Here is a 106725-nt window from a genome sequence, read left to right on the forward strand (position 1 = left end):
CAGCCGTGCAGCCCGGGCGCGGGCCTGGTGCCAGAGGATTCCAGCGTGCATTAGGGCGGCTGCCGGCTCCACGGAGGCCCCAGCCAGCTCGCAGAGCGCTGGAGGCCCAGAGGCACTGATCGGGCCGTCCCGCGGAGTTAGAAGCCTCACGACAAGCGGAGGAGTTGAGCCCTCTGGGACTCCCGTCAGGTCTGTCAGGGCCAAGGCTGGCTGCCAGGCTTTGTTCTCTGGACGGCTGGTGCCAGGCGTGGGCCCCACCCTCAGGAGCCAACCTGCAGGGTGGCTGCCCACGAGTAGATGGCCTCCAAGCACAGGTCCACACTGGCAGGGTGTAGGGAAAGCTACTTCGGAGCCCTCCCAGAACTCTTGTTCACCTCTTCCTGTCTGGTTTCGGATCAGACCTCTGAATACTCAACAGAGATCTCTAACCGGCCTGACTTCCTTTGAAGCCCTGCCTCAGGGCCTTTGCACAGCAGCTCCCTGGGCCAGGTTGACTGAAACCCCGGCTGACTCCCTCTCTCAAATCTTTCCTCAGGACCTTGATACCAGCATTCAGGCACACGGTGTCCCCTGGCCTCTGAGACAGGCAGAACCCCCACTGCAGAGATCCAGCCTCAGGGAGAGAGTGAGCCGCAGACAGGAGGAGGCCGCTCTCAGGGAAGCCTGTGTGTTGAAGGACATCCAGTGCAAGTCTTCGGTAACTGCTGGAAGTGGCCAGCAAGCCAGGTCAGGAGAGTGGAGGCTGGGCTGGCCCCAAGAAGGAGGCCTGCACAGCAGAGAGGAACAGAGCCACAGCTCAGCAAGACCCTTACCAAACTAGGAACAGAGTGAGGAACGCTGCCAGGCAGTGGAGGCGCACGCCTGTAATCCCAGCACTCGGGAGGCAGAGGCAGGCGGATCTCTGTGAGTGCGAGGCCAGCCTGGGCTACAGAGCTAGTCCAGGACAGCCAGGGCTGCACAGAGACACTGCTAGTTCAAGACCCGTCTGTAGTACAGAGTGGTTTTTTGGTTTTGTGTTTTCCAAGACAGGGTTTCACTGTGCAGCCCTGCCTGTCCTGGATCTCACTCTGTAGACCAGGCTGGCCTCAAAATCACAGAGATCCCCATGCTTTTGCCTCCCCATGCTTTTGCCTCCCGAGTGCTCTCAGGCTGCCCTCGAGCCTGCAGTGACCCTCTTGTTTCAGGTTCCTGAGTGACAGGTCTAGGCCAGTACACCCAGCCAGAGCGAGTTCGAGACCAGGTCTGGCAACTTAGTGAAGAGGGCAGGAGGGAAGGCCCTGGGTTTCATTCCCGTTGCTGTCAAAGCTTTTTTATTTTTATTTTCTGGAGCTGAGGACCGAACCTAGGGCCTTGTGCTTGCTAAGCAAGCGTTCTACCACTGAGCTCAATCCCCATGTCAAAGCATTTTTAAGAACTGATGGTTTTGTGTTGCTGTTGTAGTGCAGTCCCCACACAGGCCCGCATCTGATGTCACAGATGTGAGCCCTGCATCTGGAGCCCAGAAGTATGAGATCCGGCTCTGCAGGAAATGTCTTTCCTGCCTCTACTGGACTCTGTGTGTCTGTGTTCACACTGCATCCTCCTAAGTCTGTTCCTTACTAAGTCCCACCTGGATAATTTCAGACTGTCTCAGGACCCTGAATTGTATGAACACCCCCACCCAACCAGACCAGTGTTTACTGCTGATTCATCTCCTCAGCCCCAGGCCACACTCAATGGCTCCGGGGATCAAGACGTGGATATATTTCTGCGGAGGTCACCTCTGGTCGCGATAAGCCATCTTAAGCTGCTAAAGGTTGTGAATGGCCTTTCATCCTTGCAAAAGAACCTGTCTTGGGGAACCTCCACCCCAGGTCACCAGAGCCTTAGATGTCCTCCTCAGGTGGGGCTGGCTTAGTGACTGGCCATTTTACAGTTTCTCTGTCCTTGTGCAGAACATCTGTTAGGGAAGATGCCCCAGGCTTCTGAATTATGTATTTATCCTGACTTGGTGCCTTGCCTGCCCAGCGCCCACCCCAGCCTTGCCAGCTGCTGTCTTCATGAATGATTGAGGTGAGGAGAGACAGCTCACCTGGCCTTTGTCTGAGAGGCACACTAGCCTGCTTGTTACCCGGGAAAGTGATACTCCCCTGCAGGAGGAGATGGAGGCCAGGGTGAGGGGCCCTCAAGAGCCAGTGCCAAGTGAAACTCTCAGAACAAGGAGGACAGGGATGAGCCTCAGTTTATTCCTCTGTTCTAAAGAAAGCAAGGCCAGTGTCTCCACCAGAGGAATTTTTTTGTTTTTGTTTTTTTGTTTTGATTTTTTGAGACAGGGTTTCTCTGTGTAGTTTTGCGCCTTTCCTGGAACTCTGTAGCCCAGGCTGGCCTCGAACTCACAGAGATCCGCCTGGCTCTGCCTCCCGAGTGCTGGGATTAAAGGTATGTGCCACCACTGCCCGGCCAGATGAAGTTTTTATGCTTGTTATTTTTTGTTTCCTGTTTGTTTGCCTTGCTGGGGATGCAGCCTAGGGCTTCAAACCTGCTAGCCAGGAGCGCCACCCCTGAGCCCCGTCCCTGAGGGTTTCTGGTGAGAGCCTTGAAGACTGAGACCCTCCTGTCTCAGCCTCTCAGAAACCTGATGTGACTAGCCTGGACCACCATACCCAGCCACTGGTGTGTGAATTATAAGTATTTCTTTTCTTTTTAAACACAATTTGTTTAGCTGGGCATGGTGGCACAGATCTCTGTGACTTCTAGCCTAGCCTGGTCTGCATGCGGAGCTCCAGGGCAGCCAGGGCTACTCAGAGAGACTCAAAAATTTTTTTTAATTATATGTACATGGGTGTTTCACCCACATAGATGTCTCTGTGACGTGTTTGTGTGCTGCCAGAGGCAGCCAGAAGAGGACGCTGGATCCCTGGACGCAGTTCCAGATGGTTTGAGTCACCATGTGAGACCTCTGCAAGAGCGGCCAGTGCTCTAACCACCGGGCCATCCCTCCAGCCCTTGTACAAAGTTTTTAAATCTATTACCTCAATAAAAATTAATAAAGCAGGAGCTCATGCCCCATTTCCCAGATTTCTTTCCCCCCTACCCCAAGACAGGGTCTCTCTGTGCATCCCTGGCTGTCCTGTCCTGGTTCTCTCTCTGTAGCCCAGGCTGGCCTCGAACTCAGAGATCTGCCTGCCTCTGCCTCCCGAGCGCTGGGATTAAAGGCGTGCGACACCACTGCCATCGCCACAGGCTATTTCCCAGATTTCTACTGAACAGTTTAGTACAGGGTCAGGGAGTCTGGGTCTCGGGAGAGCCACTGAAGGGGAGCGGTAAGCAGGGCCCCAGGAAAGGGTGGTGGTGAGCAAGCCAAGTCTGAGTTCAGTCCCTGGGTCCACAGGGTGGAAGGAGGACCCTATTCCCACAGGTGGACTCTGCCCACCACTGGCCCAAGAGAAACACAAAATAAATGGATGCTTGTAAAAAAATACTTTTTTTCTTTTTTTTTAAGAAAAGATTCAGGAAGCAGTAAGGGGGCTTCTCAGAACTTCCAGGCCTCCTCTGCACCACTGCCAACCCCTACTGTCCACCAGTGACAGCAGAGTCCTTTCCTAACTGTCCGTGACCTAAAGGAAGCTCCATGTTTAGAATTCTCCACCCTTGTGTCACCCACGCAGCCCACCCCCCCCCCCAGGCCAGCAGGAAAGGCCACCCTGCCCCTGCCTCTCCCGGTAAGATTCAAGATTGTATCTCCCAGACTGCAGAACTACAGCCAACCATCGAAGCAGGAGAAGCTGGTCCGCTTCACCAGGGATATCCAGAAACTGCAGCCAATCCTCAGGCACCTTGGCCATCCCTGGCAGCTGTGGTGGTTACCTTTGGGGAGACAAGCAGGCTTGTCTGTGGTCCCCAGGAAACGGGGCATGTGTGTCCAGGCATCAGCAGAACCACGAAGGTGGACGGTGGACACACAGTTCAGCCACCCCTCCCTCCCCAGGAGTGCACACAGTCACGAGCTGGGGCAAGGCTCTTACACCACAGCATCGAAGGACCTTGAGGACAGTGAGCTGAGTGAGAGACCCAGACACAAAAGAGCACGCAGTGTGGGGCTCCATGACCGGAAATGTCCAGACAGGGATCCAGAGAAGGAAGTGGATTCTCGGACGCTAGTGCTGGGGGGCGGGGGGGGGCAACAGTTCTGTGGGGGGGGGAGGCTGTCCCACACTGGTCTCTCTCCGTCTGATGCACCTCCGTTCTCAAGAAGAGAATATCTTACAGTTCTAACAGGTGACTGGTAGAGTAGTTGAGTTCTATTTGGTAAAGCTTTTCTTTTTTCTTTTAATATTTACAACTACCTAGATGGCTGAACAGGCAAAGTTGCTTGCCACACAAGCCTGATGACCTGAGTCTGGTCCTGGAATCCCCAGGAGGAGAGAACTCACTCCTGCACTTACCCCTGACCACCATGGGAGCACCATGGCATGTCACCTGTACTTACACATCACACATACACATCAATAAAATCTTTCCAGCCCCACTGGGGAAAAAATACTTTTGGGGTTTTGTATGGGTTTTGTTTTTGTTTTTTGAGATGGGGTTTCTCTGTGTAGCTTTGCACCTATCCTGGATCTCGCTCTGTAGCCCAGGCTGGCCTCGAACTCACAGAGACCCACCTGCCTCTGCCTCCCAAGTGCTGGGCTTAAAGGCATGCACCACCACTGTCAGGCTGTTTGTTTTTTGAGACAGTATTATCTCTACCTAGCCCTAGCTATGCTAGAGCGCACTCTGTAGACCAGGCCAGCCTTGAACTTACAAGAATCCTCCTGCCTCTGCCTCTGAGTGCTGGGCTTAAAGGCGTGCTTGCGGCCTCTGCTGCCGACACCTCTGCCTCTGCCACTCATCCCGGGTTGTCTTTTTAAAATTACATTTACTTATTCTGGGTTAAGGACACATGTGCCACGATGTACATGTGGAGGTCACAGGACAGCTTACAGAGTCATTTCTCTGCTTCCACCATATGCATCACAGGAATCAAACTCGGGACATCAGGCTTCACGGCAAGTGCCTTTACTCACTGAGGTACCTCGATTTGCCTGGGCGAGTTTAGTTTTGTCTGTCCACATCCCTGACAACCAGAGCCCTGGGAATGGGTCATTCTGTGGGAAACGGGGTCTCAGCAGATGTAGCTGGAGGCCATGAATGTAGGGAGCAGAGCAGCAGCAGGGTTCATAGAAGAGGGTCAGTTAGGGCTGGGCTCAGGGTGCAGAGTGCTCACTGGCATGCTAGGAGCCCTGGGTTCTCTCCACCGGTGAACCCAGCTGGGTGGTACAACCTGTCACTCTAAAACTGGGGAGAGCCGGGCGGCGGTGGCACACGCCTGTAATCCCAGCACTCGGGAGGCAGAGGCAGGCGGATCTCTGTGAGTTCGAGGCTAGCCTGGGCTACAGAGCGAGATCCAGGATAGGCACAAAGCTACACAGAGAAACCCTGTCTTGAAAAACCAAAAACTGGGGAGATGGAGGCAGGAGGATGAGGAGTTCAAAAGTCATCCTTGGCTATATTTACGGCCAGCCTGGGCGACACACAAGACTCTGACCCCAGAGAGACAGAAAACATTCTGGCACATAGGCACACTGCCTGAACTGACTGCCATAGAAGCCAGGTTGGTAAGGAAGGCCCTTGGAGGGCCCCTCTGGAGGTCCCGGAGTGGGAATGGACAGAAAGGACTCTTCCAGGGCAGGATGCAGCCCTGCACTTGTCCAGCGGCTTCCATCCTTGTCACCTCCACTATTGAGCCACAGTGTGTTTTTCTGAGCGGCCCAGGCTGTTCAGTGCAGGCTGTTGGGCATCCAGGACGGTGGGTGGAGCGGGGCCAAGCTTTCCTCGGCCTCCATGCAGCCATGGAGACGGGGATAGCAACGGCCCCGTCCGCAGGCTTGCCTCTGAGGCCTTGCAGAATTGATTAAAAGGGAGATGTCTAGATAAGACAGTAAACCTGAGCCAGGCTGGAAATGATCCAGCCTGCCATTCCCTGCCTCCTGGTTGTAGGATCATGGGTAGGGAGCATCAGGCGACCTGGAGAGCTGATAGTTCCAGGGTGAATTTTTGGGGACTATCCCTCTGTGGGCCTCTGTGGCTGCTAGACCTTCGTTTTTATAATTAGCAAGTGTAAAGGATGTGCTTTGTTTGTTTGTTTGGTTGGTTTTGGTTTTTCGAGACAGGGTTTCTCTGTGTAGCTTTGTGCCTTTCCTGGAACTTGCTTTGGAGACCAGGCTGGCCTCAAACTCACAGAGATCCGCCTGGCTCTGCTTCCTGAGTGCTGGGATTAAAGGCGTGCGCCACCACCACCCGGCTTGTTTTGGTTTTGAGATAGGGTCCCCAACAGTCCAGGCTGGCCTCAAGTTCACGATATAGTCCAGGATGAGCTTAAACTCCTGATGCCCCTGTCTCCACATCCCAGGTACCAGAGTGACAGACAGGTGTACACCACAGTGCAGGTTTATATGGTGCTGGGGATGGACCTTGGGGCTTCCTGAATGCTAGTGAGCTCTCAACCCATTGAGCCCATCCCCGGTCCTAGCCTAAGACATCTTTTTTGTTTTTGTATCTCCTCTGCCGGCATCTGCCCGCGGCGCCCACCCCTGCGGCTCCGCCCCTCCAGCTGGACTCTGTGGCCTCGGTCCCCCAACTCCGGGCGGAGCCGGCTACACTGCGGCCCGTTCTATCAGTTTCCCCATTTCTGCACTAGAGGTGGCGCTCGGCTGCGTGGAGGCGGACAAAAGACGGGAAGGAAGGGCGCACAACCAGGCCGGGGCTGCGCCCGCGAAGCACGTGGCCCCCGCCTCCCTGCTCGGCGGGCTAGGAGAACCTCGGCTCGAAGGCCAAGTTTTGGTCACGTGACCACAAGCGCGTCGGGGCGGTAAAGCGGTGACTGCCCGGTTTCAAGATGGCGACGCCCCTCGCTTCGCCCTCACGTTGAAGGCCAACGGCTTCCATTGCCCGCTTGCAACATGGCGGCAGCCTCCCGCTAGCACGCTTCTCTGCATCCGACTCGCCACGTACCCACTCTCAAGATGGCTTCCCACCAGGCCGGCCGCAGGCTCCCTCATTGGCTCAGACGCTCTCACGTTCTCCTGCTCATTCACGCCCTCCCCCTCCCCCACAGGTAGCTTCCGTCTTCCGCCTTGACTGACGGAAGTTTCGGCCAACAGCCGTCTGCTGTCTGTCTGGGTTTCGCCCTCGAGGTAGATCCCTGGCCAATGGGAGGCGTTGGCGGGGGCAGGAAGGGCTCGCCACGCCCACAGGCCGCGGCGGGAGCCAATGAGCAGCGCGCGCGGGGGACGTGTGCGGGCGTCTCCGCCATCTTGTGAGTCTATAACTCGGAGCCGTTGGGTCGGTTCCTGCTATTCCTGCGCCTCCGCTCCGTCCCCCGCGGGTCTGCTCTGTGTGCCATGGACGGGTGAGTCGTGCCGCGCCCCCCGCCCGCCCCTCTCAGCTCCGCACCCCAGGCTTCGCTGCCGCTCCCGGGGTCGGCTCGGCCCCCGCCGGCCCCGCCAGCCGCTGCGGCGCGCGTGCGCGGCCTCCGTCCGCATGGCGCGCTCGGAACCCCCGGCGTCTGAGGCCGGCGAGGAACCCGGCCGGCTTGGGGCGGCCGCACCCGTGCCCCGTGTCCCCTCAGCCCTCCCGCTCGGCGCACTTCCGGCGCCCGCGCGCTCCCCCGGAGCAGCCCGGCGCCCCCTCCCCGCCCTCGGCGTGCGCGCGCGCGCTCCCCCCCGGCGAAGGGGGCCGGCGCGGCGGCCCTTCCCGCTCCCCGTCCTCCAGCGGGGGCCGGCGCCCCGCGGGCCCGGGGAGTGTGCCTTCGCGCTCCCCGTGCGGCGCCGCGCGCGCGTGCGTGCGTGGTGAGGGCGCGCGCCCCGGGGCGCGTGCGCGCGCGCGCGCGTGGGCCTCCACCGAGGGCGCGCGCCCGGCCCGCCGGTGGGGAGGGGAGGTGCCGGGCGGCGGGGTGGGGTGGGTGGGGGACGCCGGCGGAGAGCCCCGGCCGAGGGGCGATGGGCTCGGGGCGGGCGCCGGCCTGGCATCCGGCCTCCCGCTCGCTTCCGGGAGGTGCCGCTCCGCTCGGCAACTTTTTGTTTGTAGTTTGGCGTTTGTTTTGGAGACAGGGTCTCCCCGTAGCCCGGGCTGGCTCAAACTCGGAGATCCGCCCGCCTCTGCCTCCCCCCGAGAGCCGGGATTAAAGGCGTGCGCCGGTAATCGCCGACGTTTTTCGTGAAACTCGTCTGGGTTTTTGGAGACAGGCTGACCTCCTCCTTATCCTGGTGCTCCCCCCTGGGCCTTCCCAGTGCTGTGACCCACGACCCTCCTTTAAGGATGGGTCCTATAAAGTACGCAGGCCGGGCCTCGGTCCTTGAACGTGAACCCGTTGCAGGCCCCCTGCTCCAGCCTACTAAGAATCTTTGAGCCGGGCGTGGTGGTGTGCACCTTTAATCCTGGCCGACACAGGCAGGTCGCAGTGAGTTCCAGGTCAGCCAGGGCTTTGTAGAGAGACTGTCCCGGGATTTTGGAAGACATGAGATAAAGCAGAGAGGTGCCCACCAAGGGTCAGTGTCGCACACTACCCAGCCACCACTTCCCTAGGCAGGACTCCTGGGAGTCCCTTGGGAACCCGGCCAGCCATGGCGGGCTTGCTGCTGCCTGCTAAGCAGGCTAGGTGCAGCAGGTGAGGCGCAGAGTGCAGTCACGAGGGGCTGGGGTTGATCAGTAACCTAGGGTGTATCCAGGCAGCTCTGTTGGTTTGTAAATGGTAACAGGGCCACTTTGCCACCAGCAGCCTGGCCCTGGGCTCCCTGCCCCCACTCAGGAAGCACTGTCCTTGGCTACTGCCTTTACCTGCTTTTCCCGGGAGTCGAGTCGTGGACCCAGATCACTATAGACTTTGTAGAAAGTGGACCTCTAGATCTAGTGTTGAAAGACGGAACCAGGGTCCTGCGTGGAAGGAGGGAGGGCTCTGGGGACAGTGGTGGCCACCTTTCAAGTTGAGATTCGATGGGTGGTTCACTTCCCTGCCCTTCCTTCGAGCCGCTGCCGGCCGGCCCCAGTGCTGACATCTCCCTTTCTCTCCACAGCATCGTCCCAGACATAGCAGTCGGTACAAAGGTAGGTGTCTCTTGCTTGGCACTGCAACCCAGCCCTGCTGTAGTCAAAGCTAGATGGCCTGCTGCAGGGTGGTAGACGCTGGTCCAGTCTGCAAAGACCAGTGATGGGGGCCTAGGACCCTTTTCTGTGACTGGTGGCTCTTCTGCCTTCATCTAAGAAGTGTTCCGGGCATTTGGGCACTGAGTTGACATTGCCCGCGTGGGTTCGGTTTGGAAGTCTGTGGCATGTTCTGGGGTGAAGATTGGCAGTCTTGTCTGCTGAGTCTGCTGGCCAGGCAGGTCTCAACCCTTGGCTCAGATGACCCCCACCTCAGTTTCCCAAGTAGCTGGGGAGACAACAGCATAATCTAGCTGCCTCCACTGGCCCTCTTGGAGGGTGGGGCCTGCCCCTTGACACCACAGCTCTGTGCGTCGGGACTGGTCTTGCTGTGTTGGCTCTCGAGACTTGCCTGTTAAACTGCAGTAGGTGGCAGTCGTTTCCTCCCTCAAAAGGGCCTGCAGGAGAGTCCCTGAGGGCCGCCTCGGCCACTGCCACCTGATTTGCTACCAGGCTGCTGTCTGGACTAGTTTCATTCTTTACTGAGTGGACGCCGTCTCCACCTGCCCGCTGATCTTCCTTCAGATAAACCTGTGTGTGTTCAGAGGCGGGGGAGGGAGGAGGCCCTCTTAAAGTACAGGCCTGCAGGTGGCAGGCTATGTCTGGGTGAGGGTGCTGTTAACCTGGACTGCCTCGTGGCTACTTGTCTGCACAATACTTAATTCCAGCTAGCCACAGAGGGCATACTGGACAAGTCAGGAGCAGGGAGCTCTGGGTGGAGAAAGACCAGGCCTGCCTTGCTTTGGACTGACTGGATTGGACCGTCACCATGGCAAGCATTCGGGAAGGCTAGGCTGACCAGTGGCTTCCCTGAGCTGTGTTCTCACGTGCCTTTGTCTGCCTAGCAGCTTGGGGCTATTGGTCCAGGTGGCTGGAGTTTCCTCCGACAGTCATGGGCTCCTGAGCCTCTGTGGGGAGACTTACGGCTCGGCAGGCTGCCAGGAACAGAGCTGCAGGAAGTACTGCTCCTCCCGCCCAGTCCAGACGGAAGCCACCCTCCCACTAGGGTCAGCCTGAGGGACCTCATGGGCCACTGGCTGCCAACAGGAAGTGACTTCCTGCAGCTCAGACGTGGATATGAATGAGCTTCTGGGCTTTGCATGTCAGGGTCTTGCCTCCCAGGCTGGGCAGGTCCAAGTCCCTCTGCAGCCCTTGCTCCTAAGACATTAGTGTGGCCACATTTCTGATGCAAGTGGGTGCAGGTCATGAGGGCCTTGGTTCCCCTTTCTCCCAAGAGAGAAGGGTGAGCTTGGCGGGTGCTGGCTTCTGGTCTCTAAACCTGTTTGCTCACAGTGCCCTGGGTCTTCACTCTCAGGGTCAGTCTAAGTGTGTTGGAAGATGAAGGCCAGTGCCCTTGATAATGCTAGACTGGCCGGTGGGGAGGTTTCCCGAGGAGATAGGCTGCTCCTTGTTGAGTGGGGATGAAACAAGACATGGACAAGGTGGTGGTCCAGAGTCCCTGGGTGTTCAGCTAAGAATAGATAGCCAGGGAGCTCCACCCTAGGGAGGGTGCTCTGGTCTGAGGCTCAGCTCACTCTGGATGGCAGGCGGGTTCTTGTTGTCCTGAGTCTAGGCCTCCTATGGTTCTCGGGATGGTTCAGCCAAACTAATCAGCAAACAAATTGCTTCTTTCTTGCTTCTGGTAAGAAGGGGTCCCCCACTGAGGGGTCAGCTTGGGGGTTCCCTAGTGAGTGGCTTCCATCACTGGATGGTCCTTACCAGGTACAGCCACAGTCCCTTGTCCTGGAGTGTGGCCAGGGCAGCAGGGCTGGGCTTTGTGTCTCCGGAAGCTGCCAGCAGCTCTGCCAGGAGGGTACCGCGAGGCTGGCAGCTGTGCACTCTGGGCAGACGACCCGCCAGGCGGGGCCCTCCCACATGGCTGCTGGCACAGGGCCCCAGTGACCAGTGAAGGCCGCTGCTAGTAGTGAGCCCAGAAGCATAGGCAGGCATGGGGCAGTGTGAAGTCCTGGGGGCTGCTTGAAATGAAATGGAAAGGTAGGAAAGGGATAGATCAGATGGAGCTGAGGGTCCATCTGTCTCTTCTCAGCGGGGATCCGACGAGCTCTTCTCCACGTGTGTCAGCAACGGCCCCTTCATCATGAGCAGCTCGGCCTCAGCAGGTGAGATGCCCAGGTGGTACTTTTCTCTATCAAGGAGTGCTTGTGCCCTAGGGAAGCCTGGCTTGGCTTGAGGGGGTAGGAGAGGTCTTGCCGTCTCCCAGATGTGCCCTGTCCCTTTTCCAGCTAATGGAAATGACAGCAAGAAGTTCAAAGGGGACAACAGGAGCGCAGGGGTCCCTTCCAGAGTCATCCACGTGCGCAAGCTGCCCAGTGACGTCACTGAGGGCGAGGTCATCTCTCTGGGGCTGCCCTTTGGGAAGGTCACCAACCTCCTTATGCTGAAGGGGAAGAACCAGGCCTTCATTGAAATGAACACAGAGGAGGCCGCCAACACCATGGTCAACTACTACACATCAGTGGCACCTGTGCTGCGTGGACAGCCCATCTACATCCAGTTCTCCAACCACAAGGAGCTCAAAACTGACAGCTCACCCAACCAGGCAGTGCGTCTGCAGGGCGGGCTGGGGGGCGGGCGGGCGGCCTGGCTCTCCTTGCCTCAGCCCTGGGTCATAGCTCATGATGGTTCCTCCACAGCGTGCCCAGGCAGCCCTGCAGGCCGTAAACTCTGTGCAGTCCGGAAACCTGGCCTTGGCAGCCTCTGCTGCTGCTGTGGATGCGGGAATGGCAATGGCGGGCCAGAGCCCAGTGCTCAGGATCATTGTGGAGAACCTCTTCTACCCAGTGACCCTGGACGTACTGCACCAGGTGGGTGGGTGCATGCCCTGCCCCGGCTGGGTGGGTCCCCATCTACCCACACACAGCTGCAGCTCATGCACACATTCCTGTTGTAGATCTTCTCTAAGTTTGGCACAGTCCTGAAGATCATCACATTCACCAAGAATAACCAGTTCCAGGCGCTGCTGCAATATGCTGACCCTGTGAGCGCCCAGCATGCCAAGCTGGTGAGTAGGACTTCTGGGGTGGGCAACCCTGTGCCTGGCCCGCGCTCACCTCTGTCTCCCCATAGTCGCTGGATGGCCAGAACATCTACAACGCCTGCTGCACACTGCGCATCGACTTCTCCAAGCTCACCAGCCTCAACGTGAAATACAACAACGACAAGAGCAGAGACTACACTCGGCCCGACCTGCCCTCTGGGGACAGCCAGCCTTCGCTGGACCAGACCATGGCCGCAGCCTTTGGTAAGATGCTGTGCCGAGATGTACCAAGTCAGCAGGGTGGGACAGGCCACCTAGTTCTGTCAGGCTCCCCGGCATCCTGGCCGTGTCCGGCCCAGCCGTGAGGTGAGGTGCAGTGATTAGTGTCTGTTTGTTTCTAGGTGCGCCCGGCATAATGTCAGCCTCTCCGTATGCAGGAGCCGGGTTCCCTCCCACCTTTGCCATCCCTCAGGCCGCAGGTATTCACGCTCATCCTGACCCCGGCGCCTGCATGCCCACACAGCCCCATAGCTGCCCATAGACCGGGAGGCCTCTGGCCCCAAGTGTCAGGTCTGGGCCCCCTTCCGGGGAGAGGGGAAGGGGCCTCTGGCAGCATCCACAGGCAGCTAGGGCAGGGTAGTTTCAGGCAAGGCTGGGCCAGGTGCCCTGTGATGGCGTTAGCAGCAAGCCACTAATCACTCAGTCTTTGGTCTGGTTCCCTTCAAGCACCTTGGGCGAGGACGAGGACGCAGTGTCCCTAGTAGATTGAATTTAATGGCCTGGTAAGCAAGTGGCCTCCAGGGCTGAGGAGCATGGGCCTCAGCCTCCGCGTGCCGCCCGAGCCTGCATGGAGGAATGGGCGCCGCATGCGTGCACAGCGGGCGTGTCTGGCAGGCCCTGCTTGCAGAGGGCCCATGTCGATCAGAGCTTTTGTGCTGTCGGGCGCATGCAGTCTGAACACACCCAGACTGGCCATGGTGTCAGGCGGTGTGTGTGGCCTCTTGTGCAGGCCATAGCCAGGCGACACCTTGTGGCTGTGTGCAAGAAGAGGCTGTGTGCCTGCTCCCTCTTGGCACAGCCGTCCAGGCTCACATCCACACTACCTTCTTTCCCTGCAGGCCTCTCTGTTCCTAACGTCCATGGAGCGCTGGCCCCCCTGGCCATACCTTCTGCTGCTGCGGCTGCTGCAGCTGGCCGTATTGCTATCCCAGGCCTGGCAGGTGCCGGGAATTCCGTCCTGCTGGTCAGCAACCTGAACCCTGAGGTATGTGGGTGTTGCTCTGCTTGCTCTGCCTGTCCCTAGAATAGTGGTGGGGTGCTGACTGACCACAGACAGGTCCTGGTGGGCACATTGGATGGCAGGCAGGGGCTCTGGGTGTCCCAGGCGCCATGGGCACAGGCGTGCTGCCCCTCTGTCTGCTGCTGTTGGCCTCTGCTCCTTCCCAGCCACTCTGAGGTTTTCTGTTTTCCTCTCAGCTCCGTTCACACCCCGGCCCTCAGGCCCTCAGTGCTCAGCCGGGGTGTTTTCCTTGCTGCACAAGACAGTCTGAGTTAATTTGGGGCACAGCAAGGAGGCCTGGGAGTGCCTGCTAGAAGCGGGAGGTGGCTCAGGCCAGTGCCAGCCAGCTTGTCTCTGACTGGAGCTCAGTAGATAGAGCCCAGGTGGCCCTTGAGGCTCAGGATTGCTTTTCCAGGACTGGGGCTGTGCATGGCCGAGCCGCCTTGGGCTGCTCTCTACGGCTCCTGTGGCTCTCCAGGCCGGCCCGTTCCAGCCAGTCCACTGCAGCACTGTTCTGAGCTCCACGTCCGCCCCCTGGGAGCTAACAGGCTCCGCTCCTTGCCTTAGTCTCGGCCACAGTGCTGGCCCTCGTCCTTGAGCCTGCCTGCAGTGCCTCTCCTCACGTGCGTGAGCGTGTGCAAGCGAGTGTGCGCGCGCGCGAGAGTGTGTGTGGAAGGAACACTGCCTCATTTTCCTACGTATTTACTGACCTGTGTTTTGCTACTTTTTTCTTTCCTCCCCTCCCCTCCCAATTTTTTTTCTTGCCTGATCCGGAATTTCTTTGCCAACTGACTGCACGGTTCTTCTGCTTCCTGTTGTTGCTTGAAACAAACAAAACATAAATCAATAAAAACAAACTCCCCTCTCAAACCCGCTCTCCGGAAACCAACCTGCCCTTGAATATTAACATCCTGACAACTTCATCATCATGAACCTGCTCGCCTGCGGGGACTGTCTTCCTCGTGGACGATTGGCACTCGCCCCTTTGACCTCTCCCTCTCCCTGTCCCCTGCTGCCTTCCTCTGCTGTCTCTAAAGAGAGTCACACCCCAAAGCCTCTTTATTCTCTTCGGTATGTTATTCTCACTTTTATTACCTTGGTTTCGTTTATTTGGTTATTTTACACCCTGCGATGTACTATTGAGTTTGTGTTTGGCCTTCTGCCTCGGTCCGTGGTTTGTTTCCGGTTTGCGGATTGTACTGAGTAGACACGCATGGTTACCACCCTGCATGCTTCCAGAGCTAAGCGTGTCAGTAGCATGTGTACGTGGCTGTTCTGACAGCTGTCTGGAGTCCCGAGACTGCCAAGCGCAGTAACCGTTAGCAGGCCTTGGGGCTGTGAGACACGGGCTCCCCCGCCCACTAAACAAACCTGGCCTGCCGGGAGCTTAGGGTCCGAGGGGTGGGCAGTGGGTGGTGGGAGAGGTGAGGAGGCCAGGCATCTCAGACTCTGCCCTGGGTTTCAAAGGCGTCTATGGTGATGTGCAGCGAGTGAAGATTCTCTTCAACAAGAAGGAAAATGCGCTTGTACAGATGGCGGATGGCAGCCAGGCCCAGCTGGGTGAGAGCCACTGAGGGCAGGGGTGTGCACTGGCTTTGACTACCTGGGAAGGGAGGCAAGGGGGCACGGGGCCCTGCGGCTCATGTGGGGTTTTTTTTTTTTTTTTCCACGCCCTTTGCCCAGCCATGAGCCACCTGAATGGGCACAAGCTGCATGGGAAGTCAGTGCGCATCACACTGTCCAAGCACCAGAGTGTGCAGCTGCCTCGTGAGGGACAGGAGGACCAGGGCTTGACCAAGGACTACGGGAGCTCACCGCTGCATCGCTTCAAGAAGCCAGGCTCCAAGAACTTCCAAAACATCTTCCCGCCCTCAGCCACTCTCCACCTTTCTAATATCCCGTGAGTTCATCAGATGTTTGTGAGCCCTCAAGGGCTCCCAGTCCCTGTGCCTGCTGTGTGTCCCCCTCTCCCGGGCCCCGGGGTGTGGGGGCCCCAGCCAGATGCCTCCCGTCTCTCCGTAGGCCCTCCGTGTCGGAGGACGACCTCAAGAGCCTCTTCTCCAGCAACGGTGGTGTGGTCAAGGGCTTCAAGTTCTTCCAGTGAGTATAGTCCTGCCCTCTGCCCTCTGCCCTCCGCCCTTGCCCTGCCCTGCCCCAGCTCCTCTGACCACCCCGCACCCCACCCCTGCAGGAAGGACCGCAAGATGGCACTGATCCAGATGGGCTCCGTGGAGGAGGCGGTGCAGGCGCTGATTGAGCTGCACAACCATGACCTGGGCGAGAACCACCACCTGCGTGTGTCCTTCTCAAAGTCCACCATCTAGACGCCCGAGGGCCTGCGACAGCTTCCGCCATTCCAGAAAGCCACTTTAAGAAGCAGCTGATGAAGTGACCTTCCAGACCAGAGATTTTATTTTTTTAAAGAGAGATCAGTTTACCTGTTTTTAAAAAAATTAAATCTAGTCCACCTTGTTGTGGCAGGAAATGGCTTGGGCCACAGGCTCAGTCAGGCCCAGCACCATGCCTTGAGGGGCCCAGGCGTGAGGCCACAGCTGTGCCCCGAACACAGCCGCTTTCTCGTGCCTTACAAAACCAGCCCGCCTTGTGGCCGCACACCCATCCTCTCAGGCCACCAGTCTGTCTCTAGAGCTGCAGGTGAGCCAGGCGGCCTGCACCACAGACGCCCTATACCGTGCAGGAGCTGGGGCCACCGCCCCCACCCTTATAATCAAGTGACATGATTCTCCCATGTCCCTGGCCAGCCCAGGGGGCCCAGGCCATCCTTAGCTGCCGAGCCTCATGTGACCTTTGTACTCTATTCTGTGTGGTCACAGACACCTGTGCCTAGCAATATTTCCACTTGACCAAATACCCGAATCTTTTTCCATTTATATGCAAGAGATATAGTTTTACGTAACTTTTATAGCAATGATACGATGGTATGTGTGTACTCTAAGCTTCCATGTCCCTGCGCTCGTCCCCTCCTTCTCGGTGACCAACTTGCAGGTGGGGCCCAGGCCAGTGCTGCCTCTGCCTGGGGTGAACAGCTCAGACCAGTGGGCTCCTGCCTTCAAATTTTGGACCAAAGTTTTCTTTTCTGCCCGCCTCTGACTAGGCTTGGGTGAGGGGCTGACCTCTAGGCCTTAACGCCCCTCCCAGATGCCCCCATTGTGCCTAGCCTGTCTCTATGGGAGGGGTTCCCTGGACCTTGGTTCTGTGAAGGAGCGTCAAGAGTGTAAATATTTATGATTTTTATACCTGTGGGGCTGAGGCGGCGCAGCAGTTTTTTTTATGGTGACAGATGTATATTTTGGTAACAACTACAGGCTCAGTATTGTCCCGGGGCCAACCCTGGCTACATTGCACCCCGCCCAAGATGGTGTGTTGGGGGAGTTTTCCATTAAAGCAATTTTCTAACCTGTGCCTTCCCTGAGCCCTTCATTCTGAGCTGTAGAGGTACGGCCGGGCTGGGCCTGGACTCAATAAATGCCTGTGTCTTGCGCCTCTGCCTGTCATTGGGCATTGGGGGCTGGAGGGCTTGGCATGGGATCTGGGTGTGGTTGGTTCACTGAGAGCAGAAAGGACCATTCAGAGCACAGGGTATTGTCATAGTCAACCTTTTATTGGCGCTGCAGATGCTCCCAGCCCTCCACCCCATTGGCCTGCCAGCCTTAGTCCTGGCACCTGCGGACCTGCATCCTCCTGTAGTAAATTTCTGCCTCGGCCTCCACGTCCCGTTCCCCCAGCCCACCCATCTGGCGCCTTAGGGTGGATTCACGGCTGCCTGCGCCCAGGGCCCCGTCACTTGCACCTGGTGGGGGCAGACCCTCCCCAGTGGCCAGGTTGACGGTCGCCACAGCTCCAAACCGGGGTTCCTCCTGGTCCACATCACTGACTGGAGACCCCGGGCCCATGCCCGGCTGTTGGCAGCCGCTCCGGAAGCCTCGCGCCAGGTCCCCCAGCTCGTAGGAGCCATCACCCTCCACCACTTTGGCTTTCCACTCCCAGGGTGTGCTGCCAGCAGACAGGTGCACGACAGGGTGGTGGGGTGCGTGAGCGTCGATTGTGACGATGCTGGCCGAGTCCCGGTCTGACGGGGAACGGTACTGTGAAGAGTCTGAGCTGGCACTGGATGATGAGGCTGTCTCAGCCTTGGGGCCCCCTGCCGCCTTGGACATGGCGATGACCTGCAGTAGCCTAGGTGGGTTGGCCACCCGAGGCTGTGAGGGAGCCGCAGCCCCTGGGGCCCCGCCCTTCTCAGCCATTGACAGCCACTTAGCCCGCACTGACGAGCTGCTGCTCTTGGGCGACAGCCCAGCTCCAGCCTGCATGCCTTCCTCTGGGATGTGCACAAGCGGTTGGGGCCCTGGCCTTGGAGGCAGGATGACGCGGGGCCCCAGCCCTGGCCGAGCCTGGACAGTGGGGTAGAGTGAAGGTGGTACGGGTCCTTCCTCCTCCTCCTCTTCCTCCTCCTCCTCTTCCTCCTCCTCTTCCTCCTCCTCCTCCTCCTCTGCCATGGGCTCTGCCGGGGCCCGCAGGTGCACAGGGCTGCCCTCATCGGGCAGTCCTAAGCCGCGACCCTCCAGTGATTTCTGCTTCCACTCACTGATGAGCTGCTTGGAACGGGAGGCATCGAGGGGCACGTGGATGGTCATGTGACGCCGCGCGGGGTCATCCAGCGAGGGCGTGTTGACACGGGGCAGTGTGTTGCTGAAGGTGACCATACCCTCCTTGCCCATGGGGCTGCGTGGGGCCAGCAGGTCCACATCCACACTGGCTCGCTTCAGGCTGCCAAGAGATGTCTTCTCCCGAGCCACAGGCCGCGGCACACCCTCTAGCCTCCCTGGAGGGCCCAGCTCATCTGTGCTCACAGCCTTGTTCTGCTGATACATGGACTCGTGGCCCCGCTGCGTCAGTGCTCGCAGGGCGTCCTTGGCAGGAGCTGGCATAGGCACCTTCTCTGCCGTTGGTGCCTGGAAGTTGCCCACCGCATGGCAGGCCTAGGGATGGTAAGGACTCCCGTGAGGCCTGCTATCCAACAGGGGCAGTGCCTGCAGGCCACAGGGAGGCACCAGCATTCTATGGCTGATGGGAGCGTGCAGAACCAGTGGGAGAAGGCTTCTTCCCTCAGACCCCAGGCCACTACTGGAAACCCTTGCCATGCAGCCTCCTCCTCCCCCAGACCTCCTCCTTGTCAGCCCCCACCCTCACCAGGTAGGCAGCGATCCCAGCACCAATAAGAAAGCCAGCATAGACATCCACGGGATGGCTTCGGTACTGGGTGATCTGTGTGAGGCCACAGACACCAGCAGCAATGGCGAAAGCGAACACAAGGATGGGCTTCAGCAGCTTTGTGGTGTCCGAGATGACTGAGTTGAAGTACATCTGAGCCAACAGGGAGGCAGGGTCAAGTTGTAGCTACTGCCCACAGATGGCACAGGGTACAGCATTAGGCCGTCACTCACCGAGACGTAGACAGCGGCGAAGGCAGACAGAGTGGCGTGCTGAGACGGGAAGGTCTTCCTGCAAGAGGCACGGTGTCAGCCCTGCCGGCCGGCCGGCGCAGCAGCCTGCTTCCCCAAGGTCACTAGAGTAGGGACAGTGACAGGCCCCCTGCCCAGCTCACCGTGCCGACAGGATGGCATGAGTGTCATGGCCAGAACAGATGTCCTGCGTGATGTAAGGGTTTGCCTCACAGGAAGTGCCCAGCAGAGTGTAATTGGGTTTGCAGACGGTTAGGAAGAAAGGCGTGTGGTAGCCGGTGGCCAGCTGGATGACGTCCGTCACCAGAGCCGTGGCACACAGGCCAAACACGTGCACACCTGAGGGCGAGAGGGCCAGGCCAGGGGAAGGGAGCAGGGGGGGAGGGGTGTTCCCCCAAAAGCCTGTCCACTCCATAAACCACCCCCCAATGAATGGACATTAAGTCAGGATCAGGGAGCCCCACAGACACTCACCTACAAAGCGCACTGTGCGCCTGAGGAAGGAATTGAAGTTGCAGCCGCCCGCATTGATGCTGCCCTCTGTGCCCCCTGGGCTGCGGCCCCACAGCCGGGACTGCAGGCAGTAGACCATGCCTTCGCCGACCATGATCTGTGCCCCCCCAGGAACAGGCAGGTCAGGCGGGGTCACAGTGAGGGACTCAAGCACCTGGGGCCCTGGCACAGGCTACTCACGGAGGCCGCAGGAGCCGCGAAGGCCAGACTCAGCAGCATGAGCAGTGGGATCAGCTCCTCGTTTGTCTCCACGTAGGGCATGGACAGCGAGCGGTCATAGCACTGGAAGCCCACCTTGGCCGGCTTGAACAGGTCGGTCAGCTCCAGGAAGTATAGGGACACAATGGAGGACGCCACAATAGGCAGCTTTGGGGAGGGAGGCAGATGGTGGTCTGGGTCACTGACCAACCTACCATAGCCATAGCATGGCACACAGATTCACACACCCATTTCTTCTCTCTCTCTCTCTCTCTCTCTCTCTCTCTCTCTCTCTCTCTCTCTCTCCTTTTTGGTCTTTTTGAGACAGGGTTTCTTTGTGTAGTTTTGGTTCCTGTCCTAGATCATGCTCTGTAGCCCAGGCTGGCCTCGAACTCACAGAGATCCGCCTGCCCAGCCTTAATCAGTCCTTGCTAGCCTTCCCCAGAGCTGCTTCCCTAGTTCCTGTCCGTTCCCCACCACCCATTCACTATGCAGACTCCAATGGTGCCCAGTGTGTGGCTGGTGCTGAGGCCCCTTCTTCACGCCTGGGTCTCTGTACTAACCAGGCAGATGTCCTCACCACCTGGAGTATGATACCAGTGTCATACTCCCTTCCAAAGAACAGGGAGCCCTTGGGGCTCAGGCAGGGGGATAACTGTCATTGAAGGTACCTCGGAGAGTGGGCTGAGGGGGCGGGACTAACAAAAGGAACATCCAATTTATTTATTCACTTAAGTAGCATCTCATGTCCCAGGCTGACCTCAAACTCACCATGTAGCTGGGGATATCCCTGAACTCCTGATCCCTGCCTTCACCTCCAGAGTGCTGGGTGACAGGTGTGGGCAGATGCTCTCAAGCTAAGGACATTTATTGATCTACTGTACAAGAGGTCTGAGGCAGATGAATGAAATGAGTGACGTCTGCCTGGGGGCAGCTGTGTACCTCAGTTTCCCCAGCTGTAAAAAAGGAAGGAATAGGGCTGGGCAGTGGTGGCGCACACCTTTAATCCCAGCCCTCGGGAGGCAAAGGCAGGCAGATCTCTGTGAGTTCGAGGCCAGCCTGGTCTACAGAGCGAGTTTCAGGACAGCCAGGGCTGCACAGAGAAACCCTTTCAAAAGAAAGAAAGAAACAACAACAAATATGTGTGTGTGAAAGCCAAGGGCTGGAGAGATGGGGCAATGGTTAAGAGGGCTGCCTCCTTTTCCAGAGGATCAGGGTTCAATTCCCAGCACCCACAGGACAGCTCACAACATTCTGTAACTCTAGTTCCAGGAGGGGCTTCTGTGTCCTCTTCCGGCCTCCACAGGCTTCTGCATGCACGTAGTGCTCACAGCAAACAGCCATAAACATAAATAAAAATTACATCGGCAGGACAGGGCGGTGGAGGTGCACAGAGGTGCTTCAGTCAGGGCTACATACTGAAACCCTGCTTCAGCAAATCCATAAATATTGGCCTTGGGTCTTGGTGGTAAAGTGCTGGGTAGGAAGTCTCAGCACTGAGGAGTGGGAAGCAGAAGGACCAGGAATTCAAGGCCAGCTTCAGCTGCATAGAGAAGCCAGGGCCAGCCTGGGCTACCTGAGACCATGATATCTCAGTGTAAAGATGTATTTGTTGATGCTGCATTTCTTTAACTAGGTAAAGCTGTGTTGCTGTTTCACAGCCTTGCCTGCCTAAGACACCTGACTGGGCTAAGACAAAGCTGAACGGCCAAGAGCTGGGCAGTGGAGGCACAGGCAGGGCTGGCCGGCATCGAGAATAAACAGGAGGAGAGAATGAGGAAGGAGGAGAGGGACACACCCCGGGCCAGCCAGCCAGGCAGCCACCAGACAGACAGACACACACACACGAAGCAGGAAAAGTAGAACATACAGAAGGAAAGAAAGGCAAAAAGCCAGAGGCACAACACGATGAAGAGGAACAGGTTAAATTAAGTTATAAGAGCTGGTGGGACAAGCCTAAACCTAGGCCGAGCTTTCCCGACTAATATTAAGTCTCCATGCCATCATTTGGGAGCTGGCTGGTGGCCAAGAGAGCCTGCCACATCTCGGTGTATAATGGTGCTGGCCACACACAGGTCCGTTCAGGACTGTGCTGCCTTTCAGTGTTCAGCGGGTTACACGAGGAGTGTGCCCCATCATTTTAAAGCAACTCGTACAGGTGATACCCCAACTAGGCGGGCGTCGGTCTGTGGCCAGCCTGTGTCAGGTGAGGGAATAAATCCCCTCTCCCCTCCTCCCTCCCTTCCTCTCTTTCTGAGACCCAGGACTCCCTCTGTAGACCAGGCTGGTCTCGAACTCACAGAGACCCGCCTGCCTCGGCCTCCCGAGTGCTGGGATTACAGGCGTGCAGCCGCTCTCTTTCTTCTACTCGTCTTTTTTTTTTTTTTTTCCGGAGCTGAGGCTCGAACCCAGGGCCTTGCGCTTGCTAGGCAAATGCTCTACCACTGAGCTAAGTCCCCACCCCCTTTTACTCATCTTTATTTGTGGGTGAGGAAATACAGTCCTGGCTCTGCACTGTGCGGGTCCCGGGACAGGAGTCAGGTTGTAGCCTCACCACAGCTGCCCTGTCAGCCCATCAATGCCCTTCTCCACATGCGATTTTCCATTTATAGGGTTTGTTGGCGCCATGGCCAACAGAAGGCGACAAGCCTCTGCATTGAAAATGAAGCGACAGCCGAGTGAAGACAGCCTGGGGCCCACGCTTTGGCGGAGATCTGCTGCTCACACGGGGTGCTGGTGCCAGTGTGGGCAAACAGCAAGGCGTGTGAAATGCTGCACTCCCCTCTGCCTGCAATGGTGGCGCACACCTGCCGCCCGGGCACTTGGCAGGCTGCGGCAGGAGAATGGCTCTGAGTCTGAATCAACCTGGGCTATTTAAAGAAAAACAGTCCCAAAAGAAACAAAACGAAACTACCCCTTTCCCAACGTCTATTCTCCTAGGGCTCCTCAACCTGTCCCCGCCACCGGACTGAGCAATGCAGCTCTGTGTGAAAATAAAGGGTCAGGAATAAGTTAGAGTCCCGGTGTGCGCGCGGTGGAGTACTACACTGTATGGAGAAGGGCCAGGGCACCTTGTGGGCGTTGCTCAGCCCAGTCCTCCCTGGATAAAGAAGGACTTGTATAGGCCCTCAAGATGGCTGAGCATGAAATGGTGCTAAGTATAAGCACTTGAGTGTGATCGAAATCCCTGGACCCACATGGTGGAAGTGAGTAACTGAATGCTGTCCTCCGACCTCCACACTCTAGCCACAGCACACACGCACACACTAAATAAATATTTTAAAACCTTAAAAAAAAAAAAAAAAAAGACCTTGTGTTGAAAAGGAAAACCTTAAAATAATAAATTAAGAGGAAATCTGAGCCAGGCGGTGATGGCGCGCACCTTTAATCCCAGCACTCGGGAGGCAGAGGCAGGCGGATCTCTGTGAGTTCGAGGCCAGCCTGGTCTACAGAGTGAGATCCAGGACAGCCAGGGTTGCACAGTGAGACCCTGTCTCGAAAACCCCCCCCACAAAAATAAAAGAGGATATCCGAGTTCAAGTTCCCAGCACCACATAGCAAGGTGGGCACAGTTGGGGGTGCCTGTAGCTTGGGTATGGCGGGGTGAAGACACGGTAACCCAGCAAGCTTCCAGCCCAGTGAGGGGCCCTGTCAAAGTAAAGAAGGAAGACTCATGCCGTCCGTCCTCCTGCTGCCGGGGTGAGTGCTGCTCTGTGCCTGTCATCCCAGCATCGGGAGGCAGCGACAGAAGACAGAAGCTTGACCCTGGAATACAAGTCCCAATCCAGCCTGGGCTACACCGGGAAAGTCTGAACTGGGGCTGAGGCCCAGTGATGGAGCCCCGCCCAGAATCCCCAGTGAGGGCTGGGGGCGTGGCCAGGGGCGGAGCCCCGCCTAGAATCCCCAGCGAGGGCTGGGGGCGTGGTCAGGGTGGAGCCCCGCCTAGAATCCCCCAGTGAGGGGCTGGGGGCGTGGTCAGGGGCGGAGCCCAGGTCTGATAAGGTCCAGGCCCTGGATTCTACTGCTAACATTAAAGGCATTCATGAAAATAATTTTAAATGAGACAAACATGGCTGTAAGCAATTTCTGGAAGGATTTCAAGGATTCTGGTGAGACAGCTGCAGGGCCGGGCAGAGCCTTGGGCCGGGCTAATCTATCGGCACATTTCAATGCCATCTTGGACTTAAGATTCCCCCAATTGCTCTGCGGCCCACACCACACTGGGTCACCTGCTGGGGAGGGACCCGCTCTGGGGGCGAGGGTGGGCTCCAGTCTGGCCTGGGCTTGTGGGACTCTGCCTGGCTGGTCGCTCCTGTACCCCACCACAATCCGTCATTCAGAGGAGAACGCCGTCCTCCACACTTAGTATGCACCAAGGGAATGCATTTATTGTCTTCTATTTTTAGACCCCCTCAGTTCTCCACCACAGCTGGCTAGCCTTGGGTAGCTGCGGCCTGGGGGTGGGGGTGGGGGAACACAGCCATGCCATTAGCAAAAGAGGGCTCAGATGCGCCCAAGGTGCTGTAGGGCCAAGCGCCCAGCACCCACCCTCACTAGCTGGGCCTTGTTCACCACCAATGCCCCAATTTCCAGCCCCGACGATCCAGCCTCTCACGCACGTGCTTAAAAGAAAACCCACCATCCTAGCATTGCCCTGGTCTGTTTCCACAGTCCAAAGAACCCTTCTGAGCCTCTGGAACTCCTACTCGATCTGCAGAGCCCTGGTCCTTGGACCCAGCCCTATCCCCATCCCAGCTCCAGGTGCCCTGGTTCCGCGGTGCAGGCTCCTGTCCCCGCAGCGTGGAGGGGATTGTCTCGGCAGCTCCACGCCACGAAGCCCTATCTTCCTGGCCCCCCACTCACCTCCACGAAATAAAAGCAAGGCAAGAGCGTCATGCTGTCCTTCGGCGTTTTATTCTTCTCCTTCATAGCAATCATGATGACGCGGGCGCTGTAGGCCGAGGCTGCAGGGGGACAAAGGCGCGCTGGAGACCAGGAGGTGCGCAGAGAGAGTCCGCAAGTGGGACACAAGGGCTGGGCAAGGTGGTTCTGGAAACTGAGGCTGGAGCGGAGAAGGGGTGCTTGGGGAAGGGGGTTGCCGGAGCCCCCGCGCGCGCACGCGGCTCGCTCACCTGGCGACTGCAGGGAGGGCGGAGTCCGCTGCAGAGCGCGGACACAAAGCCAGGGCCCCCGCGTGGGAGGGACGCGAGGCCCGGGCGCGGGGCGCGGGGCGCGGGCTCTTTGTCTGCTCGCCGGGCGCACCGCTCGGGCCCCGCCCCGGCCCCGCCCCCGGCTCGGGCGCCTCCGCCTCCGGTTCTGCGGGTCCCAGGGTCTCCGGCCCCGCCGGGGATGGCGATCCGGGTCCCTACCTTGCCCCTTGCGCGCGCCCTCTGTGCGCCTTGAGCGCGCACGATCAGTCTGGGGGACTCAGGGATGTGCGGGGAGTGTGGGGAGGGCGAGGTCCCGCGGCCCCCAGTCGTCTCCCCGCTTCTCACGGTCGCCGAGTCCTTGGCCCCCACGTCTTCCGTGCCCGCGGCTCGCTGGAGTCGGTTTCCATGGTGAGGTCCCTGGGCGCCTGAGCGAGAAGAGACAAAGACACTGGGATGGAGGGGTTGCCCTCCCCTCCTCCTCTCGCCCTCGTCCCCGCCCCCCTCTCCTCTGTCCAACCTGCAGGTCCGCCTCACCCTCCAGACCCCTCACAGCTAGTGCCTTGAGGATAAATGGTTATAATGTGCACTTACGCAGCGCTTGCTGTTTGCAAACGTTTCCCGCTCTGCCGAGACAGCCCTGTAAGGTAGCCACTGGTTGACCCCACCCCATCCCAGATGGGCAAACTGAGGCCCAGAGAAGCTAGGAAATCATTCTATTGGTATAGTGAGTAAGCTATCTGCTGAGTGCTTACTGTATACCAGGCCTTTCACAGACACTTGTGACCCCCGGATACACAGTAAGACCTTGTCTGAAAAGAAGGGGGTCGGGGAGGCGGCTGGGGAGTCTCAGTCTGTAAAGTGGTTGTGTTACAAGCATGAGGACATTTGAATCCCCAGCGCCCACATAAAAAAACAGCCGTAGTGTCATATCTAACCCCAGCACAGCGTGGATGATCCCCGATTCTCACCTCATCAGCAAGCCCAAGAGACTGTCTCCAAACACAAGGTAAAACTGGGGGTGGCTCTGTACATCTGTAATCTCAGCCACTTGTGGGACAGAGGCAGAGGGATTCCATGAGTTCCGGGCCAGCCAGCGCTACATCTTAAGACTCTGTTTCAAAAAACAAAATTAGGCCGGGCGGTGGTGGCGCACGTCTGTAATCCCAGCACTGGGAAGCAGAGGCAGGTGGATCTCTGTGAGTTCGAGGCCAGCCTGGGCTACAGAGTGAGATCCAAGTCAGCCAGGGCTGCACAGAAAAACCCTGTCTCAAAACCAAAAACCAAAAAACAAAAACAAACAAAACAAAAAACAAAATCCAAAACAAGCAAAAAAACCAAACCAAAAAAAAAAAAAAACAAAAACCAAAACCAAACTAAAGTGGACAGCTCAAAGGGCACCTGAATTACAGGCATCCCACCATCCCACAGGCAAAACATAAGAAAAGGAAAATAAGTCCGAGGCTCATTGAATGGGGTGGGGCATGGAGGGCTGCACCCATGGAGCACCTACTGTATGCACCCTGCTCTGCTCCCACACAGCCCTCCCCACTCCCTGCTCCTGCACCCCCCTGCCAAACGGACTCCTGTTTTCTCAGACTCAACCTCAACCCACACTTTCAGAGTTTCCTTGTGGAAACAGCAAGCTCTCCAGGCCTGGTGGCCACACACAGCAAATGCTCCCGCCCCTCAGGGATGCCCTGTACTAAGCCCGTCATGCCAGCATGGTGGTGTGCCACTCTTGGGCAGATGAGGCAGGAGAATTGCTTCGAGCTTCAGTATATCCTGGGCTGCAGAGATAGACCCTATCTCAAAAAAAAAAATTTTTTTTTTGGTGTGGTGTGGTGGTCCAAGCCTGTCATTCCCACACTCAGGAAGAAGAAGCAGGATTGTTGTGAGTTCCAGGCTAGCCTGGGCTATATAGTCTTAGGTCAGCCTGGACTTCGAGTCAGACTTTGTCTCAAAAACAAACAAATGAAGTAACACACACTTTTAATGCCGGCACTCCGGAGGCAGAGGCAGGCAGCTCTCTGAGTTCAAGGCCAGCCTGGGCTACAGAGTGAGTTCCAGGTCAGTTCTTGTTTCAGAAAAGGCAAACAATGATATAAAAGATAGAGAAGATGGTAAAGGAGGTCCACGCAGGGTCAAGGGCATCACAATCCACCACTGTCCAGGGAACGGGATGGATGAATGCCCTGGGGGCAGCCCTTGGCCACAGTTCCTGGGTCACAGGGCACAGGTAAGTCTCATTCAGTTGTGGCGCTGTCCCAGCTTCAGGGGCCGAGGGGGGAGAAGCTCAAAGAGGGGGCAGAAACCTAGACAAGCCCTGGGCCTCAGTTTCCCTGGCAGTAGGGGAGGAGCTGGGGTGACCTTTGCGGAATTCTAGTGTTGAAAGCAGACCTCCAACTGACGGCTGGGGAGAAGGAGGAAGCTGTGGCCTGCAGGGCAGGAGTCGGGGAGGGGTATGTTGGGTCTTCCAGAGTGGGATCTCCACGTGGAGATGGGGAAGGCGGCCCCTGGTGGACCTATGGCCTAGCTGAGGAGTCGGTCATAATGTCAGTCAGGGACTGGGGAGCCATGGGTGGCTTAAGAGCAGGGGCAGGTGGCTGGGTGTAACACCTTAAACCTCTGCTGTAATTCCTACACCCTGGAGGCTGAAACAGGAGGACCCGAGCCCATAAGCCCTAACCCCAGCACTCAGGAGGCAGAGGCAAGCATCTCTCTGTGAGTTCGGGGCCAGCCTGGTCTACATGAGTGAGACCCTGTCTCAAAATGGTCAGAGAATAGAATAGACAGATCTCAGAGGTCCACTCAGCCCTCACCAGGACATGTGTGGCTCCTGAGCCTGGCATGAGACAGAACCAGCTGGAGGGTCACCCAGCCTTCTCCCTGAAGAGCAGAAGGTGGCGGCTCCAGGTCCTGAGCCCAAGCGGGTAGAGACCCCGGAGGAGCTGCAGAGGGTGCCATTGCTCTGAAGCAACGCTTGGCGCGGGGTCATTCCAGCCTCTGTGTTGTGTAAGAGGTCTGGGAACAGAGAGGCAAGTCCCAGAAGCCCTCGACCTCTGCCAGCCAGGCTGCGTTTCAAAATAAAACCACACAACCCTTCCTTTTTTTCTCCCCAGTCTGCCAGATCTGTGGTTTCTTCCTCTCCGTGTGGTTTATTCTTTTAACTTAATTTAATTAATTCACTTCTTTATTTATGGGCCACTGAGATGGCTCAGTGGGAAAGGCGCTTGCCGCCAAACCCTATGACCTCAGTTCACTACACATGCTAGGCAAACACACCATTAGCTGCATCCAGCGTTCTATGGGTTTAGACTATCTTATAATAAATTTGGCCTGCGATCCCAGCACGTGGGAAGTGGAGGCAGGAGGATTGCCATGAGTTCTGGGTTAGCCTGGGATTTAATAAAGGGGAGTGGATGGGAAGAGGGCTAGGAGATGGTTCAGGGGGTGAAGTGCTTGTGGCCGGGGCTGGAGTTCTGGTCCCCAGAACCTGCACCATGGCACCCCCTCCCCACGCACACACCAGATGAAAAGCCCTACAGTGAGGCAGCCTGCTCATATTTCCAAGTGTGTGTGTGGGAGGAGGACCAGGCGAAGACAGGGACCCCCTACCCCCACAACCAGCAAGCTAGTCTGACTGAAACCATAGGGAGAGCCCCTGCCTCGGTACATAAGGTGAGGAAAATATCTTGTGTCGATCAGGCCTCTATACATATGCCTGTGCAAAAAAAGAAAAATAAATTTATATATATAGAGAGAAACAAACAGAAAACAGTTAAACTTACTTAAAGAAAGAAAGAAAAAGAGAGAGAGAAGAATAGGAAATTATCCCAGTATGAAAGTACACACCTGTCATCCCGGCACACAGGAGGCTGAGACAGGAGGATCAGGAGTTCAAGGTCATCCTTGGCTACATGGTGAGTTCAAGGCCAACCTGGGATGCGTGAGAGACTGCTTCAAATGAACACACACACACACACACACACACACACACACACACACTACCACATTAAGGAGAAATAATGAACTCCCAAGATAAAGCCCAGACAGGAAATAATGGATCGGGTCACAGCCTGGTGGATGTCACTCACGGCCTCTTCCAGGACCCTCAGCATGCAATGGGTGGCAGCTGGTCTCCTATTCCTCCAGAGAGACCCCTGCATCCTGCCTCACTGCAAACTCTCCTGGGCCCCCAAACTGGAAGAAGGAAGTGGGGCACCCAGCCTGGCCTCAGCCACCATTCAATGGCTCCTCACAGAGCTGGGCTATAAAAGGGACCCAGCAAGCAGGGGGCCAGGAGCCTGGCCATGGCCGGAAGGCATGGATCCCCCAGCCGGGTCCGTCCCTTCCTCCTGCTCGCCCTGGTCTTTGGTGGTGAGTGGGGCCCTGTTCCTCAACCAGCATCCTCCTGACAGAGCTGGGAAGACCAAGGCACCCCCTGGGTAAATGCTTGGGAGGGGAAAGATGAAGAAGGAGAGCCCTAGGCATTTCGACTCAGTTTCCCTTCCATTCTATGGTTGTTTTTCAGACAGGGTCTCATGCAGCCAGACTGGCCTTAAACTCACTTTATAGCCTATCGATGATGACTTTGAAATCCCCATTCTTGTCTCACCTTCCCAGGACTAGGGAGGCAAGCTTCTGCCACTGGGCTGGGTTTCTGTGGTGCTGGAGATGGATCCCACAGCTTTGTGCACACTGAGAGAGCGCTCTGCCCACTGAGTGCAGCCCAGCTTTCAGCTCCTTGACCGGTTTTTCTTAGGTCCTCACTGTAGGGGAGGGATTTCTAGGAATCCAGAGTTACAGAAGCTGGGCGGTGGTGGCACATGCCTGTAATCCCAGCACTGGGGAGGCAGAGGCAGGCGGATCTCTGTGAGTTCGAGGCCAGCCTGGGCTGCAGAGTGAGACACTGTCTCAATACAAAATAATAACCATAGATTCAAGCCAGGCCCCCCAACTCCTCCCCAGGCACGGATCTCCCTGAGGCCATAGAACAGACTGTGGCTCTCAGGAACCTTCAGGAAACCTGACACTTTCCTCTCCCAGGCCCAGTCCAGGCCTCCAAGATTGTGGGTGGGTGCAAGGCTCAGTCCCATTCTCGGCCTTATGTGGCATCCCTGCAGCTGAGCAGGTACCCTGGGAGGCATTTTCTGTGGCGGCACGTTGATGGTGCTGACGGCTGCCCACTGCCTGCAAGACATGTGAGTACAGCAGCCAGTGGACCAGGTGGAGCCCCGCCCAGAATCCCCAGTGAGGGCTGGGGGCGTGGTCAGGGTGGAGCCCCGCCTAGAATCCCCAGTGAGGGTTGGGGGCGTGGTCAGGGCGGAGCCCCGCCCAGAACCCCAGTGAGGGCTGGGGGCGTGGTCAGGGTGGAGCCCCGCCCAGAATCCTCAGTGAGGGCTGGGGGCGTGGTCAGGGCGCAGCACTGGGTAGCCTGTAAGAGGGCCTGGGTCCCTGCGACAAGCATAATTCCACGGCCCCGGCCCGCAGCCCCTGGCAGCTGGTGACGGTGGTGCTGGGTGCCCACAACCTGCAAAGCCAGGAGCCTAAGCAGCAGAAATTCACCATCAGTCAGATCTTCCAGAACAACCACAACCCTGAGGAGAGTCTCAATGACGCGCTGCTCGTTCAGGTAGGCCTGGGGATTCGTTCCTGCAGAAGACACATAAGGTGCACCTCCTGTGTGCCACGCTGGGACCCTGGAGCTGTCTGTCATAGTGTGGGGCTGGGGTCTGTCTCAGCTTCCGCCCAAGCTGTGTTTCCGGCCTCCTGCACTGGGGGCGGGGGTTAGGGTTAGGGCCGAGGCTAGGATTACAGTTGAGGCTAAGTTTTGGTTACTTAAAGGGGTCAGGATATAACGCAGGCTGTACCTCACCGCCTGACACCTTCACTCTCCCCCTGCTGTACAAATCAGCGGCTCTCTCCGTTCACCAAGGGAGCTCTGAAGTTCTGCAGAGTGCCCTGTCAGTCTGTTGCTCCCCGTGCTCGGCCGGAAGTGGTTGCTCTCCCAGTGCCCGAAGGAGATGTTAGGCTCCCGGGGCGGCGGGTGGGTCCGAGGCCGGCCTCACCTCCTCTTTTCTGCAGCCGAACCGGCCAGCCTCCCTGGGCGAGAAGGTGGCGGTGGCCTCTCTGCCCCAGCAGGACAGCCGCTGTCCCGGGGCGCCCAGTGCCTGGCCCTCGGCTGGGGCCGCCTGGGCACCCGTGCGCCCACGCCACGCGTGCTGCAGGAGCTGAACGTCACGGTGGTCACCTTCCTGTGCCGGGAACTCAACGTGTGCACGCTGGTGCCACGGCGGGCGCGGGCGGCATTTGCTTCGCGAGTGCACCGCTAGCTCGTGGGGGCGGGGCCTGGGCGGGGCGGGGCCTGGGCGGGGGAACCTGGTGGAGCCTATAGTGGGCGGGGCCTGGGGCGGGGCGGACCTTTGGTGGAATCTATGGTGGGCGTGGCCGGGGCGGGGAGCCTTGGTGGAATCTATGGTGGGGCGTGGCCTGGGCGGGGCGGAGCCTTGGTGGAATCTATGGTGGGCGTGGCCTGGGGCGGGGCGGAGGGGCCTGTGATGGGGCGTGGCCTGGGGCGTGGCGGAGCCTTGGTGGAACCTATGGTGGGCGTGGCCTGGGCGGGGGTGGGGCGGAGCCTTGGTGGAATCTATGGTGGGCGGGGCCTGGGGCGGGGCGGAGCCTTGGTGGAATCTATGGTGGGCGGGGCCTGGGGCGGGGCGGAGCCTTGGTGGAACCTATGGTGGGCGTGGCCTGGGGCGGGGCGGAGCCTTGGTGGAATCTATGGTGGGCGTGGCCTGGGCGGGGCGGGCGGAGTCTCTGATGGAGCTCGCGGTTCGGTATCGGGATGCAGCACCTCTGGCGCGGGGACGGGGCTCGGGAAGGAAGTGGATGTCCCGGAGATGGGGATGCCTGGGCTATGGGAAGGCCTTGTTCCCAGGCGGGTGAGCTGGAGGGCGGCGCCGGGGTATGAGGGAGAAAGTCGGGGGTGTGAATGTGGCCCCACTGCCTGCCTGTTCCATTCTGACGCTTGGTCTCTACCCCTGGCAAGCACGGTTGTGGGAAGCGACAGGACAGACGCTCTTTTGTACTCGGCACCTGTGTGTGTCGCCTCTCTTTTGGACCCACGAAGACTGAATCCAACCGGAAGCCACTAAACGCCTGCTGGTCACCCCCTGGGACTCTGACAGCATGGGGTTGACCCGCTTTCTACCGCGGGGAGACTCGGGCGGCCCTGATCTGCGATGGCGTTCTTCATGGAGTAGACGCCTTCGCGATCAGGGAATGCGCCTCCCTCCAGTTTCCGACTTCCTCTCCCGGGTGTCCGTGTATGTGGATTCACACGGTGCCGCGGGGCGCAGAGCCCTGAGCTGCCTTCTGCGCCCCAGAAGTCTAGCCTGGGGCGACTGCAAGCTCTATCAGGAAAATCTGGAGTGGGGTGGCCCTTTCCAGGTTTTTCCTCCAGCTAGACCACCCACGCACCCGCTGGAGTGGCGACAGCTCCGCCCCCTACTCCACGTGACCTTAATAAATCTGGGAAGTCTTTAAAAGCTGTCTCCTGTCTGTCTGCTGCCCCGTGTGGACCTGGGATGTGCTCAGAGCCTCCGTGTCGGAGGTGGGGGGATCCACTATGCAGGAAAGAAAGGGGTGGAGGGCCAGGCTCACTCCCGAACCACAGGGGCTGGATTCAGCACCCCCTTTTGCTTCTCACCTCTTTGCCTCAGTTTCCCCAACTGGAACTGGGATGAGGAGGCGTGGCTTGTGGGGTTAGGTGAGGCGTCCCCAGCTCTAGGTTTCTTGCAGCCGTGGGCGCGCACTGGGCTTCTCTGGGCCTGACGGTTGTGGTCCAGTCAAAGCAGACAGGAGGACTTCCTGGTGGAGGAGGCAGGGTGGACAGCGTTGGGAAATCCAATGCGAGGAGGAGGAGGGACCCAGGGGGCAGGGCACAGCGAGGCCAGAAGCCAGCCCTGGAGGCCCGGGAGGGGGCGTGTCCCCACGGGGCCCTCAGGAGTGGGAGGGGCTGCTCTTTGACTTATTTTGGTGTCCTTTCCACAGGCACCAGAGTCCACAGGATTATTTCTTCTCTAATGTTGCTTTAGTTTTGGGAGACAGTCTCACGTAGCCCAGGCTAGCCTCTAATTCCCTATGTAGCTGAAGATGACCTCTCCAGCTCTTGATCCTTCTGCCTCCCCCTCCAGAGTGCTGGGCTGACAGGTATGCACTCCAGGAGAGCATGCTGCCCACTGAACCCCAGACTCAGCCTCTCTTCTTTTTCTTTTTTGGGTTTTTCGAGGCAGGGTTTCTCCGTGTAGTTTTGGAGCCTGTCCTGGATCTCACTCTGTAGCCCAGGCTGGCCTCGAACTCACAGAGATCTGCCTGGCTCTGCCTCCCGAGTGCTGAGTGCCATCACCGCCTGGCCAGCCTCTCTCTCTTTTTTTTTTTTTTTTTAAGATTTTAAGATACAGCATGTATGACTGCAGGCCAGAAGAGGGCACCAGATCTCATTACAGATGGTTGTGAGCCACCATGTGGGTGCTGGGAATTGAACTCAGAACCTCTGGAAGAACAGCCAGTGCTCTAACCTCTGAGCCATCTCTCCAGCCCCAGCCTCTTTTCAATACTCCCTCAACACCTGCAGCATGGTCCCCAGTGTCTCAGCACTGTATAGGGACTGTTTCTTGTGGAGATGCTGCTGGGAATCTGGGGACCTGAGGACACTGAATGGAGGTCAAGGAAGAACCTGAGCTGCAGAAGGTCAGGGCTTGAAGTTCCACAGCAGGGGACTGGGACTATGAACTGGAAGGCACACTTAACCCGCACAGTGTGGGTGAGCGTGGTATACAGGTGGTGCTCAGTAAGTGTAGCCGTGGTGAAGTCTGGTCTCCTAATCCGAGATTGTTTGCCTGCGCTGCACCGCTGCCATGTGACAAGGGATGATGTATCCAGTAGGTACTCACTGTGGGAAGGAAGGGAGTTCAGTTAGTGTGTGTCTGAGTGAGTCAGGGAGTGCCCAGCTTGTGTGGGGGAGAGAAGGCAGCTGTCCTCACTGGAGTTCCGGGAACAGAGGTCTCCATCCCTGGCACCCTGGCCACCTGCCCATGTCCGTTGGGTCTCACCCCTTATGCCCTGTCCTGGAGTTGAGACGTTGGTTTTGCAACAAACAGCCTTGGCTGTGGCTTCTGAAAGAGATGGGAAAGGAGCTAGCCACAGATTGGGAGGCGGGAGTGGGGTGGGGCGGGGGCAGGGGGTGGGGTGGGAGTGGGGTGGGGTGAGGGGTGGGGGATGGGGGGGCGGGGAGGCAGGGGGGGGGGGGGTGCTGGGCCCTGAGCCTGTCTTCACTGTGGGAGAAGAGCATCGCTCCCCATGTGTGGTTCCAGATGGGACCTCAACTCTGGCCACTGTGGAGGATAGCAGTCCCTTCTCATGGGTACCCAGGCATTGATGGGGTCAGGGACCAACTGTGAGGAGCAACCAACCAACTGAGCTGCTGCAGTGTGAACCTCAGGTTAAAATGACCTGTTGTAGGCCTGGTGGCTGTGGCGCACGCCTTTGAATCCCAGCACTCGGGAGGCAGAGGCAGGCGGGTCTCTGTGAGTTCGAGGCCAGCCTGGTCTACAGAGTGAGTTTCAGGTCAGGCACCAAAACTACACAGAGAAACCCTGTCTCAAACCTCCCCCCACCCCACCCCCCAAAAAATGACCTGTTGTGCTGGGCATGGTGGCACACACCTTTAGTCCCAGAGCTGAGGAGGCAGAGGCAGGTGGAACTCTGTGAGTTCCAGCCAGCCTGAGCTACATAGTGAGGCCCTGTCTCAAACACACATATGCTCACCTGTCACTGGGTGGGCAGAGCATCCACGTGCCTCAATTTTTCTGACTTAAGTAAGGCTGTCACCCCAGGAAAAAGTCAGGCTGGTACCAGACCCTTTGACAACTCAATACACTTTATGTGTTGTTGTTATTACTATGCCTGAGGTAAACTGAGGCAGACGGATTGGCCCTCAGATATAAATGGCTGGGTACAGGGCACCAAGCTGGGCCTGGCTGTGCATACCTGTCCTCCGAGTGCTCGGGAGGTACAGGCAGAGGAATTAAGAGTTTGAGCCCAGCCTGGGCTACCTGAGATTCTATTTTACTTTATTTTTTGGCTTTTTAGAGACAGGGTTTCTCTGTGTAGCCCTGCTCTTTAGACAAGGTTGACCTCGAATTCACAGAGATCTGCCTGGCTCTGCGTCCCAAGTGCTGGGATCAAAGGTGTGCACCACCACCACTCAGCCCTGAGATTCTATTTTTTATGTATTTGTATTTGTATTTATTTATTTTGGTTTTTCGAGACAGGGTTTCTCTCTGTATCTTTGCGCCTTTCCTGAAACTCACTCTGTAGACCAGGCTGGCCTCGAACTCACAGAGATCCGCCTGCCTCTGCCTCCAGAGTGCTGGGATTAAAGGCGTGTGCCACCGCCACCGCCACCGCCACCGACGCCGTGGCCGCCACCGACGCCGTGGCCGCCACCACCACCACCCGGCTGAGATTCTATTGTTTAAAAAAGAAAAGAAAAAAAGGATGGCTTGCTGAGTTTTCATTGATATTGAGCAGCATGGATGAAGTTGAAGTGGGGGCCTTGGGGGGCACACACCTCTCCATGCCACCCCCATCGTCCCGTTCCCAGGGAGGAAGTGGGGCTGTGGCTGGCATGGGGCAATACAACGGCCTCGGCCTGCAGCTATAAGTATGGCTGTTGGGTAGGGGCGTGGGAAGCCACCAGAGCACAGCCCACCATGACCCTCTGCCGATCATCCAGCTGGACTCTGGCTCCCGTACTGCTGGCCATGCTCCTGGGTGGTAAGTGCGATGGACACACGTCCACCCCACGTCCACTCCACTTGTCCATCTCCATTGTCTTCCCGGCTTCTGCACCTTAGGAAAAGACACAGAGGTTTCTAGCGGCAAGGAAACAGGGATTCCAAGCCCGGAGGAGGTGCTTGGGTCTCTCAAGTCCAGGAGCACCCTGGGCAGGCCCCTCATCCTCTCTGCCTCAGTTTCCCTCACTAGCCTTGTGAGTTCTCATTGATTGGAACAGCTTGGTGGCTGGGGCTCACTCTGCCCCCTGTGTGTCCCTAGGCCCAGTGCTGGCCTCAGAGATTGTGGGTGGCCGGCCAGCCCAGGCCCATGCTTGGCCCTTCATGGTGTCCCTGCAGCGGCGTGGAGGTCACTTCTGTGGTGCCACACTCATCGCCAGGAACTTCGTCATGTCCGCAGCCCACTGCGTGAATGGCCTGTGAGTCCTCTCTCTCTATCCTTCCCTCCCAGTCCTCACGTCCACGAGTGCCGGAGTGGGCGGCCAGGTGGGGACTCCCACCCAGGACCCTTTCCTCTCCGCTGTCCACAGAAACTTCCAGTCCGTGCAGGTCGTGCTGGGGGCCCACAACCTGCGGCGGCGGGAACCCACTAGACAGACCTTCTCTGTGCAGCAGATCTTCGAGAATGGCTTCGACCCCACGCGTCTGGTGAACGACATCGTGATCCTCCAGGTGGGCTTGGGAGCCCGGGAGTCTGAGCCTCAGGCGCAAAGGCCGTGGGGTTCAGGCTTGAGGAAGATGCGGTGCAGAAGGGTCTGGGGGTGGGGGAGACAGGGACACCCTGGGGCAGCCGCAGTTATCACCGGAGCCTGTTTCCAGCTCAGCACAGTGGAGCACAGCCGTCCTGCGGCCAGATGGCGAAGGCTCTTAGGAGCTGATGTAGGGAATGCTCCGGGCAGTATTCAATCAACAAACTCTTCTTGTCTGACCCTGCCGCTCTGCGGAACCCGGGGAAATACTCAGTTCCTGAGCTTTCCCACCACTTGGTGGCAGGGGATTCAGGGACGCGGTTCCTGTGGAACGCGCCCTGTGACTCCTTCGTGTTCTAAGTCTCCTTCACCCGCCGTCCCTCACCGCAGCTCAATGGCTCAGCCACCATTAACGCCAACGTGCAGGTGGCCCAGCTGCCTGCCCAGGGCCGTGGTGTGGGTAACGGAACCGCATGCCTGGCCATGGGTTGGGGCAGGCTGGGCACGAACCAACGGGCACCGAATGTGCTCCAAGAGCTCAACGTGACAGTGGTGACAAACTTCTGCCGCCGCGGCCTCAATGTGTGCACACTGGTGCCCAGGCGGAGAGCAGGCATCTGCTTCGTAAGTACCCGTTTGCAGCAGAGGGGATGGTGGTCAGACCCGAGGGAGGACTTCCCAGGGCTGGAACACGGGTAAGGGGGAGCCTAGAGGTCCCATCTCTGACCTTGACACCTTCACAGGGGGACTCTGGAGGACCCTTGGTCTGTAACGGGCTTGTCCAAGGCATCGACTCCTTCATCCGCGGAGGCTGCGGGTCTGGATTGTACCCAGATGCCTTCGCGCCTGTGGCTGAGTTCGCAGACTGGATCAATTCCATTATCCGCAGGCATGACAATCGCCCCCATACCCACCCCAGAGACCCTGAGAGCAGGGCTGTCTAGGACCTGCCTGCCCCCCTGCTGCCGTCAACCTAAGCTGCTTGTGGCAGCCCTCAATAAAAGCAACATTTCCTTTGTACACTGGGTCTGGTGTTTGTTGACTGTGCCACAGAATGTAGTATACTACCACTGCCTTGTGTGAAGGGCACCTGTGGACTTGGCCACCGAGTCGGGGGCAAAGTCACAGCAGGAGGCATGCTCCCCACTTTGTACAAAAGGATGTCAGTGAGGTGGCCCTTTTTGGTTTCTGTTCCCCAAAACCCATGTTCAGCTAGGTCTCAGCACTCAGGAGACTGAGGCAGCCGGTTGCCATGAGTTTGAGGACAGCCTGGCCTAAGAGTGAGCGTCTGCTGCTCCTGTAGGAGACCTGAGTTCCCACATGGTGGCTCACAACTTCCTACAGCTCCCATTCCAGGGGACTCGATGCCCTCCTCTGGACTCTGTGGGCACCAGGCCACCATGCACGTGAACCCCACCACCACCCGCGCACATAATTAAGAATACTTCGCAGAAGTCCTTCCCATGCTCTGAATCTTACAATCTGTCTGATTTTAAGATTGAGTACTCTGCTGGGTGGTGGTGGCGCACACTTTTAATCCCAGCACTCTGCAGGCAGAGGCAGGCGGATCTCTGTGAGTCCGAGGCCAGCCTGGTCTACAGAGTGAGTTCCAGGGCAGGCTCCAAAACTACACAGAGAAACCCTGTCTTGAAAAACAAAACAAAACAACAACAAAAGAAAAAAAAAAGAAAAAAGAATAATAAAAGTAAATCTAATAAACTGACAACTCAGGGCTGGTGAGGTGCCATAGTGGGGGAAGGTGCTTGCTCTGAAGCCTGAGGAGTAGAGTCCAATCCCTGGAACTGCACAGTGGAAGGAAAAGAGGAAACGTTCCCCAGCGAGCCACCACACAGTACATAGACAAGATGAAATAAATCAAGCATGCAGATAAATAATAAAAACAAGAAATGATCCGCTTTCCCATTGGACTGGAGCAGTAGATGCCATAGCTCTGCCCCAGGAGGCCCCCAAATGGCCTTCTCTATCTCAGCCACTCCACCCTCTCCCTGTCCACCCTCCTCCAGCCGTATCCCGCCCCCGCCGGGACAGGGTTCCAAGTCTGTGGTAGTTCAAAGTTGTTTGCTGAAGTGTCCTGACCCTGGATGGTCACCAAATTTCTATTTTTATTTTATTTTATTTTTTACAAGTTCTTGGGTTCCTCTTTGTACAATCTGGATTCTGTCCTAAAAGGCTTCTGATTTTGTTTTGTTTTGTTTTTGAGATGGGGGCCTCACTCTGTAGCCCAGGCTGGCCTTGAACTCACAGAGATTCTTCTGCCTCTGCCTCTGCCTCCTGAGTGCTGGGGTTGAAAGCCTTGTCCCAGTCCCTCCCCTCCAGAACCCACCCTATGGATTAGCTTGGGGAGCCTGTGACCTGGGCTCAGTCAGCCAAGGCATTGATTAACAGGAGGGTCAGATTTTACTGTGAGAGTCCCTGAGCCACAATAGGGAACAGCCTAGTGAAGACAAGGCTGGGCCTGGATCAAGCCATACCTGAAGGCAACGTTCAGAGACTTTCCATTTCAGCTCCTCATGGCCACACTCTGCTGAGGTGTCAGACCCCACGGCCACAGGAGTGAGGACAGAGGATTCTCTCCTCCTAGCAAAGGACCTTTGCTCCAAATGGGAGGAGGAAGTGTGAGGAGTGGAGTTATCTCTCCCCAATGGCAAGCAACCTCAGCAAGTTGGAGGAGGAAGTATGGGAGGGGAGATGTTTGTCCATTGGCCTCCTGCTGAAGTGATTGCGACAGACACTGTGTTGGGAGGACATTTACTGGGTCAGGGTGCTGGGCGGTCCAGCCTCTCACCCAGGCCACGTGCTTGTGACCTTCAGGGTGGGCACTGGCCAGGGTCCCTGGCAGGAGGGAGAGGAAGAATCCCTGTGGACCCGGCAGGTTTACGCAATCCTTCCCAGAAGTGCCAGGACACACTCAAATCTGAAGCGCAGATCCCCAGGTCCCTACTTGGGTCTCTGCCCACGAGAAAGGGTGGGGGTGGGAGGCCCCTGCCCCATAAAAATAGCTCCCGAGGACTCGCCTGGGTCAGTTCTGGACTCCTCGGCGTCAAAATGCACAGCTGTGTGTGCCTGGTGGCTCTGGTGGCCCTGGGGGCGGCTGGATGTGGTGAGTGGTCAGGGAGGGACAGCTGGATACCGCAGCCGGCACCAGGGGTCTCCTGCAGTCACACACCTCCAAACTCTGAAGCTGCCACCCGAGCCTCCTGGACTCAGCTTTTCCCAACAGCAAGAATCTGGATTTGAAGCCTGTAGACTATAGAATTCACACCGGGCCAGCAAGAAGGGTGAACCAGTAAAGGGGCTTGTGGTCAAGACTGAAGACCCGAGTTTGACTCCCTGGACCCATGCGGAGAAGTTATTTGCTGCAACGTGTCTTCCGACTGCGGCAGGTTCACTGTGGTCTTGAGGGGCGTGCACCACCCACCAGGCTTCTGAATTTGCACCCCTCAGAATTGTGCTCTACAGTGAAGGGGTTCTGGATCTCGAGCAAACGGCGCGGGGGTGGTGGTGGTGGTGGGGTGGTGGTGGTGAGGGGGACAGGGTGGCATCTGGGGTCTCTCCGGGCCCAGCCCACCCTGATCCTTACAGCGCACCCACCCTCCTCAGCTGCGCAGCCCCGAGGCCGGATCCTGGGTGGCCAGGAGGCCAACGCTCATTCTTATCCCTACATGGCTTCGGTGCAAGTGAATGGCACACACGTGTGCGGTGGCACCCTGGTGGACGAGCGGTGGGTGCTGAGCGCCGCGCACTGCATGGACGGAGTGTGAGTATCGGTGGGGTGGGGGAGCGGAGGGAGCGGGGCCTCGGGCGGGGGGCTGGGACGTGGATCTGAGGTGGGCCCTCGTCCTGTCCCCAGGACCTCGGACGACATCCTGCAAGTGCTCCTGGGTGCCCACTCCCTGTCCAAGCCTGAACCCTCCAAGCAGCTGCACGACGTGCAGAGTGTTGTGCGTCACCCGGGCAGTGGGCCCGACCGCATCGAGGACGACATTGCCCTCTTGAAAGTAAGGAGGCTGGGTCCTTCCTACCCACTGGTTTCCACTCAGGGCCTAGCCTCGACACTCCCTTCTGCACCGCCACCCCAGTCCGTTTCCCATCCCGCCCCCTACCATGACATTACCCTCTCCTCGCTGTTAGCTGACCCAGAATGTCTCGCTGGGCCCCTACGTGAGCCCCCTGCCCTTGCAAGACGAAGTCCGAGACCTGGCCCCCGGAACGCTCTGCGACGTGGCGGGTTGGGGTGTGGTCAGCCACGCGGGGCGCAGGCCCGACGTCTTGCAGAAGCTGACGGTGCCAATCATGGACCGGAACACCTGCAATCTGCGCGTGCATCACGACGGGGCGGTCACCCAGAACATGATATGTACAGAGAGCCACCGCAGGGACAGCTGCAGGGTGAGTGGCGTGGGTGGGTGGGGGCCGGGTGGCCCCGAGGGTCTGCAGAGGCCAGCGAGGGGCGTGGCTGGCAGGCAGAGTGGCGCGCGAGGAGTCCCCGGATCTGGGGGAGTCAGAGCGGCTTGGCTACTGGGTGGGCACGTCACTCGCGGCCCCGCCCCACAGGGCGACTCCGGAGGTCCTCTGGTGTGCGGGGACGTGGTCGAGGGTATCGTCGCGTGGGGCTCGCGAGTCTGCGGAAACCGCAGGAGGCCGGGCGTCTATACCAGCGTGTCGACCTACAAAGACTGGATCAAAAACGCCATGAACGATGACTTGACGGGCTGAGGGGAACCCGGGGGACACGTGTCTCATAATAAATGCACACGTCTGAGCCCTGTGCGTCTTTATTGAGCGCCTGCTGCACACACCCAGCGAGGCTGAAGGCAGGTAGTTCCGCGCTCGGCCACACGGAGGCGCGCGTGCTCTTTCGGGGAACCGTGCGGCGGGGCCCACTCCTACCCTACAGAGGTCCTGCTGCACCCAGCACCATCGTCTGGGCTCAGACAGCATTGCCAAGACGCTCTGAAGTTGACAATAAATACTAAAAGGGGAAACTGAGGCACAGAGAGGCCACAGACAAAGGCTGGATTCCAACCCAGAGCCCATACTGGTTCACTGAGGAGGGAGTTGGTGATGTCTCCGGTGCCACACGTGTTGGAGAGCTACAGAGTGAACACCCCAGGTGTCCTGGTGACAGTGGGCAGAACCTAGACCCTGTGCCCTTCTACCCAGAGGGCAGGGACACCGAGGGTCTGAGAAAGGAAGCCCCAGCTGTTCCCTCAGGGCGCTCCTATTTCTCTGCCGCTTGTCCCAGTCCCAGGGTGCGTCACACGTAAACATCTGAACAAACGACCTGGAGACATCATTCGTCTGCTCCCAGAGTTCTCCCCAGATGGCTTGGCATCTTCACTAACACGCACGGTTAGCACTCTGCAGAGCCAGGGAATGCAGGGGGTGGCCCTGTCACCCCAGTGGCCATGCTCCTGGCCACAGGAAGTCAAGGATGGCTTGAGCAAGGCCAGGACGCCCCCACCGCACTGCTGGCTTCTGTTGGCAGAGGCAGCAGCCTAGGGCCAGCAGCGGGCATCACAGTGAAGTCACTAAACCGTGAAAGGGAGATATCAGTCTCCCAGGCTCCTCTGGATGTACAGAATGTTCCAGAAGGGAACTGGGAACAGGCACACATGCCTGCTATCCCAGCACTCAGGAACAGGTACAGGAGAATCAGAGTTCAAAGTCATCCCCAGCTACGTATCAAAATGTGGGGAGAAAAGGGGGTTCCCAGCTGGGGAACCCCACCTGGCCCTGTTACCTTCCCTGTCTATGGCTCCCCTAATAGGCTGCGTCAGAGCACGGTCTGTCCTCTGGAGTGAGCCCTCCCCAGGCTGGGTCATGTGTGGCCGCTGCCCTGTACTCTGCTCCACAGGGTTCCAGGGAAAAAATAACAAAACCAATTACCACGAACTGCCCGGCCTGGGCCTGGCTGCCTGACCGCAGGGGGCAGATGAGGAAGCTTGAAGGTCCCCTGGGGACCAACAGCAAAGGCTGCTAGGAACCAGGGTGTGGGAGGCAGGGGGAGGGCGAGGCCGCTGTGCCACACATGGGCACACCTCAGCACAGAGCCTGACCTGGTGGCAGAAGTGGCGGGAGCCACGGGGAGGGGATAGCATAAGCCTGGAGGCAGTGCAAGGAAACTTTATTGGGCCCACCCTCCAGGCCCACAGTCCCCAAAGGTAAACTGAGGGAGACAACCCCAACAGGGGCTTATGGACTGTGGACCTTTTGAAGGGTGGACACACAGCCCAGCTCCTTCAAGATGGCCTGGGTGTGAGCATGGGGCTTTAGGCCCTGAAGGTGGCACATGCCTTGTGTCCCCAGAGGGGCAGATCCAAGGCAGCTGGCTGAGGACACAATGTTCCATCACAAAAGGCCCCTGTGTCTGCTCAGAGAATGGCGCAGTCTCAGGGACGGCCGAGGGGCGCAGTCTCAGGGATGGCCGAGGGCGCAGTCTCAGGGACGGCCGAGGGCGCAGTCTCAGGGATGGCTGAGGGGCGCAGTCTCAGGGACGGCCGAGGGGCACTCTCCGCCACAGCCCTCCACACAGGCAGTTCTTGATCCACCGCTGCTCCCACTGCTTCACAGCTGTAGTCTTGTTGGGTGACCTCAGCATGGTGACACAGCCACACCTGGGGGCCAGGGACTGTTGACACTCACCTGACCCTCCCACTGACTCCACTTGCCTCTCTCCGCCCTGCACACACTGTGGTGCCAGCGGCACAACGGTACACCCCAAACCCTGGGCACCCCCAGACCGCACCCAGGGCCTCCTGAAGCTGCCTGGCTCGTCCGTGGCCAAGAGGGAAGCAGAGGGACCCGGGCTTGCTGGCAGCCCTCACCTGGTGCAGGCTTTGCACTCCTCCGTCGGGTAAGCACCCAGATGCAACCTCCGCAGGTGGTCGATCTTGGGCTGGCCAGGGGCCCTGGGGAGGAGAGGGGAGTAAGGGGGTGTGGGGGGCTGTGTCCACAGCACCATGTTAGCCGGACAGCAAAGCGTGGTGTGTGACCCCAGGGCTCAACCATACAAAACAACAGCTGACGGGACCAGAGTTTCTAGAACCTTCCAAACATGGCTGAATATGGGTCAATGGGACATCGTACACACAGGAGGGGGCAGAGGCCTCACTGTGAGACCAGGGCACTGCTCACTGCGGGGGCGAGAGCTGGCTGGCCTGGGCGAGGCCGCAATGCAGCCTCCACAAACCCTACACCCAAAGCTGTGCACTCAGAGCTGGCAGGAGGGTCAGAGTTCAAGGCCACCCTCCTCCCACACAGGGAGTCGGGGGCAAGCCTGGGCTACATGAGACAAAACCCAAACACCTCTATGCACACAGCAGAGGCTGGAATGCCACCAAGTTCTCTCTCACGGCAGAGACCTGATGAAACGGAACTTGGTCCTTAGATACTCCAGGCTCTAGAAGATGCTGGAGCCCCCCTCTGAAAGAACCTGTGTGTGGAGACCTTCAGGGCTGCAGGGCTGATCAAAGGTGGGCGGGGCTTGAGGGGAAGGAGGGAAGGGCGGAAGGGCACACCTGGCGAGGCCGTCCAGCTGCAGGGTGGAGGTGCTGCTTGGCAGGGTGGGTGCTCTGCCGAAGCGCAGGCGCAGGGGCTGTTTGGGCTGCAGGCGGCTGACCAGGCCGTCGCTGGCAGGAAGCCAGTCCAGGTTGGGGACCAGCAGCTGGCTGGGAAGCAGACAACACTCATCCACCAAGCCCTCGTCAGGTTCGCTGGCTGGGCCCTCGTCACGGCCTGTGGAGGGGGGTGTCACTGCACTCAACAGCTTCCCAGAGAGCCACCTCCTCACCCCCACAGCACCCACGGCAGTCTTCTGTGCCCTCTGACATCTCAGCTGTGAATTAGGGACCTGGACCCTGATGAGTGAGGGCCACGCCAATGCTGGGGAAACGGTGAGAAGCCTCAACCCTGGTGATGTGCTGGGCCTACAACTGTATTTTGCTGGGGAGGTGTAAGCGGAGGGCAGTGTCTCACAGCAGATCCACAGCTTGGTGAGCAGCCGGAAGAGAAGGGACATGCTGTCCTGGGTGTCCGAGGTGGCTGTGTAGACGGGCAGGCAGCTGGGCTTCAGCAGGCCCCAGATGCGGATGACAACCATCAGCTCTCGTAGCATGCCCAGAGAGGTACCATCCCGTAGGAAGCTGTGCCCCGGCCTCAGCGGGGAGCCCTGTGGTGGGGACACTGGAGTGAGCGCCCCAGAGCTGCCGTGGGTGGGTATGTGCCAGGCACCAGCTTGGACCCTGGGTGAGGTCTGGGGACAGTGTAGCCTTCCCCACAGGGGGTACAGTTGGTGCAGAGTTGGGGGAGGCCAGAACTGTGTGTGCTCAGTGCCCTACAGACCAAGAGTGGTCAGAAATGACCAGTCCAGTGTCTGCGGTGCTGGCAGGGACCTGGTGGACACCAACCCAGACAAGCGTGGCTGTCTTAACCTCCCACAGAACCCAGGAAGCCAGGGGCTTGACCTGTGACCCTGTAGCCTGGAGGCTCGAAGCCTCAGATGACCTGGGATAGACAGGGAGTCACCCCCTTCAGGGCCAGGAGAACGCCCTAGGCAGACAGGAGCCAAGGAGTGCGTCTCGGCAGAAGGCAACGCCGCAGCAGCGCAGCAGCGCCCACCATAACAGAGGCCAGAGCTGGAGGACACTTGGGAAAGTGAAGGGGCGGGGCTGACGCGGGGGTGTGGCCGACGGGGGTGGGGAGCGGGAGGACACGACTCACCTGGTTGGGCAGGCTTTGGGGGCGTGGCCAACACGCTGTGTGTGTGTGTGTGTGTGTGTGTGTGTGTGTGTGTGTGTGTGTGTGTGCGCGCGCGCGGTTGGGCAGGCTGGGGGCGTGGCCGGCGCGGGGCGGGGCTCACCTGGTTGGGCAGGCTCACCAGGAGGTAGAGCACGAAGTCCCCCACCCACTGCAGCAGCTGTTGCAGCGCCTGCAGAGTGTTCATGTCCAGGACAAACTCCTCTGTCTTCAGGTTGATCATGACCTTGTCAATGTCTGTGGGGACAGTGAAGGGGTCAGGGAACATGGGGGACCTGGCTCTGAAACCCCACAGGTCCCGGGAGTAGGGCAGCTCAAAGTGGTAGACCAGGCTGGCCATCAACGTGCAATGCAGCCACGGATGACGCTGCCCCTCGTGCTTAGGCAGCAGCACATCTGGTTTACGCTGGAGAGGTGATCTGCCACCTGGCCACACCTCACACCCACCGCACATTCAGGTTATGAAGGCTGCACAGTGCTTGGGCTCAGGTGCAGGCTGGGCGCCTTTCCAGCACCCGCCTCAGGGGCTGGTCACCGTGAGCCTCACCCTTTTCAGGTGGGGAAGGACCCCAACCCACCAACGTCAGTGATCTTGGCGCAGATCTCGGCCAGGCGGTCCCCAGGGCTCTTGTCGGGGGTGTTGAGAAAGTGTGGGCGCAGCAGGGACTTGAGAGTGGATGTGATGGCCATGAGGAACAGCTTGGTGTGGTAGTCGCATACGCGGGTCACTGTGCAGGGCGACAGCTTACACAGCGAGGCCTTCATGGCCAGGATCCGGGTGGACAGGACCTGGGGGCCACAGATGTGAGCCGAAGGCCTGTCAGGTTTGGGGTCACACCCAGGACCAGGTACCTCCCCCGCCCCGATTCTTGCAGGCTAGTCAGGATCAAGGTGAACAGCAGCCCCTCCTCCCCTCTGCCCTGGTGGCCGGTGGCCAAGGCCTCTGGCAGCCCATGTGGTTGGTCCACATGACGCACACCTTGGACCAGTTCTATTCTAGAAGAGTCTGGAAAGACCCCTGGGCTTGGGGGCAGAGGTGAGGATTAGAAGTATGGATCCCAGCTACCCACCGGGTCACGCAGGGCGCTCTGGCACGCCCGGCCCTGGGCTCCACCCACAACAGAGGAGAGGGGCGGTAGGAGGGAGGGCTGCACTTGCTGGGAGCCCGCCCACCTGCTGCAGGGCGGGCTTCTGCCTCGTGTACTCCTCATGTAGCCTCTCCACCAGGCTCTGCACCATGCCGGGCTGCACGTGCAGCAGGATGTCCCACCAGTCGTAGCCGGTCACCATGCAGTACTCCAGCAGAAACAGCAGGTGCTGCAGGGCCAGCTTGGGCTCCAGCGGGTGGCCCAGGGATGGAGAGATGCGCAGCATGCTGAGCTGGGGGGAGGCTGGGTGAGCGAGCTGATTGGGCGCCGCCAACCCAAACCTCCCTCCGCTCCCCTGCACCCCTCCTCTGCGCCCCTCCCCATCCCGGTCTGAGCACTCACCTTCCCGTGGTTGTCGATGCCCACCAGGGCCAGTGACGTCCAGGACAGCTGCATGGCTTTGAAGTGCACGGCTGGGCCCGTGGTGCGAGGGCGCTTCAGGGCCGGCTCATCCAGCGAGCGCGGGGCTGAGCTGTAGAGCACCGCCATGGTCTGCAGCGAGAGCCGATGCACCATGTGCACGCTGCCGTCCTGGAAGGCCAGCGCCAGGCCTGGGGGTAGCGCAGTGTGGTCAGGGCAGGGTGGGCAGCGCCTGCCTTCCCTGGCTCCTCCCACCGTGACCTGGGGAACGAGAGCCCAAGCCCCGTCCCAGAGCCCTCCTCCGGCTTGGCTACCCCACCCTGAATGCATTCTCCCCATCATAAGGAGGGCCAGGAAAATAAGGACCTAGAAACAGGCAAGGCCACCTCACTGCTGAGCAGCTGGGAAGGCACCTGACTGACGTAGAGGCAGAGACCTGAGGGATCGAACCCTGGGCCATACATATACTTTGGTGATTACGTGTCTCTCTTGGCAACAGGATTTCACCCCACATTCCCAACTCACTGTCTCTTAGCCCACAGCTCCTCACATAGTAAGGAACACAGCTTTCTACTGATGGGCTAGCGGTGTGCACATCTTAAAAACCGTAACTTTCTGTTAATCAGCTACAATTCTTTACTTATTAAGGGATGCAGCTTTGTGTTAACTAGCCGCAGCCCGTTATATATTAAGGAGCACAGCTCCTCGGCAGCTTTCAGGACCCTTGGTTCTGGGGGTCGGTCCACACTCATCACATGAGATTGGGAACCCCAGCTCTCAGAACCCTCTTCCCGCCCCACAGGAGCGGGCGCTGTGCTGGCTGGCCGCTCCTGGGTTGAACGTACCGAGGCCGGGGTAGAACTGGGTGTCACTGGCCACCTTGAGGTCAGTGTTGGTGAGCGAGATGGGCAGTTTAGGCAGTGCCACCGCCGAGACACGGTCCAGGTCGTTGGTGGCTGACAGGATCCGCCACTTGAGAATCATGGGCTGTTTGTCCCCAACTGGAGAGGTGGGGACGGGAAAAGGAAGGGTGTGGGAGGGTACAGAACGGGAGCTCCACCTCAGGGCAGCAGGCCACAACTGTCCCAACTCAGGGAGAGGACCCTGCATGGCCAATCAGAGCACTTCTCCTCCAGCCTGCTGGCCTGAGGCTCACATGACCTGAGGACCAGCAGGATCCAGTCCAAGGATTTTTCTCTTCTCTTTTTTGAAAGAGGGTTTCATGGACCCTACCCTGGCCTTGAACTCTTACCCTCCTCCTCCACTGGTGTTGGGATGACAGGCATTCTCCACTAGGCCCAGTTCATTCTCTGCAGGGAGGGAGCCCAGACCCTCTGAGCTCTCTGGTCCCCATCTTTGAAACCAGTCCTGACCCCAGAGAGAGCAAGTCTCCCTCCCAAGGGGAAACCGAGGCCAGAGTGGCTATAACCATCTGTTTGGAGCAGCCAGGGCTCTCACAGAGGACGCAGAAAGCAGAGGTGGGGGTGGGCAAGCGGTGCAGGCCCGTCATCCCAGCTCCAGAGGCAGGAGGATCATCAAGAGTCTGACGCCTGAGGAAGCTAGAGTCCAAGACTTTTCTCAAAACTCCAACAAACAAAACCCAGAAGTCAGTGGCCGATGGCAGCCAGCCGCTGGTTGGCCACATCCCTGCCTTGACCACAGCCAGCTTCTGTCACCATGGTCACCGCGCCTCAGCCTCATCGCCAGGCACCACCCACTGGGCAGGAGAGCTAGGCCCTGGCCGGCCCAACTGCCCTGGGCCAGGCGGGGGTGCGCACAGTGGGCATGTGTGGCAGGCGCAGGTCTGGTGCGGTAGGGCCCTGCCCGCCAGCCAGCCCCACTGCCTGGTGACTCAGAGCCATCCACCTGCAGGAAGCACAGCGGGACACTATTCACATTTAATTACTCGCTGTGACTGCAGTGAGAAGCCTCTTGACACATTTCATTATGCCGCCAATTAGGTCCTCCAGCCACCTCCAAAGCCGCCACCAAAGCTGCCACCGGGTCCACTAGTGCGCCGCCTCCGCCTCTCCCCTTTCTGTGTTGGGGAAGGTCCCGCCAGGGCTGAGCCAGGCTGCGGGGACAGCCTTAGGGAAGCAACAGTGGTGGGGGTCTGGGAGACCCAGGAGGGTTCCAGGAGACGCTCTGGAGGTGAGCTGCTCAGGCCAGTGCTCTGCATGCAATCCCAGCCTCCTCTCTGAACTGGGGTTTCTAGAGGCTCCAGGGCTTTTCAAGTAAAACGCCTCCCTCCCGTGCCTGTTCACGCCTTGACAGCTCGGCCCTGTTCCCTGGCCCCTGCCCCAGGGCCTTTGCATAGGCCACTTCTTCAATCCTGGGGGTTTCCAGGTGGTCCTGCCTAGGGAGCCTTAGCATCCCACTCTAGCCAGGAAAACAACAGCCTCCTAGGACTGTGGAAGAAGTTAATCTAAAATTAACAGGCCACACCTTTAAACTCAGGGTTCAGGAGGCAGAGAGAGCAGAGTTCTGTGCATTCAAGGCCAGCCAGGGACACACCGTGACCCTGTCTCAAAACAAACCCCCAAATCCCACAAGCTAATGGACCCCTGGCGGCTCCCGAACCCTGGCTGACTCACCCACAGGCGAGATCTGCTGGAAGATGTTGTTCACAGGCAGACCTTCCTTCCGCAGGGACCAACACTCCACCAGGCTGCTGGTCTGGCTGGAAGCACACAGGAGCACCTGGGGGCGGGGCTCGGTGAGGACAGGGTGGAAGGGCTGGCCCCCGGGCACCTGCCTCACAGGCCTCATGTGCATCCTCCAGTCATGGGCCACACAGAACTACAGCACAGTCTGCCAGGGCCTTCACGAAGTGCGGGGCCTTGTGAATTCACGAGAGCAGTAGGAACCCAGGCGAGCCCTAACAAGGGGGACGCGAGTCCCACAGACAGGTCAGGATGTATCCCCAGACAGGCAGAAGGGACTTAGGAGAGGGACTCAAGCTGAGGACTCTGAGCTGGGGACTTGCCTGGTTTCACCGTGGAATTGTGAGGTAGGAAGGTGAGACACAGAAAGAATAGGAGACACGGTGCCACCTCTCAAGGCAGGGAAGAGGCCACGAGCCAGAGATGCCGGGCCTCTGGATGCGGGCATGGGTGGCCACCAGGAGGGACCTTCCCTGCCCCACCGGGCCTTGTCAGACTCTGCCTCCAGGACAAGCCATGGCTGGCTGAGCTAGGGATGCAGCCTCACTTACCTGCTCAGACATGTCTCGGGCCAGGAACTTGAGGTGTGTGATGGCGGGAAACCTGTCCTTGCGGTTGGGGTCGGTGGTGCAGCGCATGAACAAAGAGGGCAGGATCTCGGTGTCTATACGGCACTTCTCGCTCACCACGCTCACGCACACCTTGTAGAACTTTACGGGTGACGCGCTGCTACCGTCTGCAGCAGCGACCACGATGTTCCCGCCGCCCGTGAAGGCGATGTCGGCCAGCGCCACTCGGCCACGCAGCCGACACAGGCTCTCAGTGGATGTCAGCACCTGCCCGCTCGGCTTCAGCAGGGACACAGTCACCAGGCCACTGACTGTCACCGCGATCCAACCCTCCATGGGCTTGCCACCAAACAGCGTGAGCGAAGGGGAGAATTTCACTCGCGAGAACTTCTCCCCGAAGCTGGAGGCACCGGACTGCAGGAAGGGGAAGTGGGAGGAAGGGCGTGCTCAGCTCCTGGGCTCCACCTTCTATGCCCCCCACAAGCACGAGCAACAGTGTGGCAGAGCTGCAGACGGCCCCTGATGCTCAGTCTCCTCTTCGGTGACACGCAAGCAGTGACATTTTTCTCAGGGGACCAAACTTGGTCCTTCACTTTCTCTGGTGACCTCACGGTCTCCGCCTTTGCAGCAGAGGCAGCAAGACGGCAGACAGAGCTGGGCTGTGGTGCCACCGAAACCTCACTCAGGAGCTGGTGGGGCGGCATGCATCTCCTGTGGAGTGCCCTCAGCACCAGCTCCTCTTCTCCTTCTAGTCTGCGTCCCCAACTGGTGTAATTACATACAAAACACACCTTGTCCGAGACAGGGTATGTAGCCCAGGCTGGACTCAAAGTTATGATCCTCCTGCGTCAGCCTTCCAAGTGCCGAGATGACAAACATGCACTACCATGACTACCTCAATAAAACTTTGTTTTGTTTTGTTCTGGTTTTCGAGACAGGGTTTCCCTGTGTAGCTTTACACCTGCCCTGGAACTCGCTCTGTAGCCCAGGCTGGCCTCGAACTCACAGAGATCGCCTGCCTCTGCCTCACAAGTACTGGGATTAAAGGCGTGCACCATCGCCGCCGCTGGCAGCTCTATTTTTTTACATTAACGTTTTAAGACTTATAGCTGAACGCACTATTTATAAAGTGGCACACACCTTTAATCCCAGCACTTAGAAGGCAGAGCCAGGTGGATCTCTGTGAGTTCAAGGCCAGCCTGGTGTACAGAGTGAGTTCTAGGACAGACAGGGCTACACTTGAAAAAAAAAAAAAAAGAAAGAAAGAAAGAAAGAAAAAAAAAACTGGAAAAAGGTTTTTTTCTCTTATGTGTTTGAGTGTTTTCGCTGGATACACCACATAGGTGAGGTATCCATGGAGGTCAGAAGACGGTGTTGGATCCCTTGGAGCTGGAGTTACACATGGCTGTGAGCCACCATATGGGTGCTGGGAATGTAACCCAGGCCCTCTGCAGGGGCAGCCAATGCTCTAACCACTCAGCAACCTCTCCAGTCCCTATATTAAATTTGGGAGACAGAGTGTCACCGTTAGCCCTGGTTAGCCTGGGACTGGATATGCAGACCAGGCTGGCCTCAAGTTCGGAGAGAGCTATCTGCTTCCTGAGGCTGGGATTGGTGTGTGTCACCAGGCCCAGCCTTTGTTTGTTGGTTTGAGACAGGGTCGCTCTGTAGCTCTGGCTGGCCTCGAACTCACAGAGATCTGCCCGCCTCTGCCTCCCGAGTGCTGGGATTACAGGCGTGCGCCACCACCGCCCGCATCTGCAGTGGGTGGGTGTTGTGGAATAACACCTTAACCATGTAAAGATGTGTTACTGTGTCACCTTGCCGGCCTAAGGCTCCTGACTGGTCTAGTACAAGCTGAATGAATGGCCAACAGCTAGGCAGAGGAGGGACAGGTGGGGCTGGTGGGCAGAGAGTGAGGAGGAGGAGGGGGGATCTAGGCAAGAAGACTGAGAGAGAACAAGGGAGATAGGGAGGTGACACCGGGGCCAGGCAGCCGCGCAGAGTGTGACACACAGAATGCAAGACAGGTAAAAGGGCGCAGGCAAAGCGTAGATGAAGAGAAACAGGTTAAACTAAGTCATAAGAGCGAGCGGGTCCAGCTGAAGCTAAGGCCGAGCACTAGTAACTAATAATGAGTCCCGGTGTCATGATTTGGGGGCTGGCTGGTGGCCCAGGGAAGCCTGCTCCAGGTGGGAGTGGCCTCAGCAGGCAAGTGGAAGCTGCTGGGTGGGCCCCAAGGACCTGTACAGTCACGGACTCGAGGCCTGGCCATGTCCCCCTCACAGGCTGCCAGCTCCCCTCCATTATTGAGGAAATGGACTCTCAGATGCCCTGAGTCTAACTCAGGGTACTCGCTCCTCACTGGCTGAACTCCAGAATATACATAGATGGGGATTCTGGGTGTCATTAAATCAAAGTGGACTGGGGTCCGAGGATCACAGAGCAGCCATCTGTAAAATAGGGTACCACTAGATACGGCTGTCTGTTAAACAGGGTCACTGCACAGGACCATCAGCGGAAGGGGAGGCTGGAGGACAACAGCCACAGTTACGTATGTTTATGGGGGCAGGAGCTCAGGGTCGGCAGGTAATGCAAACAGGCGCAACGTGGGCTGGGCCTAGAGCATGGCAGAGTGCTGGCAGCAGTGAGGAAGAGCGGCTAGCCGCTCATAGCTCCACCCCAGCCCCGGGGCACTCACCTTCTCCACGTGCAGTGCCAGCTTTACACCGTTGTGCAGCCAAGACAGAGCCACGATGGGGTCCCCCTCCACCTGGCTGCCCACTGAGCTCTCCCAGCTGTTGGCCAGGTGGTCAGCCATGCTCCAACATTTGATCTGCCCGTCAGCGTCGGCTGACAGGAGCCGGGAGCCTGTGGTGACAGAGGAGGTGTATCAGGAGCCCTGCTAAAGGACAGGTCAACTGCACCCGGCCCCCCGGACTTCCAACAGGCAGGGTGGCTCTCGCCCGCCCTGGACTTAGAGCTGAAGGCTGCAGCCCAGGAACTGAGAGTGAACTTCACAGCCTCACCTGACTGGTCCCATTCCAGGCAAGTGATGGCCTCGCTGTGGCCAGAGCTGACGGAGTGCACTTCCCAGGGATGTTCTGTGTCGAGGATATGGATCATATGGGTCATGTCTGCAACGGAGGAGAGCAGTGAGGGCAGTGATGTGGCTCACAGCACCCCAGATTCCCCTCTCAGCCCTCCCTGTGTGCCCCTGCTCCTCCCGTGGGGCCACAACGTCCGTCTCAGAGGCACTAACAGTTCGAGGACAGTGACTAGTAGTGTGTGACTGCTTTTCCTGGCTTCTCTACACCCCCCTAACTGGCCGCAGCGCCTGTCTACCCCCAGGAGCCTTTCCAACTGGGGCTCGCTGTGTATGGGAAGCCGAGGCAGGGTGGATCCACGCCTGGCACAGCCCACTCCATGGTGTGGGGCCCGGGGCCGGCCAGGTGAGGGACGGACACTCACCCTGGTCGTCGTTGCGGAGGTCTGTGGTGAAGGCAATGAGGTTCCTGCAGGACCAGGCACAGGCCAGGGGCAGCGACGGGCAGTATGTGCTCTTGGTCCATTTCTCCCACTCACACACGTAGGCCAGGTCCATCGTGCCCACTGCGCCCAGCACGGTCCCGGGCTCCTGGGGAACAGGGAGATCCCGAGACGGCTGCTAAAGTGGGTCTAGAACGTCCTCCGGGCCCCGAAGCCCGAGCCCTGCTATAAATTCCGTGATGCCGGGGCCTAAGGTCCCCTCCCTGCCCACCTATCCCTCCCCCAGATCTCAGCCTCTAAGCTCGCAACCAGCCCCACAACCAGGCCCCGCCCGACTCCTTCAAGTCTGGGCCTCGGTCCACACTCCAAGTTCAATCCCCACGCCACGCTCCCAACAAGTTAGCCTCCCACGTCCCAAGACCCGAATGCTGAGCCTTAACAGATACAGCCGGCGCCTTCGCCCACGCTCCGCCCCAGCGCGTCAAGCTCCACCCACACCTTCTAAGACCCTGTGCAAACCTGCAACCAGCTTCGGGCCCCCTTCTCAGCGCGTGACTGGCAGGCCACAGACCCTCAGGCCACGCCCCCAGCCCCTTTAGTCGCCGCTTCGTAGGCCACGCCCCTCTGGCCGGCACATTTCCTCTGGCTCCGCCCCTCCGCTCAACTTCTCTCAGGCCACGCCCCCCGACCAGTCTCAGCCCCCCAGGCCACGCCCCCTCCCCAGCCTAGTCGCCTCCGGCTTCACTTCCAGCACCGGTGCTGACCACGCCCCTTCCACACCGTCTCCTACCCAGCAAGCTTTGCTCCCAAGCCCGCCCTCTGACCCCGCAGGCTCCGCCCCTCAGCCTTCCGCTCGAGGGCCTCGCCCTGATTGAGCCGGTCATGCGTCCCGCATCTCGCACTGACCTGTCCTCCCCGAACGCCCAGTCGGCCGGGCGGCCGCGGTCCACACTCGCCCCAACGCCCGGAATCCGGCGCCGCCATCTCTCGGCCCGCGCCGGCCCCTCGCACAGACTTCTGGGAGAACCGCGGCTCCGCCCCTACCCGGTTTAATTTGCATATAATAATTCCTAGTAACCATTGCGGCTCCATGTGCGACAAAAGAAAAATAATTTGTGATTTCCGATCACTGGCTACATCTTACACGGTAGACTTAGTTTTATATAAGAGAAATTTTTTGAAAGTTTCAAATCTTTTACAAACTATACTCACCCTAAGTTAGAAAAGATTTAGTTTTGAGCCTTTAAATAGTGGCTGGACAAACCCCAGGGTCGTGCTCGCTTCGGCAGCACATATACTAAAATTGGAACGATACAGAGAAGATTAGCATGGCCCCTGCGCAAGGATGACACGCAAATTCGTGAAGCGTTCCATATTTTGGTCTCTTTCGCCCGCCCTCCCTCTCTCAGAGGAACTGAGGCGCGAGTTACATCTTCTCCCTCAAACCCGATAGGTTTTACCTATTGCTTATCTTCCGCACCTTCACCGATGGGGAAATGCAGGCCATGTAAGTGGAGTAACTCTATTTCCCCTTTTTCTTTGTTTGTTTTTCCAGGCAGGGTTTCTCTGTGCAGCCCTGGCTGTCCTGGAACTCGCTGTGTAGCCCAGGCTGGCCTCGAACTCGCAGACCCGCCTGCCTCTGCCTCCCGGCGCTGGGATCAAAGGTCCAGCATCAGACCTCTGCATCTCATGTGGCCCAGGCTAGCCGCAGACTCACGGTGTAGCTGAGCACGACCTTGAACCACTGGTCCCCACGGGTTCACACGGTGCTGGGCTGGGATCCAGGCGACTGCCCTGCGCGCCGAGCCTCAGCCTGGCGCCCCATCCTTAAGCATCAAGAGCGGAGGATCTCCGGTCCAGACTCCCGGCCTGCGACCTTCTGTGGCCCGCCCCCACCCCCGCCAAACCCAAAGACACGCACACAGCCGGGGCCCGAGCACCAAGGCTTTATTAAAAGTGTCCCTTTCCCACAAGCACGAAGAACCACACGGAAGGGCGGGGAGGCAGGCCTGCGGATCGTGTAAGGCCTCTGCAGGGACCACAGCGACGCTGGGCGCACAGGGCGCGGAGGGGGCAGGGCACGCAAGGTCAGAGGCTTCTGGCTGGAAGTTCTGCACCCTCGGTAGGAGGACAGACAGGAGGGCGGACGGGCAGGCAGACAGCCCAGGGAGTCGGGACAGGACACACACATCACCAAAACAAAAAAAAAGCATAAAATCAGCCCTTGAGACAAAGCTTGTCCAGATTCACCAGGCGCATGGCGTGCCTACGCTACACACGTACGTACACACGTACACTCACACACACACTCACGACACACTCACTCACGACACAGTGCCCTGGGAAGCGAGCGGACCAGACACCCCATCAGAGCTGAAACCTGGAGGGGTCAGGCAGGGGTCACACAGACCCACTACCGGCTGGCGCTAGGTGTTTGGTTGTGTCTCTCCACTTCAAAAGAGAAATTAAAACAAACCTATCCCAAAGGTGCCAAATTCATTAAAACTGATCAGTGGGGAAATGAAAGAGTCTGGTCCCCTCGCCTGAGCTGCAGACTGCACCAAAGAGAAGCCAAACGGAGAAAGAGCACAGAAAAGCCAGCTCAGGTCTCCCCACCCAGATACAAGTACCAGAGCGGGGATCTCAGCCCGAGCTGGGCCGTGGAGGGGCGGGGCACGGGGGACTCCCCAAGGGAAGTGGGGTGTTCTGATTCTGAAAGTATGCAAGAAATTAGCAGACGCGGAGGTCTGGGCCGGGCGAGTCGGCAGGCGGGGGTCCGCCATCATTGCTGGTCCAGGTATGCAGATAGCAGTAGCTCGGGAGGCAGGAAGTCCAGGTGACGGTTGCTGACCTTCATCTGCCTCCGGCCCTCCAGGTCAGCGCCTGCGGACAAACCACGGGAGGGCTGGAGCAGCTGGGCCAGAGGGCTCCCCAGCACGAAGGAAGCCCTGGAGGCTGGAGGTGTGCACATGGCTATACACATAATGCTTTGGAGGCTAGCCTGGGCTACACCCAAGACCCTATCTCCATAAACAACAAAGGAAACTGGGTGGTTGGAGGGGTATGTGGCTAGCCATGAGCTGCGACTCTATCCACCTGGTCCAGAGCCCAGCCCAATCCCCACAGAGAGGCCTCCCCCACACTAAGCCCTTGCTGCCTCATCTCCGTCTGTGAGAAGAGGCAGGTGTGGAGGCCGCAGCACCCTCCTACAGAGAGGAACCAGAGGGACCAAGTCCCAGGGTTGCCATAGCAACTATCACCACAGCAACTCCAAGCAGGAGGCAGAGACAGGTAGGAAGAAAGGGAAGGACCAGATGGGGCACCTGGAACCACCACCCAGGCTCTTGACAGCCATCCTTGGAAGGGGCAGCATTGTGTACTCGTAGACGGAGGACAAAGCCCTGTGTTCTGAATCCTCCGTCTCTCCTCCAGGTCTGGATAGACCCTCAGCTCCAGGCTTTCCAACCCCACCTTGGTCCCTCTTCCCTGGAGCTGTGGGCGGACAGTGTCTGCCCACGGGACACCAGAATACACTCTTCATGAGTTAAACGACTACCAGGCTCCACGGCCACAGTTCTGCCATAAACCTGCGGGACGCGCCGTGGGGTTCCAGCCGGGTGAGGGGCAGTGGGAGCAGGCACTCACTGGCTGAGATGAGGTCCATGTACTGGCAGACAGCGTGAAGCAGGAGCCTCTCGAAGCTGGGGAGGAAGGGATGTGAGCGGCTGGGGGGAGGCGGGAGCCGAGCTCGTGCTCCCTCTCCCCAGCCCTGTACCTGTTGTCCAGCATGGCGGTGTACACAGCCTGGGGGGACACCGAGAAGAATGCCAGCAGCCTTTCCTCCCAACTCTCCAGGGTTTCCTGTGGGGGTGGGAGAGCTGAGGGGCCACACCAGTGCCCCGGGCTGTCTGCGACGGTGTCCTAGCTGAGCATCTCCTGTCTGGCCCCCCCTGCCATTCTCTGCCAAACTCCATCCGCTCTGCAGCACCCACTTGCATGGGACCTATCTTCCTCCTCCCAACCACACCACCGCTGGGAGGGCTCCTGCCACCTCTTGGGGGTGACAGTGCGGTGAACTCGCCTGAGGACCAGAGCCAGCCCCTAGATCAGACACAGACCTGTGCTCTGCCCGGGAAGCACACCCGCCTTTCATCCCAGGGAGTGGCGTCTGTGCAGAGCAAGGCTCACAGGCTGAGGATGTCGGGGAGGACTGGCGGCTGGGGCTCTGCTCCCCGACCTTTCAGCTTCCCCCGCGCCTGGCCCGGGGCTTCTATTAGCCGGCCATCTAGATTCGAACAACCTCTCGGAGGGTCTGGCTGCGAGGAAGACCGGCCACTCACCATCGGGATGCGGCTGCGCTTGAGCACAGACCGCAGGCGTCGGCTGATGCGCCTGAAACACTCGTGAGGTGTGAAGGCGGGGTCCTCTGTGAAGGTGCAAGGGGCGGGGCCGGGTGAGCTCAGGCTCCGCCCCGCCCCGCCCCGCCCCCCCCAACACAGCCCCACCCCACCCTGACCCCGCCCCCGCCCCAGCAAGCCACACCCAGACTGACCCCGCCCCCAGCACAGCCACACCCAGGCTGACCCCGCCCCCCGCGACACACCCGAGCCTGGCCACACCCCCAGGGAACCTGGGCCCATTGAGGTGCGAAGGAGCCTCCCAGCCACAAGGCCCCGCCCACAGCACACCCTGGAGCCATAGCCCCACCTCCGAGTCCCGCCCCCGCCCGCCCTCACGGCCAGGCCCCGCCCCCGCCGGGCCTCCCCACCTCTCCGCCGGTCCTCCCCACGGCCGGGCCCGCGCCTCCGCCTGCCCTGACCCTCATCCTCCAGGTAGCGAAGCACTCGCTCTTGCTCCTCTCCCGAGCGGTTCATGAAATCATTCCAGACCTGGAAGACAGGGACGCAGGCTAGCCTGAGGCCCCGGTCTGCTTCCACTCACAAACGCACACAAGGCACCGGGCCCACCCAGCCCTCTGCAAGTGTCCCGCACGTGTGGGGCCCCAGGGGGGTCCTGGGATTGGGGTTTCAAAGGATGCACAGGAGTCCAGCAGGCATGACCCACGAACTCCGCGGAAGCCAGGGTGCGACGCACGCTCCCACCGGTCTAGCAGCGCGGATGAACCGTGGAGGGAGGGCACACCCGGGCTGCAGGAGGGCCCCGGGGCTCACCTCCACATAGGTGGCATTGCTGCAGGCCTCTGCGAAGATGCCAGGCGCCGCGGGCGGAGTGGGGTCCCCATCGTCCAGGCCGGGCGGACCCCCAGCGGTCTCCAGCAGCGTCAGGAGGTACCGGGCTGGACAGAGCCGAGGGCCCGGGGGCTGAGGCGGTGTCGGGGTCCCCACCCACTCCCACTGTCCCAAGAAGTTTCGTTCTGTTTCCTCTTTTACCCAGCCGGCCTCTAGAACCCCTTATTCTAACGCCAGGCCAGTGCGTGTTTCCCAGCAAGGGAAGCCTGAGGCCCACACGCACCCCGCTCCCCGCTTACTGTTCTCCAAGCGCTGCAGACTCTTCCGTCCCTTGGCTTTGGGCACCAGGTCCGAGTTCCGCACAGCCTGGTTGATAAAATGTTGCTTGCGCCTGGAGGCTGAGACCCTCTTCACCTGGGAGCCGCCGAGCGTGGGCAGGCAGCCGGGAAGGGGCCTGCGGGCCAGGGGAGAAGGCGTCAGGGCCCAGATGGGCCTGCTCCTGTCCCCGGCCACGCTCAGCTTCACCCCCTCCCGCCCCAGGCCCCTGTGCGCCCAGACCTGGGCCCACGGAATCCAGGGCACGGGTTATTATGCAGGAGGGGTAAACTGAGGCTCCGAGAAGGGAAGGCCGGAGCCCTAGGCACACAGAGCGTCAGTGGCCCAGTCCACCATCCCCTGGTAGTGGACCCTCTCACCCCACGCCCTGTAAACCAGGAAAGGCACCGGAGAGGGGTGGGGGAGGCCATGAGGCCCCCTCTGCCCTACCCACCACAGGCCACCCTCAGAGCTGACTCTTGAAGCTGGCGCTAATCCAGGGAAGGGATTAGCCAGGCACCCAGCAGCCCTGGCTCTGCTCAGCAGGGCAAGAGCCACAGGGGGATGGGAAGGGTGGGGGCACACCCCATCAGAGAGAGAGCGACAGGCTCAGCCCGGGGCACCCCATCAGAGAGCGACAGGCTCAGCCCAGGGCACCCCCCATCAGAGAGAGAGCGACAGGCTGAGCCCGGGGCACACCCCATCAGAGAGAGAGCGACAGGCTGAGCCCGGGGCACACCCCATCAGAGAGAGAGCGACAGGCTGAGCCCGGGGCGCACCCCATCAGAGAGAGCGGCAGGCTCAGCCCGGGGCACCCCATCAGAGAGAGCGACAGGCTGAGCCAGGGGCACCCTATCAGAGAGAGGGGCAGGCTCAGCCAGGGGCACCCTATCAGAGAGAGCGACAGGCTGAGCCCGGGGCGCACCCCATCAGAGAGAGCGACAGGCTGAGCCCGGGGCACCCCATCAGAGAGAGCGGCAGGCTCAGCCCAGGGCACCCCATCAGAGAGAGAGCGACAGGCTGAGCTCGGGGCGCACCCCATCAGAGAGAGAGGGACAGGCTGAGCCCGGGGCACCCCATCAGAGAGAGAGCGGCAGGCTCAGCCCGGGGCACCCTGGGCCTTGCAGGGTTGGAGCCTGGAACTTCAGCTCCGATGGGCTCCCCATCCCCAGGCCTCCAGTGGCTGCACTCAGAGATCCCTGTGGACCTGGGGGCTGGGGAGGGACAACTGCCCGCCTGCTTGGGTGCCCCCAGCAGGGTGAGCCCCCCTCCGGCAGGAGGGACCGCCAGCCCAGCTACTAACTTTCTACCGGCCCCAGGGGGGCCTGATGTCAACTCTGAGGTCTGAGGCTGGGCCACTTCTGCCCTGGCTTCACCCCCAGGGCTCTAAAGCCGCACCCCGGCAGCTGGCACAGGCTGATAACCAACCGCAGCTGTCCTGCAGGAAGGAGGGAGTGATGCGGCGCACGGACAGAAAGGATGGACGTGAACCTGGTACCGCTAGGGCAAGCCCCCCATGCTCTCGGGGTCAGTGTTCAGTTCTAAGGGCTGTGGGGATGTCATCACCCTCTTGTGGGCCCCAAGGCTCCCGGTGACAGAACTGTTCCCCGGATTCAAACTTGCGAAGCCTGCAAGCCTTGGCCTTCCCCTGGTTCTGCCTGATTCTGGTTTCTGTCCAGATGCCACCTTCCAGAAGGTGGCGAGGGCGGTCCAATCAGCACTTCTTACTGCTATGTCAAGCAGACGCCCCCAAGCCCTCACTGCACCTCACCAGTGTCCAGCAGGCAGCCCACAAGCCATAGGCCAGAATGAACCAACTGAACTCCTGGAGTTTGTTGAATGAATATTCCTTTCCCCATATCCAGGTCACTTCACAAACTGAAGCTGAGAACCCAGAGGTGTCTGACGCCCCAGAGTGTGACCAGTACCTGGGAGGGTGGCCAGAACGCAGGGCAGAGGGCGCTAAGTCAGTGGGGTTTGGGGAACACGGTCTTTTTTTTTTTTTTGCATCCTGCTGGTTGGGCAATGGAACTGGCTGGCCAAGACACACCCTGGGTACAACACACCTCCTTTGGCAAATGCTCCCGGAACAGTAGAGAACCCAGTTCCCCAACAGGAAGCAAGGCGGAGGTGACTCAGCACCCCCAACACCCAGCAGGCAGGTGGACACCTGGGTGAGGCCCTGATGGGAAGAATTCACCAAAACATACACTTATTTACACCAGAGCCACAGTAAGGTAGCTAGTGTGGTCCCAGAGGGCTGAGGCAGATAACAGGAGCTGCACAGAGAGCCTGAGGCCAGCCTGGGCTACATGGGACCCTGAGTCAAACAAACAAAACAGAACAGGGCCTGGAGAGACAGATGCTCAGTGGTTAGTGCACCGGCTGCCCCTGCAGAGGACCCACATGGGGCTCACAACCACTTGTGACACCAGTTCTGGGTACCCAACGCCCCTTTTGGCCTCCGCAGGTACTGCACACACATGGTGCACACATACACTGTGTGCAGACAAAATGCCCACACGTGTAAAAACATTTTAAAAAATTAAAATAAATCCAACAGGCAAAGGTGGAACCAAATAGGACCCCAGACTGCTGGACACCACGGGAGCAGAGCTTTTTAGATTATGGATTAGCCTATAGAAAAACGTCTGCCGTAAATCAAACAGTGAAGGGGAGGATGAATAGGAACCTCACTCACACAACTTAATAAAACATAGCTCTCTGAACAGATGAAGATAGGTTCCTTCTGTATCCCAGAATCTGATCAATATTTGTATCTGTGATTCAGCTATCATTTGGCTCAAAGAGGGCTTACTGGGAAATGTTATCATTTATACTATTTTCTACTGAGAAAATATTTCACTGTTTAAAATAACCCTGGACTTTTAAATTATAACCTGTCTTTATGTTCAGGCTATCTGAGTATTATTTTCCCTGCAGTTGTACATAAATGTTTTTACATTTAAAAAAAAGGATAAATACTATAGAATTGTATTACATGAAATACATAGAATATACAAATGTATAGAGACAGAAAGATTAGACATTATCTCAAGACAGAAGGAATATAGAGCAATGATTTCCTAAGTACAGAATCTCTGTTTTGTGTGATGGAAAAGTCAGTAGTATCAGGACATAAAATCCTGAATGTACATCATTACAATTAATGTAATTAATGAATATCATAAATATAGTTATTGAATGAATAAAAAAATTAAAATAAATCCAACAGGCAAAGATGGAACCAAATAGGACCCCAGATTGCTGGACACCATGGGAACAGAGCTTTGTGGGTCCTGCCACGTCCTGTGTCGTCCCCCCCTCCTTCCCCACGACTCAGAAGAGAGGCCTCTGTGCACACATTCACAGACAGGGGAAACCAAGGCACAGAAAGGCTCCGCAGCCTAGCGGGTGGCCAAGCCAGCTCTTGTCACACAGGGCCAGGGGTCACAGCACCCGGATTCCTGAGTACCCGCATACGCTAGGGTGCCACACCCACTGCTCCAGGCTAGACCACTCCCAGGGACACAGTGATCACTGACAGAGCAGCGGAGGGGACTGGGACCCTCAGAGGGTGGCTGGGCAGCGGCGGCACTCCAGTGCGGTTCCACCTCAGCCACCGCACAGGGAGGGACCGGAAAATGCCCAGATGCCTGTGGGCCGTGGAGGGGGGTCCCATAGTGGAGTCCTCATAGAGTAGGGATCCCATAGAGTGGGGATCCCATAGAGCGGGGGTCTGCATACCCATAGAGCGGGGGATCCTCATAGAGGGGGGTCCCATAGAGCAGGAGTCCCATGGAGGGGGATCCTCATAGAGGGGGGTCCCATAGAGCAGGGGTCCCATGGAGGGGGATCCTCATAGAGGGGGTCCCCATAGAGGGGGTCCCATAGAGGGGGTCCCATAGAGGGGGTCCTCATAGAGGGGGTCCCATAGAGGGGGTCCTCATAGAGGGGGTCCCATAGAGGGGGTCCCATAGAGCAGGGGTCCCATAGAGGGGGTCCTCATAGAGGGGGTCCCATAGAGGGGGTCCTCATAGAGGGGGGTCCCCATAGAGTGGGGGTCCGCATAGAGTGGGGGTCCCCATAGAGCAGGGGATCCTCATAGAGGGGGGTCCCATAGTGGGGTCCCCATAGAGCAGGGCTCCTAAGGGGGTCACAGAGGGGTCCTCATAGAGGGGGGTCCCATAGAGTGGGGGTCCTCATAGAGGGGGGTCCCATAGAGTGGGGGTCCTCATAGAGCAGGGGATCCTCATAGAGGGGGTCCCCATAGATCAGGGGTGGGGATGGGTGTGGTCTGTGGTGAGCAGCTGGAGAAATGGGTGTGGGTGGAGAGAGAACATATCCATGGGGGGGGGGAGGAAAGGGAGGAGGGACCAGAGGAGGAGACGCCACGCGGGAGACGCCCAGCTGTGGGGTGGGACGACTCAGGACGGCGGGGAGGAGGAGAAGAAGACCCCAGGTTGGGGAGGAGGAGGAGACCCCAGGCTGGGGAGGAGGAGGAGACCCCAGGCTGGGGAGGAGGAGGAGGAGAAGAAGACCCCAGGTTGGGGAGGAGGAGGAGACCCCAGGCTGGGGAGGAGGAGGAGACCCCAGGCTGGGGAGGAGGAGGAGGAGACCCCAGGCTGGGGAGGAGGAGGAGACCCCAGGCTCGGGACAGGGGAAGGAGAAGAGAGACCCCAGGCTGGGGAGGAGGAGGAGGAGGAGACCCCAGGCTGGGGAGGAGGAGGAGGAGGAGACCCCCAGGCTGGGGAGGAGGAATGGCAGGAGGAGGAGGAGACCCCAGGCTGGGGAGGAGGAGGAGGAGGAGACCCCAGGCTGGGGAGGAGGAGGAGAGCCCAGGTGCGGCCAAGGCGAGGACGCGAGGAGCCAGGCTGGGAGAGAGAGGAGGAGGAGACCCCGAGGCTGGGGATAGAGGAGGAGCGCGGCACGGAGGACCAGCGAGGACGGAGGAGCCCAGGGGAGGATGGAAGGAGGACCCCAGGCTGGGGAGCCGCCGCGAACGGCGGAGGAGGAGAGAGGGCCCCAGGCTGGGGAGGAGGAGGAGGAGGAGACCCCAGGCTGGGGAGGAGGGAGCCCAGGAAGAGGCCCAGCCCCCCGGCCCTGCTCACAGCCTGGTCTCCGCGCCGGGGGTCGCCTCCGGGCCGCCGTTAGGATCGTCCAGAGCCACCATGGCCTGCAGCCGCAGTCGCAGCCCGGCCCGAGGCCGCGGAGGAAGTGACGCGCGGGGCGGAGTCTGCAGCGGGCGGGGCGGGGACGGCCCCGGAGCGGCCTCGGCTGCTCGGGCGCCCTGCCTCGGTTTCCCCCTCCGCAGACGCCGAGCGGTGTCACCCAGCGGGCTGACGGCTGCGGCCGGGGAGCCCGGGGGGGTCACCGCGGCCGGGAGGCGACTGCGGAGCTGCCACAGGCTCCTGGGGCGCGGGTGCGGGAAGGGGCGCGCGCCCGGGGAACGGCCCGGGGTGACGGGCTCGGCGGGGCCTGGGGTCCAGAAGGAAGCGGACCCGCCCCAGCCGGTCTGAGCAGGCCTGGAGGAGAACGCGGAGGGAGGCCCGCCGTGGTGCACGCCCCAGCACTCCGGAGGCTGAGGCAGGAGAATCATTCGAGTTCCGGGCCTGCCTGGGCTAAGGATTGGCTGGGGGGAGGGCAGGTGCGGTGCACACCTGACCTCCCAGCCCTGGTTAGAAGAGGCAGGAGGATCAGCTGTTTCAGGTCATCAGCTAACAGCAAGTTCAGGGCCAGCCTGGGCTGCGGGGAAAGGCGCACGCCTTTGATCCCTGAAAAATAAATGACTCAGTTAATCAAAACAAAAGTCGGCGTCCGCTCCGCTCCGCTCCGCTCCGAGTGGACGGGTGAAGCGGGGCCTGTGCGCGGGAATCCGGGACACAGGGGACGGAGGGGGGCTGCGAGCGGGCGGGGAGGCCGGAGAAGGGGTTCATTCCAGCCCAGCCTGCAGCTCGCTCCGTGGGGGTGTTCGGAATCTCCAGGGCTGCTTCCTCTCTGCTCACCCCCTCCTCTGAGCCCAGCCCTCAGTATGGGGGTGACCTCATACGTACTAGATAAATACACCACCGCCGAGTCACACCTTCCGTCCCTCTTTTAAGTCCTTTTATTTTTCTCTGCTGCGTAGTATTCCGGTAGCTTGCCAAGGATATCACCTCAGGGCCCCTAGGGGGCTTCTGGGATACATTGAGCAGGGGTGTCACGGTGTGACTGAGGTCAGTTCCTCACGGCTCCTGCTGACAGCTTCCACAGTGCCCATGCCCACTCTCCCAACAGGAACAGGCCACTGGGTGCCGGTTAGAGGGGGAACCTTGTAACCATCAGAGTCAGCCAAATGGAACCGAAGGTCCGGAAGCTTCACCTGGCTCCCACTGTCCTGGGGACAAGCTCCGGGGACCCTCCCCAGGGCTTCTCCAGAAGGCGGGCCTGGGCCACTCGCCTGCGGCCCTGGCTGAAGCTGGCCCCTGCGAGGGAGGGCCGCGACCCCTCCCCTGCTCGGTGCCCAGCGCCCTCCCTCCTGCTCATCCGGGCACAGCTCTGGGGAGAGCGAGCGAGCGCGCAGGGCTCTGGAGTGGTTACTACGCAGGGAGACGAGAAGGCGGGGACAAGGGGGGGCGCGGGGTATAAGAGTGGCCGCCTCTGCGAGGACGCTGGCAGAGGAGCCACGGCCCAGCCCCCTGCGCCGGCAGCAGAGCCCCGGGCGCTGGCACCCCGGGAGGGCGGCCTTGAGGAGGAGGAAGAGGAGGAGCGGGGTCCTTCCTCAGTCCCCGCAGTCCCTGGACTCAATCCGCGAAGGCTGCCTGGAGGAGGAGGGCGACCGGGCATGGCTACCGAGACACCCTTGGGTCCCAACACGACCTGGTGGGCTCCGGCCAACGCGTCGGGATGCCCAGGTTGCGGTGCCAACGCCTCGGACGGCCCGGGCGCCGCGCCCAGACCACTGGACGCTTGGCTGGTCCCCCTGTTCTTCGCTGCGCTCATGTTGCTCGGGCTGGTGGGGAACTCGCTGGTCATCTACGTCATCTGCCGCCACAAGCACATGCGGACGGTCACCAACTTCTACATCGGTGAGTGCGCGCCTTCCTGAGGTTCCCGGGTGGGCGCAGGGCCCCCCTCCCCGTCTCCCCTGCCGTGTGCCCCGCCTCACCCTGTCCTTGGAAGGCCGCTGTCACATCTGGCGAAGTGCTAAGGGGGTGGGGGTGGCGACGAGGCAAGGAGACGCGGCGGCCGTTTCCACAGGTGTCTGTCCTCTGGAAAGACGGGGGCGGTGTGTGTGACGCCCTAACGTAGCCTGGGGTTCCCGCTGTCTCTAATTCAGAGATGGGGAAGCTGAGGCGCCAAGACACCCGGGGCTGCAGGGAATGAGCTCAATGAAGGTGGAGGGCGCCTCCACTTTTCTGGTGGAACATGGGGGAGGGGTCCCTCCAACTGGGATGGAGAGATCGAGATCGGGGCCCGGGTCAGGAGCCTTGGGTGCCCAACCTTCCAGCGTCCGCGTGTCGTGTCCCCCACCTGTAGCCAACCTGGCGGCCACAGACGTCACTTTCCTGCTGTGCTGCGTGCCCTTCACCGCGCTCCTCTATCCGCTGCCGGCCTGGGTGCTGGGAGACTTCATGTGCAAATTCGTCAACTACATCCAGCAGGTGCGCCGGCTGGGCTTGGGGGGCGAGCCGGGGCGCAGGAAGTCAGTCGGGGGAGCAGGAAGGAGCTGGGGAGCAGGAATGGGGTCCGCCCCGAAGTCTGGTGGGGTGGGGCCGAGAGCTGGGCGTGTGCTCTGGGGGTGGGTGTAGGAGGGATGATGGCCAGGGTCTGGGGTGCACAGCGTGGGGTCATGATCAGAAATGAGGCATGGTCTTTTATTTATTTATTTTAGGTTTCTGAATCAGAGTCTATGTAGCCCAGGGTAGCCTAGAACTCAGATACCCGCCTGTCTCTGCCTCCCTAGTGCTGGTGTTAAAGGCCTGCGCCCTTTAAATGAATTAATTCATTTGTGTGGGTGTGCAGTACCTGCAGGGGCCGGAAGGGGCGTCGGGTCCCCAGAATTGGAGTCCCAGGCGGTTGTGATCCCCTTACGGGTGCTGGGAACCAGACGGGGTCCTCTGCAGGGGCAGCCGGTGTGCTGACCGCTGAGCGGTCCGTCCAAGCACCAAAGGGCTCTATCTTGAAGGGTAGGGATGAGAGCCTGGTGTGGGCAAGGAGGGGTGGTCAGGCGTGGACACCCCCAGAGTACAGGCGCACCATGTGGCCTCTGCGAGGAAGGCCTGAGATTGGACGTTGGAGAGTCTAGGTGGGCCTGTTCTGGGGTGTGTTCGGGAGCCTAATAAACCCCAGTGCTTCCCTTCCGCCCAGGGCAACTGGCTACTCCTCCGCGACATGTTCGCGTACACCTGAGTGGTCAGATACGTATTGGGACTGGCAGGGCCCACACTCAGTCCTTGGCTTTTCCAGGTGTCAGTGCAAGCCACATGCGCCACCCTGACGGCCATGAGCGTGGACCGCTGGTATGTGACTGTATTCCCGCTGCGCGCCCTGCACCGCCGCACTCCGCGCCTGGCCCTGGCCGTCAGCCTTAGCATCTGGGTGGGTGAGTGCGGTTTGGAGTGGGAATGGGGGTGGGGAGGAGGACAGGGGCGCAGACAGGGGCCGTGGCGTATCGGGAGGCGGGGGGGGGGGGGGGGGGGGGGGGGCGGGCAGACCCTGGCTCCGGAGTGGGACGTGTCCCCACCCTCAGGCCATGGTGCTCATCCTGGGCGGGTGGCACAGGTTCTGCAGCCGTGTCCGCCCCGGTGCTGGCCCTGCACCGCCTGTCGCAGGGACCTCGCACCTACTGCAGCGAGGCATTTCCCAGCCGCGCCCTGGAACGCGCCTTCGCGCTCTACAACCTGCTGGCTCTATACCTGCTGCCCTTGCTCGCTACCTGCGCCTGCTACGGTGCCATGCTGCGCCACCTGGGCCGTGCTGCTGTGCGCCCCGCGCCCACTGATGGCGCCCTGCAGGTGCGGGAGACTCAGGGTGGGAGGGGGCATCTGCGGGGAGCAGTCGGAGCCCTGTGCGTGTGTGTGTGTGTGTGTGTGTGTGCGCGCGTGTGTGTGTGTGGTGTACACACACACACACACACACACACACACACACACACACGAGTGCGTGGGGGGGGTGCGGGAGGGCGAGGGAGGAGGGGCGGGGGGAGCCCCAGGGTGCAGATGGAGGGGCTGCTGGAGGGGATTGCAGTCTGGACTGTATGTGTGTGTGGGAGGACCCATGGTGGGGGGTGGAGGGACACCAGGGGGGCATTTTGGAGCCCGGACTGTGTGTGCACGTATGTTGGGGGAGACCCGGGGTAGGATGGAGTGGCTGCTGAGGGGAAATCGGAGCCTGGGGTATATGTGTGCGCGTGGGGGAACCCAGATGGGGTTGGAGGGGCGGGGCGGCAGTGGGGGAATCAGAGCCCCGACTGTGCATGCATGTGGTGGGGGGGACCTTAGAGGGATCTCAGAGGGGGTCCTGTCCCTTCTCATTAATACCTCTGGGTCACCAGGGACAATTACTGGCACAGCGCGCTGGAGCCGTGCGCACCAAGGTCTCCCGGCTGGTGGCCGCTGTGGTCCTGCTCTTTGCCGCCTGCTGGGGCCCGATCCAGCTGTTCCTGGTGCTCCAAGCCCTGGGCCCCGCTGGGGCCTGGCACCCTCGCAGCTACGCCGCCTACGCGCTCAAGATCTGGGCTCACTGCATGTCCTACAGCAACTCGGCACTCAATCCGCTGCTCTACGCCTTCCTGGGCTCACACTTCAGACAGGCCTTCTGCCGAGTGTGCCCGTGCGGCCAGCGACGCCAGCGCCGGCCCCACGGATCTGCACTCTCGGCCCGAGCCCCGACCCACACCGCGCCGCACTGCCTGGCGGAGCAACAGGCTGGCGTCAGGACGCCCGAGGCTGGGAACCCTGCTGCGCGCTAGCTGTGCGTCCTGCAAGAACAAGCTGCTCCACGCTGAGCTAATCTCTGCAGGACAAGCCAGCCGGTATTCAGTAGTTACTGGCTTAGTTTGTGTCCCGGATAACCCGGGTAACCCATGTAAACTGCCTTTTCTTCTTCGGTTCGGCACTGTGGGCCATGGTGTTTGCTGTGGTTGTGATACTACTCTGTACTCTACAGCGTTTCAAGATTAATGTCCCCACTTTCCACATCTACTTCAGGACTTTGTGCTTATTAGGCAAGTGCTGGACTGTTAAGCTAAATACCCAACCTCTTTTTCCTTTCCCTACTCATTGTAAAACAGGGTCTCAACGTAGCCCAGGCTGGCCTCCAACTCTGTGTAGCTAAGGCTGACCATGATCCTCCGGCCATGACCTTGGGACCTAAGCCACCAAGCCCAGCTTTCTTTTTCTATTTTGAGATAAAGTCCTAACATCAGAAAAATAAAAATAAAAGATGTAAGATCATGTGTACTTCTTATGATATTTAAATTTGAAAACAAAAATCCAGCACACACCAGTTATGATACACCACGACCGTCACACCACAGGACTGGAGTCCAGGGTCATCCTCAGCTCCACATGTCCCAGGCCAGCCTGGCTTGATGAGACAGGGTACCAAAAGCAAAAAGCAGGACCCTGTGTGGTGGCACACACCTTTAACCCCAGCACTTGGGAGGCAGAGGCAGGGAGATCTCAAAATTTGAGGCCAGCCTGGTCTACAGAGTGAGTTCCAGGACAACCAGGGCTACACAGAGAAACCTCATCTCAGGAAAAAAAAAAAATGTGTGTGTGTGTGTGTGTATGTGTGGAGACAGACAGAGAGAGAGAGAGAGAGAGAGCGCCCCTCAGCAGTTAAGGGTTCATCCTGTTCTTCTAGAGGACCCAAGTTCCATCCCCAGCACCCCCATCAGGTTGCTCACAAAGGCCAGATGTGGGATCCCCTGGGACTGGAGTTAGAAATGGTTGTGAACCTCCATGTGGGTGCTGGGAATCAAACCTGGCTCCAGTTCAAGAGCAGCCAGTGTTCTTAACCACTGAGAGGGTTAAAAACACTTATAGTTGTTAGTTCTGAGAGCATGTCCTACCCTGCAGCCCTGACTGGCAGGGAAGTCATCAGGTTGGCCTGGAACTCACAGGGACCAAAGGAGAGGGAGTGTGCCGTCTGGCTGCACCTCGCTATGGAGGCAGGGTCTCTCTCTGGACCAGATCTTGGTGACTCCTCTAGACTGTCTGGCCTGGAGCCCAAGGAATCCCTCTGCCTCCATGTCCAGTGCTGAGCTGCGAGTGCATCCCATCAGGCCTGGGTTTCTGCCAGGGTCCTGGGGACTGAACTAAAGTCCTCACACTCACAGGCAAGCATACAATCAACTGAGCCATTTCCCAGGGAGGAAACAGTCTAAAGAAGAAAAGTCATTTTGGCTCTGGTGGGCTGACCGTCTCGGAGTGGGGATGAAACTGAGCATAGTTGCTCGCACGGTGGCCTGGAAGCAGTTGGAAGCAGGGGACAAGCTCTGCCTCACCCCCAGAAACACACTTCCTCCAATCAGGCCCAAACTTCCAACTTTATCACCTCCAAAAAGCCACCAACAAATTACAAATCCATTCTATTTTATTAATTAATTATTATAAATTAATCTATCCCCAAGGGGTCCGTATCCTGCCACCTGTTGGGAAGGAGGTTTTGGGGGGGGGTGCTACGGGGAAGGTCACAAATCCACATTCAATAACAGAGGTGCTGGCGCATGCCTGTGGTCCCAGCACTCAGGAGGCAGAGGCAGGCAGGTCTCTATGGGTTCAGGTCAGCCTGGGCTACAGAGTGAGTTCCAGGACAGCCAGGGCTACACAGAGAAACCCTGTCTCAAAAAACCAAACCAACCCAACCAACCAAACACAGAGGAAAAGTCCAAAGCCTCAGATATAAAACTCTGTAGCGAACTTCCCCCCAGAGTTAGGACAGAAGGAGAAATGAACCTTAGATGCTGTGGTAGGCAGACTTCTGTGAGTTCTAGGCCAGTCTGGGCCACACAGTGAGGCCCTGCATCTATTTGCTTGTTGCTTTTCTAGGCAAGGTATCTCAGTGTAGCCCAGGTTGGCCTGGAACTCCCTCCGTAGCCCAGGCTGGCCTGGAACTCTGAGGTATGCCTGCCTCTGCTGTGCTGAGATAAAGGTGGTCACCACCACCACCTCCTAGCTAGAAACCCTGGAGAGGGCTGCAGGGGAGGGTTGGGGGAGTTGAACATGCAGCTCACACCTGGCCCCAAATCCTCCCCAGTGAGGGTTAGAGCTTGGTCAGAGGTACAGCACTCATCTAGCACAGATTCCACACCCCCCATCTAAAAATGTAAGTAAATTTGAAAAGGAGCTGGCAGTGGTGGCGCAGGCTTCCGATCTTAGCACTCAGGAGGCAAAGGCAGGCAGATCTCTGTGAGTCCGAGGCCAGCCTGGGTTACAGAGCGAGATCCAGGACAGCCAGAGCTACACAGAGAAACCCTGTTTTGAAAAACAAACAAAAAACAAAAAAAAGGAAGGAAGGAAGGAAGGAAGGAAGGAAGGAAGACTATGTGGCCATGTGTGGTGCCCCTTTTAGGAAATTTAACTTTGTGCAGAGGGGGCTGGAGAGATGGCTCAGTGGTTAAGAGCACTGGATGCTCTTGCACAGGATGCAAGTTCAAGTCCCAACTCATAACTGCCTATAGCTCCAGTTTCAAGGATCTGACACCTTCACAGGCAAAACATGAATGCACACGAAATAAATAAAAAATATATTTAAGAAAACAAAAGATAGAGGCAGAAGGATCATAAGTTCAAAGCCATCATGGGCTACACGTCGACACCTTGTCTGCACAGAAAATCTGTGTAGGAGAAAATGACTTCAGGCTTCAGTTTCTCCAACTCCAACTTGGGGAATTGGCTTTTTAGGTGCAATGGCGCCACCTGGCGGCCACTCATGTCCATGCTGCGCTCTACCTGGACGCAGTTCCTCTGGTGCCCTGCAGGGAGCGCGCACGCCTTACGGAACCAGTCTGATGCGGTTCAGGACCCCAGAGATGTATCCTGTTGGTCCTAGGAAGTCCGTCCTTATGCTCGCCACCTGGACCCTCGGCTAAATATATCTTTGCCATAAATGGGAACAGCAGACTGTGGCATTTGTCTTTAAAGAGGCTATTAAAAAATACCAAGAACGGTGTTCTAGGGGCCGGGGACATGGCTCTGTGGGTAAAGGCACTTGCTAAAAAGTGGCATCCTGAGTTGGACACCCAGAATCCACACAAAGGTGGAAGGAGAAAACAGACTCACTCTGTAGCTCCTCTCCCCATCTGCGCACAGACACAGGCAAATAAATAAACATTAATTTTTTGTTTGTTTGTTTTTCGAGACAGGGTTTCTCTGTGTAGCTTTGGACCTTTCCTGGTAAAAATATTATTTTGCCAGGCGTAGTAGAGTAGCACATGCTTTTTAATCCCAGCACTCATGGAGCCAGAGGCAGGCAGAGCTCCGTGAGTTCAAGCCCAGTCTGGTCTACATAGCCAGCTAGGGCTGCGCATGTAGTGCATTGTTAGACTCGGCTGGCATGTAAACAGACACACACAGTAGCAGATATAATTTTAGCTGCGTTCATTATCTAGGCCCTAGGGTCAGGGTTGTCCAAACCCACTGGGGACCCACAAGATGTTTAGAGTTAGGATCACCGCACAGGTTGAGAGAGAAACATCTGCAAACCCGTGTGACTCTGGAGAAGGGCCGGGCGGGCACGTGCAGGCCCAGCCTCACCCTGGCGCCACGCCCTAACAGGTCAAGGTGTCTAAAAGTTTGGAGGTGAAGTTTGCGCCACCTGCCTCCCTGAGCCTCGCGGGCCCAGGCTCCAAGCACCTGCTGCACTCTCGGGTTCTAGGCGGGACTCCGGGGCCTGGTCCAGAGTCACCCCACTTCACCAGACTCGCCCCCTCCCTCAAAGCGACTTTTGAGGGGCAGCCTGCTCAAGAGCCCCGCGACAGTCCAGCAAGGGACCTGAGCACCACCCATGGGGAGCTTGCAGAAGTGGAGGGCTGCCCTGAGCAGGGGCGTTACCCGCTGGGGTCGCCTCAACTCCTCGCTGAGCTCACACCATGCCTCAGTTTCCCATCCTGCAAAATGGGGGCCTCAGAAGCCTGCACTCCACCGAGATGCGCCCAGCAGGCGCTTCACCGAGTCTGTTGGAGGCTGGACCTCCTGTCCCTCGCTCCTAGGCGGGGTCGTCACGGTTCCTCGCATTTCCTCGAACGCGCGCGCAGCCCAACTCTGCGCTTTTGCGCACGCAGCGCACCCCCTCAACGTCCGCAGCCCGCCCCCCCCCCAGCGTCCCCGCCCCCGCAGCTCAGGCCTCTCCCGGGTGTTTAATCCCATTTCTGAGACGTGGAGACCCAGGCTGGAGAGTTTGGGTAACGCAGTGGGCAGGAGGTCCAGCTCCAAGCTCGGCGGATCCATCTCACGTTCCGGGTGAAACGCCCGCGGACCCAGGTGGTTTTCCGCTCAGAGGCGGGATGGAGAACCTCTGTAACTCTTCTGGATGCCTCCCGGTGGGGCTCTCGCAGACCCGCCCTCCGGCTCGCGGCCTCTGCGCCTTGGGCTGCGACGTGCACTTTGCGCACAGTCCCTAAGCTAGGGGCGGGGCATCCCTCCGTTCGGTTCCCCCTTCCTTTTATTATTTATTATCATTTAAAGGGGCCGCGACCTGAAAATTTCCGTCCACTCTGCCGCGGCTTTCCAGCTCCCCTCCACCTCCTCCCACCGTGGACGTCCTCAGATTGAGTTGGAGAGGGGGCGCCCCAGGGAGGTGTCCTGGGAAAGCTTGGAAAGGGGAACCGTGGAGAGACACCCACCACCTCCTCCTGCGTCCCCGGGGCTGCTGAATCACCGGCGAGGTATTTGCATCTGAGAGCAATTTGTCACACGGCGATTCGTCTGCCGGGTGGGGGAGGGGCGGGGCGGGGGGCCGGTCGCGCGCGGAGACCTCATCCCTATCCGATCCGGACGGATGGAGGTGTAGACGCGGCCTGGAGACTCGGTGAGGCGGGTGATCCCGGAGCCAGGCGCGCGCACCGGGCACCAGGGGGAGGCCAAGTGGGAGAGAGGCCACCGGAGGCCACCACCGGGTTGGACTCTGGGCTGGACTCCGGGCACCCGGGCATGCGCCCCCCGGGCCACCCCGAGCGGTCGGTAAGGCCCTTTGCAGCGCGGCTCCAGCAGTCTCCCCTAGGGGTGCCAGCGTGGGGCACCCTGGAAACCGGCAGTTGCGGGGTCTCCAAAGTTAGGCAAAGACGCGCGTGTAGGGGTGTAGGGCTGGGTCGGTGACTCGACCGGATCAGGCTTGGGACGGTTGTCGCGGCCGTAGACCTTGGAGACCTTCATCCGGTACGCGAGTGTTGAGGCGCGCAGGGGTCGCGAGTGCGCGCTGTCCCCTGGCGGAAGGAAACGACCCGAGGTGTGTGCGTGTGCGTGTGTGTGTGCGTGTGTACGCGCGCGGGGCCTGGGAGCTGCGCTCTGGGGACTTCATTTTGCCTTTTCCTTTAAAAAAAAAATGTTTTTGTAACGTTTGGAGCTAGGATCTCACTCTGTAGTCCAGGCTGACCTAGAACTCCGCTTAAAGCGCAGACTGGCCTGGAACTCGAGGCCATCCCCCTGCCTCAGCTTTCCTTCCCAAGTGCTTTGGGGAAACCCCAGGCCGGGGCGCGCCGCCACGCCCCGGTGCCTTCAGTTCTATTTCTTCTCCAAACCTGTGCCCAGCGGGGTCCGCCGTCCCTCCCGCTTCGGTCCCTAGCGCCCGTGCACCACTGGGTCCCCTCTACCCCCGCAGGGTGCACCCATCCAGCTCCCTCGTAGGGTCCCAGGGCCCTCCCCACCCCCGACAAAAGGAGGGAGCAGGAAGCTCGGAGTGCACGCGTGTGTGTCAACTGGCAGCGGGTTTGTCAAATACCTTCCGTTTTTTACAACTTGGGCAGCAGGGGTTCCCCCCCACCCCTCGGAGCTCGCTCTTTCCAAGAAGCCTTTGAAATCCCGGCTGCGTTAGGGGTTTTGTTTGTTTGTTTTGTTGTGGTTTTATATTTGTCCTCTGACTACTAGGACTTACTGGAATGTGTTTTTGCAAACGTCTCCTGGTGAGGGGGGCACACGGTGCCCTTTTTACCAGCCCCCTCCCCAGCTCCTGCCCTTCCCCCTCCACCTCCCTGGGAGGAGAGAGGGGCCCCTTTCGCCACCCTCGGGCCCTGGCCTTGCACAACTCCAAATAACCATGTTTTGCAAGGCCTGGCCGAGCTAGTGACCTCTCTCTCTCCCTCTCTCTCTCTCTTTCTCTCTCTCTCCTGAAGCCTGGAGGTGGTGGGGGATGAGGGTGTGGCTCTGGGTCTCCTCCCAGTCCCCACCCCAGCCAGATCCCCCACAATCACCAGCCACCAAGTCCTGGTCACCCTCTCTCTGTGAGAATGTCATAAATTGAGGTTGGGGGGCCAAGGACAAAGAGCTAGGCAGGAGGGCCCTCCAAGGATGGCCACATAAGCCTAGGAGTAATGGTGCCCCTGGAGGGTGGGGGGGGATGTCCAGGCTGGCCTAAGGGCAGCTCTGGGGTTCCCACCTACCCCCCTCCACCCACTACCAGCCCCAGCAGTGGAGGCTTGCCTGTTCCCCTCCCCCACCCCTCCACCAGGAAGGGTCATTAAACCAAGCAGGCCTGGGAGGGGGGGACGGGAGTCTGGGACAGGGGCTTCCTCTAGCCTTTTCCTCATGGGTCCCCCACCCCAGCCCAAAGAGGGGGCGTTACTTTCAGCATTTCCGTAGGGGGGTGTGCTCAGCTCCAAGTTGTCAGAGGTGGGGGAAGGGTGATAGCCAGCCAGCCAGTGTCCAGAAATGTCCTCTTCAGCAGTTCTTGGGTCTGGTGGACGGGGTGACCAGCAGCCACAGGGTGTGGAGGGACTCTGTGTGTGTGTGTGTGTGTGTGTGTGTGTGTGTGTGTAGGCTGGGATGGGCACTCCAGCCTGCGCCTCTGACCCCATCCTGTCTTAGGAATCCTAGACTGACAGGGTCCCTCCGGGCCACCCACCTGCCACAGCTCTGCTGGCAGCCCCATGGTTTGGGTGACCAGATGTCTAGGGAAGGGGACCTCCAGGGTTTGCACTGCAGGGTCCCCTGGATGGAGGGCCAGGTAACCAGAATGTCCCTGGACAGCACCCAGGACCCTCAGCTGTCCCCCCTTCTCACATCTCAGGGGGTCAGTATGGACTTTGGGGTTCAGGTTAGGCTGAGGGTGACCTTACACTCTGTCTGAAAGGTGGACTAAACTTTCTCCTTCGTTCCTGGTCCTTTGATTTCAGGTCTTCTGAGTTCCTCCCACTGTTTTATTGGAGACTTATGTGGGGGTGGGTGGGTGGAGGGTGTGGCCTGGGGCAAGGTGGGACCTGGATGTGAGTGCTGGCTTCTGGGACGCCCAGAAGGGCCCTCTGACCAGGACAGAGTGCTATATTCTGGGACATTTACTGCCCCCTCATGGAGCCCTATAAACTGGTGACCCCAGACCCGTGTCCTCAGCACAGGACACTGATACCCTGCCCAACCCAGCCTGGATGAACCCCTGAACTTTGTTTCCTCGGTCTGCGGCACAGGCGTCCTCCCCAGTACCCCCTCCGCCACCGCCTGCACGGTGCCCACCCCGTGCTGGTTCTCCGAAGTGTGACATGGTGGACACTGGTGCCACGTAGGTGGACCAATCAAGGCCCAGAGGGTGGCTGAGGTGTCTCTAGAAAGTGAGAGGGATACATTTGCCCAGGGCTTGTGTAAAGCAAATCTCGGCCAGGGTTCTCAGGGCCTCTCAGGCTAAGCAACATGTAGAACATAGAGTCAGAATCCGGAACCCAGAGGCACTCCAGGGTCTAGAACAGGGGTACAGCCAATCAGAAAGCAAGGACACCAGGCCCCTCCCCCCCCAGTCCCGCTTAGGGGACAATCACCCACGGTGTCCCTGGTGGGCCTAACTGGAGGGGACCAGAGATTCCCTAGGCTTCCACTGCAGTGATCCTGGTCCCCACGGAACCTGCAGACAGGTGGATAGGAAGAGCGCACCCGGAGCAGGTGTGAGGGACTCTCCCAGCAGCCTTTGCTGTGGACTTCTGGAGGAAGGATGTGTGCGTGGGGCGCAGGTGTGGTCTGACCTCATCTCTTGCTGTGTTTTCCCCAGGTATCTGCAAGCGCTTGAATGAGCCTGACACCAGCCTCTGTCCCTGGGTGCCTGACGTGACAACAAGGAGCCTGTCGGTCATCCCTGGCATGCCCCACCAGCCCTCAGCCTGAGTCCGAGGCCCCTGCCCCTGCCGGCCGCCACCCTGCACTGTCCCGGCTCCCCCGAGGTCCCCACGCTGCAGTGCGGCCAAGACCCTTCCCCGCAGGGGCCACCCCCAACGCCCACCCCTGGTGCCCGGGGTGGCCCGGCCCGCAGGGCCATGAAGCTTCAGGCCGTGATGGAGACCCTCATTCAGAGGCAACAGCGTGCCCGGCAGGAATTGGAGGCCCGGCAGCCACCGCCACCCCCACCACCCGAGCCCACCGGGGTCCGTGCGCGGACCGCCATAACAGATGAGGACAGGGAGCCTGAGAATGCCCGGATGCACAGGACGCAGATGGCTGCGCTGGCAGCCATGCGAGCCGTGGCTGCTGGCTTGGGGCATCCGTCCTCTCCTGGTGGCTGTGAGGACGGGCCTCCCGGCTCTGAGGACGAAGACACAGCCCGGGAAGGGACTCTGAGCTCACCCACCCTGCGTGGAAGAGACCAGGAGGGACCAGGACACGCTGAAGGGGATGGACATCTGCTGGACATGGGCTCTGATGACGACATGTGAGTTGGGGTTTGGGACAGCAGCATCTGATGTTTTTCGTGCATTTGAAAAGTGGAAGTCAGCGAGGGACCCTGGGGGACACTGAGGGACCCTGGGGGACACTGAGGGACCCTGAGGGGACACTGAGGGATATTGAAGGACCCTGGGGGACACTGAGGGACACTGGAGGACACTGAGGGACCCTGGGGGACACTGAGGGGACCCTGATGGACACTGGGGGACCCTGGGGGACACTGAGGGACACTGAGGGACCCTGAGGGACACTGAGGGACCCTGGGGGACACTGAGGGACCCTGGGGGACACTGGGGGACATTGGGGGACCCTGAGGGACACTGAGGGACCCTGGGGGACACTGAGGGACCCTGGGGGACACTGGGGGACACTGAGGGACCCTGGGGGACACTGAGGGACCCTGGGGGACACTGGGGGACACTGAGGGACCCTGGGGGACACTGAGGGGCCCTGGGGGACACTGAGGGGCCCTGGGGGACACTGAGGGACACTGAGGGACACTGGGGGACACTGGGGGACATTGGGGGACCCTGAGGGACACTGAGGGGACCCTGGGGGACCCTGGGGGACACTGAGGGACCCTGGGAGACCCTGGGGGACACTGAGGGACCCTGGGGGACACTGGGGGACACTGAGGGACCCTTGGGGACACTGAGGGGACCCTGAGGGGACCCTGTGTGGCTGAGCAGGTGAACCTGTATTCCTTGAGGGGCCACATTGAGCTCTGGGGTTGTGCCAAATGCTGCCAAGAAAATTGGGCTGCAGTGTGTGTGTGTGTGAGTATGTGTGTGTGTGTGTGTGTGTGTGAGTGAGTGTGTGAGAGTTTTCACAGAAGGTACCTGGAGAATGACGGGGGACTGTTTACAGTGAGGCCCTTTGTAAGAGTGTGTTCAGGGGGAAGACTGGAGTGTGGGCAGGGACCCACCACAAAAGCTACTCTTCTTGTTTGCAGAGAGAGAAACTGAGGCAGGGGCAGTGGGTGGGACTGGCCTTGCCACTGAGATCAGGTGGTGCTGCCTGTCCCCCGACCAAGGGTGCCCTGTATTTTTTGCAGGAAACCCAAGTGGGAAGAGCACGAACTGGATGAGCTGGGGGAGGAGGAAGAGGAGGAGGAAGAGGAGGATGACTTCGAGGAAGAGGAGGAGGAGGAGGAGGAGGGCCTGGGCCCCCCGGGGTCTTCCAGCCTGGGCTCTGCAGGCCTGTTCACCCGCAAGGCCCAACCTGCTCAGGCTTTCCGTGGAGATGGTGGTCCCAGAATGCTGGGCGGTCCTGAGCGCCTGGGACCTGGCCCGGCCCACCCCACTCACACAGCGTCCCAGATGCCACCACCAGACCACGGGGACTGGACGTTTGAGGAGCAGTTCAAACAGGTAGGCCATGCGCTTGGGTCCAGCCCTCGGGGCCTTTGACTGCCCCTTGACACCCCCCCATGTTGCTGTGTCGGGCTTTGCAGGATCCTGGGGAGGCCCAGCTTAGGTCCTGTGTGTGGCTGAGGTACACAGGCCAGGGCAAGGCCCCCCGGGGAACACCAGGCACCAGGAACTTTGAGGACAGTGTGGGGCTCTGCTGTGTCCTCCTGGGTAGAAAGGTGGCTTGGCACTGGGGATGGCTTGGTGGGTAAAGAGCTGTACAAGCGTGACCATCGAGTTCCGATCCCCAGCACCCACGCAGAACACCAAGCACAGGGTGTGTGTTTGCAGTCCCAGTGCTGGAGATGGGGCTCACTGGCCGGCAGGGCTCACTGGCCGGCAGGGCTCACTGGCCGGCAGCTTAGCCAAGACAGTGAGCTCCAGGTTCACTGAGAGAGCCTGCCTGAAACAATAACATGGAGAACAGAGGGGAAGGCACATCATCTCTGGTTTACACACTCATGCACAGCACACGTCAGGCTTGGCAACCTGACACAAGGATGTGGAGTCCAGCTCTGGAGAGCTGTGAGGTTCATAGAGCGTGTGGCCTGGGCTATGGTGCCCAGGGGCCTAGGGTGCCATGGCAATGCTGGTCCAGGGTGGGGTCCAGGGACACTTAGAATTGTGAATGGACAGGAGCCAGCAGGAGCTGGAGCATCGAGACTCATGGATGGTTCCACGGGTGCTGGTGTGTTGGTTGGCTAGGCAGGGGGTGTCTGTGGAACCCCCACATAGTTTTCCTGGGCCCGGGAGGGGCATGGAGGAAGCCCAGACTGCCCTAGCTCTTCCCTGCAGGCGGCCAAGCTGGAGGAAGTGGCCGGCAGGGAGCCTTTGAAGTCCTCAAGCCGATGGAAACCAGATGGTTGGCCTGCCGGCTGGGGCCTGCATTCTAGCCTGGCCAGCTGGCCCAACCGACCCCTGGGTGTGTGGCCAGGGTGGAAACCAGCTCCCGGGCTGGCTCCAGGGCCAAGTCTTGTGAAGTAGCCAAGAGGTAGCCCCAGAGGTTGGCTGAGGACTCCAGATGTTCCCTGGGTGACAGAGCTGATCAGGATGGCTTCAGGAGGTGACCTGAGCCCTGCTGTTGGGGGTCCCCTTCAGAGAACAGCTGACATGAAAGAGCGTGCCTGGGAAGCCGTCGAGCCGAGGCATCCAGGGGGCTTAAGTTAGGTTAGAGTCGAGTACTTGTGGCCAAGACACGGCAGATACCCTTGTGGTGGCACGGCCCTGTGAAAGCCTGGAGTTTCGAGGAACTGAGAGAAGGATTAACCCTCTGTGCCCTTGCAGGACCTGCTGAGACAGGGCCTGGGCTGGGTGGGGCGGCCTCGCCCTCCGTCTCTGCTTTTCGCCCTGGCTTGCTGGGTGTGTGTTGGGCAGCCTGTCAAACGGACGTCACTGCTCCTGGGTGTGACCCTTTCCTACCCTGGGCCCGGAGCTGGCTGTGGGTTTAAAGACTGTGCCTCCCACCCCCCAGGAGGTTCTCGCTTTAACACACCACGTGTTTGTGTTTGGCTGGGTGTGCGGGCTCCACCTCACTCTGTGCCTCGGTTTCCCCGTCTAGTACAGAAGCAGCCCGGGCCATTCTGTGTTCGTTTTACAAAGGAGTTGATAGGTCTTGTCGACCGGAGGGGGGCTCTGGTTGTGAGTTCTCAAGGCCCATGCTTTTGAACTGGCATCGCCTGCCGCTTTGACGGCAAGCTTGTTTATTCATCTTCCTGACATTGCGCAGTGCCTGGATATAGCTCCCTGCAAACCCCAGCGCCAAGTGAGACTTCCCCGTCCCACTGTGTCACAGTGTAGGTCACAGATCCGTGGGTGTCCCTGTGCATGCTCCCAGACCTCCCCACTCCACACTGGATAGGTATAGAAAGGGCGAGAAGACCAGGGTTGACTGCCCCGACCCAGCCCCCAGTGCAGGAGACAAAGGAGGGCCTCAAGAGCCATAGTCGGGACCTTTGGGGGAAATCCTGGGTCAGGGTCAGGGGTCATGCAGAGACACAGCCTGTGGGGGGGTTTGGTGCAGCTGGAGATGGGGAAACTGAGGATGGAGGGCAGGGAGCCGTAGCTCATATTTGGCCTCATGCGCGAATAGAGAAAAACACCAAGGTCATTAGACATGTAGAGAAATGTACACGGAGCCTGGCGGAATGGTTCACTGGGTAAAAATGTGTGCTGTGCAAGCATGAGGACCTGCGTTCGGATCCACGGGCCCACAAAAAAAGCCAGCGGCCTGGCGTGCATCTGTTACCCCTAGGGCTGGGAAAGCTGAGGAAGGAGGATCTCTGGGTAGAAAACAGCCAGACCAGGGGCCTGGAGAACCCTGTGTATTAGGGGCCAAGTGGTCTTTCGGGAAGCAAGGCAGCATGATGGCTGGGTTTGGGGACGATGTTAGCAGAAGCCAGTCCTGTGGCGCAGGACTCCTTTCCACTCTCTGTGGAAGGTTCCGCATTCCGCCCGCCGGCCTGGCACCTGTACGGCCGGCCTGTGTCAACAGTGGTCCAGCCAGCCCCACAGATGTCAGCCCCAGGCCCGGCCTGTGTTGACTCTGGCGTCTGCCCGCTCCCTTCCTGGCACGTGGCGGTGCTGGCTGGCCGGCCACTTGGCACTGTCTCCTAGTCTTCCTTCCCAGTCTTGGCCACAGCTGGCTTCCACCAGCTGAGCCTAGACAGCTGGGATCCGCCCTGGACTGTGGGTCTGCGGATGGGACACGGGGGCAGGGTCAGTGGCTGTGATTAGGATCTGGGCCTTCTGGCATTTGGACGCACATCCTGCAGCTTTCCTGTCCCCCCAGGGCCACACCCGGGCTCGGAGTAGCCTTGCTGGGATTTTTCAAACTGGCAGTCCTTTATGAGGATTTCTGTTGTTTCTCTGAGACAGAGTTTCTCTGTGTGGCCCTGGCTGTCCTGGAACTCATTAGTCCACTCTCTGTAGCCCAGGCTGGCCTCAAACTCAAGAGATTCCTCTGCCTCTGCCTCCCCAGTGCTGGGATTAAAGGCGTGCGCCACCACAGGGTTTTGGTTTTTTTGTTGTTGTTTTTTTGAGGCTGGGTCTTGCTGTGTAGCCTAGGGCTGCTCTCCTGCCTCAGCCTCCTGGGTGCTGGGATACCAGGCCTGGCTTTTAGCTCATTCACCGATCCAAGATCACAAACAAAACTCAAGTTGAGGGTGTTTCGGTCTCCCCAGCTCCACCCCACAGCATGGTCACCTACACGGCTCCCAATGTTTATGTCCCCTGTTCTGGGACACTTCTGTGGCACAGGCCCACACCGCGGGACCTGCCATGTCTCACGGAGCCCCACAGTGCCCTTCGCGCCGAGGTGTGTCAGGTTCCTGTTCCTGGCTGTGCAGTGCTGTCTGGTGTGGGGGTGGACTCTGCGTGCCCGTCTGTGTGGGTGCAGGGCTGTTTCCACCTTTTGGTTCTGCAGCTTTCCACGGTTTATTCTTGTTCCTCTTGGGTGTGTACCTGCAGTGAAATTGCTGGGTAGAACAGTGATGGGAAGGTGCCTGTTAGTTGTGTGGACGGCGGCGGCTGTCTGTCCAAGCTCCCCGTGTACAGGCCCTGTTCTTCCACGTCCTCATCCATCACCTCCTGCTCACTGGGTAACCCGCACCTGACCACAGACATGCAGAAAGGAAGCCCACTGCGGTAGCTCAGGCCTGCCAACCCCAGCGCAGGGGAGATTGAAGCAGGCACGTCGGGGAGTTCGAAGCCAGCCTAGGCTACAGAGCCAAACCCTGTCTCAAAAATAAACAAACGGGAGAGATCGGGCCTAGCGTGCACAAGGCCCTGCGTTCCCACCCCAGGCATGGTTGTGCACGTCTCTCATTCAGCTTTGGGAGTTGGAGGCAGGAGGATCGGAAGTTCATACCTGAGCTATATAGTGGGTTCCCGAGACCCTGTTGCAAAGAAAGAAAAGTTAGTGGGATCCTCATTCGTTCTGCAAGGAAGGGACCGTGGAGGGAAAACTGAGGCACGGTATGGTCATAGTCCTGTATAGGAAGGACTCACTGCCCCCAGCGCTCTTCAGAATCTGGCCCAGGGTGGATGGATGGACAGGAAGGGCTGGTGGCTTCTCCGAGCCTCACTGTCCCTCACTGAAACAGTGAGTCCCTGGCAGGTCAGGGGTCAAGCATTGCTCTCACATCTAGACTCCGGAACCTGGTGCTTTAGCTCAGGCTGGCCCAGAACTCTCCAGAGAGCTGGGGTCCCAGGCACACCCTTCCACCCCCTCTTCCTAACCGCAACACATTAACTTTTTTTTTTTATTATTTCTTTATTTACTTTTGTATGGGCAGGGGCATGTGTGTCGCAGCCATGTGGAGGTCAGAGGACAATGTAAAGGAGTCAGTTCCTGCCTTCTTCCTTGTGGGTCTGGGTGGGCACTGAACTTAGGTCACAGAGGTTGGCTGTAAGCTCCTTTACCCTCTCAGCCATCTTGCCCTCTCCGCTCAAGCCGCCTTCTAATTCAGGACAGGGGACAGCATTCCAGTAGAGAGGGGAAATGGAGCATGCCTCTGGTCAGAGGGCAGCCGCTGTGACTTTTCCCTGCCCCTCCTCCCTCACACAGGGAAGTGGACAGACAGCCAGGTGTTAGAGGTGGGACCTTTGGGCGAGGCTGATAGGTCTGTCTTCAGCCACCCCACGTGACCCTGTCACCTGGCGCGTCTGCCCCAGGCGGAACTTTCATGGCTACTGATAGTGTCCAGTGCTGGTTGCTCACACGTGCTCTGCTTCTAGGTGACACTGTGAGCCCTCTGGGGCCACAAGGCGTGAGGACTGGGGAGGAGGTGGGTAGATTGTTCCCTGTCTTGCCTAGGGGACACAGGGGTGTGGGGGAAGGGACAGTGGCTGGGGCTTTGTTGAGTGTCTTAAGAGTTCACTGACCAGGCAAGAAAAACAGGGGCTACTTCTAGGAGAACATTCTAGAAAACCAGAATTAGCTAGCTTTGGTGGGGCAGTGGAGAAGGAGAGAGGTACCAGGTGGACTCGGAGGCAGGGACCAGTGGGGCCCGAAGGTGAAGGGTAGGCTGGCATTTTCTGGAGACCCAGACACCTGGGTAATAGCCCAGCCCGGAGGTCAGGCTCCTGGTTCTGAGGGTAGAGTTGTCATAATTGTTGTCCATGTCTGGGGCATGTTTGTCTCTGGGCTGACATCCAGTGTTGGCAGCCGGCCCCAGCCGAGTCTTCCTGGGGCGCAGGAGTCCCGCATGCCGGGGATTCAGACACTGGAGGTGTCGGGAAGCCCCCAGGCAGCCTCATCAAAGTCGCTGTGGCTACTGGCGCCCAGCCAGCAAGCTGTGGCAGGCACAGGAGGGTGCCTGCCCGCCAGCCCTGGCACCGCGCCCCGGCCCGTGCCAACCCCTGGGAACCACGCTGACTCAGCCGGAAGAACCTTATCTGGTCCCTATGCCGCCAACTCGGCCACCGGGTCACCGCCACCGGCTAGGCTCCCCACCCTGTGACCCGTTGCCAAGCGCAGTCCCGCCCCACGCTTTCTAATAATACACGCCATGGCAGAGGGAGCGGTGTCCCCGAAGCTGCCATCCCCAAGAGGGTGTGGCGGCTGAGTTTGCACTGGACATGAAGACAGGGCAGCCATGAGCCGAGTGGGCAGTTTCCATGGCTTTTGTGACTATGGTTACAAGGACCACACTGGGCCAGGCAGGCAGATCTCCAGCATAGCATTTTCATGCATATAATCTGTCCCTTGGGCCAATTATGTGTATGTCTGTCTGTGTCTGTGTGTTTGTGTATCTGTGTGTCTGTGTGTGTTGTGTACACCTCTTGGGCAAGGCGCGTGCCCACCCTGGTCTGAGGACGTGGTAGTAGTGAGATACTGTTAACTGTCACCTTACAGGGCTCGTGGTTCTGGGCACACGCAGCTCAGCTGCCAGCTGCTGCCACGTGGGCCTGCATTAGCCGGACTAAGGCAGTGCCTGTGGTAACCGACGTGGATGGAGCCGGTGCCGGGCCCTCTGCCCGACCCCCTCCACAGCAACCCTGCTTGCCGCTGAGGCCTTTTGGGGGGGGGGCTGTCAACGCATACAAACAGTTGTCTTTAGCCAGGGAAGGACCACAGGCTGTAGCAGACATGTCACTTGGAAAGACAGCGCTCAGCCCCCAGTGTGGCCCCTGATGGCTGTCAAGCATGACCAAGCTCTTCCATTCTCAGAACTAGCCCGGTGTGGCCTGGTGGGTGGCACGCTTGGGGTGGCGGTGGTCCGCCCCTTCCCGGCTCGCCTGGCTGCGCATGGCCAGGGGACAATTGGGGGTCACAGGGTTAAACGGTAACTAATGTGTCCATTGAAAGGCCTGGTCTGGGGACACGGCCTTGCCCCGTGGTCAGGGCCAGGCCGGGGTCTGTGGGTCCTCAAGGGGGTGGATGGTAGGCTGGTGGGGTCAGCTCCTTGGCCACCCCTGGGGATCTGCTTCTGGTCAGATGTGCAGGAGATCAGGAATGGTAGATGGGCACGGTGCCTGCCGCTCAGACAAGAGGCTGTGACAGTCGCCCCCGCCCCCCGTCAGAGCCGGACTTCACACACACACATCCCATCTCAGGCAGCTGAGGAAGGAGGATTGCCATTATTTATTTATCTTTTGATTTTTTTTGAAACAGTTTCTCTGTGTAGTTCTGGCTGTCCTGGAACTTTCCAGGCAGCTGAGGAAGGAGGATTGCCATTCATTCATTCATTCATTCATTCATTCATTCATCTATCTTTTGGTTTTTCAAAACTGAGTTTCTCTGTATAGCCCTGGCTGATCTGAAACTTTCCTGGATCTCACTCTGTAGACCAGGCTAGCCTCAAACTCACAGAGATCCACCAACAGAGTGCTGGGATTAGTGACCACTGCCTGGCGAAGGATTGCTGTTTTGAAGCTGGGCTACACAGTGATTCTCAGCTCAAAACACCACAGATAAGGAGCTGGGGCTCAGTGGGTGGAGCACTCAGCCAGCATGCTCATGGTGACTCATGTGTCGTCCCAGCACTGGGGAGGTGGAGGCAGGAGGGTGACTATCTGTGCAGGAGTGGGCCTTCTAGGTCCTTCATAAGTTGTCTCGTGTGTCAGAGTCCTGGCTAGCTCCCGTGAGTATTAGTGGAGTGAGTTCCTTCTGTATGCTGTGGAGTCACGTTCAAGAACCCTGCTGTAAGGTGGCACACACCTTTAATCCCAGCACTCAGGAGGCATAGGTAGGCGCATCTCTATGGGTTCAAGGCCAGCCTGCCTAGAATTCCCCAGTGCCTGGTTTCCTTAGCTATATATTCCTGCATAGCCCCCGAAATCCTAGAAAGGACTTCCCTTCTAAGGGATCAAATCCCAGGACAATCAGGGCTACACAGAGAAACCCTGTCTAAACAAACCAACAAAAAAGAACCCTGCTGTAGGGGACCCTGTGGGGAGCCCTGGGGCAGGCAGATGGGATGGGTCTGTCTGCCACTGTCTCCTGTCTGGGGGAGATAGGTGTGTTCTCATGCCTGGCTTAGGGAGTCCGCTGTGTGCGCAGCTGTGCCCTGCATCTCCATCCAGGCTGGTGACCCGTGACTGTGTGTGGCCTTGATATGTGGCTTGTTCAGTCTTGATAGAACCCTAGGGCCACAGGCTGGGCCTGGGGTGTTGCCAGGTGGGGGTTAGGGGATAGGAGATCGACGGTTTTCCAGTCACCCCAGGGCATGCTGGGAGGAGGTTCACTCACCTGCCATCTTGTCTGTCTACCCCCCTCTGTCCCCAAGGCCACATCTTCCCCTAACTCACTACTCACTCATTTCCTGCTCCCAGCCTCAGTTTCCCCCACCCCCTGCCCTGTCAAACAGACAGGACTGACGTCCAGAGCACAGCTGGCTGCTGACAGTTGGTCAGGATCTGGTTAATGAGTGTTTGTCTGCTTCCACATCCGGCTCCCATAGCAAAGGCAAGGACCGTGGAATGGGCGCTGGCGGTATTTATCTGTGTTTATCCACTCTGCATTTTCCAGTGATGCTGTTGCTAATGTGTGATGGGAGCTCCCTGCAGCGGGAGTGGATGTTTGGAGCCTCCTCCTTGGGCTGGATTTCGCCTGCTCTTGGCTCACAATGTGGGGACACTCCAGCAGGAATTCTTTTTTTTTTCCTTCATAGTTTTGGTGCCTGTAGACCAGGCTGGCCTCGAACTCACAGGGACCCGCCTGGCTCTGCCTCCCAAGTGCTGGGATTAAAGATGTGCACCACCACTGCCCGGCTCCAGCAGGAATTCTAAATGGAAGAGGGGCCCCATTTCTGTCTTAGAATTTAAGCTCCCGTCTGTCTATCTCCTGTTGTGCAGCCAGGGAAGGGACACCTGTCCCCAAGTCCTGTCCGAGAATCCAACGTGACAGCCAGGGGCCTCAAGTACACACTGGCCCACAGGGAAGTCCCTTCCAGGATTTCCAGGGTTATATAGGGATATAGCTGGAGAAACCAGGATTCTGGGCGGGGCTCCACCCTGACCACGCCCCCAGCCATCACTGGGGATTCTGGGCGGGGCTCCACCCTGACCACGCCCCCAGCCCCTCACTGGGGATTCTAGGCGGGGCTCCATCCTGACCACGCCCCCAGCCCCTCACTGGGGATTCTGGGCGGGGCTCCACCCTGACCACGCCCCCAGCCCTCACTGGGGATTCTAGGCGGGGCTCCATCCTGACCACGCCCCCAGCCCCTCACTGGGGATTCTGAGCGGGGCTCCACCTGACCACGCCCCCAGCCCTCACTGGGGATTCTAGGCGGGGCTCCACCCTGACCACGCCCCCAGCCCCTCACTGGGGATTCTAGGCGGGGCTCCATCCTGACCACGCCCCAGCCCTCACTGGGGATTCTGGGCGGGGCTCCACCCTGACCACGCCCCCAGCCCTCACTGGGGATTCTAGGCGGGGCTCCATCCTGACCACGCCCCCAGCCCCTCACTGGGGATTCTGAGCGGGGCTCCACCTGACCACGCCCCCAGCCCTCACTGGGGATTCTGGGCGGGGCTCCATCCTGACCACGCCCCCAGCCCCTCACTGGGGATTCTGAGCGGGGCTCCACCTGACCACGCCCCCAGCCCTCACTGGGGATTCTAGGCGGGGCTCCACCTGACCACGCCCCCAGCCCCTCACTGGGGATTCTAGGCGGGGCTCCACCCCGACCACGCCCCCAGCCCCTCACTGGGGATTCTGGGCGGGGCTCCACTCTGACCACGCCCCCAGCCCTCACTGGGGATTCTGGGCGGGGCTCCATCCTGACCACGCCCCAACACATTTTTTTCACTCTGCATTTTGAGACAGGGTCTCACTAAGTGTCCTAGGTCATCCTGGACTTATTGTGATACTCCTGCCTCAACCTCCCCAGCAGCTGGGATCACCGAGTTGTGCACAGTGCCTGGCATCTTTCTGATCTTTGAATCAACCTCCCGTGTGCTCCAGAGTGCCGGCATTGTCCTTGTCTGATCTCTGCGAGATTCCACTGAGTCTCTGGAGGCCTCCATCTTGGCCCTTGCTTGGTTTATTCTGCCTCTGTATTGGGGTTTAGGGAGGTCACCTTGGGGCTTTTCCACACAGGCTTCTTTGCACTTTCTGACAGGTACGTCTGTCCTGGCCAAGGCCCCCATGTTGGTCCCAGGGCTGCCTAACCCGGTGTCTGTTTCCCAGGTGCAAAGCAGGCTGAGCCGTTTTGTTCCCACCTGGCCGTCTTCCCTGGGTTTGACCTTTGCTGTGTACACGAGTCTTGTTTTCATCCTGGAGACTCGGCGCAGCCGCTCCCTTGGCAGAGAAAGAGGCCGAGGTTCCAAGGTGGCAGACCTGTAATCTGCCCAGGAGAGAAGGGCGGTCGGAGGCCTGCAAGTTCCCCGCATCAGGGCCGTGGCTGCCGCTGCGGGGCTCCTTGGAGTGGTCATTTCAGAAGGGCTATTAATATCTGCCTCGTGGGTGGGGCGCCAGTGTGTTCCGAGGGGCCGGGGCCAGCCGCCGAGGCAGCCGAACAGACAGATGTTCGGCCCAGCCCAGAATCACTTCCCCAATTTCCTGAGACCAGAGGTGGCCCCCGGTGCCCGCAGAACTGACGGGAAATGAAAGAGCCGGGTGGCCAGCGTGGAGGGGAAGCCCCTGGCCCTCAGGTGCACCCCGCGGCCGCCATGTGGACCAGAGGGCCCAGGAGCTGGGGCCATGCCCTGCTGTGTTCGGTTCCTGGGATGGCCCTGCTCCCCCAGGGCCTGGTGCCCCATCCCCAGCGACGGCCTCTAGGAAGAGACCCAGAGTCTCAGACCCATTAGGGACCTGACTGCTCACCCCTGAGCATGCACGCCCCTCCCTCCCTGGGGGTCTGGGCGGGGCCCCCTGACCACGCCCCCAGCCCCTCACTGGGGATTCTGGGCGGGGCTCCACCCTGACCACGCCCCCAGCCCCTCACTGGGGATTCTGGGCGGGGCTCCACCCTGACCACGCCCCCAGCCCACATTGGCGGATTCTAGGCGGGGCTCCACCCATGTTTAACCTCTCTTTTCATTTTGAGACAGGCCGCAAAAGTTACCCACAGTTCCCTTGAACTTGCTGCAGTCCCCTGCCTTGGTCTTCTGCGTAGCTGGGAGATAGTCCTCCGCCATCACTAGATTACCCCATCTTCCCAGTGTCGTAATCTGCCTCTGCTGCTGGCCTGGCCCTTTTCTGTGGTTGTAAATGTAACCAGGTGTCACTGGCCTCACACAGAAAGTGTTCAATAACGGCACCAAAACTGGGATTTTTTTTTTTTTTAATGGGATTCCAAATATGAAAATAGCAACCCAGATCTCCAACTTGACTTCCCTGTGCTCTGGCCCTCCCCCTACCTCCTGGCCACTGTGAACCCATGCTATGGTGGGTAAACTGAGGCATGCAGAGACAAGCAGGTGGGGAGTAGCCACCGAGTCCATGGCCACCCATCGACTGCTGTCTCCCGGCCCCACTGAGCACTCTCTTCGTTTGTCCATTGGTTTCTTGACTGTCCAGTCTCAGGGGTCTGTATGGCTCTGACTCAGGGTTTGTGTGGCCTGTCCTTCCGTGCCCTCTCCCACTGGAAAAATACCTTCTTTTGGTTTTACTGCTTTGTTTTGTGTTTCGAGACCGGGTCTGATATAGCACAGGCTGGACTCAAACTCACTGTGTGGCTTGGTCTAGCCTTGAACTCCTGACCCCCCTGCTTTGGCCTCTGTGCTGGGATGGACTCAAGTTTGTTTTGAGACAGGGTCTCCCTATGTAGCCCTGGCTGGCCTGGAAGTCATGGCCATCCTCCTGCCTCAGCCTCCCAAGTAGGATGGTAGATGTGCACCACCACTGTGGGAGACCCCACTTTTACCCCAGGGTGCTCTGGAGGGTAGAAGTGAGAAACACTTTGATAGAAATATAGAGTGGAGAGAGACAGGTAGAAACACAGGGTAGCTCAGGAGGGCCTGGATCCTTATCCACAGGCCCCCTCTGTCTAGAGGGCTCTTTAAAGAAATGTCAAGGGCCGGGACAAAAGACCTCCCCTTGCTAGATCGAAGCACAGCCGCGTGCAGACCCTTCCAAACACCTGGTAACCACGCCTGTGGTCAGGCAGTCCTCTGATGAGCCGTGCTGGGTAAAGCAAGCTCACATCTCACTAGGAAACCTCTGTGGGCCTCCACACACCACACCCCAGGTCTCCACGGACAAGGACCAGTGGAGTGCTCAGCTGGTCCCTGGCACCCTCTCATCCACAGATCACCTCTGCCTCAGTTTCCCCAAGTGAAGAGTAGGTTCCAGGTGAATCCTGAGTACTCCTCAGTGGCAGAGTGGGTGTGACCTGGGGCAGGGCTGTGGAGACATCCAAGAGGCCCGTGTGGCCAAGTACTGTGAGCTTCTAAGAGAAGAGACTCCAGGATGGAGGGCAGCAGGACTGGGCTGATGGGGAGGAAGAGGGGGAGTCATGTGGCCCAGTGCTGAAGCTTGTCCAAGCCCCTCTTCCGTGGGCGGCCGGGAGAAGGAAGTGTTTGAATGACTGTCCTGGCCAGGTTGGGAGTTTATGCAGGCAAGGGAGGCATATCCCGGCCACTGTTTGCATGTTGGTTATAGACATTGTCATGAGTCATGTCTTATCCAGAGGCCAAAAGACACAAAATAATCCAGATCCTCACAGAATGAGGCAAGGGTGCAGCCCAGAGACAGGCGAGTGATAGGCACCGTGTGGTCCAGCCATACACTGGAATACTACTTAGCCAGGAACAGGAGCGAGGCTCCCAGTGCACACTACAGTGTGGAGGAACACATGGACACTGTGCTCAGTGAGAGACCCAGACACAAAAGGCCTTACAGTGTATGAAAATACCCAAACAGGCCAATATGGAGTTGAGAAGTAGGTACATGGGTGTCAGGGGCTAGAGAAGGAATGGGCTGTTTCCTTCTGTGTTCTGGAATGTTCTGGAAGTAGATAGAGATGTGTGGTTATATGTGATCTCAGATTTATATGCATAATGTTTTCTAAAAAAGGCTTTAAAAATTGTGTGTGTGTGTGTGTGTGTGATCTCCAGAGTCGAAAGAGGGCATCAGGTCTCTTGGAACTGGAGTTACGGATGGTTTTGAACCTCCACACGGGTGCTGGGAACTGAACCCAGGTCCTCTGGAAGAGCAGCCAGTCCTCTTAACCCCCAGCCATCTCTCCAGCCCGTTTGTATTTCGAGACAGGGTTTCTCTGTGCAGCCCTGGCTGTCCTGGAACTCACTGTGTAACCCAGGCTGGCCTCGAACTCACAGAGTTCCTCCTGCCTCTTCCTCCCAGTGCTGGGATTGAAGGTGTGCACTACCACCCCTGGTCAAAGAAAGCCCTGTTTACAAACTCCACGCGCACGCGGAGAGTGGGTGCACGCTGGGAGACTATTCATTCATTCCTGCCAGTGGGCCGAGACTCCCCAAGGCCTTCAAGGTCTCTGTGTCCCCAGATGGCTTTCTGGGTTGTCCCCTCACCTGGGGGTGGGGGTGCTGACTCAAATCCGATCCACATTTTCTGAGCACCAAAGAGGAAAGCAGCTTGAGCCCCCCCAGCAGGTGTGAAGGTGCCTTTAAAAAGCCTTCCCAGCCTGGAGTGGCCCTGCCTGTGGGCCCAGCACTGCCGGAGAGAGATGAGTCAGGCGGCCTCCTCGGGTGAGGCCAGCCTGGGCTCGGGGCCCTACCAAAAAGAAAAAGAAGAAAAGCCCCAACTGTCCATCAGCTACTCATACACCTCTCACAGAGCCCAGGGTGCCAAACCCAGGCCACAGTCTGTCTCTCTGTCTCCTGCTGTGCCCCAGAGTGACTGTAGGGAGTGTCCAGGCTGGGGCTGGGGCCAGCCCAGCCCCTACTGGAAAGTCTCCGTTCCTGGGGTCCACCCTGCCTGGCACCCATCCCAGGTGGGGCCCAGTGGACTTTGGAGCCCTGGGGAGCCAGCAGGGGGCCTGGGCTGCCACAGTCTGGGGGACAAAGGTTTTCTCAGGGGCCTCCCACACATGCACGCGCGCACACACACACACACACACACACACACACACACAGAGACAGACAGAGCAGTTGTTTTTTTTTTTTTTTTTTTACAGCTGGGGACAGCCGGGGCCCCTCAGCTCTGAGGACACCGCCCTAGGCCCTTGTGGGAACGGCCCAGCTGCCCAGGTGTGGTCAGAACAGAAACCTACAGATGGGATGTGACCATGGGCACCTGGGCCTCAGGGCCAGCCAGGTCTGGAAGGAGTGGTTGTGGTGACCACTCAGGCCTGTCGCCCCAGCTCTCAGGAGGCAGGAGCAAAAGGGTTGCCGGGAGTTCCAGGTTTGACCATTTGCAGACAATTCACCAACAAAAACCAGTCAAAGGTCCCTATAAAGGAAAAAAACAAGAGCCAGCACGCCTGTAATCCAGCACTCGGGAGGCAGAGCCAGGCGGGTCTCTGTGAGTTCGAGGCCAGCCTGGGCTACAGAGTGAGTTCCAGGACAGGCTCCAAAGCTACACAGAGAAACCCTGTCTCGAAAAACAAACAAACAACCCCCAAACCCCAGCCAAACAGAAAGGTCTCCCCAGTGAGAGCAGTGGAGTTTGGACAGCGTGAACCAGGGTGGTAGAGCAGAAGACATGTTTACATTCCTAAGAAGGAGCTCTTTGGATGACAGGAAAGGAAGATGAGAAAGGGCAATGTGCACTTAGTAAGTGCCTACTGTATGCCTCTGTCCTGGCAACCTGAAGCCAGTTTGCAGATGAAGCAAAGTGATTGTGGGGGCAGGACCACATGGCAGAGAGTGGAACACCCCCACAAGGCCTGAGAAACCGTGCATATGTAATATGTGATGAGCATTTATCGGATAACTGCTGGGTGCTCTGATTCCAGACAAGAAAAGTGGGCAGAAAAAGCCTCCCGGGGTGCTGGGCCTGTGACTAGAAGGGGCCCGGACACTAGCTGATGCTGAAGCGGAGAGCTGGTCACTGTCCCCTAGGCCTGTTCTTCAGGGTGGGATGCACCCCTCCCACAGGACAGCCAGAAGGAGGGCCAGATCTCCATAAAACCCGGGCTTTTATGGCCTGTCTTTGTTGTTGACCCTCCCCCCCACAGGCAGCTGGGGGATCCCCGTGGGTCCCCCATTTATGGCTTTGAATTGATGTCCTGTCCTCACGGAGGTCTGACCAGGCCCTGCCACCAACCCGTCGGTCCCTAGGCATCAATGGTGCCCTTCCCTTGTGAGGCAGCTGCTCAGTGCGGTGAGCCGCCTCAGTTTCCCCTCCCCCAAGACACCAATGCTTTGAGGCCCAAGATAGAACTGTTGTTTTGAGACAGGGTCTCATGTAACCCAGGCTGGCTTTGAACTCCTGACTCCCGCCTCCACCTCCTGAATGCTGCCATAACCCCGGTGTGTACCACAAAGATCCCTGGTTTATGGAGTGTTGGGCCTGCGCTCCGCCCACTGAGCCAGACCCTCAAAAGGCTGCGCTTTAGTCTTGTACTTCCCAAGAAGATGGGGAAACTGAGGAAGGAGGGTCGGTCTGACGGTATCATGTGGAGGGGCCAAAGCCAAGAGGGTAGGCCCTGGAGACTGTCCCTTGTCCAGGAGAGGGTTCATGCCTGGGGCCTGCACAGGGCCTGGAGCCCTCTGGGTGGGACTCCTTCCTGTGTCTCCAGTGTTGGGGGCTCTAACCACACCCGGTCACACGTCTGCCCGTCCATGCCCTGCCCAGGTAGCCCCCTCGAGGAAATCACTTATTAAGTGATTGCTATGTACTGCGCACACACCCAGGATCGGCGCTCCCTGCTGTGTGCACCCCACCAGCGAAGGCAGGACCCCGGAGGAGGTGCTGACGACTCCAGCCAGCCTGGGCGCTTGTGTGTGGCACCCAGAGGCCCTGTGCAGGCAGGGCGGCCTGGCTAGCTGCGACGCCCCGCACCCCTCAGGCAGCCTGGGGAAGCAGAGTGGCCTCCCCGGACTTAGGAATGTGGGCCGGCCAGTCTGGCGCTGCCTGGCCCGGGGTGGGGCGCAGACAGAGCCGGGCAGCCACGGCCACCCAGAGCCCCGGCCTGCACTGCTGGCTCCTGTCCGGGATCCCAGGCTGCCCACGCTGTCCATGGTCTCCATTGAGCAGATGGAGAAACTGAGTCCTGGCGGGGGCACTGTGGTTGGAAGGATGGTCTGGGGACCGGCCCAGCCGCCCGCTCTGAGGCTCGCACCAAGCTTCTGGAGATGAAATGATGGATGTTCGGGCCCAGGTATAATTGGTGGTTTCCAGGCCCCCCACCGTCCAGCCAGCTGCATTCCTGCTGGTTAATTTGAAGCCTGGTATTCAGCCGCGCATTCTAATTATCTCCGCCCCACTTCCCCCGCCGGTCAGTGAGCCCCAGGCCCCCAGGACTCACTCCTGTGACAGCACAGCGGCGCCCGCACCCCACCACCACAGCCTGGGTGGGCAGACGGGACCGGGGACTCCAGGTGTCGGCAGCTGTCAGTGACACCGTGCCTCAGTTTCCTTGTGGGGCAATGCCCAGAGCTCCTAATGCTGGGAGAGGTGGGAAGGACCCTTCCTGGGACTTTGGGGACCCGGACTGAGAAGGCCTGTCTCCCTGCTGACCCCCTGGGTGGGGGCAGGGTTAGTGCCCCCTGCCTGCCGTCGAGGGGGTCAGCCTGGCCTGCAGCTTGCTGTTGCTGCCGCACCCCCGGGTGGGGACATGTTCCGCCCGCTGACCCACCCGCTCTGTCCGCAGCTCTATGAACTGGACGCGGACCCCAAGAGGAAGGAGTTTCTAGACGACCTGTTCAGCTTCATGCAGAAGCGGGGTGAGCACCTCCCAGGGCAGGAGGGTGTGATGGGGAACAGGACAGTCCTCCCATGAGGGGTGCTCCCCAGCTCCAGGTGGATGGGGACCCCGGGGGCCCACTGTCCCTCAGGGTGGGACCGTCAGGGTGGCGACAATCCCCGTGTTCCACGGGAGGAAACTGAGGCCCAAGGAGGGTGGAGGCTTCAGCTACGGAGCAGGAAGGGGCGGAGAGGGGACCCGAGGCCAGCCCGGCCATGGCTGAGCCCAGCTTCTGTAAACACAAGCCTCCAGGCCTGCCCACCGGAAGGCACAGAGAGAAGGGGGTACTGTGGCCTCCTGATCCCTCGGCCCAGCCCAGTGGCCTCTGAGTTAACCCCTCTGTGCCGGGTTGGGGCCCGCGGGTCCCTGTGGGTGTGGGGATCCCCCCCTGCTATCCGCAGAGCCCAGCTGTGTTCGGTCCAGCCCTGCTGCCCTTCGTGTGGCCGGAGAGATCTCCCCTCCCTCTGTTATCGGGTGTCCCCACCTGCCTGGGCCCCTCACACAGCAGGAGGCCTCCAGCTGCCTCCAGGCCCCAGAGCTGACCATCCTATTCTCCACCCCCACCATAATGGGGTCAGCAAGGCCAGGGATCTCCATGCTGTGGTGCAGCCACTGACCCCAAAGGACTGAAAGTCCACATTTAACCCTGCCTCCCTCACCAAATCAAACCAACAAACTCCTGTGTATCCCTCAAAACCCCTGGTCCACTGCCCCCTCGGGTACTTTCTTCCGAGGTCTGTGGTGTTTCGGGCTGATATTCAAACCACCAGGCTCACCCTGTCAGCACAACCTACCGCCCACGGGTGGGTCCCTTCTTGTGGACAGATGACTCCTGGCATCAGAAAGCCAAAGGTCTTGAAACAAATTTCCCTCAGAAGTCTCTGGAGACGGGAAATGGGGGGGAGGTGCCCTGCCTGCGCCCCTGCCAGGTCCCCCACCCTTCCTTCACCCGGCCTCAGCCCTCCCTTGGGCTCCTAGACTTCACATAAACTCCCTCCTGCACTGGCTGAGACTGGCCTGCCCACCTCCTGGTCTCCCTCTAGGGCTGAGCCGGGTGAGCAGGGTGGTGGGTGTGAGACCCACCTCCCCACGGCTGCCCTGGGCTCCGCTTGACTCAAACTGGGGAGTTTTTGCAACTTGGGAGAGGCAGGAAGTGGCTAAGAATAGGGGAGTGTCTCCCAGTGCTGGCTTTCTAGGGCCATGGAGTCCCCGGGACAGATGAGCCAGGCCCTGGAGCCTCAGTTTCCCCATCAGTAAAGGGGGTGGAGGTGTCCCCTCATGAGACAGAGGTGAATGGTCACTGCATCTGTGGCCGGGGTGGGGGCCAGGCTGTCTCTGGTGTTCTCTGTCGAGTGCTTGCTGGGTCCCAGATGGTAAGGGTGAGGGTGGCGGGTGCGGCCTCCGAGCCTAGAACCCTCACAGACAGGACTTAGAGTTGGGGACATATGAAAAATCTCTGGGAGCCACCAGATGGTGGTGGCACTTTAATCCCAGCGCTCGGGAGGCAGAGGCCAGCCTGGTCCACAGAGCGAGTTCCAGGACGGCCAGGGCTGCACAGAAAGAGACTGTCTCAACAACAAACAAACATACACACACAACTCTGGGAGTCCAGCTGGCAGAAAGGTGCAGGGTCTTGTCTGTAGCAGGCTTGGGAAGTGGATGTCATAGGAGGCGAGGTTTGGGGGATGAAGGGAGGCCAGGGTGTCAGAAGATGCAAGATGGATGTCCCTGCTTCTTAAACTGAAAATCCTGTTAGCTAAGCCCTCCCCACCCCCACTGGAGTCTGCCTGGGGACGCTGAGGAGGGACAGGGCTGGGCGGGAAGGGCCCTGGGGAGGCACTGTGGTTGTTTGGCAGCTGCTGTTGTTGGAGACCCAGAGTGGGAATAACCAGGGCCCTGAAGTCTCCTGAGTCCCCATGATGGCCACCAGCCTCTCTTCTAACCCCCTCCCCCTGCTCTGATATCTTGGGGAAACTGAGGCAAGCAGGGGTATCACCCAGGGTGATGCCGCTCTGGAAGATGTTAGGGGGAGGAGTGTGTGGCCAACAGAGCCCCCCACCTGACCCCCAGGACCCCGCCTGCTTTCAGCAGCTCCTCCCTGACCCCCCACAGGCACGCCAGTGAACCGGATCCCCATCATGGCCAAGCAGGTCCTGGACCTGTTCATGCTGTACGTGCTGGTGACAGAGAAGGGTGGCCTCGTGGAGGTCATCAACAAGAAGCTGTGGCGGGAGATCACCAAGGGGCTCAACCTGCCCACCTCCATCACCAGCGCCGCCTTCACGCTGCGGACACAGTGAGTGCCAGGGCCGCTGCCTCCTGAGATAGCCTGACACCTCCTGAGATAGCCTGACACCTCCTGAGATAGCCCGACACCTCCTGAGATAGCCCACCTCCTCCTGAGATAGCCTACCACCTCCTGAGATAGCCCTCCACCTCCCCCCTGAGATAGCCTACCACCTCCTGAGATAGACCACCTCCTCCTGAAATAGACCACCTCCTCCTGAGATAGACCACCTCCTCCTGAGATAGACCACCTCCTCCTGAAATAGACCACCTCCTCCTGAGATAGACCACCTCCTCCTGAGATAGACCACCTCCTCCTGAGATAGACCACCTCCTCCTGAGATAGACCACCTCCTCCTGAGATAGACCACCTCCTCCTGAGATAGACCACCTCCTCCTGAGATAGACCACCTCCCTCCTGAGATAGCCTACCACCTCCTGAGATAGACCACCTCCTCCTGAAATAGACCACCTCCTCCTGAGATAACCACCACCTCCCTCCTGAGATAGCCCTCCACCTCCCTCCTGAGATAACCACCACCTCTCTCCTTAGATAGCCTGGCTCCTCCCTCCTGAGATAGCCCACCACCTCCCCCCTGAGATAGTGCATCCCCTCCCTGAGCTGGTGGCAGGGTGACACTCCCCTGGCTGTCTCCACTGTCATCCTGTTCCCTGTCCACAGGTACATGAAGTATCTTTACCCCTATGAGTGTGAGCGCCGAGGCCTGAGCAGCCCCAATGAGCTCCAGGCCGCCATAGACAGCAACCGTAGGGAGGGCCGGCGCCAGAGCTTCGGAGGCTCACTTTTTGCCTACTCACCCAGTGGAGCCCACAACATGCTGTCCTCACCCAAGCTACCAGTGACTTCCCTGGGCCTAGCCGCCAGCACCAATGGCAGCTCCATCGCCCCGGCACCCAAGATCAAGAAAGGTGAATCATGTGAGGAAATGAGGTTACCCTCTTATTTCTCTGGGTAACCATGGTAAACCTAAGTGGTTTATGTTGGGGAGGAGTTCTCCCTTCCATCCTGTCTGTTCCCAAGGCAGACATTACTAGTCAACTCCTGCTCTGCAGTTCCCTATCTACAGTGTGACGTGTCTGTCTTCTGCCTGCAGCAGGCATTACTAATTGAGTCCAGGTTTTCACATCCACATGAGGGTAGACATTATCAGTTGAGCACTGTACCCCTTTCTAAATTCAGCATTGCTTATCCATCGTAGCATCTCTTGTGCATGGCAAACATTACTAACTGGTCACTTCTGTCTCTTTCTGAGCTCTTGAGGCCTTTGGCTCATACCAGACCCACCAGACATGGGCAGAGTATCCGTCATGACGCTTTGACCCATGAACCACCCTAAATCTAATGCTGGGTACCCCTGGGCAACTTGTTAATTCTTTCTGAGGCTGGCTTGCCTGTCAGAGGTGGGAGGCCCAGGTCTGTGTGTTCTGAGGAGGAAAGTCTCCGTTTGTGTGGCTGTCCCTCATCGGGTTGATGGCTGTCTTCTTCCCTGCCGAGGCTCTCATATTCTTCCCAGCACACACACAGTGCTCAGGCGGTAGCCCAGTGGATAGTGCTTTCCCAGGGAGCCAGAAGCCCTGGGTGTCATTCCAACACCTTGTTAGCGAGATGTGGTGGTGTACCTCTGTCACTTGGGAGGGAGGCGGATCAGGAGTTCAGTGTCATCCTTAGCTACAGAGTGAGTGAGAGGCCAGCCTGGGCTACAGGAGACTTTAAAACAAAAACCTGGGGAGCAGGGAGTGCAGGCTTTACCGTTTTCACAGGTTCACCTCCTCCCACCATGATGGCCAGGTCTCCCCGGGACCCTCCTGACCCTTTGCTCTTCTTCTGTCTAGAGGAAGAGTCCGCCATCCCCATCGCAGTCCCAGGCCGCCTGCCGGTGTCTTTGGCTGGCCATCCTGTTGTGGCGGCCCAGGCAGCTGCCGTACAGGCTGCGGCAGCCCAGGCAGCTGTGGCGGCCCAGGCGGCTGCCCTGGAGCAGCTCCGGGAGAAGCTGGAATCCACTGAGCCTCCAGAGAAAAAGATGGCCCTGGTTGCCGATGAGCAACAGCGCCTCATGCAGCGAGCTCTGCAGCAGAACTTCCTGGCCATGACAGCCCAGCTGCCCATGAACATCCGGATCAATAGCCAAGGTACCCTGAGCTTGGAATCCCCTGCTTTCAGTGCCTTGGAACCATTCTATGTAAAGAGTGCTGGAAAATTAGTCAGAAAAGGGTCATCCAGGGCTAGTTCGTGCGAAAAACTGAGTCTGTATGCAAGTTCCAAGGAAGTGTTAACATTCATCAGAATTTGTTTCCCATGGAGGCCTTGAGATCACACATGGTGGGGTGTACCTGTTATCCCAGCAGATTGAAACAGGAGGATGTAGCCTGAGCTACATGGTGATACCTGGTCATAAAAAATAAATAGCACTAAGTTTAAAAAAAAAAATAGCAAATGAATAAACAAAATAACCCCACCAAAGATTTTAAAAGGCCTCCTAGCCAGGCAGTGGTGGCGCATGCCTTTAATCCCAGCACGCAGGAGGTAGAGGCAGGCAGATCTCTGTGAGTTCGAGGCCAGCCTGGGCTACAGAGTGAGTTCCAGGAAAGGCGCAAAGCTACACAGGGAAACCCTGTCTCGAAAAACAAAACAAAAACAAAACAAAAACAGGCCTCCTAGAGGGGCAGGCAGGAAGCAAGCCAGTTCCCGGGTGTCCCTCTGACCTGAATGGCGGGTCTCTTGTCTCCCCAGCCTCCGAGAGCCGCCAGGACAGTGCCAACAGCAGCAACAGTATTAGCATGTCCGTGGAAATGAATGGTATCGTGTACACAGGTAAGCCCCCACCGTGGCTCTGCCGTCAAGTCCTGGGTGACTCAGGGTCAAAGGACAACTGTGGGAGGGGTCAGTTTTCTCCTCCCACTGTGGGTCCTGGGGATCAAACTCAGGGTCTCCATCCTGGCAGCAAGCGTCTTTGCCTACTGAGCTGTCTCGCCAGACCTCGTACTGAGGTCTTTTGAGACAGGGCCTTAAACTCCCTCTGTGGCCCAGGCTGGCCTCACCCCGTGATCTCCTGCCTCAGTTTCCTGAGTTGCTGTGGTCACGGGCCTGTGTTTTGCTCCCACACACCTTACTGTTCAGTTGACGAGTCCTTCCCTTTGTCCTTGTCCCAGGGGTGCTGTTTGCTCAGCCACCGCCCCCCACGCCACCCTCCGCCCCCAGCAAAGGTGGCATCAGCGGCATTGGTACCAACAACACCGTGGGTAGCCGGACTGGAGCCAGCGGCGGGACCGGCAGCGGCCAGGTGGGGCTGGCCGGGGTGTCCACGCCCCCTACATCTTCTACCTCAAATAACTCCTTGCCTTAAAGGAAATCAAGTCATATAGCTGCCCACTCACCACGGGACACAGCCACACGAGGACCTGGGATCGGAAGAACCCCAGTGGGCCGGGCAGATTTCCAGGGAGCCACACTGATGCCAAGAGGAGAGAAAAATTTATATATATACATATAGAGAGATAGCTAGAGAAACAGATTTAATAAATCAGGGCGAAGAACACTTGAATCTCTCAGGCTTTGGAGACTCCGAGAAACGGATTTGACAAGGGCCACCAAGGCAACCTCAAAGCAGAAGGAGGCCACCTTTCCAGAGGCTTCCATGGGGTCCGGCTTGACCAGCTCAGTTCAAGCACGTCTGTTTACCTCATGAATCCCAGCACTGTGGTTTTTTTTTTTTTTTTTTTTTTTTTTTGGTTCTCGGTCCTTAACCATGGTGGTTCCTTCTGGGAAAACCAACCACGCCAGAGCCAGGATGGTTGTTTTGTTTCATTCTCCTTAGAAGTTATGAAATTTTTTTCCTTTTTAAACAAGATCTCAACATTCAGATGCAATTTTTTAAAAGGTTTTGGGGTTTCCAATTCTGTAAATATTCTATTCTATCCTTGAGGGCGGTGATAGGATCTTAGAAAGAATCCTGTCTGTATATTATATATTTGTGTTCATTCAGGGAAACAGGTTTGTTTTGGTTTTTTTGTTTTTGTTTTTAAAGAAGCAAAAGTACCAGCCACAGTCCCCGGTCCCTGTCACCGCAGAGCCCCTGCGGCATCCTGTGGTGACCCTGACTTGGCACCATGACAGGGCCAGATGGTGCTGGCTGTCAGCAGATTCCACGGTTTTGTCGTGCTGGGCTCTGCCCACTGGCTCCATCGTTCAGCGACCTGGATTGCTTACCCAGGACACAGAATGTTCTAGAAACGGGTAGGGGAGCAGCACATGGAATACAGTGGCCCCGTGTGTCTCAGGGATGAAGATCTGGACTCTCTGCCCGGATGGGTTGCTTCTAGGGGAGACGGGGTGCGCCAGGCCTACCTCAGGGTGAGGATTGGTACTGAGACACGCCCGGTGCTTGTGTCACGCCCCTTGCTGGGGCATCAGTTGACGATGACCAGGAAGGATCCTGGTCCTTGGGCTGGTGTGTCCATACCACGGTCCAGCCAAACTGGGCATGGTGGCATGCGTCTGTCATCTTGGCTCTTGGGAGGATGAGGCAGGAGGGTGTATCCTTGGCTACACATGGAGGTTGAGGCCAGCCGAGGCTACTTGAAACCCTGTCTCAACAAAGCAAAGTAAGATGAGGCTGGGGGCAGTAGCACACACCTTTAATCCCAGCACTCTGTGAGTAGGCCAGCCTGGTCAACACAGTGACTTCCAAGCTACATGAGACCCTGTCTCAAAAAAAGAAAGAAAAAAGAAAATTGCATTTCATTTTTGGAGCCACCAGGCCAGAAATGATGTAATCTCCCCCTGGATGGGGGGACCGGTCACTGGTTGTGAGAGCTGGGACCTGCTTGTCCTTCAGTCCCAGGAGTCCTGAGTCCCCTGTCACCCCATTTCTCGGTCTGGGCTGTGGCAAGCAGACCCTCTCTCTTCCTTCCTCTCAGGGTTGTTGACACCCCCTCCCAGCCTTCCAGGAAGGAAGGCTCACTCAGGGGAGGTGGAATCTCAACTTTTCCTTCTGGAAGCTTCTGCCTGCCCCGTTTCGGGGCCACTGTCTGAGCTGCACAATCATTCCTGGTCACGGGTGTGGAGGGTCTTTGTCCCCTCTGACCACCTGTGTAAAGTCAACCTCCGTGGGTACCTGGCTTGGGGAGACGGGGGTTGCCTTGGTGGGCACATCCAAGGCACGTTTCTTTCTACCTCAGGTCTTTTGATGCCAAAAAAGAAAAAAAAATGCACCCAGGTCACCCATTTTTCTGGTCACCTGCTCGAGTCCACAGTGGGGACGGGGTGTCCTGATGTCCACTTGTGTCTGGGGCTCTGTGAGTGGCCAGAAAGCACCTGATCCTAACTCAGGGGACCTTGCCCACCAGGGCTCTGTGATTGTAGGGGAGGGTGTCCTCTGCTGGACATACTCAGTGACCCTCCATGGGCCTGTCTGTGCCTCAGTTGCCCCACCCGGCCCTTGGCATTGGGTGCAGTTGGCATTATGCAAGCTAGAGCAAGGAGATGGTTGGACATAGTCACTGTCCACCCAGCACCTCAGGGCTTGGGGTGGGGCAGGCTAGACCCCCCCCCCAAACTCAGGGCAAAGAGGGTGTAAGGGCAGGCACAGGCTGCTTCTAGAACCTTCCCAGGGACAGGCTGTTTCTATAGCTTTCCTGGTGGCCCTTCTGCTGGCCACCAGGCCGTCTGTCTGTCTGTCCAGCTGCAGTGGGTGGGTGGGCATGGGGCTTGGGACAGCTAAGTTAGTGTTTTCTGAGAGTTATACATCTGTATAGTCTTATAGGATTTTTTCCCCTTTTTTATCGTTTTTACACACTTTTTTTCCCACCCCCACATAATTTTGGCTTTTGTGGATTTTATTTTTCCTTCTGGGTAAAGATGAGCTGAGCTGTTTTGTTCAGAACATGTGAACTTTTTAGTTTCTTGGGGTGGGAGGGGCTTGTCCGACAGCGTGTGGGTCGCACACCAACTCAGGTAAAATGAAAAAAATAAGTGGATTTAAAAAAAAAAAAAAAAACAATAAAAAAATTAAAAACTGCTTTCTACCTCTGGTCAGGCCTCATGGTCAGTTCCTGCTGGGCTGTGGCCTACAACGGTCACAGCTGTGCGGAATATTCAGGAAGGTTCAGCTACTAACAGGAAAACTCAAACACAACAGCAACAAAAAAAGAAGTGTGATTTTTGAAATAAAGAAAAATACACTGAAAGTTTACATTTTATGACCTTATTGTGGATTGTATTTAAACCCCAGACATATTTAATGCGATTGTAACCCTGTAAATCGGTGAGATTAAAATGTTGAGACACTTCGCTGAAAGAGCTGCTCCATGGTGGTTTGGGGTTTTGGGGGGTGAGGTGGGGGTGGAGGGTGTTCTGGAGTGTGGAGGGGACCCCAGGGGACATGAGCGGCCAGCAAAACTCGAGCTGGGGTATGGAGTGTGTGGAGGAGGGTCCGCTCCGGCCAGTTTCTGCCTTCTGCTTTGGGTCTGTATGTTGTGTGCAGTGGGTGCTGTGTGCAGTGGGTGCAGTGTGCAGTGGGTGCAGTGTGCAGTGGGTGCTGTGTGCAGTGGGTGCTGTGTGCAGGGCTGCCCCAGTGGGGTTCTGAAGACAACTTTTGGAAGTTGGTTCTCTCCTTGCACTGTGTGGTCCTGGGGATTGAACTCAGGTCCTCAGTCTGGGGCGTGAGGGTTGCTGTCTGCTAAGCCATCTTCCTGGCTGCTGCTGTTTTCTTGCTTTAGAAAAAAAGGAAAAATAAAAAAATAAAGGCCAGGCTGCGGTGGCTCACACCTCTGGGTATGGGGATTAATGGTGTGAACTGCAGGCCTGGCCTGCCTCAGGACCTTTGCACAGACCGTCCCCTCTCCCATCTGGGAACCATTGCCTCTGTCCTCACCCACAGCTCACCTTGGGACATTATCGTCCATCTTCGTCCCTTGGGCTAGTTGCATGTGACATTCACACCTCTCCCTCCCAAGCAGCCAGGTGGAGGCCACCTTGGAAGCCAGCTAACTCCCTGGGCTCCCCACCCCCACCCCCAGCTCTGTGTCCTGCCCACCTGTCATCCCAGGGACCAGAGCTCCTGGCAGTGCCCTGGAGACAGACAGACAGACAGACAGACACACACACACACACACACACACACACACACACACACACACACACCAGGCTCAGGTGCACTTGCACCTCAACCTCCAGAAAACGGATCAAAGGCCGTGCCGCCCCCCACCCCCAGCTTGGCCACCTGGTGCTGTGGTGTGCCTCAGTGGGCACCAGAGAGAGGCGTGCTGGGTGGATCCTGACAAGCAGTGACCGCTCAAGGACTGGAGTGCAGCCCCACACCCAGGGGACTGAATGAGTCAAGGTAATTGAGGCCAGGTGGACAGGCCCAGACCTTGGCCACCTGACTCTCATCCTGCCTGCTCTGGCCAAGTCTGGCCCGGGCTGGTCTCTCCCCAAGTTACTGACAGAATTGAAAACAACCCTGCTCCAAGAAGGGACGTCACCCACCTGCCCCAACACTGCAGTGGGGTGGGGTAGGGGGGACAAAGGCCAGCAATTTTTTTTCTTTAAAGGTATCTTTCAGGCAAGCTGGCTTGGCTGGTCCTGTTTCTTTTCATTGCTCAGCCAAAGAGCATCAGAGAGGGAACTGAGTGGCCCTGAGGCTGCACAGCCCTGGGCTGCTTCTCAGAGTCCCCACAGAATTTGGCAGAACAGAATTTGAGGGGAGTCAGTAAGACCTCCCTCCTCTTGGGGGTCCACTGTCAGCCTTTCTTCCTGAGGAGTTCCCAGATGGTGGGCTGGTTTGTGGATTCCACAGGGGAGAAAGTGGAGGCTGGAGATGAATGGGCACTGACAGAATAGAGCAGTGGAGTTTCCATATAGGGGGATGCCTCCGTTTCCCCTGATCTGGCTCCCCCATATCCTGCTGTACCCTCCACTTTCTCAGAGGTCTGGTAACTGGGTGGTCCTGGACGCCCAAATGTGGCTTTTGTCTTCATAGCTGCCACAACTGGACTGTCCTCATTCCAGGAGCCGCTGGGGGCGGGCTAACCTCTAACCCCACCCCCAGGGAAGGACAGTGGCCAAGACTCCAGGGCTGGGCTGCTGCAAGGGAAGCCTGCCCCAGCTCCTGGCCAGCAGGCTTGGCCCTTGCCCGGCATCCTAGAATGGAGATTGAGGAAACTTCTGGGCCTGACCCACCCACATAAGGCTGTACATGGGGCCTGAGGCACATGAACCTGTCACCCATGGGTCTTCCTAGCAACCCCCTCAGGGATCAGGGAAACAGAGTTGTGTACAAAGGCCTCTCCCACCCTCATAGTTGACAAGTAGGACTCACGACCAAGTTCAGTCCCCAAGTTGACCCTTGGCACCCAGCCTTCTTGCTGAGAACCGAACCAGGCTTTAAGATTATCACCTATACCTTTCTTTTTGAAATTTTTAAAAAATTTGACATAGGGTCTCATGTAGCACAGGCTAGCCTCGAGCTCACCAAGTAGCCCAGTATGACCTCAAACTCCAGATCCCATGTGCTTGGGAAGACACCCACGTCACCATGCCTGTTTTCTGTGGTGCTAGGGGTGGACCCCAGGGCTTCATGCATGCGAGGCCAACTCTCTACCAACTGTCCCCAATCCCATTTCTCTTCTTCTGAGACCAGGTCCTGTGTCTCCTTTTTAATCATTTTTAGTTTTATCTGCATGTATCTGTGTGGGTGACATTTAACTTGCATGCAGGTGCCTTTGAGTGCCAAAGGTGTCAGATCTCTGGAGCTGGAGTTACTGGAGATTGTAAGCCACGCCGATGTGGGGGCTGGGAACTGAATCTGGGTCCTCTGCAAGAGGAGCAAGTGCTATTACCCACCCAGCCTGCCATCTCTTCTTCTTCTTCTTTTTTTTCCCCCAAGACAGGGTTTCTCTGTGTAGCTTTGAGCCTTTCCTGGATCTCACTCTGTAGACCAGGCTGGCCTGGAACTCGCTCTGTAGCCCAGGCTGGCCTCGAACTCACAGAGATCCGCC

General features: G+C 58.6%; 10 protein-coding genes and 1 non-coding gene across 17 annotated transcripts in view; 8 read left to right on the forward strand and 3 right to left on the reverse strand.

Annotated features, from left to right (window-relative positions):
• LOC118571872 overlaps positions 1 to 2963 on the forward strand; it is an 11045-nt gene extending 8082 nt beyond the window's left edge. Inside the window, exons 3-4 of the mRNA XM_036171201.1 lie at positions 4 to 726; positions 2839 to 2963. Of these exons, the coding sequence (XP_036027094.1) occupies positions 4 to 726; positions 2839 to 2962 (847 nt within the window). The 3' untranslated portion in view covers position 2963. The remainder of the gene's footprint in view (positions 1 to 3; positions 727 to 2838) is intronic.
• A 4177-nt stretch (positions 2964 to 7140) lies between these two features.
• Positions 7141 to 16996, forward strand: Ptbp1 (polypyrimidine tract binding protein 1). 2 transcript variants are annotated; one of them, XM_036170367.1, is made up of 14 exons: positions 7141 to 7429; positions 9093 to 9123; positions 11267 to 11339; positions 11463 to 11782; positions 11874 to 12044; positions 12131 to 12241; positions 12307 to 12481; positions 12619 to 12696; positions 13336 to 13481; positions 14534 to 14567; positions 14964 to 15056; positions 15180 to 15396; positions 15519 to 15596; positions 15688 to 16996. In XM_036170367.1, the coding sequence occupies exons 1-14, from the start codon at positions 7422 to 7424 to the stop codon at positions 15818 to 15820; spliced, it is 1668 nt and encodes a 555-aa protein (XP_036026260.1). In that variant the 5' UTR covers positions 7141 to 7421; the 3' UTR covers positions 15821 to 16996. The 2 variants fall into 2 exon arrangements, with proteins under 2 accessions (XP_036026260.1, XP_036026261.1); XM_036170368.1 differs by lacking the exon at positions 12619 to 12696.
• Positions 16997 to 17097: 101 nt separating this feature from the next.
• On the reverse strand, positions 17098 to 25879 carry Plppr3 (phospholipid phosphatase related 3). 3 transcript variants are annotated; one of them, XM_036170366.1, is made up of 9 exons: positions 25809 to 25860; positions 25060 to 25265; positions 24554 to 24654; positions 19673 to 19858; positions 19454 to 19589; positions 19123 to 19318; positions 18962 to 19019; positions 18708 to 18881; positions 17098 to 18496 (listed from the first exon to the last, which is right to left on the reverse strand). In XM_036170366.1, exons 3-9 carry the CDS (start codon positions 24626 to 24628, stop codon positions 17168 to 17170), a joined length of 2154 nt encoding a protein of 717 aa, XP_036026259.1. In that variant the 5' UTR covers positions 24629 to 24654; positions 25060 to 25265; positions 25809 to 25860; the 3' UTR covers positions 17098 to 17167. The 3 variants fall into 3 exon arrangements, with proteins under 3 accessions (XP_036026259.1, XP_036026258.1, XP_036026257.1); XM_036170365.1 differs by having other exon boundaries at positions 24554 to 25265; positions 25809 to 25879; XM_036170364.1 differs by lacking the exons at positions 25060 to 25265; positions 25809 to 25860 and adding an exon at positions 24823 to 25053.
• A 3271-nt stretch (positions 25880 to 29150) lies between these two features.
• On the forward strand, positions 29151 to 32372 carry LOC118571396 (myeloblastin-like). The gene is given in 7 exon segments (XM_036170369.1): positions 29151 to 29217; positions 29887 to 29987; positions 29989 to 30041; positions 30331 to 30472; positions 30925 to 30985; positions 30988 to 31160; positions 32060 to 32372. Coding segments are annotated over 7 exon segments (744 nt in total). The 3' UTR covers positions 32207 to 32372.
• A 3240-nt stretch (positions 32373 to 35612) lies between these two features.
• Elane (elastase, neutrophil expressed) lies at positions 35613 to 37335 on the forward strand. The gene is made up of 5 exons (XM_036170297.1): positions 35613 to 35679; positions 35959 to 36115; positions 36227 to 36368; positions 36776 to 37009; positions 37129 to 37335. Exons 1-5 carry the CDS (start codon positions 35616 to 35618, stop codon positions 37327 to 37329), a joined length of 798 nt encoding a protein of 265 aa, XP_036026190.1. The 5' UTR covers positions 35613 to 35615; the 3' UTR covers positions 37330 to 37335.
• Positions 37336 to 39451: 2116 nt separating this feature from the next.
• On the forward strand, positions 39452 to 41122 carry Cfd (complement factor D). The gene is made up of 5 exons (XM_036171203.1): positions 39452 to 39506; positions 40007 to 40163; positions 40257 to 40404; positions 40538 to 40795; positions 40961 to 41122. Exons 1-5 carry the CDS (start codon positions 39452 to 39454, stop codon positions 41120 to 41122), a joined length of 780 nt encoding a protein of 259 aa, XP_036027096.1.
• Positions 41123 to 42516: 1394 nt separating this feature from the next.
• On the reverse strand, positions 42517 to 54406 carry Med16 (mediator complex subunit 16). 3 transcript variants are annotated; one of them, XM_036171125.1, is made up of 15 exons: positions 54299 to 54406; positions 53375 to 53540; positions 52933 to 53040; positions 52605 to 52774; positions 49886 to 50317; positions 49266 to 49371; positions 47517 to 47672; positions 46654 to 46862; positions 46337 to 46543; positions 45742 to 45952; positions 45267 to 45400; positions 44384 to 44576; positions 43927 to 44143; positions 43234 to 43317; positions 42517 to 43023 (listed from the first exon to the last, which is right to left on the reverse strand). In XM_036171125.1, the coding sequence occupies exons 1-15, from the start codon at positions 54374 to 54376 to the stop codon at positions 42897 to 42899; spliced, it is 2598 nt and encodes an 865-aa protein (XP_036027018.1). In that variant the 5' UTR covers positions 54377 to 54406; the 3' UTR covers positions 42517 to 42896. The 3 variants fall into 3 exon arrangements, with proteins under 3 accessions (XP_036027018.1, XP_036027020.1, XP_036027021.1); XM_036171127.1 differs by lacking the exon at positions 54299 to 54406 and adding an exon at positions 53912 to 53991; XM_036171128.1 differs by having other exon boundaries at positions 42936 to 43023; positions 44367 to 44576.
• Positions 54407 to 54665: 259 nt separating this feature from the next.
• Positions 54666 to 54772, forward strand: LOC118572062. Its single transcript, XR_004943438.1, has one exon. It is a non-coding gene; the product is annotated as a U6 spliceosomal RNA (small nuclear RNA).
• A 549-nt stretch (positions 54773 to 55321) lies between these two features.
• On the reverse strand, positions 55322 to 64130 carry R3hdm4 (R3H domain containing 4). Its single transcript, XM_036170741.1, has 8 exons — positions 64008 to 64130; positions 58881 to 59035; positions 58564 to 58688; positions 58161 to 58281; positions 57733 to 57818; positions 57168 to 57253; positions 57038 to 57093; positions 55322 to 56275 (listed from the first exon to the last, which is right to left on the reverse strand). The coding sequence occupies exons 1-8, from the start codon at positions 64067 to 64069 to the stop codon at positions 56175 to 56177; spliced, it is 792 nt and encodes a 263-aa protein (XP_036026634.1). The 5' UTR covers positions 64070 to 64130; the 3' UTR covers positions 55322 to 56174.
• Positions 64131 to 64132: 2 nt separating this feature from the next.
• Kiss1r (KISS1 receptor) lies at positions 64133 to 69300 on the forward strand. The gene is made up of 5 exons (XM_036170740.1): positions 64133 to 65963; positions 66415 to 66539; positions 67345 to 67480; positions 67660 to 67892; positions 68432 to 69300. The coding sequence occupies exons 1-5, from the start codon at positions 65231 to 65233 to the stop codon at positions 68846 to 68848; spliced, it is 1644 nt and encodes a 547-aa protein (XP_036026633.1). The 5' UTR covers positions 64133 to 65230; the 3' UTR covers positions 68849 to 69300.
• Positions 69301 to 73564: 4264 nt separating this feature from the next.
• Arid3a (AT-rich interaction domain 3A) lies at positions 73565 to 101423 on the forward strand. Of its 2 annotated transcripts, none has more exons than XM_036170304.1 (9): positions 73565 to 73768; positions 77071 to 77724; positions 78793 to 79108; positions 95329 to 95401; positions 97534 to 97717; positions 98390 to 98637; positions 99562 to 99858; positions 100460 to 100540; positions 100879 to 101423. In XM_036170304.1, exons 2-9 carry the CDS (start codon positions 77333 to 77335, stop codon positions 101070 to 101072), a joined length of 1785 nt encoding a protein of 594 aa, XP_036026197.1. In that variant the 5' UTR covers positions 73565 to 73768; positions 77071 to 77332; the 3' UTR covers positions 101073 to 101423. The 2 variants fall into 2 exon arrangements, with proteins under 2 accessions (XP_036026197.1, XP_036026198.1); XM_036170305.1 differs by lacking the exon at positions 73565 to 73768 and adding an exon at positions 73837 to 73911.
• Positions 101424 to 106725: the final 5302 nt, after the last annotated feature.

This window comes from Onychomys torridus, chromosome 21 (genome assembly GCF_903995425.1).
Source record: "Onychomys torridus chromosome 21, mOncTor1.1, whole genome shotgun sequence".
In the NCBI taxonomy this organism is placed as follows: domain Eukaryota; kingdom Metazoa; phylum Chordata; class Mammalia; order Rodentia; family Cricetidae; genus Onychomys; species Onychomys torridus.

Excerpts from the sequence above, each read along its gene's own strand:
- Ptbp1 (XM_036170367.1), top strand. Across the intron at positions 9,124-11,266 it reads ACATAGCAGTCGGTACAAAG|CGGGGATCCGACGAGCTCTT; the intron begins GTAGGTGTCTCT and ends GTCTCTTCTCAG. Across the intron at positions 15,397-15,518 it reads CTCCACCTTTCTAATATCCC|GCCCTCCGTGTCGGAGGACG; the intron begins GTGAGTTCATCA and ends GTCTCTCCGTAG.
- Plppr3 (XM_036170365.1), bottom strand. The coding sequence starts at position 24,628 with ATGATTGCTATGAAGGAGAAGAATAAAACGCCGAAGGACAGCATGACG. Across the intron at positions 19,590-19,672 it reads TCGCGGCTCCTGCGGCCTCC|ATCATGGTCGGCGAAGGCAT; the intron begins GTGAGTAGCCTG and ends GGGGGGGCACAG. Across the intron at positions 19,319-19,453 it reads GCGCACAGTGCGCTTTGTAG|GTGTGCACGTGTTTGGCCTG; the intron begins GTGAGTGTCTGT and ends TCTCGCCCTCAG.
- Elane (XM_036170297.1), top strand. The coding sequence starts at position 35,616 with ATGACCCTCTGCCGATCATCCAGCTGGACTCTGGCTCCCGTACTGCTG. Across the intron at positions 35,680-35,958 it reads GCTGGCCATGCTCCTGGGTG|GCCCAGTGCTGGCCTCAGAG; the intron begins GTAAGTGCGATG and ends GTGTGTCCCTAG. Across the intron at positions 37,010-37,128 it reads GGAGAGCAGGCATCTGCTTC|GGGGACTCTGGAGGACCCTT; the intron begins GTAAGTACCCGT and ends ACACCTTCACAG.
- Cfd (XM_036171203.1), top strand. The coding sequence starts at position 39,452 with ATGCACAGCTGTGTGTGCCTGGTGGCTCTGGTGGCCCTGGGGGCGGCT. Across the intron at positions 39,507-40,006 it reads CCTGGGGGCGGCTGGATGTG|CTGCGCAGCCCCGAGGCCGG; the intron begins GTGAGTGGTCAG and ends CACCCTCCTCAG. Across the intron at positions 40,164-40,256 it reads GCGCACTGCATGGACGGAGT|GACCTCGGACGACATCCTGC; the intron begins GTGAGTATCGGT and ends TCCTGTCCCCAG.
- Med16 (XM_036171125.1), bottom strand. The coding sequence starts at position 54,376 with ATGGCGGCGCCGGATTCCGGGCGTTGGGGCGAGTGTGGACCGCGGCCG. Across the intron at positions 49,372-49,885 it reads CCCGAGACATGTCTGAGCAG|GTGCTCCTGTGTGCTTCCAG; the intron begins GTAAGTGAGGCT and ends CCCCGCCCCCAG. Across the intron at positions 45,401-45,741 it reads CGCCAAGATCACTGACGTTG|ACATTGACAAGGTCATGATC; the intron begins GTGGGTTGGGGT and ends CTGTCCCCACAG.
- R3hdm4 (XM_036170741.1), bottom strand. The coding sequence starts at position 64,069 with ATGGTGGCTCTGGACGATCCTAACGGCGGCCCGGAGGCGACCCCCGGC. Across the intron at positions 57,254-57,732 it reads AGCGCAGCCGCATCCCGATG|GAAACCCTGGAGAGTTGGGA; the intron begins GTGAGTGGCCGG and ends CCACCCCCACAG. Across the intron at positions 56,276-57,037 it reads CATGGACCTCATCTCAGCCA|GCGCTGACCTGGAGGGCCGG; the intron begins GTGAGTGCCTGC and ends GTTTGTCCGCAG.
- Kiss1r (XM_036170740.1), top strand. The coding sequence starts at position 65,231 with ATGGAACCGAAGGTCCGGAAGCTTCACCTGGCTCCCACTGTCCTGGGG. Across the intron at positions 65,964-66,414 it reads GGTCACCAACTTCTACATCG|CCAACCTGGCGGCCACAGAC; the intron begins GTGAGTGCGCGC and ends CCCCACCTGTAG. Across the intron at positions 66,540-67,344 it reads TCGTCAACTACATCCAGCAG|GTGTCAGTGCAAGCCACATG; the intron begins GTGCGCCGGCTG and ends TGGCTTTTCCAG.
- Arid3a (XM_036170304.1), top strand. The coding sequence starts at position 77,333 with ATGAAGCTTCAGGCCGTGATGGAGACCCTCATTCAGAGGCAACAGCGT. Across the intron at positions 97,718-98,389 it reads GCCTTCACGCTGCGGACACA|GTACATGAAGTATCTTTACC; the intron begins GTGAGTGCCAGG and ends CCCTGTCCACAG. Across the intron at positions 100,541-100,878 it reads GAATGGTATCGTGTACACAG|GGGTGCTGTTTGCTCAGCCA; the intron begins GTAAGCCCCCAC and ends TCCTTGTCCCAG.